This window comes from Talpa europaea (genome assembly GCF_964194135.1).
Source record: "Talpa europaea genome assembly, chromosome: 4".
Classification (NCBI taxonomy): domain Eukaryota; kingdom Metazoa; phylum Chordata; class Mammalia; order Eulipotyphla; family Talpidae; genus Talpa; species Talpa europaea.
In genome coordinates this window covers 21,853,092-21,992,439 of record NC_140070.1, presented here as the reverse complement: position 1 = coordinate 21,992,439, position 139,348 = coordinate 21,853,092, and the positions used below count along the sequence as shown (strand labels likewise).

Here is a 139,348-nt window from a genome sequence, read left to right as displayed (position 1 = left end):
AACATGCTGATTTGGCAGTTACCCAGTTGAGTGATGTTTTAGTTTGTGCACAAAGAATACATTAGATCAGAGTAATTACAGCCATGGTTAGGATAGTGAAAACTTAATCTTCTTAATTTGGGTAAATAGTAGAAACACTGTTAAATTTCTGGAAATGATTCTTAAGATAGAACTATGAAAACACAAATAAGAATCACTTACCACTATCACAAAGGAAATATTTTATAGAACATAGTTCTCTGAAGCACATAACATTTCACTGAATTTTTTTTACTATTTTGAATAAGTAGTTATAATAATAATTATTTGAGAGGTTATATGTGTTAAATATTTTACAAATTTGCATGAAATTTGCCATTGCAGGCATTCCAGTATTTTGACATAAGGTCAGTGTTGCATTTTTCATCATTATTTTTAACACTTTGTAGAGCAGCAGGCACACACATTAGGTTCTAAATAAACAGTCTCTTCTGGTTTTGAACTACATTAGTAAATGATCTATGGTCTTTTTAATAAACTGTTTCTTGGCCCAGTATAGTTTTCAGACAGGTGTAATGTGCCTGAACCCCTAGTAGTGCTGAATCTAGCCTGCCCAACCTTCCCTCTTACAGATTTTTAAATAAAAAAGTGCTGTGCTCTAGGCACTTGAGATTTCAAATTTATCTAAATTCCAAGTCGGTGTTTGAAACAGATGTAGAACTAACAGCACAGAACTCTGCTACTTATATTGGGCCCCATACCAGTAGCGCTGGTGTCACCTCAGAGCTTAATAGAAATGCAGAATTTTATTTTTTAATTTAAATTTATTTATTCATATATATTTTACATCATTGTTCCTTTTTAAACAATGTTTGCCTTTTTTCCCCCTCTAAGGCATAGCCCCCATACAATATCCTCCACCAATGCACCCGTGCACCATCACCTCAGTCCCCTGTGCTCCTCCCTCCCTCCTTCTGATTCTTCTCTCCCACCCCCTTCTCCTGCAGGATGTCTCTTCTGTATAATTGTTTTTGTTGTGTTGTGTTTTGTATTATTATTTTCCCCCTTATGTCTTATTTGGTTCCTGTATATTCCTCCTATAAGAAATGCAGAATTTTAGACCTTACCATATACCTAGCAAATCAGAATCTGCACTTTCTGCATTTTCACAAGATCCTCCCATCTTTTATATGGCTAGTAGAGTGTGAGAAGCACTGATGTAGAGGTCTACATTCAAACCTTGACTGAGTCTTTGAGCATAGAAACATTTTGAAGAAGGGGTGTTTCTGCCAACAACAGTGAATGAGTTGGTTAGTGTTGTTTTTTAATGTGTTTTTTTTTAATAGTTTTTACAAGTTTCATGTTTTCTGTTTCATTTCAAGGTATCTATGCTGTGGATGGAAGAGGCTTCCCTCAGGAGGACACCACTGACCATTTGTTCCCATTTCCTTTTGACTGGATAAGAATATAAATTGATTATGCTTTTCGAAGCCATTGCTTAAAACCTAACATTTTTTTAATGCAGTATACAAATTGTTTCGACTAATACAAATTCCTGTTAAATATTAAAAGTAATTATGGTTTTATGAATTAAGGATGGAAATATCTTCTGTCATGAAGAACTAGGAATAAATTCATGGGCTGGGTTTTCACCCAAATATTTGGGTAGCACAACTTAACAGATAAAAAGCCCATCAACCATCTGATTTTCAGCCTAGAAAACTGAGACTATGAAGATACTGACACTTAAAAGATATGTCACAGCATAATGATAAGCTTTATTTGTAAAACTGATTAGTTACTGTAGGGGGCGGTATCAAATAAGACTGGTTTATTACCTCTGAGGTAACGTCAGCCTTAGACTCAGTGAACTAAAGTGACTGAATTCATTACCAAGTCCAAGTTGGCTACACTTGAAGATCAGTATCCCCTCCCCCCCCCCCCTTTTTTTTTTGACAGACTTTAATCTAATTCTAGCCTTCATTCCCTGCTAGAAAAGAAGTATGATTATGAAAGCTTGAACTCACTGATAAGCAACAGGCTAGACAATTTTTGTTAGCACTAATACATTTCTATTACATTAGAAACATTTTTCCTCTTTTAATCTTAATTTGGGAAAAATATGTACTAACAATTCTAAATATTGTTTTATATTCTTTTGCCAGTTGACTTTTTAAAAAATCTCTCTTTAGTTTCTTTCTCCTATTGTGAACATAGCAAAAATATTGAACTTCCTCTAAGAATCCTTGATAGGCCAGTAGATTAATTCTCCATTAACATTTTTTATGTCCTCTCATCAGAAATATGACAGTTAAACGATGTGTCTTCAAATACCTATTAAAAGTAAATTATGCAAATCACTAAACAAAAATCATACATGTTTGGAAATTTAGTTCACCATGAACTAAATGATATGCTGCCTGGAAATTGAGTTTCAGATAAATTAAAATGGTGTTTGTTGATGCCAAAATATCTGGCTTCAGTAAATATACTAAGAAGCTCTGTGCCTTGTATGCACTATTTTAAAAAGTTTTATTTTTTTTTAATTTGAATGTTTTGTAAATGTTAGCAGTTAGAATAAACTGCAATTTTTGTTACTGATTTTGAGAATTTAGAGCAGATTACCTTTTAAAACTATATAGTTTAGGAACTGGTATTTAATCAAAGAGAAAATGGTATTAAACTTTTCGAAATCTGAGTAAGACAAAAATTCAACATAAAATAGATTAGAGGATAATGGAGTGATCCTTGGAGTAAAAGATCCTTGCAATTACTCATACTATGAAGATTTTTATATGAATTAATGAAAGAACCAGTATGAGCTTAATCCATTTTATAGATTGAGTGCACATCTTTGAACAATAGGATGAGTCTTTTTCAGATTTTTTTTAAAAGCTAAACATTTTGATCTGACAATCTGTTTCATGAACTCTCAGATAATACATTTTTACTTTTATCTTACTTAAAGCACTTGTTGGTCATTTTTCATTACCTGAAGTGCCAGGTTGGAACCTATAGCTACTGCTAAAAGTCTTAAAGGCAACAGCATTATGTGATATATTAAGAATTATATGCAGCCTGATTTTTTTTCAAAGCACAGCATTATAGCTGTTTTTATGGACAAGATTCTGTCAGGTATTCCCTTTTAAAATAGAGGCTAGGGGAAAAAGGGGGGATTTTTATTCTTTAGCCTGGTAGAGTACTGTTTATTTTTTCCCCTTTAGGTCTTTCATGTGATTATTAAGGTACATAAGTCAATACTCATTAGAATCATATTTGAAAACCTTTCTGAAAAATAAATTTTTCCCCACTAAGTTGTAATGATACCCTTTTTGATTTCATGCAATGAATAATGTAGTTTTTTTGAGATTATAATTTGTAGAAATGACATTTCATTAGCTATGCAGTATATTATCTTAGTGGGTAAAGCATCAAAGAGACCTACATTTTGTATATATTTATAAAATGTTCTTAAAAACAATTTACTTTAAAAAACCTTATTGAATTCAAACTTGAAGACACCTTTATACATCAACTGTCCTGATTAGTGCATTAAACTGGTGATAGTGATTCTTCCTGTTTTTAGAAATCATGCCATATAGCTATCAATCTTTAAGAAAATTTTCATTTAAAAATACTGTACAAATGCTTCATATACATTAGTTATTTGCCATGTGCAGTCAGAGTTTGTTTTTTCCAAGAAAAAGAAAAATTGCATATAAATACAATGAGACATTCCAGGAAGTGGTTACCCACTAACACCCTGTTACACCCAAATAAAGTCTGGTTTATTACATTCATTAGCTGTTTATATGAAATTGCCTTTGCTCTGACAATCTAACTTTCTTTAAAGAGGTACTTTTTCCTAATGGTCTGCCAGAGATAGTACAGGCTAAATTCATGTCTACAACCTGGTTATAACATAGTCTTTTGAGAAAAGGTGGATGAGGGGGTAGGGTAAATACTCAGTAGTAAAATAAGTCTGAGTACTACTAGAAAGAATATAAAACTGAGTACACTACAATCAGCAGAAAACTACTGGAAACATGGCATTTGTTTGACCAAAAAACTATCTTCCCTAGGGAAATCAAATACAAGATTAACCAAATTTATAAAAAATTAAGCTAGTAATCATGTGAGTCATGTGTCAAGAAAACCACCTGTGAAAAACTTACTCCATTATACTAGAATTAGACAAGTTTCCTTATCCTTGAAATACATGTAAGCTTGCTGGACTGATTACAAAATTAAACTGTATACTTTGGTATACTCTTGATATTTATCCAATACTTACAAAATAATGGCTCTAGAATTGCAATGAGTTAAAAAAAAACCCCTACAACCCATATACAAACCACATTAATACCATGATGCTGTAACTTCCAGAACAACCATTCCACTCACCCTCACAGCTGGCAAATTTACTTACTGTGAAAATTCTTGTCCAAAGTGACATCTCAACAGGTTTTCACAAATAAAGTTGTCCTGCCCTAAATACTACTAGGCTTAATTCCAAATGTAGCCTGCACTCCTTTCAACATATCTAGCCAGTTTAGAACAAATTTCCTTTTACAAGCAGACCATGCTATAGACTTAAGTATGTTACTATTTACAGATAACACTTTTTTAAACTTTGTCTTGGTGAAAATTCAGATTCCAATTCTTAACAAAAGCTGTGCAATTTTATTGTCACTTACTAAAAGCATTAAATACACACCAACATTAGAGAAGTCTTGAATTCAAAATTATTTCACTAGATTTTAGAATCTTGTTAGACACAGGAAAATGTTTTATAATGGTGCAAAAAAATAACCCAACTCTTTACACGCACACATGCGTGCATGGGGGCAGACACACACACAAATTCAAACTGTGTTTTCCTTTTTGCCACATGGAGACATTGTTTTATAGTGGTGTCCTGACTTGTAGTGAGTTATCATCACTAATGGGATGAGTTCAAGTAGACTTGTTTCAAAGGAATGGTCTGTGAATCAAGAACTATGAAGTATTTCCCAGTAGCATGTTCAGTATAGCAGGCAGCTTTGAAACACCATAATTTTTCTCTCCTCAAAAGAGAATTAAACAATGTACCCCACTAGAATGCAGTCTAAGTAACTAGCTTAACCTCTTAACACATTTATGTTCTTGTATCTAGAAGTTCAAATTTGAGAGTGTGGACGATACCAATAGAGGCAACTTGAAGTTACTTGTAGTCCTTTCTTACTGCAGGAAATGACAGCAAAAACTGGTAACAATGCCCGAAGACAGATCCTTGATGTTCATAGCCAGTATTCAGTAGTATTTAATTTTCAATTGGGGAATGGGGGGGGGGGTGGTTGGGGGACAGGAATCATCAGTTTGAGTTGGTTTCTGAGTAACAAACGAAAGGAAGGCTTTTTGATAAGTGCTTTTAAGCTCTGATTTATACATAGAGCTCATTGCTCAGAAAGGACAGTAGTAGTGGTATATAATATGAAAACAAACTGATTTACGTTGCATCTTCAAGGGAAGGATTAACAATATAAGGAGCTCAAATCTGACCTGTATTAATACTCAATAGTTCTTGTTTGGAGGATAAAGGTGATTAATCAAATTGAGAAAAAGGACATAATGCTCCAAAATACATTAGTGCTGAATTAAGAACTGATTATCACTGACAGCTTTAGTTCTGTTTTTAATCCAAGTATGAAAGCAAGACAATTAAGTTTAATTTCATGTCTTTTTCTGTCAGTTGTAGCCTCCTAAAACCTAACATTAAAAGCATCTTAAATGACCCAATCATTTAGTGTGAAAGTTTTGAATATTAAAAAAAATTAACACCTTAGTAAAAAAACATTTTAGAAGTTCTTTAAACAAAGAGAATATGGATGAACTCCAGAATTGCTACAAAAACGCAACCAAAGGACAGTCTGTTTGTGTGTGTACAGCTGGAGTATGAATTTTTGTTTAGTCTTTCTACATGGTCTGCAGCAATTGATCAAAAAATGAATGGCCTTAACTTTATTTTGTCTGGACATATTCCTTTGGGCTGTTGCATTAAAGAATATTAGCTCACCATTAGTACATTAATAAATGCTTTTTCTTGGCTAACAGGTCACTCATAAATGTTCTGGTTGCAGCCTCATTTTCATTTTTGTTTTATAGTTATAGTGATGAGATTCTAATTTCCTAATTCTCACCATTGTTTTCCATAAATTGGAAATATTATCATGAGTGCTTAGTCTGCTTCGTCAACGTGTATTTTATCTTTTTTTAGCATAAGTATCATTGAATGATAAACACCATTACTTTACCATGTAGTTAAATAACACAATGACAATCCATTGCTCCAGTGCACCTTAAAGCACATCAAAGTGCACTTTTCTTAACATAATGGATATGAGTTGGTAACAGGAAAAAAAGACATTTGTGGTAGACACGGCACTCCAAATACTGTTAAGCCAAATCTGCACCACTGATGATGTAGACACCATGATGTAGCACACCAGCAAGGTGAAATGAGGACATAGGCGGTTTCTATACAGCTACTCAACTTTACCATTGTAGTACAAAAATAGTCAGACAGTACATTTATAAGTGTGACTGCATTCCAGTAAAACTTTATTTTATGAACACTGAAATTTGAATTTCATATAATTTTCACATCAGGAAATATTGTTTCTCCCCCCAGCCATTTTAAAACTGTAAAAACCATTCTCATCTCTTCGGCCATACAAAAACAGACAGCAGGCTGATTTTAGCCTACAGGCCATAGTTTGCTGACCCTTGCTCTAGCAGATTTAACGGAACACGGTGAGTCAAGAATTAATGGCTCCGGAACACTAAAGATTATTAGCTTAATATCGTATATCTGAAAGCTAAATTTAGTAAAGGTCAGAATGTTCTTATAGAAGTTATAAAATATTTTTTAGAGACACAAACCAATATTAGTACAAGGTATGAAATTTCAGGAACTATGCAGACTATTGAAAAGGCAATCTTTAAAATTCCTGTTTTTAAGTAGGTAAAGATTAAAATAAAAGAAACCATTAGGTATCTGCTAGATGTATCAACTTCAAAAAGAAACCACACTAAGTTATACCAAATGCATTTACTTTCTAAGTCTTTCGGAATAAGTGATTTCTGGAAAGGATAGAAAAAAATTCTTAATATCTAGTTGAGGTATTCATAAAGAATAAGCCAACACTGTAAAAATGCAAAAGGCTCAAATTGATTTTTCAATTAAAAGGCTAATAACTAGTAACAGTTAATGAAGTTAGTTTTTCAGTTATACAAAATAAAAAACATCCCCAAATAACTATTTCTAAAACAAATTACCAGTCATCAACATATATATGAAAACATTTCTGAAGCCTTTATTTACAAAAGCTTTAAAAACAAATAATACCCTCTGTTTTGCAAATAATATTTCGTTTAAAAAGGACCATCCAATTACAGCATTGTAATATCATGAATAAAGAATGTACAAGAGAAACAAACCAATGTGGCTAACATTTGGAGATTTGCTAGTATTACTGATTGAAGTGTAGGTAACACACATCATCACTTGCAGTCCATCATTTCAGGGTAGTTAATGATTACCAAAAAGTCTTCCTACACATGCTGTGGTCTGGTCACATATTCTGCATGGCTAAATATTTCACAGTCTCTTTTGTCAATATATATAAAATAGATTGCAAAGATATACACAAAAAAATAAACAAGCATTACACTCCTCAGGTAACTTTATTAGTTTTATGTGTGTGTGTGTGTGTGTATGTGGCTAACACATATATACATATATATTGCTTATATATATCGATATACTTTTTGTATTTTGTTTTTTTTGCACCAAATTGCTCCATCATTTAGTAACAACTATGAAAGCACAATTTTTTGTCTTTTAATTTGGTACAAAATATACCTAAAGACTTGCTATCTTTGGACTTTAATGAAATTGATTTGTGGAATTAACAAATCAAGAGCATCATAAGTATGGCTATAAAATCAAAAAGAAATTTTAAAATAAGGGTAAACAGTGATGGAATAAAAGAAGCAGATCAAGGGAAGTGTGCTATCATAAAATAACTGCAGCTTATTTGGATACCAGTTTTCTGGCCGGTAACTAAACATCCAATCACAAGGGGTTCTCCTGAAGGGTGTAAAGCTGGTTTGAAAAACTGTTCAGTCACAGAGCAGCCTACACATGCCAATTAGAAACTGACAGACACTATATGTGCTTGGAAGATTAAAACACTACATACAGAAACAGCAGTTACTAAGTTCCTCAGTAGTTTTGTCTTTTTGTAGTCTTGCTGAATCAACCGTCTGCACGATGTATGGTGCTATATTCTATGGGTCAAAAACAAGTAAATACTGTATTAAGTTGGCAGATGGTCATTTTTCCAGCTAAGAGTGAGAAAATCCAAAATTTCCAATAAAACAGAGGATATGAGTCAGAATCACTCTCTAAAGTGCAAAATTGATGGTCCACAATCTCAAATAGCTAAAACTCCTGTAGAATGGAAGGGAGACATGAAATAGGGAAATAAATTACAGTCAGTGCTAGTTAATTTAGGAAAAGGGACAAACAAACCAAGCTCAAGTAGGTAAAGTTTATCAAAATATTCAGTATGATGTAGCTTTTCCCACTCTCCGTCACACATGCCTGTTAACAAGTATATTAAGGCCAAATTTAACCTGAATGTTTTTCTATTTATTAAAGAGCTGAGATGGGAAGATCATACTAAGTACTGAAAGGGAAAAAATAAAATAGGCTATGGAAAAAAAAAGTATTGTCTACTGTTCAAGGGATTCAACCAGAGATAAAACCTATATACAAGCATGTGTGCATCTCAAATAAAATAAAAACAAAAGGACTATTTCATGTCATGACTGCTTGTTGGCTTCCTCTTCATATGCATTCCCTGTGCCATTCTGTACATAGGATGAACCAGAACCAAGGCCATACAAATGACCACAATATTTGGCATCATCAATATGATCTTCAAAGAACATCTAAAAAGGAATTTTGGAAAAAAAAAAAAAAGAAGATAATTTTAACCAAAAAGAACCACTGGTAATTTATATGTAAGCACTGACTGTTCATTCACTATGATGACAGCTCTATTCTATGGTGTCCCTTTGCGGCAACACATTTAAATTCAATGAATAAGACTGACTCTCAAGTACAGAGCTCTAAAGAAAAAAGATCACAGAAAATGTATAAATGCACATCTTTCCTATTAACATTTACAACACTTTAATGAAAACCTGTAATCATGGAAATATGGCAGACTTTTATTCCATTAATTTAACGATATTAAATGGTAAGAATGAATGAAAACAGCCAATGATGGTGGTTGTGGTGGGCAGAGTTTAGGTATGTTATGTAGCTTTGCGTCTATGTGCAAGGCTGAATTGGCAACAACACTCAAAACCTAAATATGTCCTGGACAGTAAAACATAAATCTTCATACTAGGTTACTATCACTGGAGAAGCCAAGAAAAATAAAGATAACAAATAAATAGCAGAGAATCCACCATTATTTGAACCATAAGGGAATATTTTTAAATGTAGGGCTGAAAGCCCAAAGATTTTAATTCTCTAATATATATAGCACTGGGAATAGGTACAAAACAAAATATTTACGTATAAAGACACAGTCTAAATCACTTCCAAATCAGTACCACCTGGCAAAACAGCTATTTATGCTTTGTATTATTAAGTTTTCTACAAAAAGTTTGAAATTCCCAGAATTCCCAGTCAATTCTTTAATGTGGAAGAGTATAGATTCAAAATAATTCTAGAGTAAATACTTTTCAAAAAGAAAAATTTTTATAAGCAAAAAGGCCATTCTATTTTGCTTTTACACAAGGCTCTTTTCTTTGCATTTACCTATAGTGTAACCTAAGAGCAGACTTGGGTTCATTAAATTTCGTTCTTCTGTTACTATAAAAAATCTTTACCTTTGAGGAACTGGTCTTTCCTTCTGCCTCTTATGGATAGTCTGACCATTATAATTTTTGGTTCAACAACTTCAGATGCAACCCCTTTAGAATTCAAAATTTCCTTGTAAGACTCAATCTACTAAAAAATCCAAGTCCTACTCTGTAAATTCTTAAAATACGACATGAACAAATAGCATTTTTACTAGTGATTTCATGCCTAAGAGATGACAATGCCAAAGAAACTTAACATCTAGATTTCTTGACTTGGTAGAAGCAGCACTGATGTAGTCAATAGGAAGAAGTCTGGAGTTCCTCACTAATAATTATCTTAGGTAAAAGTTACTAGGCTTTGGCTTCAGTTTTCTCATCCAAGAAATAATATGTGGCTAGACCTCATGATTTCTAAAGCAGGCTGATCTTTTAAGTTTTTTAATTTACAAAGATCCTATTTTCTCATTTCCCTATCAACTACATTTCAAGATGACTTGTTTTTTTACTATTGTCCCTCAAGTGTAGTGATTTCTATAGTACCTCTAATTATATTTTCACCTAAAAAAGTACTTAATTCTCCAAAAACTTTTGTCCTAAGATTTTTAATGTTCTCAACCTAACAACCAAGAAAAAGGCACTGATGTCTTCATACTTCTCTCATTTTGAAAAAGGCCATTCCTGTGAGCAAGGAATCAGATCCTGCCTGATGCTGTGGTCCTATCCGTTCCAGCTCTAACTGTTCAGCAACTTCCTGTAAACCACCCTAGAAGAAACAAAAATTGCCTGTCAAGAGAAAAACATTGTAATGTCTGAAGTCACAAATTACATAACGTAGACACTGACCAAAATATAAATGAACTTTAGTATATAAAAAAAGGACCTTATAAAAACTGGCAATAAACAGAGAATGTGAATTACCACTACTGTGACATACAATTTAAAAGAAGTTTATAATTTAACAGAAATCCTAATTGGGATTCTAATTGGGAAAATTCATCATCATGTATTTTACACCTTGTGACAAGTAACTTTTTTAGAGATTTGGGGGAAGCAGATCATAACAAGATAACAGGCATACAGGGTATCATTTATCAAAGTCAATCTATATAGCAATTACTAAGAAACTGCAGGCAGTAACTTTCAAGTTTTCTTAAGCTCTGGCCAACACTAAATAAGTGTTGTAAAGCAAAACTATTATGACTAATTAAATAGTCAAAACTTCACTAAGTGCTTAACTATGCTTCTATTAGTAAAAAAGGAAGAATATGTTTTTAAGAGTACAACTGCCTGAAAGGCTATGTCAATACTGCTAGGGTTAAAAAGAAATATATTAAGAATGAAAGACAGGGAAGAATAAAAGAAGGAACAAGGAAGGGAGCGAAAGAGAAAAAAAGGAGGCAATGGGGAGGTGAGCATGAGAGGAGAAAAAGAAAGCAAAGAACAAACGTTAGACCAAGAACAAAACAAAAACTAAGAAATTTCTCTCTAAATTAAGGTCTCTAGTCCCAAACTAGCCCTTCTCTATATCACAGGTTGAAACAACACAGCTGTTGCTTCTGTGCTAAAAATAGCATGAGGATTAGGTTTCTCACCAGCTGCTTAGGAGAGTAAGGAATATGGTCACTCAGTTTGGTTGACTATAGGTCAAAAACCACCTTTTGTCACTAACCTAAACTTTAAAATAATAGTGTATTTAGAATATCTGATATACTTGGGACTTTTCCAATAATATACACAACAATTCTTTGGTTCTCTGTTCCCCAAAACTGTCATTGTATAGACATGCCTAATTTTTAAAATCATTTCCAAAATCAAATGACAATATTTAGGCCTTAGATTCTTAGCAGGGAGCCAAGTGAGATTCCATAGTAAGGATATGTGACTATAAAGGTTCACTAGAGTAACAGCTAGAAATCTCTATAAATTGCAGAGGATTCTGCTGCTCTTAAGTGCAACAAATACAGAATAAACGTTCTTAAAAAGCACTTTGTTATATGCTGTCTTGTATAATGAGGCCAAAAGACTGCTTCTTTTATAATTTTCAGTTTGTCAAAAAACAAGTTTCCTTATTCAATTCCTATTTTTTACCTATTTAAAAGGCACTTATGGGTACCATCTCCTGAAAGTTTATCTGCATTTCGAAATCTGTCCAACCTTGATGCAGCATCTATGAAGAAACCAGTTTATCTATATATTTTATTTACAGTTTAAAATTCAAACACACCTGCAAAAAATAAAATCATTGTATGCCTTAGCTCTGTACCACCATAGGTAAATCCATTTTCAAACTGATGAAGCATTTTTCCTTAGTAAAGAAACTTTCCTTTTGAAAGAATTAATTTCAGATGTTACAGTATGACAAAAACATTAAGCAAAGCCAGAATGTAAACTACTCCTTAGATAAGACCTAGACACTTACTATTAACAAACTGATATAATTAGGCTCCCTGCCCCCAAAAAATCCAAAACCACCTAGCCTGCTAATTTTTTGAATATGATCCTATGACTAGAAAAAAACAAAATAGTATCTAGCCAAAATATACTAAAAGGGGAAGTTGTTTTTTTTTTTTTTTTTTTTTTTTTTTGCTACATGGCTGGTTATAAAGGCACATTGCTAGCCAATACAGATTTGATCTTGTTCTGACAGATTAAGAGTGAGAAACTTTCATTATTGTGATAAAAGCCTCATTAGCTCTCACATTTCTGTGCTGGTTTATAACTGTTAATCTAGCAAGCAATGACAAAAATCAGATCCTTTGAGTTTTACTGAAAACTTAATTCTATCAAAATATATTAAAGCTTTGAAAAAGGTTTTCCAATTATTATTTTTTCAAGAGAAATAATCTAATGTTCAAAAAAATTACTGCATTTAATATAAAACTTAATAAGGCTTAAATCAAATCCCAACCTAGGATCTTATATGTCAGTAAGTCTGAACAGTGTACTGATAACAGATAAACTACTACTTACTTTGAGATTTTTGCAGCTCTTCATGAGGTACTTCACATCATAAATGACAGGAAAAAATAATCGAAGGATCTCAAAGAAGTCAAGTTCTTCTTCAGGCAAGTTAGAGTTGGTCAGGATTTTGATTAAATAGCCAAAGTCATAACCACTATGAATGAATTAATATAAGGAGGACACATAAATACCAGAGATGAAAATTAATTTTTTTCTACTATCAATTTTGAGTCGCATTATAGGCATAAAAAGAATGAACCAAAAAAAAAAAAAAAAAAAAACAGTGATTCTGCCTCTTTAAAGATACACAAAAGAGAAAAACACATCTATATTTATTTATCCAATGATAGTGGAAATTACCATCCTTTTACAGTGCTAAGATCTTGTTACCTTATCATACAGAGATACCAATATGCAGATCTACACTACCGCCCCAAGTGACCTACAGCAGATGTCTCAAAATTTAAGTATGGAAACAAAAAACAAAGATAAATGTAAAGTTGGCTAAAAAAGTCAAAAGGAAGGAAGAGTACTGGTAAAAATAATGCAGATTTTTCCATAAAAAGGTCATCTACCTTGAAATTCAAAGAGCAATTCCCTGATAAAATATTTTCACTTCCCTTAATGCAAATCAAAACTACAATGAGATACCATCTTACATGTGAGAATGGCACATATTAAAAAAACTAGCAACAACAGATGTTGGCAAGGATTTGGAGAAAAAGGAACTCTCCAACACTGCTGGTGGGAGTGCAAACTGGTCCAAGCACTATGGAGAGCTATGTGGAGGTCCTCAATCTGCTAAAAATGGAGCTTCCATATGATCCAGCAATACCACTCCTAGGTATTTACCCAAAGGACACAAAAACATTAATTCAGAAGGACACTTGCACCTCTATGTTTACTGCATCATTATTTACAATAGGTAAGCTATGGAAACAACCCAAATGCCCAAAAACAGATGACTGGATCAAGAAGATGTGGTACATATACACAATGGAATATTACTCAGCAATCAAAAAAGATAAACTCATGCCATTTGCAGCAACATGGATGGATCTGGAAGGGATCATGCTCAGGGAAATAAGCCAGAAAGAAAAAGAAAAATACCGGGTGGTCTCACTCACAGCAGGAATTTAGAAAACCTAAATAAGGGATCAGGAAAAAGACTAATTATAATAAAGTAAAAATCAAAATCAATAGGCAACTATAAACCAGAGATACACTACATGAGGGGAGAGGGGAGTAGGATCAAAACAAGAGGGGTGGAAATTTTACAGGGAAGATAACCAAGATGAAAATGTATACATTGTACAAAAATGAAAAACTATGTAAAAAACATATAAAATAAAAATAAAAAAATATTTTCACTTCCCTTACGTGATTTTATTAATAAGTATGTACTTTTTTCTCTCAAAATTCTGTTTATATCATTATGGCTCCCTAAGAAATACTACATGAATGTTGCATATGACAAAAGTGAACTGAGTAATAAAGGCTGAGAAATACTATCTACAGTATAAAATACAAACTCCTACACTCTCAAATCAAGATCTCCTACCCCATTATTTGGCTTTTTCCACAGCTGTCTCTCTTCCTACATTCATGAGCTGCAATTACACACACTCCCTTTTCCTGTGTGCCTTACAAGATCCCTTCCCTAAAAAGCCCAATTTCCATAGACTCCTTATACTACAAAATAAATATTGTTTTCTCCTGTAATTTAAAGGGCAGGAGTCTCATTTTTAAGATATCTTCTAAAAAAATCTCTGCATATAGTTGGAACTCAAAAGGAGGGGAAAAAAAAGAAAGCTTTGTTACTGGAATTAAGGAATATCAAAGGTATAAACAGAAACCTCTAAATTTCTGGCAGTTGGCGAAGAAGTAACTTTACTGCCTACAAAGTATATAAATCAATATAGCACTTGGTTACCACTAGTAAAAATAAGTTTATATTTCAGTTTAAGATTTATAAATAAGAGATTAACCTTTGCTAGAAATAGAGTAGGCTATGAATATATTTAATGACATTTAGGAGAATAAAATCTTTTAACTTGACAAATATTCAAATACATCAATCTAATCTTGTGCTAAACTCTAAGAAATGAATCCTTTCTGTTTTATTCATTTAATACCTCAGTGTATTTTGCCCAGAGTGTTTTTTGAATGAAAGAACATGTCATCTATTGTGAAAGGAGAGGATAATGCTTTCCAGTTCCTTTGTTATTCTGATGACCAGGAGAGGAAAAAAGAACTCAAATTTAAGTGTTTCTCAAATTAGCAGAGATTTAGGACTTGCTCCTCAGATACAGGCTCAAATGGAGAAAGGGTAGGTGAGAATTGGTAAGGTCAGTATCTTCAAATCAAAAAATACTATTTGGTAATATATCAAAGTTTATAATATGAATAGCACTTCACTATAATCATTCTATATGCTAAAGTGAGAAATTCTAAAGCATGAAGACAACTTTTTTTAAAATGTGTGAATTGGACCAAGTATAAAAAACATTAACATTTGCATAATATATAGTGCTTTTCAAAAACAAAAGGCCAAATAAAATCATTCCAGGGGCCACTTTTAGTTCCTGGGCTGCCAGCTTAATTTAGTTTTACTCAAACAGGAACACATTCTTTCTCTAACCTGGAAGTCTACTTTTACCAAACGGAAATAATTTCCCTTCTAGAAATTCTCTTCAACAATCAAGTTTTATATTATCACAAAGAATTTAAAATTATCAGTCCAAAGGCTGATAATTATCCTTCTAAAGGCTAGGAGACATTATATGGCAGCCATTCGCTGGAGAAACAAGCCTGAAATTGGTGATACATAGACCCAAGTGAAGTGTGAAGCAACTAGAGGCTAACACAAGTGTCATTTTCAATGCAGTCTTTTTACCTATGAAATGATAACCATTTGACCCCTTCACAAAGGACTACTCCTGAAGTCATAAGAAGTTCTGCAAAGTACTGAGTCTCAATTCCCTCCTCCTCATGTTTTTTAAACTGGATACCAGATGTTGTTAGTAGCTCTATGGAATCTTGGGCATACATGTCCTCCCTGGCAGGAGACAAAAAAGGACAACATTCAAGAGTGCCATACTTCAAACAAGCCTTTTCTCCCATCACATTTACAACGACAATATTGGAAACAACAAGTGAGGGGATTGACTTGGGTCCAACTGTTCCAATGTTTCATACATATTCAAGGAAAATACAATTTAAACATAAAGGTCATGATTTCAGGAAAGTACTCATATAGCAAACAACCACTCAATATAGCCCAATGGTGAGATTTTAATCATTACTACCTGATTCAGAATACTATAGCAGCCACCATTTTTCTCAGTTGAAGAAAGACAATGCTATGTTGCAACATACTTAAAATGTATTAAACATTTTGCTTTCCCAATTTATAGTCCATTTCAAATTTTGAAAGGTCATGTTTTCTTTTATTATGGAATTAAAAATTTCAGGATAAAAATGACTTTTAAATTCAAATACTGTAAATGTGAAGATATTTTTTGAAAAGTATCACTGCCACTCTTATAAAACCAAGTGCTTTAGATTTTTATATATTTCCAAGATAACTATACCAAATTCAGTGTAAATCTGATTCACTATACATAAAGAACTCAATTCCTAAAACTAAACTTAAAAATAAAAAGTGTTTGGGTTATATTTATTTCTCACTTACGTCAAATTAAACTTAAAATTAAACTGCCAAGTTGAAGTTCCTGGAGGATATTCTCCTTGCTCATTCATAAATGTCAGTCCTAGCTGAATTATCTTTAACAAGTCTACATTACACCGCAATAGTTGGTACTGATAGTCAGCATTGCTCCTGAATTCACCAATGGGTCTTGCAACCACACCTGGAAACTCGGTGTCCTGTAAAAGTTTTAAGATTGGTTACTAAATGGTCATAACCACCATTCTCAAATTCCTAGGATAATTAGTGACACAGATCAAAGAATCCTACTACAGATTATATTCTATTCATTTATATTCAACAATAAATTTATTTTTAATTACAAAGTCCTTTAAATTAGGAATCACATTTACTCTTCAGAACCCTAAACCTCTACAAACATGTCTTCTTTTCTTACTTTGAATATGCTAATAAAAAATTACTGTGTATAAGACATGTATGATTAATGTAACCAAGCACTCTATTCCCAAGGAAGGGGGAAGGGACATCAAAAATTCATGTTTCTCAAGGGGTATATGGAACTATGCTACAATATCTTAATGTTAAAATCAAGTTCCCTAAAGACCAAGTTTAAAGGAATGGAAAAAGGTACATATTTTCACATTACTTCTCTGAGACAAAATTTATTTAAACATGAATTTATGATGTCCCATCCCCCTTCCTTTATTGGATGCTATATGCTATGCTTTGTGTTGAGAGGAAAAAGGATCATTAAGACACTAATCCATTGCTTCAGAGAGCTAATAATCTAGATAACATAGTAGCTCTAACAGTTGTACAAGGTAATGTAGTAAAGCAGCAAAATAAAGTACACAGTCGAGGCAGACTGAATAGCATACACAAAAGCAGAGCTGTTTAAAAGTAGTGTACACAGAACTCCAGTGACAATCAAAAATAAAATAAAACTGCAGATCAACAATGACTCACTGGAAGATCTGATTTTTCTGTGTTTGTCTAGAAAGACTTCTAGAAGTTCCCTGGCTTCTAGAAGCTTATCTGGTATTATCAGTTAAGACTTAGTGTTGCTAAGGAGCTGATCTGTCACTCAGATAAGCCTTAATGGTCTTCTGTTGAATATAAATAACTTCATACTTCAACATCAGACAGTTTCTCTGTAATCATGTCTGAACATAGAAAAAAAACAATAAACATTGTCCAACTATAAAACCAACCAAACATCCTTTTCTCTCTGCAATTATTAGAGACTGTTATTTCTTTATTGCCTTAGCTTCACTTTAGTCTTTTCTCATGTAGTCAAAACTTGATAACTTAAAGAATTACCCCACCTTTCTGATGGTATTTAATATGGAACAGAGGCTTGTTTCCTTAATCCTTCCCTAAAATCACTTGACATAAGCCCAAATCCTAAGTCTTTTTAAACTCTCACTCAATTGTCCCATGGTTCCTAATGGCATGCATCTTCCCTCATTGCAATGAGTAATAAATCCAACTTGTCAAATTACATGTGTGTTCCTGCTGGACTTGGTTTGAAGACAGTGACAAAACTTAATTTTCATAATTAAATTAATCCTAAAAAAAAAAAAAAAAACCAGCTAGAAGGGCCGAACTCAATACTTTTTAAATCCCTCTTCCCCTTTTAAAAGAAGACAGATTCAGTCATAAGCATACCATAGCAACGTAATTATATTTTCGAATAACTTGACGAATTTTCTTCATCTCTTCATCCAGGTTGCAAGCCCAAACTTCACAAATTCTTTGGCTATGATCTACAGTTGCTGCTGGCATAGTGAGGGCACAAGGAAGTCTAGATGCCAAGCATCAAAATGTTATACTTGATCCAGTATTTGTTTCAAAAATACTTTATCCTTTATTTGTGTACCTGTCAAAATAAAAACCAGCTATGTCAGAAATATGAATAGTAGAATAACTGAGTAGACAGAAACCTAAGATATTATTCAAAGTACTTGATTCCTAAGAAAATCCAAGTTTAGAAAGTACTAAGGTTACAGATAATCAGAATGAAAAAAAAAAAAAAGGACAACAAAACAGGTTCCCTGGTTCTAATATCAATATTATGTAAAAACAGTGCTTTCTGGGTGTACACACTATTTTTAAAACTTTTCATTAAAGACTGCCCTGAATTCACACACCTTCCGATAGAAAGACATCGGTTTTTCAGATAAAAATCAAACGCTAAATACTGATCACACTTGACAAAATCAGATGTGTATTAGGACAAAGGTAGTGTTTGCTTTTATTCTTCATTAACAGAACATTCAAAATCTGATTTGAATTTTTAAACCCATTTGCATTCATTCAAGCCAGATTGCAGGGCACAGTTTTTTTTGTTTTTTTTTTTAAAAGAGCGCTCTCTGAGAAATAAGTATCATAAGTATCATAACCACAGAAGCAGTTCTAGCTTCATAACTACAGAAGAAAGAACACAAAAAAGTATCTACATTTCAAACTGTCTTTGGTTTCCTAAACATCAGATCATTTCCCTTAGTTATTAAACACATATACTATGTTTCTGGTCCACAAACACAGGTTTCATAGTATAAAATAACAGTACAGGCCAGCATTTTGATTCCTGGGCAGGGAAATTCCACATGTTCCTTTATTTTCACGTAAGTTTGAAAAAAAAAATATCTTCACACACACGGAAAAAAAGGGTTTTGTGAACCCTCGCCCTCCTAAACTCTGCAGAAACAAATGTAACCTCGAGCGCCTTATGAGCAAAAGGCAAAGGCGATTCAGGAGACCCCTCCTAGGACACCCTCCCGAATCCGCTACAGACAGACAACCACCACTTTGGAAAGACCTTGCAGCTCAACAATGCTCTCCTCCACTTCCTTCTCTACTGCGGTTCCAGAAGCCTCGAAGAGGCATCCGAAACGTTCACATCATTGCAGGAGCATCCCTGCAGGCTCCCAAAGAAACGAGAGGCCAGCATAGAGCTATTCGAGTCATAGGCAACTCTCTTCCCTGGCATAAAGCCGGTGAGAAGATACTAACAACCATTTACAGCAGCCAGGAGGACTCCCGAGCACTGCCGCGCGAAGGAACACTCGGCGCTAAGGCTCTTGGCCACCGCCCTCCACTCCCAATTTCCGTCCAACAGAGCAGCCCCAGGTACAAAGCCCTCACGTCATCACTCCGCGCCCGCCCCTTCGCCTTACCCCCAGCCCCAACTACCTCCCCCCTCTCCACCCGCAGCCTCTTCCCTCCGCCGGCCGCGCTCCCGCGGGCGCCATCGCGCACCCTCTCCGGTTTACCGTTCCCGCCCCCTTCCTCCTTCCCCCCGCCCCTCCCCCCGCAGGGCCGCGGCGGACTCCAGATCTACTTGTGTCGCTGCGCTCACGCTCCTCCTCCTCCTCCTCGCCATAGAGACAGCACCCGGCGGCGGTGGCGGTAGCGGCGGCGGAAGCGGGTGCCCCATAGACACCTCTCGCCGGGAAAGGGGAAGGGGGAGCCGGAGCGGCGCCGCACCGTGCTGCGCCGTCGCTGTCGCACGTCCTGACGGGGGCGCCGGATGATGACGCGACACGTAGCGGCGACCCGGCACGCAGGAGGGGGCGGGGCACGTTGGTGACTCAGGCTGGGCTGGAGCAGAGCTGGACGCTCAGACTGCCTGACTAGGCGGGTTTGAACGTCAGGGCCGTGAAGGTAGGACTGCCTGTCCCGGGCGGCAAGTTCCCTCTCTCCAGCTGCCCGCAGCCATAGCATGCCCCCCAGAACCCGGGGATCCCCAGCCGGGCGTGCTTAGAGAAGACGCGGCCCCCCAGCGCTTGGCCCCCGGCGTCCCTGCCCGCTCCTCTGTCTCCGGACAACGGCGGGGCCGAGCTGTTGGGAGCAGCAGGCCAGAGTCTTCCAGGGCCTGGGGCCCGGGGACCCGAGGAGGATGAGCTGGCTCTTTCCCCTGACCAAGAGCGCCTCCTCCTCCGCAGCTGGTTCCCCCGGTGGCCTCACCAGCCTCCAGCAGCAGAAGCAGCGCCTGATCGAGTCCCTCCGGAACTCACACTCCAGGTGACTGGCCGCTGCCTCTCCCACAGGAGGAAAAAGTAGGGCGGGAGGGCGGGCTGGTCCTCTCCACCCTCACAGCTCCTCAGGCCGACTTCCCGCCAGCTGCTCTTTTGGGTACACTGCCCTTCTTGGGGTACACGCTTGCTCGCCCATCCTTGGTCCATGTTCAGTGTTTCTTTCGGCCCCTCTCTGCCTCTTGCCCACCGCTCACGCTTTCAGTTTTGCCTTGTTCATCTCTTCTGACATCACTATCGAGTGCAATCTGTCTCACGGGCTGTATCCAGTGTCTTTTGCATTGCCCTGTGTCCTAACTAACTTTTCCTATTTAACTGCCCCGTTGGTAGAATTGTTAAGATACAGGGCATGGGGAAAGGTCATGTCCAAGTTTCACAAAGAGTGGAAAATGAAAAAATAAAAAACTGTTGCAACATCAAAGGAAAGAGAAGCCAAAGTAGTCATCATTTAATTCTTGTCTGGGAATGACATACTCAATCCTCTTACATCTCTGGTTTAAAACCCTGTTTAATTCTGATGTAATCCTCCCCTCAAACTGTCCCTCCCAAATCTGGCAACTACCAGTCTTTGTATCACTTTATTCTTGTTCCCACACTTAGGGATTACTTTATATTCATCTTTATTTTTCTGCTGTTATGTGCATTTTTCGTTATCAGCATGATCAGATTGGACATATTTTGCAAAATAATTTCAGCTTTTTTACTCTAAATTGATTTTTGCAGGCTTTTATATTACAAATGTTAGTGGCCTCTAATAGTTTTCAAAAGTACTGTTTGTATTTCAAATATATGAATTTTGCAAATATATTTACCAACGGTGTTACACTCTGTATTTTAATGTAAAGATGTCAACATCTTTCAACCCTAACCCAGTTTAAATAGATTTTTCATACATTTAAAAATATGTATTCTGAAATAATAAAATTTATTCATTGCTGTCAAACTATAATGGGCCATTTAATTGTTACAGTGATAATTTTTCTCAAGCAAGTAAATTAAAATGTAGATTAGTTTTAAGTTTGATATGTTAAAAGAAATTCACTACAAAATCAGTTTCATTCACATGAGGCCTAATGCTGATTGAACTTAACATGTTTCTTGATTTTTTTATCTCAGTTGTTCTGCTTATTCAAAACTTTCAAAAGGAGAAAGTTTTGTGGTATTTATAGGAAAGGGTGGCATATTTTTATTTGACTTAATGGTGATTTTTTTTTGGAAAATCAGGTTTACAGTCACTCTTCTAAATCATCTTCTGTACTAACTTATAAAAGCTATTCTTACAAGATAAGCTTATAAAGTGACTTATTTTTAACAAACATAGCAAAATTTGACTATTAGAATCTGTTACATTGTGTACTAGTACTATTTGTTAAAATACTATTTAGAATCACATTGGCAATACTGGCAAATTTTTATTCCTTTAGATTGGAGTTGAATTTTAGTAATCTCTATTCCTTGCTTTGAAGGCTGGCAAATAAGGAAAATGATTAATTTGAAGTTTATTTTTTATTTTTTAAGCCTTCCAAATAAGGTGAGATTCTAAGCTGGAATTGCTAACATAAGGAGTTTTGAGGTTGGCTAAAGATGATCAGTAAATACCCTGAATCACATATACCGAAAGGATCCGTTTTATTTTTTTTTTGAGATGGATATTGTGCACTCATATTTGGACATGTGCTGCATATTTTATAATAGCATAAACTTGTAATACTAAGTATTTAATTCTTTTAATTTCTTTTATAAAAATACTTGCATTTTTTAAAATTGAAATAGCATTGTATTGTAAGTTTCAGGTGTGCATCATTAAAAATTAACATACCCAGACACAATAGAAATAATTCCATCCTCCTCTGGGTTCCTCTAGATTGGCAAGTAATCAAACAAGCATCAGACAGATAAGAGAAAAAGCAATATGAAAGTTTGCTAATAATATATATACTTTGTGTATACATGGGAGAGACAGCATAACCGGGTAACTGGCCCACGTGGCGGTAGATGCCATCCTAAATAGCTTAGCTAGGATGAGAGGTTGAGGAAGAAAGGGGAGTTAAGTTGGACCATTTAATTGGGAAAACAAAGGTACTTCTAACTTCTCCATTGAAAGGAGGATTAGTTTGTCCTATAATACCCTGACAGAAAGAAGTTTGGATATAAGCAACGAAAGCAGCCTTCACCTGGCCTTCAGAGCTCTTCCCTGAAGTCAACCTTTTGCCAAAAAGACATTTTGGGGTTGGCAGATTTTTGCTTCCCTACATTATAAACTACATTAAGTTCACTATTGCAAGTCCAATTTTATGCTTCATCATACAATTGACTCCTCTTACATGATTTGTATCCTCCCACCAACCCCCTTTTCATTCTGGTAACTAATACTAGTCTTTTAGTCTAGGAATTTTTTTTTTTTTATTTAGGTCATTTTTTATTTGTTTGTTTGAAATTTTGTTTTATTGAAAGTTTTCACATTTATAACTAGATAAGTCTGGAGACAATCAAGTAGGTCATCTTCTTCCAGTTTTCAAGGAATAATATAACCCCAGAAAAATGTCATCTATCCTTGTGCAGTCTTCCTATTTAATTCATGATATGCATTTTTAGACTAGCTGGTAAAATGATCTGTCTTTGTTTATCTAACCATATGTTGCTTGAATAGCCAACTTCAACTTCAAGATTTTTGTGCAAAAAGACAAATTGGTTTTTCTGAAGGTGCACTATGAAAAGTTGAAGAATGTTTCAAGTGGCATTTTAGTTAAAATAAATTTCCTAAATTAAAACCATTTTGTTGCATGCTGACCATCACCCTCATGTTTCACACTTTATCCCTTCTCCAAATATAAGCTCAACAGTGCTTTTATAGCACTGAGTTTCTCACATATTTTGCCCTCCACAGTAAACTGTTCCCTACCCCATTCTTTCATCTACTTTCCAACTCTTAACTCTTTATAATTAAAAAAAATCCCATTTCAGGAAAAAGTGTAATTCTCTCTCTCTTAATAAATGAACTCTTTTGTGGTTACTTCCTCATCTTCCCTAGGCCTCTCCTAAAGCTTTGCTGAATTTTATGTCCATTTTCTCATCTAATTCTTACTAGAAAGGCAGGACAAAGGGGAAACTGTCATAAACGACCATGGTGTTTAATCAAAGCAGAATAACATTGTCTGTTATGAAAATGGAAACTGAAAGTTACATAGATTAGGCTCAAGTAATACAGTATACTTCCAGAATAAGTCATCACAGTATTTACCACTTAACATTTCTGACTTTATGGGCAGGAATAGAAGTAATTCAGTTTTTTCTGCTTCCTAAACAGCTCACTCTGTTGGTTTCCCACCAAAATCATTTCCCCTGATTTCATGGAAGAACACCTTTTTTTATCTGAGTTCCTGGTGTCCAGGACCTCATACCTAAAGGAGGCTGTGCTCCTTTCGCTTTTACTAATAATCTCCTTCCCTCTGCTAGGGAGTGCTAAAAACATTTTCTTAGTACTAGGAAGAGATGTCTAAAAGGAAATGCTTCTTAGGTTTTGGATATGGCTGTGTTACATGGGGTACCTGGACTGCTTAGATCATGAAGGAAGATAAGCTGAATGTGCTAGAGTGGAAAAATGGGATGTCGATGATGTTATGGCACTGAATTCACCAACTCTGGAATCTCCTCACTGCTGGACTTCTGTATAAAATAAGTAACACCACACTGTTTAAGCCACCTTCAATCAAGGTTTCCAATTATGGAACTTGAAAATATTTCAAGTCATACACTCATTCCAGAATTTAAAGTCTTCAGAAAGGAAATTAAGTATTTCCCTTGCAATCAGAAAATATTGAAAACTGGTGGTCTTAACAGTTACCATCCTAACTCTTCTGATTTCTCCTCTTAAGATATCTAAAGTTAAGTAGCTCCTTTGTCATTTTGTTTCCTTAGCTCTAAAGCAACCTGAGGCTGTGTTGGTAATTATCACCTATAATTAATTAACTATGTAAATTCAAAGTTATGCAAATAGTAGCCCTTTATATTACCTTTTACTTAGTAGATCAGTCCTCAAGTAAAGAACTTGTGCATTCATTTTAATAAAGTACATGGTACTTCTGGTACTATTTTTATTTAATATCCAGTAAGAAAGTCTTATTTGGGAGTTATGATTTTATAGAATTGTTGTTTTCTTTTTCACTGTTATGACTAATACTTTTAATAAAAGAAGTCCTGAACCACAAATCAGGGGATACTTATGTGTCCTGAATTGACACAATTTAAATATTCATATAACCTTGATAGGCCTTAGGAGAATTGAAGTAAAAGGATTGACTACCTGATGTCATATTGCCCTGTCCAATGTATAAGTCTGTTCTATGTGATCATTCTCTTAGACATAAGACAAGAGGAACTTTAGCAACATAAAAGGAAGCAAGCAAAAATAATTGATTCTAGGAAAAGCAGCAAGACTTAAGTGAATGAAAGCTTTGTCACCAACTGTCCTGGATTCAGATTCTGGTTCTAATACAGAGTAGCTATATGGCCCTTTGGCAACTTATTCAGTTTATCTGAGTTGTCTAAGTCTCACTTGTAAAATTAGGAATTGTGATTTCTATTATGCAGGGTTGTTGCTATTTAAATAATCCATATGAACATTAGAGATTATGTGGCACATAGTAAGCATGTGACAAAATTTAGATACCTTCTTTTCCACTGCATAGAATCCATGTACCTAGAACCTTTGCATCTTAGCTTGTATCTTCTTGCCAGTATATTATTTATGAATCCATTATTCACAAGCCAACCTGCAGCTCACCTGTCCGTGGCAGGACTACTTCTTACTTTCCACTCAGCAACTTAGAGTGAGTTTCTTCACTTGAAATGTACCAACTTTAAAAGATTTTAGGCATAATATATGTAAATAAACTAGAATATTATCTGGCTGGTAATAATTATTAATGATGCTGTATCTGAGGCGATAGTGTCAGACCTGAACTGGATTGAGTTGAATCTTCGGGACACGCTTCTGGATAGCAATTGCCATGATTACCTTTTTATTTATTGCAGCACTATTTATAATAGGTAAAACCTGAAAACAACCCAAATGCCCAAACATAGATGACTGGATCAAGAAGATATGGTGTATATACACAATGGAATACTATTCAGCAATTAAAAAAGATAAACTCATGCCATTCATAGTAACATGATGGAGCAAGAAGAAATTATGCTCAGTGAAATAAGTCAGAAAGAAAAAGAAAAATATCGGATGGGTTCACTTACAGGAGGAATATAGGGGAACCAAATAAGATATTAGGGGAAAAAAATAGTAACAATACAAAACAAAACAAACAGTTATAAACCAGAGACATCCTGCAGGGGAGGGAGAGGAAGGAGCACAGGGAACTGGTGATGGTGCACGGGTGAATTGGTAGAGGAAATTCTATGGAGACTACACCTGGAGGTGGGGGGCAGGAAAAAAAGCAAACATTGTTTAAAAAAGAACAATGATATAAAATATAAATAAATTTAAAAAACAAACATACACCTCAACAACATTATTAAAAATAAATAAAATTTGTTAATGATGTTTCAGCACTCATTAATATTACCTTAAGTTGTCTTGGATGCCTCATTTGTGAAGAAAACCTGTCAAAAATATTAATGTCGAGAAGATAGCTGTGGGGCAAATGAACTGGTCACTTCCAGCTAATGATTTAAGTAAAAATTATTTTAATCAAATTTGCTTTAATTTTTCTATAAAAATACAATGAGAAACTAAGCCAACACTACAAATTTAGACAGGTCCCAAATTAGATTCCTGTTCTAAATGAGCACTCTACTATGCCAAGGGCTTTGCACACATTATTTCACTTAACCTAACAATTTTTTTAGGTAGATAGATGCTTTTAATAGGCTCTAAAAACATTTATCACTTACTATTTGACAGAAAAGACCAGAGCACTGCTGTCCAGAATAAAATCAGGCTTCTCTTACTTAGAAATAAGGTGAATATTTGTTTTTAAAAAGAATTAGCAACCTCCATCAAATTATAGGAAATACCCCATCCAGACTTTTAAAGTTTAATCTGTTAAGATCTATACTTCCTAGCTGTCTTGTACAGCTGGTTAGTGGCAGAGTTAGAACATACATTCGGATATATACATACACTTGGATACTTCCGAGTATTATTGCCTGCTTCGTTGAGAAACTTTTCTGACTATGATGATTTTTCTGACAAGATCCAGGTTCTTTGAGTAAAAGTAATTTTAGTAGGCTATAAAAACATTTAAACTTATTTTTAACATTAATGATTTTCTAACTTCTAAATTTTTCTCTCATTTTCTTCTGCAGTATAGCTGAAATACAGAAAGATGTGGAATATAGGTTGCCATTCACGGTAAACAACCTGACAATTAACATTAATATGTGAGTAGAACTGTATCCTATTTTTTCATGTGCTAATACTTTAACAAAATATTTTTATTACTGGTTTCGCAGTTATTTTAGAGGTAAACTATTTAAAGCAAACTTATTTCAAATATTCCCTTTCTATTACCTTAGTTTATCAAATGTTAAACAACTTCATGAAATAAAAACATTTTAAAGCTACTACTAATGTATTTTGGTATAAGGAAGAAACTGTAAAAGAGGAAATGCCATAAGAAATGTAATAATCCTTATTATCTTAATTGTCTATTGATTTGCAAAAGCTTAGTTGAAGATATGCTGTACTGTAAGAATGATATTGACAAAGGGGAAAGAAATTTTCCTTAATATCAAAAACAGTTAAAATATTCTAATTTTCATTAGTAGAAATATCAACCAGAAAGTTTAAGACTAAATTTGATTTGATTATTTTTCAAGAAAGAAAGAAGTTAAAGATGTAATCATAGGATTACTTAAATCACTTGGACAATGTGATTGCTAACATTCCCATTTAGCCTTAAATCAGTTATTAGTCTTTAATATGAAAGAACAAAGTTATTACCTTAGATTGCATTAAGTGATTGGTTGCTAAAGCAAGTGTTTAAGTGAAGTAAAAGACCCTTAACTTGAAAATAGGAACCATGTCTTACTCATCTTCATATACTTGTTGCCTAGCATAGCACTTGTACATTTGAGGCCTTATGAATACCAGCTGAGTTAGTTATTTAAAGTATGAATGTATAGCAGGGACAAGCATGCTATATTAATTTGATATATAGGAACTTTTTAAATCCTTGAGCAGTCCTTGAATTGGAACAAATTTCAGACACCTAGATAGCGAATAATGTATAAATCTAATTTGGTTGGACTCCAACGGCCATTCATTACCTTTTTTAACAAACTGATAAAACATCTTCAACTATAAGAAAGAAATAGCTTTATCTCTAATCCAAAGTCCTAGGTAGAGAGTGGAAAAGGCCAACGAGAACCCAGTTTTCTTCTTGACAGTGCTGCCAACAGATTTTTAAGCCAGTAGGGTGACAGAGGCAATTTATTTTTTTTTTTAAAGATTTATTTATTTATTTATTTATTTATTTATTTATTTTTTCTTTAAAGATTTATTTCCATTTATTTATACAAGCACTGGGTACAGTCAGAAGCGCGGGAGGGTGGGAGAATTCACCAGAGCCAGAGCTGGGAGCAGAGCAGGCAGAAGGACCGAAGTACACTGCTGAGGGGAGCAGTGGGCGGCAGGAGAGGTCTGCGCGCCATGTGGGACCCTCCTCCGGTGGCTGGGAGCAGCCGGGGATCGAACCGGCGCTGCAGAGGCTGCGGGCAGCTTCGCAACCCAGTGCTCAACCGCTGCGCCACCAGGGAGGCCCTAAAGATTTATTTATTTATACAAGAACTGGGGTACAGGCCAGAGGTGTGGGAGAGTGAGAGGATTCACCAGAGACAGAGCAGGGAACAGAACAGGCACACTGATGAAACACACTGCTGAGGGGAGCAGCGGGCGAGACAGGAGAGGTCTGCTGCGTCATGTGGGTCTCCCTGGCCGGCTGGAAATTGAACCCGTGCTGCAAAGGCAGTGGACAGTTTCATAGCACTGCGCTCAACCTGCTGCGCCACCGGGGAGACACAACAGAGGCAAATTAAAGAAAAATATTCTTTTGAGTTTTAGAGAAAACATGGCTTCATATTGAGTCAAATCTTATTTGTTGAGACTACTCCCTAATTTTAATTTTCTGTTAGTTCAAAAGAGGTTAAGGTTTTCCCATTTTTTCTTAAATAAGAATATATTGTTCTTGGGGCCTCCCTGGCAGCGCAGCGGTTGAGCGCTGGGTTGCGAAGCTGCCCGCAGCCTCTGCAGCGATGGTTCAATTTCTGGCTGTCCCTGGCCACCAGAGTTGGGTCCCACATGGCGTGCAGACCTCTCCTGCCGTCCGCTGCTCCCCTCAGCAGTGTACTTTGGTCCCTCTGCCTGCTCTGTTCCCCGCTTTGGCTCTGGTGAATTCTCTCACCCTCCCGTGCTTCTGACTGTACCCAGTGCTTGTATAAATAAATAAATAAATAAATAAATAAATAAATAAATAAATAATTTTTTAAAAAAAGAATATATTGTTCTTGGGCCTCCCTGGTGGCGCAAGGGGTTAAGATGCAACCTATGAAGCTATTCGTAGCCACTGCAGCACGAGTTCGATCCCCGGCCAGGGAGATACCCACATGGCGCAGCAGACCTCTTCTGACTTACCCGCTGTTCCGCTCAGCAGTGTATTTCTGTCAGTCTGCCTGTTCTGTTCCCTGCTCTGTCTCTGGTGAATCCTCTCACCTCCCACACCTCTGGCCTATACCCCAATTCTTGTATGTTTAAATAAATCTTAAAAAAAAAAAAGAAGAATATATTGTTCTTACTTGACACTATGCAATTGACTTCAGAGTTGGGAGAGGTAGGCTAATTAGTACTTTCTGTTTTATCCACTAACTTTAGAAATTCACTAAATAGTGAAATAATTCTTGGCAACATTTCAAAAGTACAAAAACCACAAGAAAATTATATGTCCAGAACTGTGGCCTATGAATAGCCAGACTGGTTTCCAGTGGTTCATCTGATACAAATGCCTCATCTGGTTTTTACATGAGATTTTACATTTTTAGCATATTGCCATTAATTGGCATGGTGTGAAGAATATCCTATAATTCTGGATATCCATATTCCACATTGAAAAGGTTGATCAGTATTCAGCTTTTAGAATCTTGTGGCCAAAATGCAACTTTTTTTTATATTTTCAGTCAACTCAACGAAGCTGTAATCTTAGAGCACTTACAGTTGAATAATTGCTCAAAAGAGAAGTATGAAAATTTAATTTGCTTTTAACTAATTTTGTTTTAGGTCTATATAATGTAACATTTGTAACATTTGGTTTTTGTCTATTCTATCTTTACCAGATTGCTTCCTCCACAGTTTCCTCAGGAAAAACCAGTGATCAGTGTGTATCCACCAATACGACATCACTTAATGGACAAACAAGGAGTGTATGTTACCTCTCCATTAGTAAACAATGTATGTATATGGTTCAATTTATTTCTGGATAATATAACAACTGCATTACTTTTCTAGTAGATATTTTAGAAGTCTGAAGTGCATTTAAAATCTCATTTTGAAATCAGTTATTTTTTAAAATATTCATTGTATATAATAAATAATTTTGATTCAAAGATTATATTTCAATGATGAGGACCTCTTGATGTTAGAACTTTGATTCACAGTTGTTAACTCCATAATTGTTAGGAAGGGATAGCATTCACATAGTTCTTACAGTGTAGCTGTCGTGAGACTAATTGCCACATGAATGTATTTGGAGGGTTTCCCATATCAACAAGCAATTCTCAGATACTAGCAGGGTGTCAACTCAATCCAGCTCAATTCTGACATTATGTCCCCAAAGACAGCATCACATGTAACAGATTAAGGCCTCAGTCTCCCAAAATGGATCCACACTTCACATGCAGATCACAAGTGGGTTACCTGTGCTTCTGACCAAACCAGCTGTGCGTCAGAGCTTCCCAGAACCACCTTCTTAGGATCTACTGATTTGCTAAAACAATTCACAGAATTCAGGAAACCAGTTAACTCAACTGATATTACAAAGGATATAATTCAGGAACAGCCAAATGGGAGAGATGTATAGGTCAAGCTATGGGGAAAAGGGGAGAACTTTCATACCCTCTCCATTAGTGCCATTCTCCTCAAATCTTCATGTGCTCACCAACTAGAAAACTCTCTAATTCCTCTCCTTTTGGGCTTTTATGAAGACTTCATCATTGGGCATGTTTGATTAAATCATTGCCGTTGGTATTTGAACTCAAACTCTAGCTGCTCCCCATCCCTAAAATTTGGTGACTAAAGGTCTAGCTTCTATTCTTGTTGGTTTCCCTGACAATCTCACACAGACACATGCCCCTCCTTAGGTGCTTCCCCAAAGTTACCTTCAATAATGTAATATGAGACACCTTTATCACTCACAACATTTAGGAAATTCTAAGGGGTTTGGGAGCTGTAAGCTAGGCTGTATGGATGAAGACCAAGTTTATATGAGAAATATATTTAGTCCTTTGAACAAATGCATATATTTTCTATAAATCAAAATATTACAGATACATGTGTGATTGATTAATATAAAGAACTGTAACTTAAATGTATTCTCAGTATTACCTTTGAATCTTACTTAGTTTATAGTGAAATTTCAGCTCTACTAATGATTAAATAGATTTTTAACCTGATTTGTGGTATTGGTTCTCTAAGAAATATTGTAAGTGGTAGATTGCTAATATGTTCAGTTGATTCATTGTCCTGTTTTTCATTTAATTCTTGATTTGCAAGTGTATTAAGTTTTAGAGTGCTATTATCCTAAAGAGACTTTTTAAACTTTCTGAAAGTGATTTTGACCATCCTGTATTATTGTTTTTACTTTCAGTTTACAATGCACTCAGATCTGGGAAAAATTGTTCAGAGTCTGTTGGATGAATTTTGGAAAAATCCTCCAGTTTTAGCTCCTTCTTCAACATCATTTCCATAGTAAGTATATTTGTAACAGAATGAGCTCTCTTCTGCCTGTTTGTCTTCAGCAGGCTCCTAGCAGAGGCCTTATCTGGAATGTTAGTCAGAACACCTAGATATGATTCTCACTGGGTTCCTAGGTAAATAGCTTGAGAGTTGTAAGAAAGTAATTTTGCCTTTTTAGTCATCTTTTGTCACTTCTGCATTCACTTTGTTAAGGCAATACAAAGTCCTGACCAGATTCAAAGGGAGAAAAATAGATTTTTCCTCTTGGGGAGGGAGTGGCAAGGTTCTTGAACAGGGTATGTAGTCAGAAATATTGTTGTGGCCATTTTTGAAAAATATTATGCCACAAGATTCTTGGCAGAGAAAACTTAAGACTTTTCTTTTTAATTTGCAAATATCTTTAACATACCCTTACACTTAATAGTTGGTATGGTTCAAGATCCAAGTTGAAGTTTTCCATTTAGAATTTTGAAGACAGTGCTCTAATTTCGACATAGTGTTTCTGTTGTGGCTAAATTGTCCAATGCCATTTTGATTTCTTGACCTTTTCAACTTTTTTCATCTTTGGTGTTCTGAAACTTGATGATGCAACTTTTTTTTTTTTTTTTTAAAGATTTATTTATACATACAAGAGCTGGAGTACAGGCCAAAGATGTGGGGGGTGAGAGGATCCACCAGAGACAGAGTGGGGAACAGAACAGGCAGACTGACTGAAATACACTGCTGAGGGGAGCAGCGGGCGAGACAGGAGAGGTCTGCTGTGCCATGTGGGTTTCTCCCTGGCTGGCCGGGGATCGAACTTATGCTGCAGAAGCTGTGGATTGCTTCATAGTGCAGTGCTTTATCTCTTGCGCCACCTGGGAGGCCCCTCATGATGTAACTTCTTACTGGTCTTTTAACTTCTTAGAATATTTCTTGACTTAATGCCCATTTCTTTTACCTAATTTCTAAGAGTGTTTTCTTATTCCGAAGTCAGGCAGCATCTTAGATACTGCTTGGAAATCTCCTTAGGTAGGCTATCCAGTTCATTATGTACATCAACTACATTCTTCATCTTTGTCATGCAATATCTAATTACTGGAGTCATGAACCTCATTGATAATCTTTATCTAAAAACTATATTTCCTGTCTTCTGTCAGTATAGAGTTAGGTATAAATTCATTCACTTATTTTAAATATTCAAGCCAACATATTGTTACCATTTCAAGTACATTCTATGATAGAGTGCATACTATTAAAAAGCAAGTTTGAGGGCCTCCCAGGTGGCGCAGCAGGTTGAGCACAGTGTTGGGAAGCTGTCCTCAGCCTCTGCAGTGCGGGTTTGATTCCCAGTCAGCCAGGGAGATTCCCACAAAGCACGGCAGATCTCTCCTCTTGCGCCGCTGCTCCCCTCAGCAGTAGTTTTGGTCTTTCTGCCTGTTCTGCTCCCCACTCTGTTTCTGGTGAGTCCTCTCACCCTCCCATGCCTCTGGCCTGTACCCCAGCTATTGTATAAATAAAAACAAATAAATAAATAAAAAATAAAAAGCAAGTTTGATACATTTCTTCCTTTATAGGCTGTACCCTCTGCAGAGCGCCAAAAAAAGCAAATTGGTTTAGAATTATTAAACTTTAATTCAAGAATAATACATATATTCTCTCATGTTGATCATATTGTTTTTAGATAATCATTAACATATTCACAGACATATCGATAAATGCCTTTTATAATTAGTTATAAATCACTTTCCCATGACCCTCATTGGGTTTAATTAATTTGCTACAGAGCTCACAGAAGTCAAGAGGAACATTTACGTGCATTTACCAGTTTATTATAAAGGATATTATAAAAGATAGCAGATGAATGGTCAGATGAAGAGATAGGACGAAGTTGGGCAAATGTCCCAAGCATATGATCTTCTGTCCCCATGGACCGGGATGCACCACCCTCTTGCCATGTAAATGCATTTACTAGTAAGGAAATTTGTCAAGTCTAGATGTGCAAGGTTTTTTATAGAGTTTAATCTGTAACTCCTTCTCTTCCCTGGAGTGTCTAGTATTCTATTTAAAAGAAATTTTTTTTTTGTCCTTTATGCAGGAGTGATTGACCATTTAAACTTTATTAATTCAAATATTGATATTTAGGTATTTCTCATATACACTTCAACCTGAATCACCCTAATTCTTTTAGAGTATGGTTCTCTCTGGGGGGAAAAAAGTTAAATATAAAATATTAATGATCTTGTAAAAATAAATATTAACTGCATTGTCTACAGTAGGTGTACTGTGCCACTTTTTCTAATCTACATGTTTTCTTATATGTGTCTGTTTTTAATATTCCTAACATCTGTATGTTTAATTGTCCTTTAAAATTTTCTAGGAAAGCATTCTTGACTTTCAGTCAGATTTTGCTAAATATAGTGCAATCTACTATACTAAGCATCCTCTACTTGAATGAATTTTCTGGAGTAAGTGTTATTTTCCATTCCCGTCAATGAACATATTTATTTATTGCTAGTGGGATGCTTAAAAATCAAAAGTAGTCTATTCTGCATTGGCCAGTTGAATTGTATGCTTTCTAAAGCACACAATTTTCCTTTTTCATGGAAATCACAGTCCTCCTTTTTAAATGTTCATATTTCGTCAATGTATAAAATAATTAAGTTAAAGTATCACATGCCTTACAGATTTCTCTACAATGCATGACCACTGTTATTTAGAACAGGTTAGAAGTAATTTTACAAATTCACACCTAAATCTACTCTAATTTTTATTTTTTGTTTCTCTTTAGTCTGTACAGTAACCCAGGTGGAATGCCGCCTTATGCTTCTCAGGGTTTTCCATTTCTCCCTCCATACCCCCCACAAGAAGCTAACAGGAGTATCACATCTTTACCTGTTGCTGATTCTGTTTCTTCTTCAACAACAAGTTACTCACCAGCCAAACCTGCTGCACCTTCATTTGGTGTCCTTTCAAATCTGCCGTTACCTGTTCCCACAACGGACGCTTCAGCACCGGTTGGTATATTCAGTTATCTCATATTTGTACCCTTCATTCAATTAACAAATATTTATTGTATGCCAGCTTGTGCCAGCCACAAGTCAGGCACAAAAAATAAAATGATTAAATTACATTTTCAACTTAAGTAATAAACGCTGAGAAGTAACCAGCAATAATCAAATAATTGCAAATAAAAAAACTTCAGTAGAATTTAAGGGTTATTCTAGAGTTATAGTGAATAGTTGAAGGAATTGCCAGTAATTCTAGGGACCAAGGTAGAACTAGAAGAGATGCCTTTATGAAAAAAGTGATGCAGGTTTTTTTGCCACTGTATCCTTAGTGCCTCAAATAATGTCTGACACATATCATCAGTGCACAGTTAAAAGAATCAGATAAATGAATGAATGAATGCTTGAGACCAGATTTTGAAACAGTAGTGGATTTTCCAGGATTTCAAGAGGTAATAGCATTGATAAAGGCAGAGGCATAACCAAGATGTCAAATTTGTGAAGCTCTTTATAAATAGATCTCTATGACTGTCAGTGAAGGCACAGGAAGTGATCATGTAGGAGAAGCTGGTATCAGATTGTGGAAAGTCTGCTGTATCATGTTAAGGGTTAAAGTATTCCACGGTTTAAAAAAAAATTCTATGTTCTTGACCCAGTAACTGTTACCATGTGGGAAGTTACTTAGGGAGAGACTAATCATTTGTGTATAAAACATATTAAGGGATTTTTAAACCTTCATTTTTTACACCAGAAAATGTTACAAACAATATTACGCCAATTAAAATTTATTTTAAAGTTTTTAAAAAGATAAAAACCTTAATTTTTAGTCCTTAGTGAATATCACCCATAGTAATAATTAAATATTATAAAACTTTATTTTATCCAACAGTACAAATTTCACTGTTTTTCCAGAAGCTTTCTTCATTTTGTTAATGATATTATGAACAAACTACAATTAGTAGTAAAAACAAAACTACAAGAAAAAAAATTTTTTTAAGCATATTTTATTTTTTTTTTAAGATTGATATATTTATTTATTTATACAAGCACTGGGTACAGTCAGAAGCGCGGGAGGGTGAGAGAATTCACCAGAGCCAGAGCGGGGAGCAGAGCAGGCAGAAGGACCAAAGTACACTGCTGAGGGGAGCAGCGGGCGGCAGGAGAGGTCTGCGCGCCATGTGGGACCCTCCCCCAGTGGCCGGGGAGCAGCCGGGGATCGAACTGACGCTGCAGAGGCTGCTGGCAGCTTCGCAACCCAGTGCGCAACCGCTGCGCCACCGGGGAGGCCCTACAAGAAAAATTTTTAAGGCTCCTCAATTTTTAAGTCATCTATTCTAATCTAATATAGTTATGTAACTGTTCAGACTTTCATTCAGTTATTAATACTTAATGCTTTCATTTGAGATAATTATATTCATGTATCATTGAAATCTATGGTTAACCCAACACCTGTCACAGATAAACTTGAGATTTATTTTACAGCCATCTACTTGCTAAGAAGCGCTTACTCAGGTTCTCACATGGTCCCCAGCCAAAAAAAAAAAAAAAAGGAAGAAATGCTATATAAACAAGAGGACACTGAGAAATACAGAGTGAGGAAAGAAGGGGGAGAGAGTAAGGACAAAGCACAGTATGAAGATGAAGACATGATAATGAAAACAGTCAAAAAGATGGCTGAAATTTAATGCCATTTAAAACTCTCTTTAGATAAGCCAAAATGGTTTTGGTTACAAGATGCCAGATGTCCCTGATGCATTTCCAGAACTCTCAGAACTAAGGTAAAAAACTTGAAGTGTAACATTGGTATTAGTTATCTATTTTATTTGTAAATACTTAACCAGATCATCATTTTCATATCCACATTAAATAAAAAGATTTTTAAAATCCTCACTATTCCTACATTATGGTTGTCTTAGTAGGAAAGTTTTATAAGTTAGTTTTAGGCGTTGTAGATTTTATATTCTGAGTGGCTATTATGTAGTCAGAGAATTTTTAGATGCAGGAACTGATAATATTTATCAGGATAACAAGGTCCTTTCTCCTAGGTAGCACTACGTTCTTGTGAAAATTATTTCAGAATATATTATACCTGAATATTTCAAAATATATCTTTTCTCTATTTTAGACCTTTTCATTGTTTATTTGGTAGATAAAACTTTGTAGGTAGAGAAATACTGTTGTAATAATATATTACCACATTGTGTTTCTTTGGTAGTTAAAATTTATTTCCAGTTTTATTGAGATATATACAGCATTGTATAGATTTAAAATGTACAGCAGAGTGATTTGACTTACATATATTGTGAATGATTACCACAGTAAGTTTAGTTAACATCCATCACCTCATATAGATACCAAGAAAAGAAAACAAGGTTTTTTCCATTGTGTTGGGAACTCTTAGGATAGAGCAATGTTAACTATAGTCATTATGCTGTATGTATATCACATCCCTAGCATTTATTTTATCTTATAAATAGAAGTTATTTTTTTCTTTTTAAAGATTTATTTATTTATTTATACAAGCACTGGGTACAGTCAGAAGTGCAGGAGGGTGAGAGAATTCACCAGAGACAGAGCGGAGAGCAGAACAGGCAGACTGACGAAGTACACTGCTGAGGGGAGCAGCAGGCAGCAGGAGAGGTCTGCGTGCCATGTGGGACCCTCGCCCAGCAGCCGGGGCTGGAACCAGCGCTGCAGAGGCTGCGGGCAGCTTCTCAGCCCAGCGCTCAACCGCTGCGCCACCGGGGAGGCCCTAGAAATTATATTTTTTGATCACTTTTCTTCAACTCAGTTTTGTTGTTGTTTTTAATTTTTAATTTATTACTTTGTTGTTCATTTTTGTACAATATTTGATTACTCCCTTCATGTGTAATCCCTATAGTTCTTACCAACACTATAGTACCTTGTGCCCTTCCCGCCCGTATTTTGATCCAACTTCCTCCCACTCTCTGCTGTATTCCTCAAATCTATGGTCAGCTTGCAAGTTTTACCTTTTTCCTGACCTGTTGTTCATTTTTCTTATATTCCACCTATAAGTGAAACCATTTGATATTTTTCTTTTTTCCTCCTGACTTATTTCAGCTAGCATAATCCCTTCCAGCTCCATCCATGTTGCCGCAAATGCCATGGGTTTATCTTTTCTGATTGCCAAGTAGTATTCGATTGTACATCTATACCATATCTTCTTGGTCCATTTATCTGTTTTGGGGCATTTGAGTTATTTCCATATTTTTTTTTTATTTTAAAGATTGATTTATTTATGCATGCAAGAGCTGGGGTACAGGCCAAAGATGTGGGGCAGGGGGGAGGTGAGAGGATTCACCAGAGACAGAGCGGGGAACAGAACAGGCAGACTGACTGAAATACACTGCTGAGGGGAGCAGTGGGCGAGACAGGAGAGGTCTGCTGTGCCATGTGGGTTATTTCCTGGACAGCTGGGGATCGAACTTGTGCTGCAGAGGTTGCGGATTGCTTCATAGTACAGTTCTTAACCCCTTGCGTCACCAGGGAGGCCCTTATTTCCATATTTTGGCTATAGTAAATAGTGCTGCAACTAACATAGGAGTGCAAATTTCCCTTTGAACTAGTGTTTTTATATTCTTTGGGTATATTCTAGGAGTGGAATCGCTGGATAATACATGGTAGATCCATTTTTAGTGTTTTGAGGAACCTCCACACAGCTTTCCATAGAGAGTGGACCAGTTTACATTCCCATACTGGTAACTTGATTATATAGTCTGGATTAGAATTCGTTTTATCAGATCATCACATTTTACTCCTTAAACAATATATATGTCAGTTACTTCTTAATAAATATGTAAAAAATGATTTCAGTTTAATTCTTTTGGGTAGCATACTTATAATTTAGTGCATACTTCCTATTATATCACTTAAGATAATAGTGACACTAGCTGCCCTATTTTTTGTGATAGTAAGATTGAAACACCTAAAATCATTGGCCATTATTTTATTAAGGATTGCAGATATGACTTTCAGATTTTATTATTACTAATGCTCTAATTAGCTAAATTCTGTGAAGAACTTTCTTAAATTAACTAGTTACATGGAAAGGCACTATTATAAGTGCTTGATTTTTCTCCTTTTATCAATTTTCAGAATAAGGAATCGATGCATTAGCAAGCTCCAAAAGTTCTGATGAGCAAGGCTTTATTTTTTTTCCATAATTGTTTGTGTTTTTACAAACTCCTAAGTTTTTTAAATGTATATTTAATGTGTTTCAATCAATCCAGTCATTATTCTTTTTGATGCTTAAAATAGCCCTATTTTTTAGTCAATAGGAAACCTTTCAACTTGGCTTCTTCTGTATCCTTTTTGGCAAAACAAAAATAGTGTGGGCTCATTCTGAACATTTCTTTTCCCTGGCCTGCAGTCAGCCATTTCTCGGAAGGGCACTCGTTCTCTTTTAAAATAATAATATCAATATTTATACTATTGAATGCAGGATGTGTTTTAATTTGTTTTTTTTATACTTCTTTTGTCTTTATAATATATCATACCAGAGATGTATAGCCAAATACTAAATACTATTCTTTTTTTTTTTTTTTTTTTTTTTTTTGTGGAACCCTCGCTGGTGGCTGGAGATCGAACTGGTGTTGCAGAGGCTGCGGGCAGCCTCGCAACCCAGCGCTCAACCATTGCGCCACCAGGGGAGGCCCCAGCCAAATACTATTCTTTAACGCCTCTTCAAATAATATTTCTCTGATAACTCAGAAAAAAATCCAGGTCCTTTTATTTCCATTTGCTTGAATTTTAGAGACTTTACCTTTTTTTTTTTTTTAATAATGCTTTTATTTAACTATGGTCAGAAAGAAAAGATAGATTCAAAGGGGTTTAACTGCCATCCCTGTCTTATCACTTGTTTCTCTCTTTCATCCTATTGTGTTTTGCTTTTGGTTTAGCCTTCCATGATTACTTTAAATATTTATGAATATGTGTACATACAGACACATATATACATGTCCATAACTTTTATTATGATAGCTACACACACCTCTTAGATACATAGGCATAGAGGTAAAATTGGGCATTGTTATGGATGTCATATGTACTAATTTTCATAGTCCTATAGTGACTTGACACTATATTCACACAACTTCATGTTCTGTTAGGGTTGATATTTTCCTTTTACGGCAACAGTTAACCTTATATGTGTAAATATATAGATACTTCAAAATTGATTTAGAACCTTATCTGCTGAATAAAACTGAAAATTAGGAATATTTACATTGAGAAAAATGGAATAACTCACAATCATTATTTTTTTTTTTTAGTGTGTCACAACTTACAGATATGAATGAACAAGAGGAGATACTACTAAAACTATTTCTGACTTTACCTCAACTAAAACAAATTATTACTGACAAGGATGACTTAGTAAAAAATATTGAGGAATTAGCAAGTATGTCTTTCTTTCTTTGTCAAATTTCCTGAAAAAAGAATGATCTTTACCTAGAAATAACCCAGAGATTTGTCTCACAGGAAAAAATCTCCTTTTGGAGCCCAGCTTGGAAGCCAAAAGGCAAACTGTCTTAGATAAGGTGAGTTGTTTATCCTTTTGAAGGCATCCTTAAAATTTTAAAATAGAATAAAACAGTGTTTTCATTTGCTCTTTTAGTATGAACTACTCACACAAATGAAATCTGCTTTTGAAAAGAAGATGCAAAGGCAGCATGAACTTAGTGAGGTAAGATTGTTTACCTGTTTTTCCTTACCATAAGAATTTTTAATCTTAATGTGTGTGAGCTACTACATTCTTACTTCCATTATTATCAGAATTATATTCATACTAGCTATAATTCATCTAATTTTATTATAATCAATTATATTAGGATTCTTTCCCTAATTCTGTAATTAGAATTAATATTGGTTTATGAGTTATGAACAGGTCTTAAGCATTATAAATTATTTGTGGTCATACAAGAGCATGTTTGGTTTCAGAACAGAAAAATACAAAGGCTCCTTTTATAAATAACTTTTCTGGGGAAGTTATTATAAAACCAGTTTAACTCTTGTAATAAGAACTTTTAACTTTGATTCGTGTAAGTTTATGGTACAGATATCTTAAATGAAAAGTTAATAAGTAGTATAATGTATAAAATATGTAAAGAGTAACTCACCACAAATAGATTATATTATGTTAGATGCCCAGTTCTGATATGAAAATCAGAAGCATCATATAAAATTCAACCTTTGTATCTGCAAATACAAATCTTTAAAACTAGAAAAGGAAAAGAGTATATAATCTATCACATATCAGTAACCGACATTATAGTTAATATTCTAAAAATCAGAAATTCTGGAAGGTAAAAATAATGTAATAAAACATGAAAGACATTAAACAATAGCAAAATTGTTATAGTAAATGGTATAAATTTATAATGGATTTCAGATAATATGATCATTCTTTAGAATAAAAGAAATAATAGTTAACATTGAGTAATTATTATGTGCCTTGCACTGCACTAAACTATATATACATAGGCCAATTATTCCCTATAAAACCATATGAGATAGAAATTGTTACTTTTGCTTCCATTTGACAGATGAGGAAATTGGTTTTCTTTTCCAGAGTTGTAGTGCAAGTGCCCTGCAGGCAAGATTGAAAGTAGCTGCACAAGAAGCTGAAGAAGAATCTGATAATATTGCTGAAGATTTCTTGGAGGGAAAAACTGAAATAGATGATTTTCTCAGTAGCTTCATGGAAAAGAGAACAGTATGTAATCCTTTCCAGTTGAGGACAAGTGATAGCCTAATTTCAAATTACTTAAGTATAATCATGACTAATAAAAAACTTATATCCCATTACTGCCTGGAATTTTGAGTGCCATGAGAGAAAACTGAAGAGTTCTATTGAGAAAGATAGCAATGTCCTGCTATTACTTTAAATCTGCTTGTTGTGAGTACAGGCAAGTTAAAAAAATAGTTCTCTTTCAGAAATGATAGTATCTGCATTATTCTGTACTAAAGCTAGCAAATCAGCTTAAGTCTACTCTGAATAGTTGTAATATATTCCTGAATAACCAGTTTTATAATTTTTTTTAAAGATTTATTTATATATAAAAGAACTGGGGCATAAAGCAGAAGTGTGGGGTTTAAAAGGATTCACCAGAGAGAGTGGGGAGCAGAACAGGCAGATATACTGAAATACATTGCTGAGGGGAGCAGCAGGTGAGACAGGAGAGCTCTTCTGCACCATGTGGGTTGCTCCCTGGCCGGCCTGGGATCAAACTCATGCTACAATGGTCTGTGATAGCTTGATAGTGCTGTCTTTAACCCCTGCGCCACCAGGGAGGCCATTACAAATTGTTAAAAAGCGAATCTGTAGTGATTAAAAAATTTTGTTTTTAATATTATGGAGAACATTCTGTAGTAGTTCTGTTCTGATATTTCCATTATATGTAAAGAAAAATCAAAGCATGCTGAACAGTTTCTTGCTCTTTGATAGAGTCCTGTTTACCTTATTTCTCTATAACATCACATTTTAAAAATAACCTTTTGTTAATAAACTATCAAACATATGTACTATATGTGTGCAGATATTTAGCATATTTTATTATCCCTATTTTCCATGAGAGAAAATTGATGCTCAGGGACATGCTATAGTAATAGCATTAGTAAGGCATTGATTTCTGGTTCATTGTTCTTTGGTACTTTATACTTTTGCTTTTGAAGTGTTTATTAATCTTCCTGTTTAACAACAGTAAGATTTATTTTTATATTTTTAAAACACATGTTTTTGAAATTACATAATCAGAGAATTGATTAAAGAATTAGTTACAGGTAAAAATTATCTTCTAAAAATTATATGGGATTTATTTTGATTCTCTGAACTACCTTAAATATTCAAAACTTGAAGTAATGTCAACAGGTTAAATAATTCTCTCAGAATTTTTTCATAATGTTGGAAGGAGTTAGTAAATAATGGAGAAGTAGCTGGTATTTTAAATAATTTGTCTTCTAGATTTGCCACTGTAGAAGAGCCAAGGAGGAAAAACTTCAGCAGGCGATGGCAATGCACAGCCAATTTCATGCTCCCCTATAGGTAAATTGTATTCTATGAGGTTTCAGTTTCAAGGCCATTACATGATACTCTTCACTGAAGTGTACTCTGCCTGTTCATCCAACTTTAAGCATAGTACTATCATTATACCTATTGCGCTGTATAACAAAATGTTTTATAGAATGTACTAAGCATAAGATATACATAAGCATACAGCTAGTAGAAATCTTTAGATACTTTCTCAGTATGATGTTGGCTTAAATGTATTTTTTTTTTCAATATTCGATTGCTACCTATGTAGAACTGGTATTGGGGTATACCGCGTCAGTTGAGATACTTCTTAGTAGTTTTCCTTTGTTATTTCTTCCTTTAAAATTCCTAAGAACATTTTTAAGAACTAAATTAAATTAACTTCTGGTGTCTCTTTTCCATTTCATACCAGGATTATTTCAGTAATGACCCCTGGCTTCAGGGTTTTTCTCTTTCCTATATGGCACTGACAGAATGATATTTCCCCTGGTAATGACAATGTCAATGACAAATTTCTCTTCTGGTTTTAAGCCTTCTATAATCTGGCATTGACTGAAGATCATCCATTTTAATTTTCCATTTCCTCTTACATTCTCTTTCACGTCATGTTCTTTCTTCTCCCACTATAACTTTGTTCACAATCTTACCTGTTCTCAATATACCCTTTTCTTCTCCATCTCCCTTGTTTAGGAATTATTTTATTGCAAGATCTAGTTCCCACCCCAACAAATTTAAATGAAAGTGAATGGTATTGAGTAATGCAGGGATACATTATAGAACCAAATGCAGGAAAGTACAGTTAATCACCTGAGAATGAAAACATGACTAAAGGCCATCACTCACCAGAGCAGCTCCTCTTTCTCACAGCCTTTTCAGGACTGCTTGTTTCTCATTTCTGCTTTTGTGTTCTTTTCTGTCTCAAGCCATCACATACTTTCTCACTCGCTCTACCAAGAGCTTTTCTTTACTACACTTGTACATCTTTAACAACTGCTACCTACAGCCGTGATCATAGCATGGCAGTTCAAGCACCCTGTAGAGACTGGCCAGGGTCTCTCTCACTAGAAATCCCCAGAAAGAGACTGACCTAGTGGTGGGTGAAAGAAAGGTCCATCCTGGCTCAGTAGTTTGGCTTGGAGACCAGTGTAATGGGTTCTGCCCCCTTGACTGGGCTGGAGGAGTGGACTTTGAGAAGAGAGTATGGGAGGTCCCCTGAAAATCAGAGGAGCAAGCTACAATGAAGGAGATTATAGGCATTTCTCCAACTCAGTGTTCTGTCCTTTCTCTCCATCTAGTTGTACTTAACATTTAGTGCTAACATCGAATTGTTTTTACATCTGATTTGCCAAATCATCCTGTTAATCTCTGAGGGTAAGAACTGATTTTTAATAGTAAGTGTGCATTTATCACAGCTTGAGAAAACTGGGGACTGAGAAATTATATGTATATTAACATGCTAGATTCTTTCTCCACACCTTTTCTCTCATTATCACGTTAATCTTATAGGTAAATCCTAATTGGAAGAGAATGTAAAGGGATGAAATGTATTAAATCTGTTTTTTAAAATTTTCTTTTTTTTCCAGATTTTCCTGAAAACATGAACTGCCAAGAGAGGAATGGGACACAAAACTAAGAACATTTATATTTATGATTTGCAAATTGGTGTTTCCTCACAGTGGTTGAATTAATATTCTATATAGATTGTATACAGAACTGAGATTGATTTTGTACAGATTCAAATGATTGCTATGATCTTTCCTTTGAGAAATTTTTCTGCACTATTTGCACTAAAAATGTTTATTTATTGTTGATAAATCCTATCATATTTAAGTTCCACTGCTATTCCTCTCATATTGAGTAAATAACTATGCATGTAATTTTAGCTAGTTTCAAAATTTTATAAAATTACTTCATTTAAATTTGTATTTTTAGTTTTAAATTGCCTCATTTCTTTATCAAGAATTTGTTATTTAGATTTTTTTCCCCTCTTAGCCTCTCTTGAAAAATCACTATTTTCAACTATGGAAAGTTACTTTTCCTTTCTTTCTGGAAGATAAAAACCTTCAAAAATATATTTGTTTTTAAATATTAATACTGTCAGAAATGCCAGGCCTGCCAATATGCTGTCTCAAGAAAGCAACTTTTAATACGTACAATAAATCAAAACAGTAAACCAGCTCCTGTTTTTATTTTTTTAATTAAAAATTCATTTAAGAAGCACTATAGGTAAATAGCTTTCCTAATAGAAAAAAATTGCCTTTCTCTTAAATTTTCATGCTATTTTTTTTAATATATTTGTCTCAAGGCTTGGTGTTTGGGGAAAAGATATGCTAAGTTCCTAATGTTAAAATTAAAAACAGTTGTTTTACTAGTGAACATTTTATTAATACTAATACTAGTTTTTAATATTAGTAATTAATAACATTGTATCAGTTTACTGATTTAATAATAAATCCAGACACAAAAACATCCATGAATTTTTGTCTTTATCATGAATAGTTTTTTATAAAAATTATAGTAACAAAGCTAACATTTAATTTTTGGGCAGTCTGATGTATAATGAATTTAGTTCAATTTTCTCTTTAACCTGTACTATATTCAATAATTTGCTTCTATACCATCTCACAGAATAAACACCTTTTACCGGAAACTGTAAAAGCTAATAAAGGGGACAATCTTTGAAATATATCTGAGGCATTTTAAGGGTGTATCTAAATCACAAAACACAAAGTGCATAATTTTGTTTAAGTTTCACCCCAGTATGACTGTCATTCTAAACACCAGCATACTAAAAGTACAATTTTGTCTTTTCTTCATTCTTTTGTTTTTCCTATACATGTTTTTGGCAATAGAGCTGTAGGATAAAAACAAAATTATTTTCTTAGACTTGAAAAGTACTTAATATTTTAGTCTTTGTGGAATGGCAAGTATTCATATATGGACTATTAAAGAAATAATTTGGGTAAATTAACTTTTATTGTCTGTTTTCCTGGCACGGTGCTAAGGGCATGCCATTTAATCTTCAAAATAACCAGACAAGGAAGATACGTTATTATTCTGCATATATAGATGAGATAACTAAGGTAAGAGTGTTAAAATGTGTGGAAGAGTCTTCTGGATATTCAGAAACTGTTCCTTACTGCACTAACCAGCAGAGCTTCAGTTTTCCTAGCAGTCACTACAAGCGAGAGATGTCATAGTTCTAATATATTGTAAACAATCAGATAGACTTCTTAGAAACCAGTTAAAGCCCAGAACAAGAGACCAGAAGAACACAGCCATTTTAAAGGACTATAATTTATTTGATCTATTAATTTTATTATGTACCTACTAAGAATGAGGCACTGTGTAAATACTATGAATTACAACTTAAATATAGTTTAGGTGGCTATATTATCTTCCCCTCCAACAACAAAAAGTCATTTTCTTACAGAGTACATCTTTTCCACAGTATCACAAGTAATTCATGTCAATGTTTATTCCTTAAACTTTACTATCCCAGTTTTATTCTATACCAGTTAACACAGCTTGCTTTCTCCTTCCAAAATTAGTGAGATTACCTCCTTAAAACTCAGTAGAAAGAGGAATTTGATTGTCATCTACATTTATCAAATAGACAAGTTAGTTCAGATATATGTAGGTAAGTCATCCAGGATGAAATCTGCATTTGAAAATCTCTGTATGAACTTTATTTCTGTCACTGCAATAGAAATTAAGTGACTTTTTTGGTAATTTTATGGCTATTTTTTAAATTGATCATATTGACAAAGTTGTGCCATTGAGGAAAAAAAATATCTGCCAAAGTAGAGATTCTGATTTAGGAAACTAAATAGAAATCAGGAATGGTAGAGGAAAGCTTAGAGATTCAGAGTAGGAGTTTTTTGTGAGTAGAATTTACAGGCTAAAATCTCAAGCTAGAAGAAAGTTTTCTAAATAATGAGAAAACATACTAAAGATATGTTTCAAAGTTTGAGGATTTTCTAGGAATAAACTGGACTAGGAAATTCATGTTGAAATAGAGATTGTTTGAGAGGTAAAATTGATCATTATAGATTCTTAAACTGAAAGACAACTTAGATTCATTTTGAGGGGAAGAAAGCATTAAAAAGTCAAAAGCATGCCATGGGTTTCCCTTCTCTTCACCTTCCTTTATTCTAAAAAAAAGTTCCCTTTGTTGATTGTTAATCTAGCTCAAAATTCTTACCTACTTCATAGTTAATTTTCCCAAATATCACTGAATAATAAACCATAGAGCACTAAATATTTCTAGTTGAGAAAATGCCTTAAGTCAGTTTTACCTTGGTTTATTCCTTATGCTTCAAACCAGTGTCCCTATGTAAAACACTTCCTGATTGATGTTTGATTTAAAATGAGAATATCCTCAGATTTTAGTCTCGTTTGACTGGTCATGCTTTCAAAGCCCTGTCAGAGCACAGTAAGGTTTAAACAAGCAATAGATTTAATCTTTTATATGAATTCCAGTATTAGATTAACTTCTAATACAAAGCCTAAATGAAAATGTTCATAAATGAAAATGACCTGTAAAGTGTTTGGGGGGACTGAAAAATGTTTATGACTTTATGTAAAAGATAGCACATTAAAATATAAGTTTTACAATACCAGTATTTATACAATTTGATTTTTAAAATAAATGCATAGTCTACTTGGTATAGTTAGTATGTCTTTCTTCTTTCTTTTTTATTGATACATACTTCCCAGTGGAAGAAATTACAATCACATTCTCAGTATCAGGCAAAGAAGTTTTAAGGGTTGGTTGCTAACTACAAGAATGGCATGAAGTGAGTTATGTTATAAAGCTGCAAAAGCCACTGCAACTCTAATCTAAGTACTTGTCATTACCAAGTTATTCCCTGCAATGCATAGTATAGCACAGAAAATGAATTCCCTGTACTTAATTTGGAACTGCCTAGTAGACCATGCTTGAATTTTATATACCAAAATAAACTTGCATTATTTACATTAAGGGAGTACTTTCTAGATGAGCCTTTAAAAGTTAAGTGCACTAAGCACAATTATAATTACACTTTATTATTTCATCCTCCAAATTACTGCATCCTTCCAAATCTTTATTAGTAGAGATTTCAGCATTATAACTTTCTTTTCCTTTCTTCATACTTTGTTCCCATTTCAGCAAAATTTAATGCATTATCCTATTTTAAGATATATTCAAAATATTAATGTAAATTATAAATGTTTAGTTCTAATTAATCCCTTTATATTCTATAATGTAGTAATATTTTAAAAACCATGCAGCATGAATATTATTTCTCTGTCCAAACATGGCAACTTTTCCCCAATAAGTTGTTCAGATCAAAACTTTAGGTTATCCAGTAAGTCTCTCACACACACCCCTTTTTAAAATTACAATTTATCTTTTTACTCTTGAAGCTGTAATTTAAGTTTCTCTGGTTCATTCAAACTGTTCTTACCAATGTGATCAGTTATCTTAATTAACTTTTATAATATCATAGCTGATAATCAGAAGTGTTTAAAATTGTCCACTATTCCCTTTTTCTCAGAAAACTCAATGACTTTTATTAAAAAACTAGCCATGTTTTCTTCCTAATTCTCAGTTCACCTTTTCAGGTTTATTCATTTGTTAGCCCTTAATAGTGATGGTCTTTGCAACCTCTCTTCCCTATGCTTTCTTACTCTTTTTACTTTGCTCATTTTCTTAAGACAAGCCCAGTTAACTCCCGGCTTTATTACTGATAGAAATTCATGGCTTCCCAGTACCTATCTGTGCTCCAGATAGCTTTCCTGATACTCCAATTATGTATCAAATTACCTAATAAGACATGTTTACTTGGATATATTATAGATTTATCCACCTAAACATTTCTAACACTGAACTCCTTTTGCCCTAGTTCTTCCTGAGTCCCCATTCTCTGGGTTCATAACTACACAGTTTGTAGGCTAGAATCTAAGCCCCTTTCAGGATTCCTCATTTCTAACTCCCCAATACATTCACTTTTCTACTGCTATATAGAATATGTACTTGTTTCTACTGCTTCCACCATAGTCCAGTACATTGTGTCTCATCTAGATTAGATAGAATCTTCTCACTGCTTAAGTCAGCTCCTCTCTAATCCACTCTTTACATTCAGAATGATCTTTTCATTTATTTTTTGAGGTATAATTGACATGTAACATTAGTTTCAGGTGATAACACAGCAATTCAATATGTACATTGCAAAATGATCATAATAAATTTAATTATCAGCTGTCCCTGTACATTAGTTACAATTTTTTTTTCTCATGTTGAGAACTTCTGAGATGTGGTATATCAGCTATACTATTAAATTATCAAGTTTCAAATATACAATACAGTATTATTAACTAAGGTCGCCATGCTATGCATTACATCCCAATGACTTATTTTACAACTGGAAGTTTGTATCTTTAAGTCTACACCTATTTTGCCCACCCCCAGCCACCACCATTCTGTTCTCTGTATCCATGAGCTTGGTTTTGTTTGTTTTTAGATTCCATATGTAAGTGAGATGTGGTATTTGTGTTTACCCCCTTGATTGATTTCTCTTAACATAATGACCTCAAGTTCCATCCATATTGCTATAATGGCAACATTTCTTTTTTTTTTTTTTTCTCCAAAGATGGCTAAGTAGTACTCCATTGTTATATATACCACATCCTCTTTGTCCAGTCATTTGTCAGTGGACACTTTGGCTCTTTCCACATCTTGGTTATTGCAAATAATGCTGCAGGGAACATATATCTTCAAAGAGCATAGATCTTCAAATTAAGTGTTTTTGTTTTCTTAAGATAAATACCCTAAAGAGAATTAGTGGATTACTTGGTAGTTCTATTTTTAATTAATATTTATACTATTTCACATAGTGGCTACACCAGGTCACTTTCCCGCCAGTAGTGCATCAGTTTTCCCTTTTCTCTACATCCTCATCAACACTTGTTAAGTCTTGTCTTTTTGACAATAGCCATTCTAACTGTGTGAATATCTTGTTTTGATTTGTAGTTCCCTGCTTACTGGTAATGTTGAACATCTTTTCACATGTCTTTTGGCCAGCTGAATGTCTTTAGACAAATGTCTATTCAGATCTTCTGCCCAGTTTTTAATATGGATTGCTTTTTGATTTTTCTATTGCGAGTTGAATGAGATCTTTGCATATTTTGGGTATTAACCCCTTACAGATATGTAATTTGCAAATATTTTCTCCCATTCAGTAGATTATCTTTTCATTTTGTTGATTTCCTTTGTTGGGGAGAAACTTTTTAGTTGCATGTAGTCTCGCTTGTTTTTTTTTTTTTTTTTTTGCCTTTACTGCCTTTGTTTTTGGAGTCAGATTAAAAAAATCATCATAGACTCATGTCAGTGAGTTCACAGCCTGTGTTTCCCAGGAGTTTTATGATCAGGTCTTATAGTCAAGTCTATTTAATCCAATTTAAGTTTTATGTATGATATAATGGTTCTGTTCCATTCTTTTTTTTTTTTTTTTTTAAAGATTTCATTTATTTATTTATACAAGCACTGGGTACAGTCAGAGGCGCGGGAGGGTGAAAGAATTCACCAGAGCCAGAGCGGAGAGTAGAACAGGCAGAGTGACGAAGTACACTGCTGAGGGGAGCAGTGGGCGGCAGGAGAGGTCTGCACGCCATGTGGGATAGAAGAGAGGTCTGCACGCCATGTGGGATAGAACCGGCGCTGCGGGACTGCGGGCAGCTTCACAGCCCAGCGCTCAACTGCTGTGCCACCGGGGAGGCCCAGTTCCATTCCATTCTTTTGCAAATGGTTTTCCAGCTTTCCCAACACAATTTATTGAAGAGCCTGTCCATCTGTCCATCCCCCATTGTATATTCTTGACTCCTTTGCTGTAAACATACTATAAGTATGTGAGTTTCTGGGTTCTAGTCTATTACACTGATCTACGAGTGTATTTTTATCCCAATATCTTTTGTTTTGATTACTATTAGAATAGAAAACAATATAGTTTTCTAATATTGTTTGAAATCAGCAAGCATGATTCTTCCAGCTTTTTTTCTTTCTCAATATTACTTTTGTTATACAGGGTCTTTTGTGTTTCTGTACAAATTTACAGTTTTTCTGTTTCTGTGGAAAAATGCTACTGGAATTTTGATAGGGATTGCAATGAATATGTAGATTGCCTTGGGTGGTTTTAACAAAATTAATATATCTAATCCATCAGCACAGAATACCTTTTCATTTATATGTTTCTTCAATTTTTTTCCCTCAGATGCAGATGATATATATATACATATATATATATATATATATATATATATATATCTCCCTAAGGACTCCACTAAAAACTATAAACAATAAATCAGTTCAGCAAAGTGGCAGGTTACAAAATCAATTTTCAAAAATCAGTTGCCTCCCTATATTCAAATGAGCTAGAAGAGGAAGAAATTAAACAGTCCCACTTACAGTCACATCAGAAAGAGTGAAATACTGAGGCGTGAACTTAACAAAGGAGGTGAAGGACCTATCATATAAAAACTATAGCATATATTTAAAAGAAATAAAAGAACACACAAAGAAATGAAAGATATTCCCTGCTCATGGATTGGAAGAATTAAGATTGTTAAAATGACTATCTAACCCAAAGCAATATACAGAGTCAATGCAATCCATATCAAAGTTTCAGTGACATTCTTCAGTAAAATAGAACAGATATTACTGAAATTCATATGGAACTACAAAAGTCGCTGAATAGCCAAAGCAATTTTGACAAAAAAGAGGAAAAATAGTGGTAGCACAAGACCAGACTTCTAACTATAGTACAAAGTATAGTAATCAAAATAGTATAGTACTGTGACAAAAAACAAACACAAAACCAATGGAATAGAATTGAGACCCAGAAATATACCCGCATTTATATGAACAGTAACCGATGACAAAGGAGCCAAGAGTATACATTAGAGAAAGTAAACTCTCTTCAACAAATGGTTTTGGGAAAACTGAACATCCACATTCACATTCAGACCACTATCTCATATCACACATTAACTCAAAATTGATAAAACCTGAAACTATCAAATACATAGAAGAAAGCACAGGCAAAACCCACTGTAACATAGACTTCAATGATGCTTTTGTGGATTCACCTCCAACAAGAAAAACAAAAAAATATATAAACAATTGGGACTACATCAGACTAAAAAGCTGCTGTATGGTAAAAGAAACTATCACTGAAATAAAAAAAGAGACTCTACTAAATGGGAGAAAATATTTACACATCATACATCTGACAAGGGGCTGGTAGCAAAGATCTACAAAGAACTTATATAACTCACCAAAAAGAAAACAACCCAATCAAAAATTGCGCAGAAGAGCTAAATAGCCACTTTTCCAAAGACATACAGACAGCAAATAGACACATGAAAAAAATGCTCATCATTACTTACCAGGAAAATGCAAATCAAAACCACAATGAGATACCACCCCACACATATGAGGAGCCCTCATCCACTGTTGGGAACATGGACTGGTCTAGCCCCATGGAGAGTTCTACCTGAAGAATGCAAAAACACTAATGTGAAGGGATATATGTACTCCTGTTTTCACTGCAGCACTATTTACAATAGCCAAACTATAGAAACAACCCAAGTGCCCAAAGGCAGATGAATGGATTAGGATGAATGGATTACACACACACATATAAAAGAAACTCTATTTGCAACAACATGAATGGACCTGGAGGAGATTATGCTAAGCAAAATAAGTCAGGAGAAAGTGAAATAATAGATGGGTCACTTACATGTGGAACATACCAAACCAAACTAATAACAAACCCTAGAAATCTGATTTGAGGCTACCAGAGGGGAGAGAGAAGGGCAGAGAGCAAAGTGAGGAGGGAGCACAGTGGACTATGGTGGGGGACCACCTTGGTGGTGGGTGTGGTGTGGTAGCATACACCTGAAGGGGGTGATCCTGTATCTCTAAATCATATACAACGGTTGAAAACAATGTTACCTCGAGGAAAAAAAAACACCAAAAAATTTCTTACCAAAGCTTTCAACAATAAGCAATCATCAGATGTTACCAATGTTAACTATACCATATTAACCAGTTATATAATTTCTAAAATGATAGAGAAAACTAATTCCAGTATTCAAACAGACACAACAACTAAGTTCTCTAATTCTTAACTGGGACTTTCTGCCTTTGAAATTTTACCCTATTACCTTTACATTATTATACATCAAAGTCCAGCCTGGTTGGTCCACACTGTCTTGGTAGTGTGGTCTCTGGAATATTAAGAAAAGGTCATTTAAGAAGCTAATGTTAGAATTAATATGTTAAGAACCAGAATGTAAATGTTGCTTCAACTTTATTAGATATTAGATCCATGTTAGAGAAAAAGTGAGTTACAAGTTATAACATTTTTTAAATGATAAGGAGAAATAGGACATTCCAGTGAGAGACAACAAAATTATAACAATTCAAAATATATTATGTAAGGAGAAGTTGGAGTGATTAGTAAACCTGAAAGAAAGCTTAAGCAAAGTTCTTCAATTACAGAAATATATCTGTTAATCAAAGAGGGTACATCTCAACAATATGCTCTGTTATGAGAAATATTGATAAGAGAGTCAGGAAAGAAGGCAATGTCAGATGTCTCCAAAAATTCATCTGGATGAAATTAAGGGCAGAGATGCACGGTGATATAAGTGCCAGGGAGGGGGCCAGGGCACTGTGAGCAGATGCATGCTATGGCAAGAAAAATCTGTTTTGATAACTTCAGGTGATGGCAGAAGTCACTGCTCTAGAATAAGTTTCAAAATGGGAAATAATGTTCCTTTATTAAATAAAAGTTTCTGATCTTCAACATCTAAAGAACTAAGAGTTGGACTTTTCCCCCCTTTTCATTGCTACTTTTTATAATGCTCAATGACTCATTTCTTCAGTTATTATTTTCACTTTAAATTGCACTGTTCTCTTACTTCTGGAAAGTGTTTCTTGTGTGGCCTTTATTTTGAAGCTTCAGGCAGTGAGAAACACAGCTTCATCGGAATCCCGGTCCTTGCCACTGTCTTCGCTTGGTGCACACTCCCCAGCGCTTGGAGACCGACAGCTCAAATCCTCCACCCCAGACTCTTGGTCACTGTTGGCTGACAGGTCTGGATCTGAGCTTTTCAAATTGTCTTGGGTTAGAATCAGAGCGGAATCTTCATCACCTTGTGAAGGGCTTCTAGATGGGAATGATTTCACATTCCCACTATAATCCTGGGGAGTGTTGGCTGTGCTGTTGTCTGAGGTAGAAAACCCTGAGTGTTTGCTGGGTTCACTTTGCTTACTCTTCACTTTAGTGTGGTTTAACTGAACTTTTTGGATTTTTTCCAGCCTCTGAAAAATAAATAATATTTCAGGGGAAAATCATAGTAATTTATCTCTTTTTATATTCTTATGATGGGGGCAAGCGGGAGACTTATTTAAAGTATTAGCCTCAATTCAGAATTCAGGTCCAGACAACAGGGGCTGACTGCCAATTCTTTTAGCAAGTAAGTTACTAAGACATTATGGGGTTTTAAGAAAATAAGGATGAAGACTGAAACAAAAAGTCCAAGGGAATTTAGTGATAAATAAACTAAGTGATATATCATTAGAAATAATGTTATATAATGAGGAAAAACAATTATGTATATTATTCTCCCTATAGGGCTAACTACTAGGAAGTTATAAAAACCAAAAAATAGAGTTGATAGTCTATTACCACCTATGCATTAGTATATTAAAAAGTTTTTCTTAAAGTGGAGAAATAATTTTTGACTACAAGTACATATATTTGTTTTTTTCTCTTTGAATTCCATTTTTCCATGAATTCTCTAGAAAGAACTAATTTTAACACTCTCAAATAGCAACAACAACCCAAAAAAACCCACTGATGTACACAGTAGGAACAACCAATTAGTTCAAATCATGAAGGTGAGCCATAGGCAGATGTCTAAAATAGGTTTGGGCTCCCCACAATAGATGACTGGATCAAAGAGATGGAATATTATTCAGCAATCAAAAAAGATAAACTAATGCCATTCGCAGCAACATGGATGGAGCTTGATGGGATCATGCTCAGTAAAATAAGTCAGAAGGAAAAAGAAAAATACTGGATGATTTCACTGATAGCAGGAATATAGGGGAATCAAGGTGAAAAATAATAACAATAACAAAAACACAACAAAACAAAAATAAGCAGACAACTATAAAGCAGAGACATTCTTCAGGGGAGCGGGAGGGAAAGGGATCAAAATGAGGATGGGAAGAGAACAAGGGACTGAAGTGGTGCACGGGTGAACAGGTGGTGGAAACTCTATGGGGACTACGCGTGAGAAAAGAAAGCAAACATTGTAAGAAAAAATAAACAGATTAATAAAAATAAATAAATAAATGAAATAAAATAGTTTGGGCTTTGGATATCTGGGTGCTCACATGGTGGATTTGCCCTTCTACTGTGTTGCCCACTGACTAAACTATGAAAGGCTACATTTCACATACCCTGTTGCTACATTTCACATACCCTGAGTCAAGAGAGGCTTTCATGGAGCAGTGTTTGTCAAGAAAGAAGGAGAGAAAATAGATTAACAAAAGTTTGTCTTACTTCTTCCAGCGCTTCTAGTTCTTCCTCTAGCTGCTGGGTTTCTTCCTTTACTGCCATCAGGTAATCTGTAACCGATTGCCGGGGCTGCAGCCCCTTTTCGAAGCGGTTATACATTCCACTCCAAAACCTGGGAAGGAGGGCAAAGCTTTATGATACCACCATATCACAGCCTGCAAATCCACATTCTGAAGTCTTCTCAGGTATCACTAATCCCACAGTCCCACAGTTAAGATAACTAAATGCAAATAACAGGCTCAAAAATGCCATTTAAGGTAATTCATGTTTCTCTGGTACATATTCAATTAAAAGGCATTTGTTTTTTCTAAAATAGATTGAATGAGCACATGTCTCCATTTTTTTAATATAAAAAATGCCCCTCAGTTATGTGATTCTACATTTAACTTACAAGGTTTATTCAGTTTTTCCTTCCTCCTTTCACAATTTAAAAAAGTAACTGGCATTTACATTTTTTAAAGTAACTTGTAACAGAGAATTCCACATGTAGGGGGAAAGTAGTAGGACATAGTACTAAAAAAAAACAAAAAAAAAAAAAAAAAACCACAAACCAGATGAGATATTTAAGCTTCTATTTGGTTGTGTTCTATGTAGAAAATAAAAGCTTTGAACCTCAGCATTTCATATACTTTAGCCTTTAGATATTAAACCGCCAGAACCTAGTTTATAACCACACCTCCCAGAGGTTTACATACTTGTACATGAAGTTGCATGGTGTTGTTGGGAGACGAAGTGCTCCCTGGGTCTGACTGTGATCAGCTCTAAACAGAGGATTCATGTAGTCGGCCCGATTCTTCCACAGGTGAGCCCATAAAGAGTATGTTCTTTCTTGAATTCTGTTATAAAGAAAATAAGCCTGAACACCACCTACCTTGGCTTTCATAAATAGCAGATAGGAAATATGAAAGCTGGAAAGAGACCACTGTTATCTGGATATCAAGTAACCCTGTTCTGTAACAGGGAAATTTACGATCTTTGCAGCTTCATATGCAGAGGGAGAATTTTGTAAGAGTCTCAACTCTTCTGCTATCTGCACAGGCTTCAACAAGATGTTTAAACCCTCTGAGTATAAAATAAAACTAACTTTGGCTCCTCACCCCACTAAATAGTCAGTATGGGTGTATGGCTACAATAGTCTTCAAAATTATAAAAGGCTATCTGAAATTTTCAGTCACTAAAATCTTTGCATAAAAATTAACCACCAGAACACTTACTTCAGTTCTCGTCTTTCCTTTTGACTATTGCATAGGAAGTTTCCAAATTGGCAAGAATAAATGTGGTGTTGAATGTGAATCAGAAATCTTTCATTGAACTCAAAGGCACAGGGAAATTGTTCCATTAACTGCCAGACACACTCAATGAACTGGTCAATAACTGGAGAGATTTCTTTTGGATCACCATCTAGATTGCCATATCTATAAAAAATAAACAAATTAGACATTTTAAGGAAAGATGTGCTTTTTTAGTTAGAAAGCTATAAATGTAAAAACATCATAAAAGCAACTATAGTTTATCTGAATAAATTTTGTCTTATAAACTCAGAATGCACAAATAGAAAAACATAAGTTTTCTATAATTCTTTTTATTGAGGTAACATTGGCTTGCAACAGTGTATATAATTCCGAGGTAAAGGATCACACCTCTTTGATAGATGTTACCACACCACACTCACCACCAAGGGACCTTCAGTCCTCCATCAGATTCCACTGCCCCCCCCCATTGCTCTTCAACAAAATGACTTCCTAAATTCCATTTTCAAGAGAAACTTTGTAGTGCAGTTCTATGTAGAAAAGGGACATATTCATATATTACAAAACAAAAGGTTGGTGCTAAAGTTTAAATTCAAGGAAAATTTCCATGGAAAAAAGATTATTTAGTTCATATTTTGAAAGTACATCAGAACTTCTGAAATAAATTTGCTAACTTATTTTAGTGACTAGTGTGAGACCAGGAAGAAGTAGCTAAGCAACAAAAAGTTTTCATTTTGCACTGTTTCATTGGAAAGGGATGAAGAAGGAAGACAACTTGAGAAGACAACGGTTCCCAAGATTGTCAGGATAGTTCCATTTCTAGAGTAGAATTAAAACTAACACATAATTTATTTCCATGTGATTACAGATTCCCATATGTATTTATATCTCCCATAACTTTGTCTTTCAAGAGTATATCAGAATCTTCTCCACATTTACACTTTTTTTTTAAGATTTATTTATTTATGCCATACAGGAACTGGGGTGGAGGCCAGAAGTGCAAAGGTGAGAGGATTCACCAGGGACAGAGTGAGGAGCAGAACAGGCTGATCTACTGAAAACACTGCTGAGAGGAGCAGCAGGCAAGACAGGAGAGGTCTGCTGTGCCATGAGAATCAGCTCCCTGGCCAGGGGTGGAACTTATGCTTCAGTGGCTGGTGATAGCTTAATAGCACTAAGACTAAACCCCCGCGCCACCAGGGAGACTCTATACTTGCTTTTAAATGAAGACAGCATGGTCCTGGATTTTAACTAATTATGGTGATCATTTTTTAATATATACAAATATTGGATCCTCACCTTGTAGACTTGAAACTAACAGAATGTTATTTACCATTATATCTTAATAAATTTTAAAAGGGACCGCCTAGTTACAATCACAGATAGTCTTCACAATTTCCATTTTCTTTCTGTCCATATGTCTTATATCAGGGAGATGCTTAACTTCCTAGTTGACAGACAACAAAACCAGTCAAGGAGGACAGTTAACCCAGGCCACACAGCAGCAAATGTCACAGCCTGGAAAGTGGGGGAATCAGCCTGCCCTACATGTAGGGCCACTGCCCTAGATCACCTCTCCAGAGATATCTGGGGCAAATTTCACTTGTGACACAAATGACTTAGGACAAATCCAGCTAAACTTGCAGTGTGAAAGATCAAAGAGAAATGCTGACATATGTTTCACAGTTTACAGCTTAAAGTGGATATTTGCACTTCAAAAGTGGAAACTTTAGTAAGTCAGATGCGTATGGTTTGGAGGAAGGGAGACCCCAATTTTCTAGGTCAATTAATAAATAAGCATTCTCTGTCTCTTCTGAAACACTTTAATATTAATTAGTTATGCCTAGCAAAAACCAAAAGCAATTAAAATTAGAACTTCATTTATCCATGATGTAATGAATACAACTGCATTTTAACTTTCTGAACAAGACACAGAAGGTAACTTTTAAAAATAAGGCTATTTCATCCACTCAGTTGAGAGCTACAGAAACAGATTGTTTTTATCCTCAACATTCAAAACAACAGGCTTTTTTTTTTTAGATTATTTTTTTTTAAGATTTATTTTTATTTATTTATATAAGCACTGGGTACAGTCAGAAGCGCAGGAGGGTGAGAGAATTCACCAGAGCCAGAGTGGGGAGCAGAGCAGGCAGACTGAAGTACACTGCAGAGGGGAGCAGCGGGTGGCAGGAGAGGTCTGCTCGCCATGTGGGACCCTCACCCCGCAGCCGGGGATTGAACCGGCGCTGCAGAGGCTGCGGGCAGCTTCACAGCCCAGTACTCAACCGCTGCGCCACCAGGGAGACCCTAAAACAACAGGCTTTTAAATATTTCTTACCTGTGATTAAATTTATGGCCAAAGGAAATCCAGTCCTTTTCAATTAATACCTAATACAAGAAAATATAAACATGTAGAAATACAAATGAGGAAAAATTAGACCACAATCAATAATGGATTCAAACAAAGTTCTTGGAGTAAGACATCACTAGCCTTGGGTCACCTGCAAATGAATGAGCACTCAATATCCACCAACAGATATACATGCCTAAAGGGTAAAGTTTAAAGTCATCTTAGGAAAAATAAATGAATGGGAATATGAAAATGTAATACCACCCACTGTTTTCTATGACCCAGACACTGTTCATATTGCTGCACAGATCTCATCTTATTGTGAAATCAATATCACCATCACATTTTACAGAAGGAGAAATGATACATGAGAGATTAAATATTTATCTAAGATCATGTTACTAGGAAATGGCAGGTGCCATCACTCCGTTGTTCATCTCTTAACTAATATGTGATGCTTAGTCTAATAACAAATACCAGACTTTTTGTAAGAAACAATTAGAAGTGTCTTCTAATGATCTTTATTATGCATTAGAAGAATTCTAAAATGAGGGTGTTTGGGGCATATCAGAAGTTTCAGGCCTGCTTTGGAATTAGGGCTAACATGAGTTTATAATCTCAAATTATGTGGACTTAAATTAAGTAATAGAGAAAAATTCCAACAATTTTGCCAATGCTATAAAATGACTAGAGGTTTCCTTTAAAATATGGAATCACTGAAGTTTGTCCTTTACAACTCTGAAGTTTGTTTTTTTTTTAATTTGTTTTAAGATTTATTTATTCATGCATACAAGAGCTGGGGTACAGCCCAGATGTGTGGGGGTGAGAGGATTCACCAGAGACAGAGTGGGGAACAGAACAGGCAGACTGACTGAAACATACTGCTGAGGGGAGCAGAGGGCAAGACATGAGAGGTCTGCTGTGCCATGTGGGTTGCTCCCCGGCCGGCCGGGTATCCAACTTGTGCTGCAGAGACTGCGGATTGCTTCATGGTGTGGTGCTTAACCCCTTGTGCCACCAGGGAGGCCCCAAATGTACTATTTTATTTATTTATTTATTTTATATCTTTTTTTTTATATAGAGGCATGTTTATTTATTTATTTATTTATTTATTATTTGTTTGTTTGTTTTGTTTATACATGCACTGGGTACAGTCAGAAGCGTGGGAGGGTGAGAGAATTCACCAGAGCCAGAGCGGGGAGCAGAGCAGGCAGAAGGACCGAAGTACACTGCTGAGGGGAGCAGCGGGCGGCAGGAGAGGTCTGCGCACCATGTGGGACCCTCCTCCAGTGGCCGGGGAGCAGCTGGGGATCGAACCAGAGCCGCAGAGGCCGCGGGCAGCTTCGCAACCCAGCGCTCAACCGCTGCGCCACCAGAGAGGCCCCCAAATGTACTATTTTAAACATACTATTTTACAACCTACCATATATATTTTATATTTGCCCCCAAATTCACGTTTAATAACTCTGGTTTGAATAGGTGCCAGCATCTCAGAAATTAACCTTTTTACTCCAATCTACCGCATCTTTCCTCCTTTCATTAATCTTGTTGATTTACTAAGAGAAAAATAATGTTGATGAGAAAAAAAGTTGCCATAGTTGCAAAAGCAGTATCTGTCCCGTTCAGGGCCCGGTGCCAGAGTCCCACGGCCATGCTCACCATGAAGCCCTTCAGAGTCCGGTAGTGCGGATCCAGCAGCAGGCTGGCAACCGAGCACACTTGGGCAGTCCTGTCCCAGCCATCTGAACAGTGAACAAGCACACTTGCCCCTTCCTCTGAAACTGCCTGAAAAACACAGGATCAGCAGAGTCACAAAGAATGGCTCTGAAAAACATCTCTCATCTCTATACTTTAACAGGCAAAAAAGGAAAACCCAAAACTGTTCATTTATTTAGTGTTCGTACACCCATTTAGGCAGGCAGAGCCAAGGAATGGTTTTGTGCTGGCAGCTAAAGCTTTAGCTTTCCCTTCCCTTTCCATTGCACGCCGCCTCAATTAAGCATGTGCTACATAAAAGCATGCTTCCTGTGCAAACATATCTCCACGACATGTCTCCCAGCCCACCTTCCACTGGCTCCTCCCTCTGAGTTTCCGCCTTAAGTTTTTCAGATATTGAAATACTGGTGCTGTTCCTGGCTCCATTTCCAAAGAGGAAAAGATGCAAAAAATGTAAATAGTAAAACTATGAGTTAGAAGTATAAGGATAAGAGCCAAGTAATGGATCCAGGGATGGGGAAAGGAGGAGAAAATGAAGGTAAAGGTTATGCAGCAAGTCTCTGCTAAGATAAGAATCTTTATTTGCTACTGAGAACGTGTACACACTTTTTAGAACCTCTGTGAGGGAAAAGACTTAACCTGGCTTATTTGGCATTGTAGCCTCAGCACCTACAACAGTGCCTGGCACTAAATGAGTATTTGTTGAATAAATGAATTGCCTAATAAAACAAACATAGCATGTCATCAGAATAGACTTAATTGTCTTTGGGTGTAAAACAGTATTTAAAAAAAATATTTACTTTTTGCATAGAAGAACTGGGGTGTAGGCCAGAGGTGTGTGTGCAGGGGGTGAGAGGATTCACCAGAGACAGAGTGGGGAGCAGAACAGGCAGACTGACTGAAACACACTGCTGAGGGGAGCAGTAGGCGAGACAGGAGAGGTCTGCGGTGCCACAAGTGGGTCACCTTCCTGGCCTTAGCAGTGATAGCGCTGAGACTTAACCCCTAGGTCACCAGGGAGGCCCAAACAAATTATTTTTAAAAAAATTATATCACAAAATAGATAATGCAGTCAAAAATGACTTCTGTGAAAGTTGAAAAAATGCTGCCAAAGGCAGAGAGGAGCCTACCTAGCATGCTCAGGAGAATGATTTTCCCTTAAGCCATCATTAAAAGGGAGTTATTTACTAAGAAGGACGTCTCAAGCCTCAATTACAAGTGGCTCATAGTTGGATAGATTTTTCTATAACATTTTTACCTCCATCCAGGACCAAGCCTAACTTAAGAGAGAACATTCTGAAAATATTTTGCCACTTGACCACTGTGCTGACACACAGTCAGCTCTATGTTTGCTTTTGAAAAATCACATTCTGAGGGCAAACTTCTGCAAAGAAGCAGGATCTCCAAGTACTCATTTTCTCTGTAATCACATACCTTTGCAATGAACATTCCTGCATCCATGATGGCCTTAATGTGCCTCAACCAGCCAGAGTTTTCCAGTCCCCACAGAAAGTCACTCATGGAGGGAGATTTAAGTTCACACACTGCAAGATAAGTCATGTTATAATATAAAATAAAGGCAATCTTTCATTCTACATGTGATCAATTTGCAGGCAGATTGTTAATGATTTTTTGCATTGTAGTGTTTTTGGAAGATTCAAGGTCAGTGTCAGAGTTTACTAAACCTGACTCTACTGAAGAATTTCAAGTAAGGTTTTTCATCTGTTTAGGAATGTTATATTCATAAAGTTTAAATTCTAATATTAATAAAAATTCATTAATGTTACCATCATAAATATCCAGCAGAGAAGTCTATTTAATCTTTCTAGCCAAAGACTACTGTGTTAAGAATTCAATGGAGGAGAAATAAATCTTATAATTCACTCCAGTATTTTCCCAACTAGATCTCTCCATTATCCAACCACTTCAGTTTGGGACTACTTAAAAACAGAAAGCAAACCCATCCTAAAAGTCCTAAATGGAAATGATCAAACTCCTCTTGCCAACAGTCCCCACTCAATGGAGTAAAGCACGTATACTTAAAGAGGAGATTCTTTACCTCTGAACTGCTTTCTAGACCATCAAATTAGGGGGTATCCCTTTGAAAATAAAGGAAACCTAGGATCCCGATGATATGATATTTGCATAATCAAGGCAGTTGTGTAAACACTTCTATAAGATTATCACAAGTGATCTTACTGTGAGGGCTTATCTTTTACTTAACATAAAGCCATGAAAAAATTTTAGATTCATTGATCTAATTACCTATCACAAATGTCACATCTGTAATGCCCTTTTGACACTTAAATAAGGTTCCATAGATTTTTGTTTAAGTATAGCTTATTGTACTCTGTGATATACTGACACAGAGTATAAGGAACCCTATTTTCTACTTCCAACTTGGTCAGTAACTAGCAATATAATCTTGTATGTCATTTCAACTCTCTGAGCCTTGACTTTTTTCATTTAAGTAGAGAACATCTACTAATGACACCTAAGTACCCTTGCAACTCTACAAACTCCCAGATTCAACTCTGTGAGTGTCTCAAAAGCATTGCACATTTGGAGGAACTGTTCACAACAATATCCTAACTTGTGGGATGTCTTTATCTCAAATATGCCAGATAACAGAGGGTTGACTGGGATTTCTTGCAACATAAGATCACACCAAAAAAAGCACGAGTCACACATGACAAGAGTGATAAAAGAAGCAACACTGAGATTCCCTGGAAAGGTTCTCCTTAAGAAAATATGTTATAAATGTGCTGAGGTAATAAACTTCCAAAATCTGCCCTGAGCTCGAAGCAAAGGTGGAGAACCGAGCTCTGGCATCACTCTAGTGGGGAGCACTCACTTTGCGTGAGATCACATTGCTCCCTCCTCCCCAACAGCACCAGCAGAGAAGAACCATTAATATCTGGTAAGGCACTAATAAAATAGTACAGGAAGAGGTGCTTGGCTGAAGCCAGGTGAAAAATATACAAATTGATGCATAGACTCTACAGTCCTGTTAGTCAGCCCCATATCCCTAGACACTCAATAGCAGGCTGACTGTTTCCAAATTTATGGCGTCCTTAGTCATTAAATTGTCATGAAATATTTAAGCCATGAAAGATTTAAAAATAATGAGACAGACCACAATTGCTTCACATGTCTCTTGGAACAGAAATGAGAGAAAAGAACAGAGGACGAGAAGAGGAGAGGAGAGAGGAGGAAAAAGAGAGAGAACTTTGCAAATAGTGTCTCAGGATCCAAGCCATCCTGCTGCTTCTCTCCAAAGTTTAACATTCCTGAGCAGGTTTCTGTCCCTTCACTACCTAAGTACTGGCTGTGTGAACTTGGAGAAATTAGCACTTCTGTGCCTCAGTTTCCTCAGCTGTGAGGTGGGGATACTAACAGCTACTGCATCAAAGGATTTTATGTTAGTCCTCATTACTATTATTATCCTCAAATAATGTTCTAACTTTATGAAAAATTTACATAAATATATCTTTTGCCTATTTCAATCTGATTTTTTTCACTCAATATTTTATTTTTGAGATGTGCATTATGTAAGCAGATTAGTTCCATTCATTTGACAAGTGCATAATATTCCATTCTGTGAATATATCTCAGATTATCCATTCTTCCACTGCTGGCCGTTATTTCCTCTTTTTCAATATTCATAAAGAGAACAGCAAAAAAAAAAAATCTGTCTACAATATTCTCAGGGACAATCTCTCTGGACAGGCACTTCTGTAAATGAAACAGGCTGGATCACAGCGTCCTGCCAAAGGGTTCTCCAAAGGTGCTGTGCCTGGTTACATTCTCGCCAGCAGATGGCGGTGTCCCTTCCCCATGCCCTAGCCAACACTTGGTATCACTGATGCTTTCAATTTTGCCAATCTCAATTCTCTAAAGGGTATTATTGCACTTTTGTTTTTTAATATTCCTTCAACTCTCTGGGTGAATCTTTTTTCCACTAGATTCTTTATGTTTAATTGCTTGCACATATGTGTGTGCATGTGTGTTTCATGGTTTCTTTCTTCAAATTTCTGCTGCTCTTTGTCCATCTATCTGCAAGAGGCACAGAACAGTGTGCACAGGTGCTCTGGTGCTGCTGGGCTTGCTCTGGGAGACCTGGCTGGTCTGACCCCGAGATGTCAGGATCTGCAAATTTATTGATGTCAGGATCTGCAAGTTTTTTCTTAGAAAAGTGACAGGCCCCAGGGAAGGGCCTTCAAACCTGAGTTACTCAAATAAGACTGGATGCCAGAGACCTCAGTAGAAGAGTTAAGTAGGGAGTAAGGAGATGTGGGAAGAGCCTCCACCAGGCAGGATGGGGGCGGGAGGGGACGGCCAAGCAGCTGTTGCATGTTCAAACCTCCAGCCGTCCTGTTTCAGAAGCACCTGAAACCTTGAATTCCTGAGCTTTCTGAGGATCTGTGAGTCCATTTGGCTTGCTTTTGGCTTTTCCCCCCTTCTGCTACAAATTTCAGCTACTGAAGTGAGCAGCTTTTTTCACTTAGTTTCCAATATTCATACGTGTTGTCCATATATCGTACTTTATTCTTTTTTAGGACCAAGTAGAATATCTTTGTCTGGGCACACCACATTTTTTTGTTCCATTCATCAATTAACAGACATTTAGGTTTTTTCCCACTTCTTGGCTATTCTGAATACCCACAGGCAAGTTTTTGTGTGTCTAGTCTCACTGGTGGATATGAAGTGGTATCTCACCATGGTTTTGTTTTTTTAAAAGATTTGTTTTTATTTATTCATGCCTAAAAGAATTGGGGTGTAGGATAGAGATGCTTGGGTGAGAGGATTCACCAGAGCACAGTGGGGAGCAGAACAGGTGGATTTACTGAAATATACTGTAAGGGGAGCAGCGGGTAAGACAGGAGGGGACTGCTGTGCCATATGTGGGTCAGCTTCCTGCCCGGGGATCGAACTCTGCCATCTTAGAGGAATGTTTCATTTGTATTTTAGTTTTATGGGAGCTAACTAGTATATTTTAGTAATAATTATGATGTTGATATGGCAACAGCATGTGGTACTGCTCCAAGGTGTGGGCTTCAGAATCCAATGCTCCAGCATTCAAATCCCAGCTCTGTGCCTACCCAGCAGTACAACCCAGGACCAGCCTGCTGAGCCTTACTTTCCTCAAATGTAAAATGGGTATGAAACACCTTCCTTAAATAGTTGCTGTAAGGACAAAATGAAATAATACATATAAATTATGCTGGATATAGAAGGTTCAGAAATGGGTTTATGATTTACATTTTATCATTTGTTTATCCAGCATGGTATCCTGAAAATTAGGAGACTTTAGATTCATTCATTCTGTGAAAGCTGAGGCTCAGAGAAATTAAAATACAAAGTGATTAATGGGAGGAGAGGTCAAGTCTTTCCATATACAAGCATAGATTTTTGGCTACTATACCATGGCTACCTTCTGGGTTGACTAGAAACAATAACAGCAAAAATTGCCAGATGCCAGACACTCTTCCAAGTGCTTTGTGTATAACAGCTTTTTAATCCTCATAATAATCACATGAAAAATTATCTTCATTTAACGAAAATGGAGACCAATGGAAAGAGAGGTTAAATGTCCCAGGTCATCCAGCTGACAAGCAGTGAGGCGGGATTCAGTCTGGCTCCAGAGTTCCTGCTCCAAGGCAATGCCTCTCAATCTGTAAGGTTATATTTTGTTATTCAAACATGAACCAATCTAAATGTTTCTTGGCTCCTAGAAACTACCAGCTTTAAGGTTATGCACTGTACCACTTAGAACTGTGCATCTAGTACAGGGTCTACTAGTCACTTGTGGTTAGTTAGCACCTGAAATGCATCTAGTCTGAATTGATATATGTTTTGCATGTAAAGAATATAATATCCCAAATTTTCAATGAAAAGGAAAGAATATAAAATATCATCAATAGTTTTTCACTATGGTTACATGTTGAAATATTATTTTGGATATACTGGGTTAAATAAAGTGCCTTATTAAAATTAGTTCACTTTTTTTATTTTTTTACAATTTTTAATGTGGCCTCTACAAAACTTGAAATTACAAATGTTGTCGGCACTCAACACTACACCCCTGGGGCAGCACTGATTTTGACAGCTCAAGGAAGATGAACCTGATTAGCAGTCCTGAAACACTTGCAAATGCACCTACTCTTATAATAATTTCTTTTTTTTTAATGTGGACAATTTCTTTATTCTCTGTTTATTCTATTCCTGAGTACTTACATATATAGATAACAAAGTCTTTCTTCCTTCTATGCCATCCACTTTAGATCACATTTAGAAAAGAATGAGTCATTAATTTTCAAGAAAACCAAAATATATGAGTTGAATTACATTTCAATTTTAGAATTTGTCAATATTTTTGCTACTGCACTAATTTTAAATGAACATAGTTTCCTTAACTAATAATCAGATCATAATTAAAATGTTCTCTTGCTATAAAATTACATTCTCTAGATGGTAGATTGTTTTAAGTAACCTGCTAAATAATTTGCTCTTTTCCAGAAGTATGCACAAATTTAATTTTTTATATGGGTTATTACAGGGTGCATGAGTGTGCATCATTTAAGAAATTATTATAAATTTATGTTTATAAATTATATAAAGATATAAATTTATAATAATTTCTTAAAACGATGCACACTCATGCACCCTGTAATAACCCATATAAAAAAGGTTGAGGGTGTGTTAAAGAGTGTGTTTGCCTTTTATAAGGTGACAAAAAGGCAATTAGGAAGGGGAGGTGGAATGGAGAGCAAGCTTGTAGACTGGCCCAAGAAGCATCCTAAGACAGGTCGCACAGTTTAGGAAGCAGTACATACAGAAGCTGAGGCTCTTGAAGCCACTTCCCATAAAGCAATCGAGCCAGGGCAAACCTTGGAAAATCTTCGTGTACCACTGACACAAAGACTTGGCAAGCCCTGCATTTCTTATCCAGTTCCAAAAGATCAATTCTAAGTGACACCACTTGGCACGTACTCCACAGACCCTCCAAGCACCAGGCTTACCTCTGCCTGTACACACAGCCCAGTGGGAATCATGAGAAAGTCCAGTGCCCTCTGTCAGCTCCGGCCCCCCACTGGGTGTCTGTTGTTTAGTCTTCCTGTCCAACCCCCCCGGCCATGACCCAAAGTGTTCAGCCTAATCCTAAAATATACACTTCCCACCACGTAGTCTCAGGACTCAATTGATTCCTTTAAATCTTCCACAGATAAAGCTCTTTTGCAAACAGTTGGTTTCACTAAACAGGTCAAACTCTCTGGTTGTTATTGTAGGGCTCACGGCTAGCTGGCATTCTTATTTCTTTTTAATAGCCCCAGGAGCCTGAGGAATAATAGCATGGCATCCACAATTCTAAGCTCAGTCCAAGAACAAATGATCCTTTTCACCTTCTCTTCCTACAAGGCACAGAAATGACTGAAGTTTAAAAATAAAGACATCAGGCCTTGCAGCTAACCTGGAGACAGGCTGTGCCGAAAGCAGTGGAGTAGACATGTCACACAACAAAGCCCTGAAATGTACTGAGAAAGCCTGTTATAGACAAAAGCAAACCAAAACAAACTCTAGAGATCTCACTGTAGAATCGAGGCTGGGGACCAGGGCAGGGGGAGGAGAGAGAGAAAAGTATAGAAAGAGCCCATTAGATTGTAGCAGAGGACTGTGGGAGCCTTGGTGGTGGTGTAGTGACTCACCTGAAGAGGCAGGATGCTAAACCTCTACATCACATACAGTGCTGTAAACCAACATGGCCTCACTGAGAATAGCTTTTCAAAATTAGCAGGTGACCATAAATCAGAGACATTCTGCAAGGGAGGGGGAGGAAGAAGGATCAAAACAAGGGAGAAAAGAGCGCAAGGGACTATGGTGATGGTTCATGGATGAACTGGTGGTAGAAATGTTACGGGGACTACACCTAAAAGGAGAAAGCATACTGGCATCCATTGTGCAAAAATGAACAATGATGTAAAAAATATATAAATTAAAAAATTATAAAAAAGAATAGTTTTTTAAAATAAATACAAATGTCTATAACTAGAAAAAAAATAAAATCAGAATATCATCTCTGCAGAGAGAGATCTCGACCATCCAACACTTCTCTTCACTTAGCGCACGCAGCAAGGGGACAAGCGGGCACATCTCTTGCCAGTTCAGCTTTTTTCTTCCCACTGAAAATAGCTTCTTGTTTAATATTTCTGTTTTCAGGACATTAAAACTGTGTACACTGAGTAAAATAAGCGCACCAGATTTTCAAGCTAAGTGACAACTGAGAGGGTGTTCCCCCCCAAATGCTGAGTGGCCGTGTTGAAAGCAAACAGCTCTACAGATGATCAACACACACAGACAGATGGGGGTGCACCTGACACTGACACAATTAGTGTCCACATTTTTAAATATAAAACTGGTGGGCTTGTTTAGACTCAGGATGAGGCAGAAACACTGATTTGATGACTCTTGTTGCCAAACCCAAACCAATATTTACAAACCATTTTGTTGAACAAAGTTCACTTCAGCTGACATCAGAGAGATGCCACAGATCAGAAAGAACTGGAATTGCTAACTAGGAGATTAGTGCCTGAGTCTGATAATATTTATTTTACACAACAGGGTGTATAAACTTCTATAAACTGATGTAACAACATTTAAAAAAAAGAAAAGATACATAATTATGGAACGAAAGGAATTGTGAGATTTGCTTAGAACAAGCCTTAGGTGATCTTCCTTAATTACATCCTACACAGTCTCACTGTGAACCTGCATTGTCAAGAGAGTCTCCCTTTGGGCTCTGCTGGATTGGTCTTGCTTGCTTGCCTAAGATCTAATTGTAATTTGGGGTCCTCCACAAATTCCCATTCTGACACAGGCCTGAGTTTGGCTAGTGTTTCATTTGTCCTGCTTCCATTTTGGAGACAAGAAGCCAAGGCCAATTCAATGATCTTTAAAGTGCTAGCACAATAATAATAATTTCCCTTTATGGAACACCCTGGCAGGTGAAACCATTCAAGAAGACTTTATTATTGCCTATAAAATGGAAGTGTGGTGAAGTCTGTTCTGTATTGTCCTTCTTTTATTTCAAGTTCATCATGTGATCACAGAATAAACTTCAGAATTTGGCAGTAAGTTGTATTCAATTGATTGATGTTAGCTTTCCTCTCTACCCATACAAACCATGGGCCCTCTTTGTAGAAAAATGTACACTAAGTGCAGAGATGTGTATATTAGCTTCTCTACAGAATACCAAAAAGGTTAAAGATTATTCTTTAAATCAACTCTAGACTTGTTCCTTTTGTTCATGCTGCTATTTTCTGGGATCTCTACACAATACTGCCATGAGAGTCATATCTACCTAAGCTGTTTTCTTTTAAAGAATGTGATACAACAGTGAGGTACAACAAAGTCTAAATTATGTATACCTGTGTTGGAATTCCTTGTGTTAGTAACACAGTGCAAGAACATGTATATCTAAATACTAATAAATGTGCACATAGGTGCACACACATTGTTCCACTAACAGTAATTACCACTGGCCTAAGAAAATCAAGTAGCAGCCTCACAAAATGTTCCCTTAGTAATATAAATGGGTACATATACTTTTAAATTTACTTACTACAAAGTTGTTGCATATCCCACCAGTTAATATTCATATCTTACTAGTCTTAATACAAGCTAAGGTTAAAATAGCACAGTTTATAGAATTTGCATGCAAAGCTAATAAATTAGAGAATCTTCATGATGACCTTCCACCTAAATTGGTATAATTATCTCGATTTATAAAAGAGGAATGGGCTCAGATGGTACCAATGTACATGTAATAGGAATCTAGTTTCCTTAACTCCAGTTTCTATACTACTTTCGCTGCAAGTAGAAAATAAATCAGTATACAAACTGAGCCAGGATGAGCAGGAGCTGAATTAAAGGTAGAACTTAAAGAATGATAAAGTCTAAACAGGCAATATAAAGCAAATGAAAATAGAGAAAATATATATACGTCTAGACTGGGAGAAGAAAGGGGGCGTTGAGTGATGGGGAAATCTAGGGTGGATATAAAATATTAGTGGTAAGTTCTGGAAAGAAGGCCAGCAGTCATGTAAGACTGAGACACTAGCAGCAAATAATTGAAATAAGCAGCCCATGTGGCACGGGAGGGTTGGGCAGGGATGCCACGATCTTCATACCCGCGGAGAAAGGACCAACACTCTCATCAAATCTGAGGCCATCTTGTCACGGGCAAGCAAATACTGAATCACCAGACCCCTACTACAGCACTGTAGAAAAAAACAAGTCCCATTTGACTAAAATAGTGATGTCTATCTTCAGTTTCCTGGGAGGTACTTTCTCTACAAGTATACCTTCCTTCAATGTCCCACTTTTCTGAAAACTAGACATCATGATTAGTAAAATATAAAATAATTCTGAAGGTGAAAATTTTTAAATTAATTCTTTGAATTGTTTCAGTGAACACCAAATAAAGGAAGATTAGGACAGAAACAGAAATCATTCTCTCCTTATATCACTTTGCTTTCTCATGACCTCTCCTTTAATGATGTCCCATAGAGATGCAATCTTTGCCTAGGATATCCAGTTAAAACAGCCCTTGGTGTGATCACTATGGCAAGCATCAGCTTTTCTTCTGCCAAAAGTTCTGCCCTATGTCAAAACTGGTTACTGGGTTTTGTATTAATGGTGAAGCAGTTTTCTATTAAATGCCTAGCATATAGAAAATGCTCAACAATGGTTTGATGAATGAATGAATGTCTGAAATAACTATGATAGATGCTATTTATTTAGCACTTACTGTAAGGAGATGTTGTGCGTGGTACTCTACAATCATTATCTACCATACAGATTACTGTTTACTCCCAATTTCCAGATTGGAAAATGTGGCTTAAAGAGGCTTACTAAGTCATCTGGGTTACACAAGCAGTAAATAATTGAGCTGCAATCCAGTTCACAGTACGTGCACTCAACAGGGTCATGCTCTCCCCTCTATACCTTGCAGCTTACGATATTGTCTAGATGACCTGATGCCATTCAGCACTCCAGCAACCACATTCTACATCCTCTTATAACACCACATAACAAGGTACATACTCCTGAGCCACTTCTTCCCTCCAAATGGCCATGAATTGATAAATAATGCAGTCTGACAAGAGAGAAGTGCTGGTTTAGCTGAGCACTATTAAAAAACTTGACAGCAATTACTGCTGTGTGACTAGTTTACCTTGATAGGCAATGTGGTTTTCCATGTGGAAACTCATGCCATGTTGCTAACTTTTGAGGAACAGTTGACCAGATTTCTGGTCAAGTCTCACTGGCTGTCTCATCTGGTTAGTGATCTGAGGAATAATGATAAAAAGTAAGACTATAGGGCCTCCCCGGTGGCGCAGCGGTTGAGCGCTGGGTTGCGAAGTTGGCAGCAGACTCTGCAGCGCCAGTTGGATCCCCGGCTGCTCCCCGGCCACCGCAGGAGGGTCCCACATGGCGCGCAGACCTCTCCTGCCGCCCGCCCCTCCCCTCAGCAGTGTACTTCGGTCCTTCTGCCTGCTCTGCTCCCCGCTCTGGCTCTGGTGAATTCTCTCACCCTCCTGCGCTTCTGACTGTACCCAGTGCTTGTATAAATAAATAAATAAATATTAAAAAAAAAGTAAGACTATAGAGAATTAAAAAGAGTTACTTTTATACACTTTTATTAGTGCATGTCTAGTAGGACTTCATAGCATAAAATGGCAGGCAATGTGATACAAAATACTTAAATTTAAAATATCTATAAAGGGTTGAACACTTACACTTTCTTCAAGGTTGATTTGTCATGACCCATAAGACAAGAAGTGAGGAAGAAGCATTAAACAAAAAGAACACTTGAATTAATAGCCACAGAAACCTCAGAGCTGGTTCTGCTAGGGACTGATCCCTTCTAGACCTTGGTGTGTCCAAGACAATTTGGCAAGGAGGCCTGGGAAGGAGGCCGCTGACCATGACACCCTTGCAAAAGTACCTCCATGACAAACTGGGCATTCTCTGCATCCCTTCTGCCCCTAATGAAGGCTGTGAATAATTGGGCCACTGACCCTTCACACAGAAGCCTACTAATATTGAACATTCTTGCGGCTTCTACTATTATCCAATTATAAGCAAATTGCTACTATCAATCACGTATGTATTCTTTATTTCTTATATCATATTACAGATTCGTCCCTATGGGGTGGCAATCAGGTAACAATATTTTATGTTTCTCCAAGCAAAATTTCTCTCTAGGCAAATTAAACAGATACTAGAAATATTTAAAGTACTGATTTTTGCTGTTCTTTTTTAGCATTGGACATTTTCATTTTAATAAATCAAAAATGGTACCCTACAGTTTTAACTTACACTTCTTTAATTAACAGCACGTTTAAATGTTTTCCAACACATTTATTTGTTTCAACTTACTGCTTCTTCTTTAAAAAGTGATCTTAGGTTAAGTGGTCTAATCTCACTGAGACTCAGTTTATTTATCTGTAAAGTGTAGGTAATAGCATGTCCTGCAGCTAGTGCTGTGAAAGCCAAATACAATCATTTAAGTGAAAATACTAAAGAAGCCTGGCATATAATAGTTGCTCAATTTTAGTTAAATGAGTAAATCATTGAGTAGGTGGTCAGTTAAATGAACTCACAGTGGCCAACAACATTAATCTAATATTCACATAGAATCCAGGCATGACACTAATGGTGGGGAGAAAGTACAATTTTCTGGGTAACATCCAAAAGATGGAGCATGTTGACTGAAAGAGAAAGAAGACCACTTTCCCATCAACTCCTGCCTATCTTGAAAGCAGATATTTACAAAGAGGTGGCACAGCACACAGCACAACCTCAACTAGCCTGGGTATAAATGTGACTCTAGATACCTCTCTACTTCCTTTCACTCATTTCCTCACAGACATCCCAGACTTTTTTATCTCCACATTTGCTGATAATTTCTCAGCCTTGGAAAGAGAGTATTCCAGGTTTCTCTACTGACTTTTTCAATAAAAGAAAGAAAACATAGGATACTCTTTATTATTTGAGGGAAATAATCTATTCAATCAAAAGGGAAGCTACTATGGATGCACTTAATAAATTAAAAAAATCACTATATAACTGGAAGGCACTACTATCATCTCATTGGACGGCATGGATGCCACAAGGCCGATTGGCTTAGAACTTACAAATTGAAGTTAAAATGAAATCATGTCTATAAAGGGACCTACACAGAGTGTGCACTTGATCCCAGATTTCAGTGTCTGCTCAAACGTTCTGCAACTCTTGCTCACAGACCAAGCTATGTGGAGCCTAAATGCAAGCAATTTTCCCTTTCTGAGTTTCAGAATCTATTCTAATCTCATCAATAACAGTGGCTGAGAAAAATTATTTAAAGGAATTAATCATCATGAGTGAAATTTACTCTTCCTCTTCTTACAAATTGACCAGCATCACAAGCCAGCGACCTCTCTGATGCCAAGGACAGCTCTTTGAAGGAGAAAGAGCCTCAGAAGGTGGGTCTGATTGCATCACTTCATCAGCTGAGCTTCCATACGTGGTTTATAAGTGACTTAGTAAAAACACATAGTCAAACATTGGTCAAGTGCCCTGAAAGGTATCCAGAAAACTGTCCTTGCTTGTTGCACTGACAGAGCTGCAAAAAGTGGTGTGGAAGTACCGTGATCCCTTATGAAACAGAGACTGCCCTCCAGAATGTGGTTCGTTTGCTTGTCCTTTGGAAATACCAAGTCAGACCATAGATCTAAGAGCAGCAGAAATGGTTCTTAATTAGAAGTCAAATAAATGCTGATTAAAAAACTAAAGCCAAGTTGATATATTATAAGCACTCTTAGCATCTTCTTTCTGCATAGCAGAAAGTATGTTCTCAAAAGTCAGCTTTTGAAATTATTGCTAATGAAAGATATGAAGCATACTAACCTAAATGTTTTTTTTTTAAATCATTCTGATATTTCACACTAAGATTAGACTACCCTTTTAATAATAGTACTAAATTAGTCCAAATTTTTGACACTTAAAAAGCATGCCATATTACAGGAACAGCCAAACTATCCATAATAACCTGCAGAAATTTCAGAAGCTCAATCAAGATGTGAAGTAACTGATGTGTTCAAAGTTTTATAGTGACAGAGATGAACCTGGAAATTCAGAAAAGAGAATGGAAATTGGGCCTGTGACATTCAAGTCTCTCCAGCCCCACTGACTGGTACACACTGTATCCTGTCCTGATCGGGCAGAGAGCTGCCTGCATAACTGAGTATATCCTTAGGGAAAAAATAACTCAGGACTTTCTTTGTTCCTTGTCATTACAGACCCCAAATATCTACTAAGGTAGCCCCTCCCTAGCACTCATCTCCATGTCTCCAGGTCTCTGCCCCAGAAACACAGGCAGTGTTCATAGCTACCCACATTCCCAAGGCACAGAGCTCCGTGTTTTGCATTGGCACCAGAAGTGGTGAACTGGGACCACAGGTCCCTCCTTGAACCTTTGCAATCACAAGGAGCATAAGCAACAAGTGAAACTAGTTTTGCTTGACATGCAAAATTTCTGCTTATCAGCTTATGGTGGATTTGGCCATATGAATAATTCTTTATTATATAATCCATCTTTGTAATTTCCTCTCCCCATGACTACAAGCCTGTGTGTGTGTATCCTGTGGCACCCACTGTTGTCTGGGAGTGATTATGTGTGGGTGTACTGCAGTGGGTGCTGCTGGTAAGACATGAAGGCCAGGACTCCATAGTCCTCTCTTCCAGTGGCATCCAATCACTCAATTTAGTTTATGAACTTGGTTTCCATGAAGAACAGTTGGTCATTACTTCAAACACAGAGTAGCCTTATGTCCAAATGGTTGCAAGTGGGTCAAACCATTATTATGAGAAAGAAAGAAAAAGTGCCCCTGTGCATGTTTACCTTTCTGGTAAGTACCACTGGAGAGTACCTGACCAGTCACCACCAAGTGACAAAACCACAACATCTTTTCAACTATCACAGGTATGTAAAATAGCATTGTTGTTATAAAAAAAAAAAAAAGCATCGTTGTAACAGCACAATTTTAAAATCAAAGACTATCTTATTCCATTTTAGTATTAACACATGTGACTGCATTTTTTTAATGCTGTGTATAAGGAAATGGTTTACCTTCCAGCATTTTTTGCAGACTGTTCCTCATGACATGGATGTTCTCTATCCCGATAAACTGAAACTTGATATTGGAATAATTGTCTTCGTTCTCATAGCCTTTCCCTGCAGCACGATTTGCCATTGCATTAAGCTGCAGTGTTCAGCAAAACAGAACAGTTACCAATTATATTCAGGACATGAAACAACTGAAACATTTAATGGATTATCTGTAAAAACATTCAAATGTACAGAAACATTATGTGCTTTAAATCACTGGAACACTGAACTGAGCTATGTAGTTTTAGACAGTACACGGTTGTGATGCGGGAAATGTTTTCTTAGCTGGGAAGAATTCTATAGATAAATCCTTCTGGAGATGTCCCTTGTCAGAAGTGCCAAATCGGATATGGAATTCTGCGTTGAACAAAGTTGTCCCAATTTAATGCCAAATCGAACACCCTATAGGTTGACAGAAGAATATCAACAGACACAGCTGGCAATATAAAGCTCTACCAGACAAGTTATGATATCTTCCAATATTGCTGCCAATAAACATATCATCAAATTAGAGTTGTTGGGTCATTTAATTTGCCTACAAGAACGCCCCAGATATCCAATGAAATCTTGAGCAGAAATCACTGAATAAATTGAAGAGAAGGTGTGCAGAGGCTAAGTCTCCAGAGACATTTTCCCAGCCACCTTATTTAAATCTAGAGATCCACCAAAAGGACATTTTGGCCACTTTCATTGCCATAATTTGTATGAGAAGTTGGAGTTTCCTAGTGCAAACTAGGTTAAATGATAACGGACTCTGAAGAAATTTATTAACTGCAAACTTCTAAAATCAAGAAGTGGACCAGCCCTGCCTTTGCTGGGAAATACACAGATTTTCAGATGGAAGCATTATTATTAATACTCCATTCTTGCTGCTTGGCTAAAAACACACCCTAAAAACCAGTATTCACTAACCATTCTCTACCTCTTCAGCAAAGGGCAGGAGACTTATCCCAGGCAGACATCAGAGGAACTCAGCACCTGAAATCATTTTAACACCACAATGCAGTACTGGAGGATATTAATACTTATGTTCAAAGAACCAAGTTTTGAAAGCTAAGTTAAAAATATATATTTTTTGGGCTTTCCCGGGGGCGCAGCGGTTGAGCGCTGGGTTGCGAGGCTGCCCACAGCCTCTGCAGTGCTGGTTCGATTCCCCCGCCGGGCGAGGGTCCCACATGGCATGCAGACCTCTCTTGCCACCCGCTGCTCCCCTCAGCAGTGTGCTTCATCAGTCTGCCTGTTCTGCTCTCCGCTCTGGCTCTGGTGAATTCTCTCACTCTCCCACGCTTCTGACTGTACCCAGTGCTTGTAAAAATAAATAAATAAAATCTAAAAAAAAAATATATATATATATATATATCCTTTGACTCAGAGCTCTTACTTGTGAGAATCTTATACAATTAAAAATATCAGCACATAAAGATAGCTGTCCAAGAAATAATGGTAACATTTTTCCCATGATAGTAAATATTTTTATAATAGCAAGAAACTTCATAAAATTAAAAAACTAAACACCTACAAGTATATCAACAGGGAATTGACTGGATAAATTATGATATAATCATGCCCTGAACTATAACAGAAACAAGGACATTAAATACATAGAGACTAATTTGTCCATTATATGTTAAGTGAAAAGAGTAAGCTACAGAATGCTATTTAAACAATCATCCCATTTTTGTAAAACAAGCCAATCTACAAATATGTACTTAGGTTTATGCGTATTTGACTAAGCAGAATAAAATGTATAGGTGGGTGTGCCAATTAGTGACTACGAGGATAAACGTAGGCGTCAAGCAGCCAGGAACACTCTCAATACAACTTTAGATTCCTCCGTATTCTTTGTTACAAAGAAGGTAAATTAGGTTTGTAATTTAAATAATAGAAATAAAATGTTTTAGAAGTGAAAAATGGCAGCAGACAAGCCACTGCCGTGAGGGCCCAGGCTGCTGGCAGCCCACATCTTCACACAGCCCTTCTCCATGATTTTGTTCATGTAATATCAGTTGGGACACATTAGCCCCTTGGGGCAGTCTCTAGTGATTAAACATTGTCACTGTTCTCCCTGGCATGTTATGGAAAAAAAAAGTTGGCCTCAATCAGGGAAACATAATAATTTTATTTTTAAGATAACTTATGTTCACATTTTAAAAATTTTAACTAATTTAAGGGGAATATTCCTTTCCAGATAATTTACCTAAAGACATATCCCTTTTGAAATTTGCTGTTATAATAAAACATCACTGCTCTTGTAAAATTATATTCCAAAGCTGTTGGCTTACCCTTTAAGCCAATGTACGATTTAAGCATCAAACAATAAAATGATTAGTAGGATACTTGCAAGTATTCTTACATTACATGTATCATGAATAATTCAAGCTACTCACCACTGTTTATTCTGTATCTTGAATAATTCAAATGAAACCTACTCACCACATACCACAGAGATATTCTTTTTAAATGGCATAATAAAAAAATTCAAAATGCCATTATTATTTTAATCTATAATTGGGACTCTCTATTCACATTTTTAAATAGTTAATGATCATCAACCTCGGAGAATTTACTGTAGTCATCTTAAAAGCAAAAGAGCAACACAAGATGGTTTCATGAAAGTCAATGGTAGTTATCATAGTGAACAGAAGGTGGCAATATTTAATCTACCATCCAAAGTGTAGTTTCTCAAGGCTTCACCATACTTCTCTAGACCTATCATAATGTGGCAAAAGCTGAACCCTCAAAGCAGAAAATCCAGCTTTATAATTGATAATAATTCATGAAGCAGTCCTGGATCTAATATTCAATATGTGTATTCAGATAGCATGTATCTCATAAAAAAGAAGGAAGCCTCATTTGGTCTCCTGTCCTTTTAATTGAGAAGTCCATTTCACAGGCAAATAAAAATTCCCTACTAAATAAAACAATGATGGCATCTACTGGTTATCCAGGCTTAAGGAATACAACAGGAAGTAAAAAAAAAAAAAAAGACTCCATTTTCTAACCCAACACTATTCTACTATTTGATAATCTCAACATCTTTGGATACAACAAAGCTCATAAGTGAAATCTAAAAGGATCCACTCATTTCTTAATAAATACTCATGAACACCTACTGTGTGCCAGGCATTGATTGGAATAAAAAGATGAATGAGAAGCTGTTTCTCCTGCCATAAACTGATCACTAAGTATAGGAAGGAAAGGAAGACACCCAGCACCAAATAATGTATAATACCCATCTGAGCAGGCAGGAGCTAAGGGACTGGAAGAGGCAGTGATGGTGGCAGGGGTTCAAATTGGGAGGCAACCCATCTGGTCCAAGAGTAATATTTCAGGGAGGAAGGAAGACTTGAGCTGGACTATCATAATCTGGAAGGATGGAGACCAAGGGGGAGAGCAGTCCAGATGAAGCCCTGAGAAAGAGAAGAGGTGGGGGAGATAAAAGCAAAGCGACCGGTGGATATGAGAACCAGCCCAGGAGGTGTGAGACGTCTGTGCATGGTGTGGAAGATTTGAGTATGGAGCAACAGTTGTCAAGAGAGCAGTCTAGAAATTATTTTGGGACATCTGCAAAGAGGCTCAATTAAGACGTTCAGACTCTACAGCATTAGACAGCATTCAAAGTATTCTGAATACTTTTAATTGAAAAAAATTTGAGACTGATATAGGTCCACAGCAAAGATGATCAACTAGAATGGGGAGAGACTGGAGACAGGGAGGCTATCAAAACTTCACAGTAGGATGAGAGGAATGGGGGAGAGGCTGCATGGGGAGCACTGTCAGTCTTGCTTATAGCACTGTCTCAATGCCTCCAACTAGCACAGAATGGGCACCCAAGGAAGATTTACTGCCTAGCTGACTGATCAAATATATGGCCGAATAGCAGAATGAAGTTGAGAGGTCAACATTTACAATTTATTAATTACAAATGGTAAAAAGTACATTCAGATTTTTCCCCTAGCCCTAAGTCAAACTAGCAAACATATCAAAATTATGAAAACTTAGCCAATGATAACCTTGATATCAAGTTAAAGGTCAGCCTTGTCCACTGCCTTAGTCTTGGAGTATAAAATTTCAGCAGAGTATATTCTATACCTGAATAATGACAGCACCTGATTGATGTGATTGGGAAATGGTAGTAAAAGCTGATCCTGGCAAGAGGACTGGGCCACATCCTGGCACTGATGTCACAGATCCTTCTAGCTCCCTCCAACTGTGACTGGTGAAATGACCCTTGACTTGTTGCATGAAATGAAATTATGAGGTGATTTTATTTTTTGCAAGTACTGTATGCTATTGGGATAGCCAAAATTCTTCTTTCTCATCCCCTATGCACAGCTAAGACAGAATTAATAGTTTGGGGATTATATTCAGATAGGAAATCTCTATGCAGCTCAGTTTAAAATTCCAATCCCATATGTGATGCAAAATTCTTTTTCCCTCATTTTGGCATTCTGGATTGCTGAGAAGTCTACCCTGTTTCTCCTTCCCTTTCCTTTTTCTTCTAGACTCTATCTCTATAGTGGGGGAGGAAGGTGATGCAGAGGATGGACAAGAAGAGAGATAAATATCTTCTTATAAGCTGGGCAACACTGCCGTTCTCTCTCTATGGGTTGTCCCTGCTTTTCCGGTTCACACTATCATTTACCATCACTGCCTGCTTTGACATAACTGTCTAAATGTTCAGTCTCCTAGGGCATCTATGTGGACACTTGGGGGTAAGAGGTTAACAGTTCACTGACACAGGAGATCCACACTGACATGCAGCCTCCTTATTCTCCCTCCCCTCATACACCCCATGGGCACTTGTAGCTGGGGAGCTCCAGTGGACGAGACTTTCGAGGGACACTACAAAGATGGCTGATAACTACTTCCCTCCCCTGCATCCCTTGGCCCACAGGAATTTCTCCTTCCTAGTTTTGCCCAGGAGATGAAATGCAGACTGGCCCACTCCACGAAGCTGCTGTCTCTCCAGTTTCCTTCCCTGTGCACTGTCATGGTGGCATCAGCCGGTAGGCTATGCATTTCACCAGGAGATGAGATGCTTGATCTTCTTCTCTGAGGCACCCCCAATCTTTAGAACCGATTCTCTTAGACACCTCTCTGCACAGGATTCAGTTGGTAGATATCGCTAATTTACTGGAGAAACAGAAATTTAATTTACCAGAGAAACAGAAAAACATTCACTGTGGTATCCAGTTACACAACTAAAAAGTCATTTGTAAGGTGAAACCAGAGGCCATAACTGCAGGGCCTTTGGACAAGAGCAAGGACAAAAGTCAGAGTGAGCTGCGGCCAGTGCAGCTGTCCCTCATCCCTTTCCCGCTCACCACTTCTTTCCAAGGTGCTGGCATGGAGCGCAGCTCTGGGCCCGTCTCGCTCACAGGGCCCTGGCCTGATTCGGGATGAGCTTGTGGTTGGTTCTTCAGCTCAGAGTCTCCAGCCTCACCAGGTATATCCTGGAGGTGCAATCCTCCTGGGCCTTCCAATGGGCACAAGGTCACCCTAGAGATTTCTGGTAAATGGCACCATGGTCAAACAGAAGCAGCATAGGCTTTGATATCAGGTAAGTCTGCATCTGAGTCTGTGCTCTGACCTGAGCTGTGTGACCTTGGATGAATTATTTAGCTCTCTAAATCTAAGACCTTTTCCATAAAAAGAACAGCTTCTGATTTACAGGGTTATTATAAGAATTAAGTGAGAAAGTACCTGGTATTTTTACAAGTCATGATACAAGTTAATGACAAAGTCATGAACAAGGTTGAGATAAAATGAATTACCTCTCACCTTACAATCCTGCGAATATGGCACGGACACTTTGCCCTGTCTTCTTAAGCACCAAATCCTAGTAGTGATATGTGATCTCAAGGGTACAATATTCGTGAATGGATAGTCAGTACATGCTCAGGACCTCCCTGCTTTTACCTCCCCCAATTTTAATGTCAACAAGCAATTCGGAAGACTTTCTTCTGAGCAGGAGGTATCTGGGACTGGCCACGCTCAAAGCACACGAATGATCCGGTTGCCTCGCAAATCTGGGCAGTACCCCATTTGCTACTGCCCAGGACCTGTAGCAAACATGAATGAGTCTCCTGGCTACCAAGGAAGTCTAACACACTCTGGAACAAAAATCAACAGAAATGATCTTTAAGAGAATGAAAGCTCTAAGCAAACAGTTTAAGACTCATGTGAAGTGTGCATGTGCATGGGTAAATACGAGAAGGGGGCACAACTGGTATGAGACACCAATTTTCCTTAATGGAGCAGAACCAAACTTCTTATCGCTAAAAGTAAACACACTTACTGCTAAATATACACTTCAAATCAAAAGCTTTGGATTAATTTATTTTAAATCTGGAATATGCCTGGCTCAACAGCTGCCACATTTCCTAGAAGGTTTACATAACATAGTTCACACTTGGATCACGGGTCCGTAAATTAGTATGTGAATCTGTTTGCTTTTATTTAAGTCTGGGAAAAAGCAAGGAGAGGACCCTAATTCAGTGAAGCCCCTGCTGTGTCTTCCTTTTCTTTCTCCCTCTTGCCTTCAGTGTATGGCTGAGAAGTGGAGATGACTTACTTGTTACAAGTCAGCTCTGCTATAAGAAATACAGAACAGTCCCACTTTATTTACATAAAAGATAAAATGAGGAAGAAAGCATGAAGAGCTAGAGAGGAGAAACACACATCGAAAGAGGAAAGTAAAAGTCAGAGATTTCCTGGCATCTTTCAAGTGAAAATCTTCAAGGAGAGGTTACCTTTTTCCCAGTCTGAAGCTCTCACCTGTGTTATTGTATACTCAGAATTTACCTAAAAAGAAGGAATCCTTTACACATTATCCGCTAGCATGTGACCAGGCTTGTGACCAGACCAGCATGTCTGGCATCTGAGAGCAACTCCATCCTCACTGCTCCAGCCACATTTATCCATTGCAGTCCTGTTGTCAGAAGCAGATGGGACCGTTCTGAAGTCAAGGGTAGGAGGAGGGCACTGATCTTACACTAGGAAAACATCAAATGAAGCTTCCAGTCCATGAGTCACAATACTTGATAAAATGTGGCTCAGAGAAGCAATGAAAATTTTGAGACTCTTGCAACACATAGCACCCACTTCTCACTATTTCTCATATCACTATGTGTGCACCTTGTCACTCCACATGGTAACACTATTCTTAAGGTCTGCGTGTTCTTTTAAGTGACCTTAATTCCTCCTTCCTGTTCTAATATTTATTCCCTTATGTGCTTTTTAAAAGTCATTTCATGGACATAATTTACACGTCATATTATTCATCCATTCAAAGTGAATCATAATTCAATAGTGTTATGCATCCATCACTGCAATGTATTTGTAGAACATTTTCATCCCCACCCTGTCCCCACTCCCCAAGTCTTCTACCATTAGCTGTCATTCCATATTTCCTCCTCTTCCCCTAGCCCTAAGCATCCATCAGACTACCTCAGTGTCTACAGATTTGCCTACTGTGGGAATTGCATACAAATGGAATCATACAAACTGGACTTTCCTAACTGACTTGCACTTAGTGTAACATTTTCAAGGTTCATCCGTGTTGCAGCACCCATCAGTATTTTATTTTTATATTTAAATAATAGTCCATTGAATGGATTACTATATTTTATTAATTTATCTGGCAACTGATGAGAATTGGGTCATTGCTACTTTTTGGTTATTATTAATCATGTGTAAATACTCATGTACAACTTTCTGTGTCAACCTAGGTTTTCATTTCTCTTGAGTTAGGAGCAGAACTGCCGGGCCAGATGAGAGCACTATGTTTAACACAGTTCTTGAGCTCTTTTAACCTTTTCATAATTAAAAAAAAATTTCAAACTGCAGTTTATAAAGTAGAAATTTCTTAAAATTCCCCTCTCACACCATAGGAAAAAAAACCATTATTAATGGTTGGGCATAGTGTTTCCCCAATTTTTTTCAATGTATAAAATATGATTTTTATAATAAAAAAGTTATTACACAGTGGTCTTGCAATAAATGTAGCTCCTGTATCTCACTCCTATTGCTTACTAGTACGGCTGGGCCACCTTCACAGCCCTAGAGATATCAGCTGCATATACCTCTCCCTCTCCAATAAGAGGTCTAGGTATATTTCATTATTGGTTAGAAACTGCAATTCTAAATATGCTGAATAAAGGCCATTTCACTCTGCCATCTCATTTTGTTCTATATAGTCCAAGCACCTGTAGGTGATTTTCTTTCTACATACTCAGAAGCACATTTCTCTGAGAGCTCCACTTGTGTTCAGATTTGTTTGCCAGTTTAGATAGAAATGGGCATAAGGAATAAAATTATATTGGATCTAACACTAACTATCCTTTAAAAATGTCAATCTGAATGCTCGGAGGTAAGTATAAAATCCACTTGGCTAACCTGATGATAATGAAATTTATTATTTCCTATTTATTAGATGATAGAATCAATACAGTAATACATGTACAATTGTAAAATAATACGTTTAAACAGTAAGCAAGAAAAAGTTCTCTACACATCCTCCCTTCTCCATGGAATTTTAATAGGCAGATGTTCATCCTTCCAGGTATTTTTCTATAACCTACAGTTCTGTTTTATTAAATAAAGCGAAAAATATGCATATTATTTTATGATTTATTCTTTTTTTTTTTTTTTTTTTTTTTTTATAAATTTTATTGTTATATTCCCCATACAATTGCAGCCCCCCATTCTGACCCCAATCCCTCCCCTCCCGCCCCCGCCCCCCTAAAAGTGTCTCTGGTTCATAGTTTTTTGTTGATTTTGATTTTCACTTTCTTATAGTTATTCATTTTCCTGGTCCCTTATTTAAGTTTTCTAGATTCCTGCTATGAGTGAGACCATCCGGTATTTTTCTTTTTCTTTTTGGCTTATTTCGCTGAGCATGATCCCTTCCAGCGCCATCCATGTTGCAGCAAATTGCATGTGTTTATCTTTTTTGAATGCTGAGTAATATTCCATGGTATATATGTACCACATCTTCTTGATCCAGTCATCTATTTTTGGGCATTTGGGTTGTTTCCAAAGCTTAGCTATTGTAAACAGTGCTGCTATAAACATAGGGGTGCAGGTGTTCTTTGGAATTGATGTTTCTGTGTCCTTTGGGTAAATACCTAGGAGTGGAATTGCTGGGTCATATGGAAGCTCTATGTTTAGTAGGTCCAGAAATCTCCACACAGCTTTCCACAGTGGTTGGACCAGTTTGCACTCCCACCAACAGTGCAGAAGAGTTCCTTTTTCTCCACACCCTCGCCAACATTTGTTGTTGCTAGTTTTTTTAATATGTGCCATTCTCACTGGTGTAAGATGGTATCTCATGGTAGTTTTGATTTGCATTTCCCTGATGACAAGTGATGTTGAACATTTTTTCATATGCCTGTTGGCCATTTGCATTTCCTCTTCAGAGAAGTTTCTTTTAAGCTCTTCTGCCCATTTTTTGACTGGATTATTTTCTTTGTTGTTGTTGAGTCTCATCAGCTCTTTGCAGATTTTTGTGATCAGTCCTTTATCATTAGTGTTGGGTGCAAAAATGTTCTCCCAGTTGGTGGGGTTTCTCTTTGTTTTTGTTATTGTCTCTTTTGCTGTGCAAAAGCTCTTTAATTTGATATAGTCCCAGCTGTTTATCTTTGCCTTCACTATCACTGCTTTGGGTGATGTGTCTGTAAAGATGTCTTTGATGTGCAAATCACGTAGTGTTTCGCCTATATTTCCTTCTATATATTTTATGGTTTCAGGTCTTATGTCTAGTTCTTTAATCCATTTTGAGTTGATTTTTGTGTATGGTGTGAGGTGGTGGTCAAGCTTCATTCTTTTGCATGTAGCGACCCAGTTTTCCCAGCACCATTTATTGAACAAACTTTCTTTGCTCCAATGCATATTCTTTGCTCCTTTGTCAAAGATTAGTTGACCATAAATCTGTGGGTTTATTTCTGGATTTTCTATTCGATTCCATTGGTCTGTATGTCTGTTCTTGTTCCAATACCATGCAGTTTTGATGATTATGGCTTTGTAGTATAGTTTGAAGTCTGGGAGTCTGATGCCTCCATTCCCTTCTTTTTTTTTCAGGAGAGCTTTGGCTATTCGGGGTTTTTTGTGATTCCATATGAATTTCATCAATAATTGTTCTATTTCTTTGAAGAATGACATTGAAATTTTGATTGGAATAGCATTGAATCTGTATATTGCTTTTGGAAGGATGGCCATTTTAATAATGTTTATTCTTCCAATCCATGAGCAGGGGATGTCTCTCCATTTCTTTGTATCTTCTTCTATTTCTTTTAACAGTGTTTTATAGTTTTCTTTGTATAGGTCCTTTACCTCTTTTGTTAGATTTATTCCCAAATATTTGATTTTTTTTGTTTCAATAACAAAAGGGATGGTCTTTTTGATTTCTTCTTCTTCAGATTTATTGTTTGTGTATAGGAAGGCTACTGACTTTTGCGTGTTGATTTTGTATCCTGCCACTTTACTGAACTGATTGATGAGTTGAATTAGCTTTTCTGTGGAGTTTTTGGGGTTCTCTATGTATAATATCATATCGTCTGCAAATAGTGATAGTTTGACTTCTTCTTTTCCTATTTGGATTCCTTGGATGTCTTTCTCTTGTCTTATTGCCCTGGCTAGGACTTCCAGTATTATATTGAAAAGCAATGGTGAGAGTGGACATCCTTGTCTTGTTCCAGATCTTAATGGAATTGCTTTCAGCTTTTCACCATTGAGAATGATACTGGCTGTTGGCTTGTCATAGATGGCCTTTATGATGTTGAGGTATGTTCCTTGTATCCCAAGAATTTCAAGGGCTTTTATCATGAATGGGTGTTGCACTTTGTCGAAAGCTTTCTCAGCATCTATTGATATTATCATATGGTTTTTATATTTCTTTTTGTTGATGTGTTGGATAACGTTGATTGATTTTCGGATGTTAAACCATCCTTGTGCCCCTGGAATGAATCCAACTTGGTCGTGGTGAATTATCTTATGGATACATTGTTGGATTCTGATAGCTAAAATTTTATTGAGGATTTTTGCATCAGTGTTCATTAGGGAGATTGGCCTGTAGTTTTCCTTTTTTGTGTTGTCCTTGTTCGGTTTTGGTATTAGTGTAATGTTGGCTTCATAGAACGTGTTTGGTATTGTCCCTTCCTTCTCAATTTTTTGGAAGAGTTTGTGAAGGATAGGCACTAATTCGTCTCTGAATGTTTGGTAGAATTCATTTGTAAATCCATCAGGTCCTGGGCTTTTGTTTTTGGGGAGGTTTTTGATTACCATTTCAATTTCGCTAATTGTAATTGGTCTGTTTAGGTGTTCTATTTCTTCTTTGTCTAGCTTTGGGTGATTGTAGAGTTGTAGGAATTTGTCCATCTCCTCTAGATTGTTAAACTTGTTTCCATATAACTGTTCATAGTAGTTACTGATTATTCTTTTGATTTCTGCTGTGTCCGTTGTGATTTCTCCTCTTTCATTGATGATCCTGTTTATTTGTGCTTTCTCCCTTTTTTCCTTTGTGAGCCTGGCTAGGGGTTTGTCTATTTTATTGATTTTTTCAAAGAACCAGCTCTTGGTTTCATTGATCTTTTGGATTGTTTTTTTAGTTTCAATTTCATTTATTTCTGCTTTGGTTTTTATTATTTCTTTTCTTCTACTGGTTTTGGGGTTTTTTTGTTGTTCTTTTTCTAGATCTTTGAGCTTCGAGATTAGGTTGTTTCTTTGCGTTCTTTCTTGTTTCTTGATGTGAGCTTCTATTGCTATATATTTTCCTCTTATTACTGCTTTTGCTGCATCCCATACATTTAGGATATTGGTGTCCTCCTTGTCGTTCAATTCAAAAAATTTTTTAATTTCTTCTTTGATCTCCTCATTAGTCCAATGGTCTTCCAGTAGTGTGGTTTTTAATCTCCATGAGGTAGGAAAGTTCCTTGCCTTCTTTTTATGGTTTATTTCTAGTTTGATGCCTTCATGGTCAGAAAAGATGGTTGATATGATTTCAATCTTGGTGTATCTGTTGATGTTTGTCTTGTGCCCCAGTATGTGATCGATCCTGGAGAATGATCCGTGTGCGCTTGAGAAAAATGTGTACTCCCTTTTTTTGGGGTTTAGTGTTCTATAGATGTCTGTTAAGCCCAATTGCTCTAGGTCTTTATTTAGAGCTTTGGTTTCTTTACTTATTTTTTGTCTTGTTGATCTATCCATTGTTGATAGTGGTGTGTTGAAGTCTCCCACTACGTATGTGTTTTCTCTGATGTCTGTTTTCAGAGAGGACAACAGTTGTCTGATATATTTTGGTGCTCCTTCGTTTGGTGAGTATATGTTAATGAGTGTTATTTCTTCTTGAAGTATTGTCCCCTTGATCATAATGTAGTGACCATTGGGGTCTCTTTTTATCTTTTTGAGTTTGAAATCTGTTTTATCTGATATAAGTATAGCTGTTCCTGCTTTCTTTTTTGGTCCATTTGCTTGTAGGATTGTTTTCCATCCTTTAACTTTGAGCCTATTTTTATCTTTTGTAGCTAAATGTGTTTCCTGGAGACAGCAAAAGGTTGGGTTTTGTTTCTTAATCCAGGCTACAACTCTGTGTCTTTTTATTGAAGAGTTTAGTCCATTTACATTTAGAGTTAATATTGATATGTTAACATCTGTATTTGCCATTGTGTTTGTCTTTCCTTTGATTTTATTTATTTATTCTTTTAATAACTTTTTTTTTTTTTTGGCCTTCTTTCATTGTTATTCGTCGCTCTGAGGTTCTGGCTTTAGGACTCCTTGTAGTATTTTTTGGAGTGGGGGTTTAGTTGCAATGAAATTCCGGAGTTTCTGTTTGTCTGGGAAGGTCCATATTCTTTCTTCAAAGAGGAAGGAGAGCTTTGCGGGATAGAGTATTCTTGGTTGGCATCTGTTTTCTTGGAGTCTGTTGACTATGTCCCTCCACTCTCTCCTTGCCCGTAGTGTTTCTTCGGAGAAGTCTGATGTCAGCCTGATTGGTTTTCCTTTGAATGTTATCTGTTTCTTCCCTCTTGCCAGCTTCATTATTTTTTCCTTGTCCTGGATTCTTGGGAGCTTTACTATTATGTGTCTTGCTGTATTTTTCCTTTCGTCGTGGAAGTTTGGTGTTCTTCTTGCTTCTTGTATATCAATTTTCAGCTCCTTCTTCACATTTGGGAAGTTCTCTTCAATTATCTCTTTGAATATTTTCTCTGTTCCTACATCTCTCTCCTCTCCTTCTGGTATTCCTATAACTCTTATATTTCCTTTCCTCATGGAGTCAGATAGTTCCCGAAGTCTTTCTTCGTTCTTTTTCCTTCGTACTTCTCTTTCCTTTTCTGTTTTGGTTCTTTTTATTTCTGTGTCTTCAAGATTACTTATTCGTTCTTCCATTTCATCTATTCTGCTTTCATTGCTTTTCCCAGAATTCTTTAGTTCTTCCATTAATTCTTTGATCTCCTGCATTTCTTTTACTTCCCTCTTTAGGGACTCAATTTCTTTCTTCTGACCATTGTTTTCCCTCTCTAGGGACTCAATTGCATTCTTCTGATCGTTGATTATTTTTCCCTTATCATTGTTTTCCTTTATGACTTCTGTCAGTTTTTTAATCACGGCAATTTTAAATTCTCTTTCTGGAAGGCTCAGAAATTCTTCCAAGTTATTGTCGTTGCAATCTGGGGGCTGGCTTTCTTTTTGTGGTGTGCTTTTTCTCTGGAGAGTTGCTAGGTTGCGTGTGGTTCTTCTCCTCCCTACTGTCTGTTTTCTAATTTGCCGTATGCGTTGGGACACTGTGTTGTTGGGACTTGCCGGCATCTTGGGTGGGCTTCTCTGTTCCCCTCTGGTTCTTCCAGGAGTCATCTGTCAGTTTCAAGCAGCCTTTACTGGAGAAAGGTCCCTGTTCTAAAATGCCGATGTGGGGACACACTCCCCTGTGCGCCTGGTCTGCCCCGGCGGTGGGTTCCTGCTCCCCTCTGGGCTTGGACTGCAGGCCAGAGGGGGTCTGGCGTGAGCGAACTTCCCCCGCTCACCTCTGGCTCCTGAGGAAGCCTTCTGCAGGTAGACTTTACTGAAGAAATGTCCCTGTTCTAAAATGGTGATGTGGGACACACTCCCTGCGCTTCTGGTCTCAGGCACACTCTTCTGCGCGCCTGGTCTGCCCCGGCTGTGGGTGCTCGCTCTCCCTGTGGGCTCAGACTACTTGTTCAGAAGGGGCCCGGTGTGGGCTAACTCCCCAGCTGGCCACTAGCTCCTTCAGTAGCCTGTGCTGGGGTCAAGTCGCTAGGTGGCACCAGAGATCTCTCCTAGAGCCCTTGGGGAGCTGATTTTCCACCCCGTGGGACAGGGAGCAGAGCGGGGATGGTAGGGTACACCTCAACGGCTTTGGGGTGCTGTGTCTGCCTTGTGCCCCACCGTCGTGGGGAACCCACGCCCCTAATTTCGTGCCCCGGGTCTCAGTTCCAAAGCCCTCAGTTCCAGGACGCGGGCTGTAGCCCAGATCAGTGGCGCGGGAATGGCGCCTTTTGAATCCCGCTCCCCTGCCTGGGCGCCTTGTTCCTGCTCACTCAGGGAGGGCCTCCGCCGTCTCCCCGCAAGCCTAGGTCGCAGGCGCGGGGACCTGGGCAGCTGCAATCCGAGCACTGCTTTCGTGCAAGCTTACCGGGCGGCCGGGGCTGTGTGCTGGTGCTGGTCTCCTCCTGGTGGGCGGGGCTCTCTTTAATGGTGCGTGGAGCTCACCTCCGTGGCGGATCCTGCAGGGTTCGCCTCAGCTCCCGTTCACGGGGTGTGGTGGCTGAAATAGTTCCTTTCCACTCACAGTCCCGCTTGCTGCATCCGTTTTTCTTGTTGGGCGTTTTGGTTTGTTGTTTCCCTCGTCTCTGCCGGTCGGAGAGTGCTGCCTCTGTGGGCGGGGGAGGGGAGCAGGGTTCTGCACTTCCCTCCCTTCTCGTCCTCTTTTATGGCAACTTTCTTCTTCGGGCAGTTTGCTGGAGTCGTCCGTTTATCTTCCGTGTCCCAGTTCTCACTGGGACCTGCCGCTTTTCCTCCCTATTAACTTTTTTTAATGGGAGATCTTACTCGCAGCGTCTCCTCGCCGCCATGTTGCCTTGAAAATCTTATGATTTATTCTTACTTAACATTATATTCGGTAAATCTTCCCAAGTCATTGACAGAGTCAATGACATAGATCAAGGTAACTTTGAATAGGACTTAGAAATACAGTGAATACCTCACAAAACTCAAGTAATGGAGTTTTCTTAGTAAATTTCATATTGTCAAAATGAACAAGGACATTTTAAAAACAAACAAAAAATAAATTGATGTATTTAGGGTGGTTATCTCCAAAGTAAACCACACTCATTTATTGTGTGCACCCTGCACCCACCACAATGCTAAGAGCAGAGATAAATTCCTGGCATAAGCCCTTGAGGCGCTTAGGACATGCGGGAAGCAGCCCGCAGGCAGCCCAGTACCGACTGTGCAAAGACAACAGTCCCTGAGCTGGTGGAGCAACCTGAGCAGGTGATGGCAGTCCACCTAACCTGGTCTTGTTTCCAGGCTCATGACCCAGGGCTGCAACGATATGCGGTGACACTTACTTTAGGCCGAGTGTCCACGACGTAAATGAAGTCACTTCCTGGGTTGGCTTTCCTGATGGCCTGCAGCATCTGCTCGTCCTCCAGACACCGGGCGCTGAAGCCGGACAGGGGCTGGCTGCTCCGGCAGATGGAGGCCTGCGGGGAGGGGCCACACCAATAACACAACAACATCATGCAGCTGTGGCAACTGTACCCACCAGGGGCCCCCAAGATGTTTCTCTACAGCAAAGGGCCCCTCGGTCCACTTCTACACCACACAGGCTTGTGAAAGTATCATGATCCCTTCTGGAGATCAAGGTTTGTTTCTTTTTAATTCAGATCAAAGAAAGCACTGCATAGGCAGGCTGTCCAAAAAGTCTTTCTGTATAAGAAGCTGAGAATGTGTTAGATATTAAAAGAAGATCCAAATTATAAAATTTAAAGTTATTTAAATAACCTACTTTCCTTTTCACTAGTACTGTTTCACTTTTCCTGTTGATTATAAAAATAAGAAATAAATAGCTATGCTCCTAAAATTTAGAGGCACAGAGCGGTGAGGTAACTTACTTGAGGTCACACAGATACTAACTGGGGGAACCAAGGATTGAATCCAAAAAAAATATTTCCTACACCTGGATTTTTAAGTAAAATAACATAGTGCCCATGTATGGATATAAGTCAAGAAGCATGTGGGACAGGACACTCCCAAGGTCCTGCTGGTTCTCTGCACCTGAATATGGTTCCTGTGTGGCCCTGCATGGAACACCATCCGTCTTCCCCTGGAGGTGAGGGTATGTGGCTAATAAGCTGTTCAGTGCCAGATGTGTTCAGTCATCACATTAACCCTAGAGCAAGAATCTCAGCCCTATCAATAGGTGCACAGGAGGGAAATCTAATGCAATGTATATCAGCAGGAGCATTTAAATCATTAGGAATACAGGTTCATGAAATGATACACATTTCAAACTTCTCTTAATCACTAATTCCCATTACTCAATATTGGCCAAGTCATCTCACCATCAAAATCTTCAATTCATAACCAAAACAACATCGGAGAAAAGCATTTTTACTAAAAAATGTGCCATTCTTATTTTCAAGCACAATTGTTATTGGGGTAGGAATACATAATACTCTTAAATATAAAATGTCTAAAATCACAAAAGGGAAAAAAGAGAGATCAGCAAATTTACATATTTTGTATCTGTTCAGTTTTTTACTGAAGATGAGCTGATATGTATGGGCTTTGCTGAGCAATGAAAGCATAAAAAATTGCTTTGATATTTTACGTCTTCATTTAACCACAGAAATCCACCTTCAAAACATTTACTTTCTTGAATGTCCCTTGTCACATCAGAAGCATTCACACAATTAACCTTGATATTAAAACCTAAGTATTGTTATAAAATACAAATCCCCTCATTGTCCTACCAGCAGTGTAGATCCGTGTTGGTGGGGGAAGGGGGAATATGCAGTAAGCATCTCCCTGCAGCAGCCAGATCATTTAGCAATGACTAGAAGCACAGCCTTTTTGTACAAGAAGAGCTAAAACTTGAGGTTTCCTCTGCTTTAACATTTTACATACAGGAAAACAACTGCTTTAAACTGTTGATTGCTATGTGAATTCAAATTTGGGCCTAGAAATCAAGTCCAGCACACAAGAGTACGAATGGAAGAATGAGGGCATGAGGTCAGCAGGCAAAGAACAAAGATTCAGACGGTCTATTCCGTCCTATTCTAAGACTTTATAAACATGAGCTTTATGATATGCATACCGACAAGACTGTCAAAACAAGGAAAAGGAAACATGACAGATATGGTGTTCACTTTTTCAATACCCAGCCCATCCCACCTCTGAATCATAACAGAACAAAAGATGTTCCTCTCTTACTTTTTATCAATGGATGCCACCAAAAAAATGTAAATGTTACTGGCATCCTAATTTCAAATACTTTTGAAATCGTTAGGTCCCAAATCATTCCACCATTAAAAAAAATGATTCAAACTATAAGAAAGTGAAAATCAAAATCAACAAAAAACTATGAACCAGAGACACTTTTTGGGGGATGGGGGGGGGTGGGAGGGGAGGGATTGGGGTCAGAATGGGGGGGTTGAAATTGTATGGAGAATATAAAAATAAAATTTATTAAAAAAATGATTCATATCTTCATTTGCTTCTAACCAGTGCTCCAGTTCTGTGTAAGTAAAAATATTTTTGAGGGCCTCCCTGGTGGTGCAAGGGGTTAAGCATTGCACTATGAAGCAATCCGCAGCCTCTGGAGCACTAGTTCGATCCCTGGCTGGCAAGGGAGATACCCAGATGGCGCAGCAGACCTCTCTTGACTCGCCTGCTGCTCCCCTCAGCAGTGTATTTCAGTCAGTCTGCCTGTTCTGTTCCCCACTCTGTCTCTGGTGAATCCTCTCACCCCCTGCATCCCTGGCCTGTACCCCAGCTCTTGGATGTAAAAATAATCTTTAAAAAATAAAATAAAATAAAATAATTAAATATATTTGAAGTCAAATAATACAAGCCATTAATACGGCAAGTATTTAGAACCTATCAGAACTAGGCAAAGATGCAGCACAAAAACTGTAACTTTAACAAGATAATTTATATCCTCCTCAAGTAATAGACCTAATTCAATGTTTTTCTTCAACATCAGCAACGCAGAAGTCTATGTGCTTACTATAATGAAGCTGGGCCTGCTCAAAACATTTTGGAAGCTTCCTTTTAGAATCTGATATAGACCCTGGCTACAGGTGCATGCAACACACACACACACACACACACACACACACACACACACACCACCCACCTACCTCTTGTCTCAGTTGCTTATAGTCCCACTTGGATTTGTATTATCTTGCTTCAAAAAAATCAAACTTTTCCACCTGGCTAAAGTCAAATAACTTCTGAAGTGAATGGCAAAGATCATCCTGTTTTCTTGACCCCATTTTTAGCTGGTTATATGATTACCTGCAAGATTATCTTCTCACCTGGCTGATGCAGGTGCCCTGTGTTAGGGTCCCTGCTAGCCACAAACATAATTCTATTTCTTACAAATAATATATATATTTTTAAAAAACAACTTCCTATAAACAAAGATTTCTTACACTGAGGCTATCTTAAAAAAAAAAAAAGTGCCACTTAAAAAACGAGAAGAATGGTCATAGACTTGGGCCTTTTCTAAAACAGACATTGCAAAGGATCTCCAGCCTGAAGACAAGCACAGCGGCCCCTTAGGTAACCACTTAAAAGAGGATATCACTCACTTGAATGATTGAGTTCAGGTATTTCCTGAATCCATCCTCATACTTTATTGCCAAATAAACATGAAAGGTCAACTTCTACACAAGAGTTTAAATACAGTGTGTTGTGCCATAACACACAATAATATTCACATACCCTTATGAATTCAAACACATGCACACAGTAGAAATCCTCTAGAAAATATCTGTTCACAAGACCAGCAAAGCATTAAACAAAAGCATGCCTTGAGACTTACGTGGTTATCTTTATAGTAGTAAGAAAGGGCAGGAAATCGCCGTCTGCTCCGGAATTTGGAACTCCCCACTATGATATGTGCTGTGGCCGACTTGGGAACATACAGTTCAGTAGGGTAAGAATCACAAACCTGCCACAGAAAATAAAAGGGGATTTTGAAGCAACCTTGCCATGTTTTGTGAACTGCCACAAGAAATTATTTCTCACCTTCCTTACAGGTTGCATGTTTACATTCTTTTTTTTTCTTTTTTTCTTTTATTTTATATATTTTTACATCATTTTTCATTTTTGCACAATGAATGCATTTTCATCTTGGTTATAGTCCCCATACAATTCCCAGCCCCCTTATTTTGACTGTAATCCCTCCTACCCCTTCCCACCCCTGCTCCCCCACACCCCCACCCCGCCCCAGTAGTGTGTCTCTGGTTTATAGTTGCTTGTTGATATTGATTTTTACTTTATTATAATTAGTCTTTTTCCTGGTCACTTATTTAGGTTTTTTAAATCCTGCTATGAGTGAGACCATCCGGTATTTTTCTTCTTCTTTCTGGCTAATACTGGAAGTCCTAGCCAGAGCAATAAGACAAGAGAAAGACATATAAGGAATCCAAATAGGGAAGGAAGAAGTCAAGCTATCACTAGTTGCAGATGATACGATAATATACATAGAGAACCCCAAAAACTCCACAAGAAAACTAATCAAACTAATCAGTCAGTTTAGTAAAATCGCAGGATACAAAATCAACACACAAAAATCAGTAGCCTTCCTATACACAGACAATAAATCTGAAGAAGAAGAAATCAAGAAAACCATCCCTTTTATTATTGAATCAAAAAAAAAAATCAAATACTTGGGAATAAACCTAACAAAAAAGGTAAAGGATCTGTACAAAGAAAACTATAAATATTTACATTCTTAATTGGCTTTTTATTAAAGGAGGCTATTTCAAGGAGACCAAAAGCTACTTTGGAGAAATAAAGTGCTGATCACCTGTCACTCAAGTCAGGACCTAAATCAGCTCATACTAAGAGTGTTCCTGTCTCTGAGCCAGCCCCAGGCTGAGGCCCTACTGGCTATTCCTTCTGATCTTCCCAAATCTCATCCATTCTTCAAGATGCAACCCAAGTTCTACCACCTTCCCTGAAGACTCCTCGTAAGTTTCCAGCTCATGTAGATTTCCAGACCTGACTCCCTTTATAACACAATAGCTTCATTTTTGTTTCCCTCAGAGTTGATTTTATAAGTGATAGGAAATGATTTGCTCCTTCTATAATTGGCTGACAGTGATTCCCACAAGAGAAACCCTGATGCCTGGGAATAAATGACCATTAAGTTCAAAATCAAAAGTATAGAACCTAGCTCTGTTTTGCCAACATCATGACCTTTGGGGAAGTCAAGTTACACTGAGCACTGTGGTTTTCTTTTTTCTTTTCTTTTCTTTCTTTCTTTTTTTTTTTTTTTTTTTTTTTTTTTTGGTTAACCTAAACACTATCAGACTTCTAGTGATAACCATGGATCATAAATACAGAACCCAATATAAATATTGCTTCTCCTGTTTTAGAAAAAAATTTTCTAATGGGTGAACAAAACCTACACCAGTATTCCAGTTTTCTTATCTGGGCACTTTGATTTTCTACTCTCTAAAACTGATGTAAAACAAATTTTAAAACAAAGCCAGAAATAACCCATGGGGTTAATATAAGCATCATATCAGATAACACACTTTACAGAAATGTTTGTTTGACAGAAATGTTAGTGATGGCAACTGTAGTAGTAGTTGATCTGTTGCTAGATACATATTTTGCTTTGACATCAGCCAGTGAATCTTTTTGCAATGTGAAGATAGTTCAGATGGCAGTTTCCTGTGCTCCACCAAGCAAATGTTTATTTCACGGAAAACAAAATCTTCCTGGGTATTTCAAGAGGTATTCTCAGGTAGGTGTGGTGACAGGGGAAATCCTTTATCTACTGGTCCTCTGTCTACCTCTCCCTAATCTTACCACTCTGGAGGAGAATGAAAGTCCACCACGAGTGAGGTCCATGCCTCCCAAGCTCATATATAAACTGTCTGTGGTGATGGCCTCCCTTACTGACCCCAATTGTCTTTGTTACCAGATTGTAAAGAACATAGAGCAGGAGACAAAAGGGTCACAAAAGTGACATTCCCAGGTCCAAAGTATAATTCCAGCATTTCCTCAGACATTTTAGGAAACATTACCAAATATATTATTATGGGCTGTGGCACTGACACTATGGAGAGAAATCCCACTCCAAGAACAGATGGTCCAACCTACTTGACCCAGAGAGCACTTACAGGAATTCTTGCTCTGAGACATGCCACTTCCTTCCCCATGCAAATCTGCTGTCTGAACCTCCTTTAAGACTGTCATCCAGAACATTATTACATAGACCACACCTGCTTGTCTGAAGTTCAACAGATGCCTAGTCATTTCACCAGCTCACAATGTTTTCTTAAAGTAATAGTTTAAAAAAATTAGTAGGTTTTCAGGAAGTTGAGGAATACTTCCTTCCAACAACAGTAAGGCCTTGCAAAGTTATTGATTAAATAGAATAATTAATGGGCAAGGTTTCTCAACATACTGGTTCCTCTATGAACAGCACAGGGTTCTGGAGCCCCTGCCAGGCCCTCTTAAGAGTTCTGGTAAGTCCAAGAATTGTTGGTCACACGGACTTCATATTTCCAGGAAAAAAATTATCTTTGTTGATCTGGTTATAAACTTCCAGAAAATGTACCTACCACTGCCTGACAGTATCCACGAGATGCGATCCAAACATCTTAATCTGACCTCTCTCTTTACTAACCCAATCACTTGACTGAGCACTTTGAGGTGAGAGTTGGTTGTCAGGAACTGAGTTATGTCTCATAGGCAACTTTCTTCACATTTAGTACCTAATATTTACTTTAAGGGATTTACGGCATAATGGAGAGAAGAAGCAGTGTGTGAGCAGCACAAACTGATTTATTTGCAAATAGTAAAATAACATAGAACACAAACTAGCACTACAGAGAACTGCAAAAAAAAAAAAAGATATTTTTAAATTACTGGTTGGATTACACTTAATTTTACTTCAAAAGGAAGAGATTAAAAATTTAACTTAGTAAAGAATGTCAATTATTTTACTTAAAAAGGACTATTTCAGAAATTAGGTAGAAAAGAAACTTTTAGCTTAAAGAGTTACAAGAGTTATAAGACATACAAGTGTCCTATAAATAGGGAGAACAATAATGATAACAGAGACAAAGATGATGATGGTGATGAATAGTTGGCCTGCCCAAGACCACACAAATAAAAGATGGTAGAACTGACTCTTGTGTACTATGTGATTTCCACCATGGACAACAGCTTCCTCCCTATCAGATGACACCATCAGCCCCACTTATCTCAAAGAATTTATGACAAGAAATTAGATAATGCTTATAAAAGTAGGAAAAGAAAACATTTCTTCAATGTTGAGGTTAAAAGCAAAAGTAATAGGGCATAACCTTCTTGTTATTCAGAACATTTTGAAATACCCACTATTGTTCCACTTTTAAATTGGTAAAAATAAGTAAGGGTATATCAGCATTCTCTCTCTTTCATTGATATTTATAAAATAAGAAAATCCCGTAGGTTTCACCTTTTCTGTTTTGACACAATTTGTTGATTGTCAGTTTGGGTTTTCTGAGTTTAGACTTTGAAAAGAAATGCTGAGTAACTCATGGCTTGCAGACTTTACAACATAGGACATAAGTGACTCAATATGAGTCACATTTGTGGTGCTACTTCTAAAAGGAAATCTCATTAAAAAATAGGAAGAACGTACGTTTCAAAGAAAATATTTTTCCACATGATGTGATTTAACCTCATTTTCTTCTGCAACCTGAGATGTCTTAATATTCTTTCAAATTTTCTTTTCTAAACTTGGATTTTCCTTGATTTCAAAGTTGAAGATTCACTGCCAAATTTCGCTTTAGCATGAGAAGTAACTATTCTTATCATCAGCCAGACACTTTCTAATTTGTTGAGATAAAAAGGCTCCATCTCTTTACAAGTGCTATGGCTGTGGATATAAGGGTAGTTAGGAAGATTCAGTATCACACAAGTGTCCATTCTACCCCAAATAACCTATCAATTCAAGATTTTCAGAAGAATGACACAGGAGGACCTGACCTGTAGGATATCAAGATTTACTATAAAGCATTAATAACAATAATTAGCCAAAATATAATTATGGAAATTATACAGCACCAGGACAATGTGTACAAAAATTTGTGTAAACTTATTGACATGGAAATTCCACCTTTAGGGGGAAAAAAAGATATTCTACCTTTAGGAACCTATCTTTAAAAAAAAAAAAAGAACCTTAACATTGGGAAAGGTTTAACTACCAGGATGTTCTTATTACATTATTTAAAATAGTGAAAGTTGGGCCTCCCCTGGTGGTGCAGCGGTTGAGCGCTGGGCTGTGAAGCTGCCCACAGCCTCTGCAGCACCAGTTCGATCCCTGGCCGCCAGCGAGGGTCCCACATGGCGCGTAGACCTCTCCTGCCATGCCCGCTACTCCCCTAAGCAGTGTGTTTCATCAGTCTGCCTGTTCTGTTCCCCGCTCTGGCTCTGGTGAATTCTCTCACCCTCCTGCGCCTCTAACTGTACCCAGTACTTGTATAAATAAATAAAAAATAAATAAAATACTGAAAGTTATTAACAATTATTAACAAAAAAAATGGAGAGTAGGTGTATAGACTATGATATAGCAGTACCATGTAATAGTATACAATGCTTTAAAACACTACAAAATATACACTGACAAGAAAATACTCACAAAATGCTATGTGAAATGTGAAAAAGAAACAAGAGGTGCTATGTGAAATGTAAAAAGAAACAAGAGGTCCAAAATGGAGTCACTCAAGCCAGGCCCACCAGGACTTAATATCTAAACTAAGTGCAGTTTCAGCATCTTCCAAAAACAGAATTCTAAAACAACCAATCTGGAGTTTCATGGTAAGCTAGTAAAATAATATGCATAATAAAGCTACCCCCTCCACCACCCCACACTCTTAATGGAAGGTTGCTCTGTCTGAAGTAATTCTTTTTTTGCTAATAATCCTGTCCTACTTTTCTTCTGACCATAAAATCCTTTCATTTTGTACAATTTCTTATAGCAGCTTTGCTAGATGAGATGTTGTCTGATACATGAATTGTTTAATAAAATTATTAATTCAGTTGGATTTTTGCTACTTCACAGACTAAAAGCAAAACACAAGGCATATAGATGTAGCCTGATTCCATTTTTCCTATATATATTTGAATGGCTTCTCTTGCTTTCAACAAATACATACTGCAAGAAAATTTGCAAGTTTATTACTATGCAAATGAAAAAAATTGGAGGAAAATTTTAAAACAGGATAAAAGAATAGTAAGGCAATGATATGGTGGGACCTTTATTTCTTCTTTCCCTCTTTTGGAAATTTTCTGCAAAGTTCTTACATTACTTTTATGACATAAAATATTTTTTAAACTAACTGGGAAACAAATATTGACGTATATACCCATCATTACATAGACTATGGGATTAATTCTGCCACTCCTGCTTCACTTCCTCTTTATATTCCTTCCTGTAAGTGTATACGATTTCTCCACATTTCTCTAGGGAAGCCTCTTGCTGACCTTGTGTACCAATCAAGAGTTTAGAGAGTACAACGAGGAGCTGGTGCCAAACTGCCATCAAGTTTCTAAGACATCTCCACTAATCACTCAATGTACTATAAAAAGACGATGGGAGAACGAGGTCCCAGCCAGCTCTCCCACTGACTGCTGGCTCTGGTGCTGGTCACTGGGCCCTCTGGGTTTCCATTTCTTCAACCAGCAGAGGAAAGAGTGTAGAAGGAATGCATGAATTTTCCTTGTTCAAACTTTGTGATTCTAGGTGCAGGTAGGAAATACCAGCTGGCAATGACCCAGGGAGACTTGGAAATCACACATTTGAATTTACAAAGAGCTATAAAAACTAAAGGAGATCAAGCAAATCATGCTAAGCTATCAAAGCATGATTTCACAGGGATTATCTGGATTTCACTCAATGCCTCCACTCACTCTGTAATCTCTGTTCACATCACTGAGCTGCCAACAGTTATTAGGGAGGCCCATTCGCTTGTATTCCTCACAGAGATCAATCAGCATCCACCCTTGTTCTCTTTCTTCTTTATCCAGTTTGGGGTTGAATGAAAAGCAGTACAATTCCTCATATTTCACTGCAAGAAAAGAAAGTCAAGTCAAGTCAAGCCAAACCCAGGGAAAAGGTACCCCAGAAATACTGCCTGGACCAGAGGACACTGGCTCCTCAGCCTCGACACACTCCCAGGAGTGCCCAGACTCTGTGGGCAAGACAACTGGACCTCAAGATAGCCAAACAAGGCAAAAGAAATAAGAAATCCAAAATAGAGCCATTTGTGCCAGGCCCACCAAGATTTTGTGCTTTCTTTTTTGTTAGTTGCTTTTGAGAATCTATTTTCCAGACCACACAAAATTGGAGCTTAAAAATTAATTATGAACATACGTATTCCTTACACATCAAGAATTCAATATGTTTATGTGTATCTAGCTTGAATTTGGGGTGGCATCTCGGCCACCACCAGAGAGAAGCTGCAGTAACAATAGGCAGCCAGAGATCAAGACTTGGTGTCGAGCTTGTGATTATATTGAGTTGACTAATCTACAAGGGAGAAGAAATATAAGGGTCATATTTTAAATACCAGACATTTTCAATAGAAGACTATGGTGTATCAGTGAGATAAACTACATTCTAGTTCAGTCTCTCTTGATGTCATATTTCTAAACTTCAAAATTTTTAGTACTCACTTTTTAACACATCAGGAAATACATACATACAGGTACATGCACATACAGAGTAGACATTTTCAGTAAGAACTACTTCTTGTAATCTCGGCCAGCTGTGCAGATGGCATATGAAATTGAGGTCTTGTTCTGGGAACGGTTGATTTGTCACTGATACATCTTTTCCATGTCTAAGTAGCAATTTCGTGACTCAGGCTTCTGATAATCATAATACTAACCACAAGTACAATTCGTTTAAGATGCCAAAAGGCTTTCTCTTGAGAAAGCCTCCATTCCCTCATGAAATAAGAGCTAATGAATAGGTGGTAAAGATGGAAGTTAAATTCCCCTTGTTAAATATTTGCAAATAGTTTCAATGTGGAAAAAAATCCATTCTCTGACTCCTGACAATTTTCAGTGAATGACCTCATGCCTATTGCCATAGAGAAGAGGCAACGAAAGATACAAAATTAAAGCAAGAATAATTTACAAGATCTTTTTGAGATCGCTCAAATTGGAAGACCTTAGAATGGGTTGCCACTGAAATGATGCCATATTTTCTTTCAGCCTTTTTTTTTTTTTTAAGGAAAAGGTAGCAAACTATACCTCCAACCCAATGTAAGTAAAATTCTACATGAGAGTAGAAAACACACATTTTTGTTAGTCAAAGCTCAGTCTTATTAATGTGGGCAAGTTTCTTACCCCGAGGCCAGCCCAGGAGAGGCCTTCAGCTGAGGACTGCCTACTGTAAAAAATTAAAAAGTACCATCAAAGAAGATGCAAATTTTACTATTTTCCTTTTACAATATTCTGTTGTCCTCACCTCCATCCTACAAAATACATAATAGCATGTTTAATAGTGGGCAAGGATATAGTTAAAAACAAAAACACTAAGGTTGAGAAACTTCTAGTCTCTATAGTATCTGAACTGAGAGAAAATATCTGTCTGCTTCACAAAGGTCCACCTCCTTGATTTTTTTCCCACTCTTACAACAGACCTAGTAAGGACACTGCTGAGTTCTCACATCACAAAACCTGAGCTACCATGTTCAACATAAAATGTCTCCTGCTGTCAGTGTCGGTGTCAACAGGCAGGGCCCTGAAGGCCTCACTTCAAAGGTCCCATTCCTGGGAGGGCACAAGAGCTCCCCCAGGAGAAGCAAAGAGCAACTCCATGCCTCTGGACTATGGGAGGAAACAGAATGTTTTCATTTAAAACATGTTCAGTAAAAGTTAACATGGAAATTATTCCAGTATTTATTTACCTATTTAAGTCATAAAATTGCTAAACAAAGGTAGACTTGATGGTTTTCTATTTACTTAGAATTTCTGACAATTTCTAAAAGACTAAATTAAATTAAGAATGAGCAATATTTTTGCTATGTTTCTAGGAAAGCCAAATCAGTGTTTTAGGATAAAGTAGACAGCTCAGCCCAAGTGCAGAGATGTAGGTTTTGACTTCATTTTAGCAGTCCTTCATCCTGCATCCTTTAACACAGAGGACTACCCACGTTCATGTTCATTGTCATCAGGTTCCAACCTATCCTTCGCATCAACTCCTTCACTCTGGGATAATTTCACATCCTACTTCCTAGAGAAGATACATGCTACCAAGCAGAAACTCTTTCAACTTAGAATTACTTATCCTGCTGATGGTCCTATTTCTGTACAGAACCTCTGTTCTTTCCCTCCCATAATAAAGGAAAGGGTGTTCATTCCACCAAATAAGAGAGTTATGGGTAAAACAAAACAATTCAAGAAGAAAGAAAAATAACTCAGTTTGTTGCTCAGGTATCAGGCTAATGGTTATGAAAACAGATTATTTAGGAAAAAGATTATGGGGAAAGTCCCTTTCATTATAAACTTAACAGGGAAAAACAAAATATAATTTATTTTGAAAGTCAAAAGTACTTTTAAAAATAAAAAGAAACATAACACTATGTAAAGCCTGAATAATACAATTACATTATTGCTAGCCTTACGTAAATTTTTAAAAATCAAAAGGAAAAACACACATGAGTCAGAATTAGCAGAATGTAAAGGGTGAGTAAGGGAAAGAAAGTACAGGAACAGTCATCAAAAAGACAACAGAAATGGGGGGGGGGTTTAAAACCAAAATTAACAATAAAAATCAAGATTTCTCCAAACACTCTGCCAAATTAAAATAAAATCATTTGAAAACCTATTTAAAGAAGGGTAAGAAGATAAGATAGCTATTACTGGATTTTGCATATTTAAAATAAAAATAATGAGATTTTTGCCTTCTATTTTTAACACAAGTGCTTGAATTAAATATTAGGCTTCGGGAAGCTAATACTTAGTGGTAAAGGGCTGTTGAATTCCAAGATCAGTATCATTAAATGTAATTACTGCTGTAAAACTTGTTTAAGCAGCAGTGACAGGCAAGGATGGTAAAAAATTAAGTAAATGAAACTACATCGACCATTAGATAATTAAAATCATTATACATAGCAGAGGAATTGGAGACTAAGAATGAAATGGAAGAAAAAAAACCTGTATTTTAGGGAAAAATGGGAAAATAAACAAATAAAATGGTTTATATGTTAGATGGTCTACAAGCACCACAGAGGACAGAATAACTGATACAAAAATAAATAGCAAGAAGCAAATCAGAGGGAGGAGAAAAAGAAATAACATGGGAAAAATGGAAGCCCTGTGAAAATTATGGGTCTTTTAATCAGAAAAAAATTATATCCTTATTAGAACATTGGCTCTACAGGGTTAACTTTTTTCTCATTCAGCCATTATTTTATTTTAACCTAAATTATTTCTTCACTAGGAATTACAGAGTTTACTGAATTTGGCTACATTATTTTTTACTGGGATCTTTTATAGTCCATGACCAAATTTTTACCAATCTTAAATCATACAAAAGCAAGCCAATAAAATCTCTGCAATTTTTAAAAATAATTTTATTTACCCCTATCCCAGAAATCCTAATTCAGTAAAGAGAGAATCTGGAGAGTTTTGAAAGTTTCTCCTTCTCAGGTCTTGACTTAAACAGGCTCCCAAACATTTCTTCTTTTGTTTAAAAAAAAAAAAAAGAAAAAGAAAAGTATGTGTTCTACAGGACCTTGCATGTAGCTGACCCCATGAGGGGGGCTGAAAATATATGATTTGAGCTGGTGACAACCAGAATAACCACAGCAGCGTATACATGGGATATCAGAATTCAAACAACACTCCCCTTAGCAACCCCCACCTACCAACACATACCCTGTTGTGCTATATGGAGAAGAGAATGTAAAGGTTCTTGGATGGTTCTGATAAGCCACCCCTATCCCTGGGAAAGATCCCTCCATCTTTCAGCACCTATATCCAGATTCAAAAGCTTGCTTCTGAGGTTGTAGACTATAATATGTCCTAATTTTAGCATTGCCTCTAACATTAAAGTATGAAACTGTTTGGGTTTTATTTCATTTTCCCACAATTATTAAAGTATAATACTATGTTTCATGGAAGTTGGCATTTCTAATTCCACAGTGTCAAAATGATGGTGGCTTTTTCAAAATCTTCTAAGGTAATGGAATCTTAAATAGCTTTAATTTAGTAGTTGCTATGGTTTTCTCTTTTGGTGTTTGGTGACATCCAATTCCTAACTCCCCAAACTTTCTCTTTTGAGAAAGTGTATATTTTTCAAAGCAGGGAACACAGTGATTTTCCTCCCCTGGGCTCGCTGTCATCAGGGGCCAGAGGCTTCACTGCCGCTGTGATCTGCTCTGGCAGCTACTCAGCCTTTTCCCAGTTTTCTGGGCTATTCCTAAATCCCATTAATCTGGTCAGAGCACATTTATTATCCAGTACATCCATTAATCAGTGACAGAAATTGCTGGCACACAACTCTCTTGACATTCTCTGCAGCTTGCAACCTAGTGTGCATCTTCCCAGAACTTCTGTTCCAATTATAGAGCACCCTCTAAAAAGTTCAGCTGCTTTCCTGGCTAACTCTGCAGTTCTTTTTAACACACCAAGATGAAAAAGCTCGATCAGCTGCCTTGTAAAGACTATCCAATAATGACAGTTCCCTGGCATGGTTTCCATTACATGACTTTAGCTCTTAGGTGTCTGTCTGCAAATGAATTGGTCATATCATAAGAAACTGAAGACCCAACCAAATGCTTTCAAAGGTTTGTAAACAACATCTATCCTGAGTCAAAAAGCACTCAGCACAGTATAAGCACATATCCTACTTCCCTTATGAATAGTGCCATGGTTATTACTTTTACATCAATGTAAAAGATCTCTTTTCACTGTATTCTCCTCAGAAACTTAGATGTTCATTTTTTAAATAAAAACACCACAGTTCACATAAGCCACACAGAGATACAAGAAATACTTCTGCAGCTATAAATCTGAAGATAAACAACGTAATAACTGAGGGCACATATTTTTTTCAATCAACCAAACATTCTTCCCACAACATTAAGGAGGTTTTGTTTAGGTGACATTCCATAGTCACACCCCAAACATCACCAATACTAATAAAAGTCTACTTATACCAATCTTAGGAAACACATATTACTATCAAAAAGCAGCTGAAACCACACCTTAAAAATCCCAAGACAGAAAACATTAATAGAACAGATTGATGACAATGTTTTGCACTCGGAAAAATTTGTCCCTTTTGTCTTAGGACTCAATCCAGGATGCTCGATCACCCCAATATCAGATGGGCCTAATTTTAAGATGATTCTTCTTTTTATTTTTTACATCGTTGTTCATTTTTAAACAATATTTTAAGATGATACTCTGAAACTATAACACAATATAATCCCCACCAAGATAAAAAGAATACTAAGGATAATGCAAGAGGTTCATATGGTAAATAACTTAGGGAGACACCCTAAAAGGAAAGAAACTCTATCATTCCGATTCCCTGGTCCCATCTGAGGCTTGAGGTAACAGGCAATTTCTAAAACCCTAAGATTCTTAAGTGCTTCGCAATTCCTTGAACATGATTTATGGGTCCATGCTCAATGCCAAGTTGCTCTGCTTACCTGGCCTTGCTAGGCGTATCAGGGAGATGTACACATCATGGCAATCTCTTTCCTGCGGTATGATGAGTTGTAACAGCTGAAAGTTCTTGCAGCGAATAAGCAGAGGGCATCCGGTAGCAGTTGTGGCCTGTTTTTCAATGGTGGAAATCTGACTGTGCAGAATCTACAATCAAAAGATAATGTGGTTACAAGGGAAGCACAAATAACTTGTAAGAATGACAAGGAGTAGCCCAGATCTGGGTGACACAGACAGACAAGGAACCCCCCAACCTTCAGCTAGCTCAGCATCTGCGCTCAGGTAGCAGGCATGGATATGCTCAGGGCAAGAACCAAGTGTCAAAATTTATCATTCTATTTTTCAATAACAACCTTCTGATATCCAGGCTAATTACATTAAGCAAACTATTCAGCATGAATTTGCACAAGCCCAGGTAAGAGAACATTTTGGTGGTTAAATGTTGAATGCACTGGAAAGCTAAAATTAAATAAGATCATGAGAAAATGGTAAAATAAACCTTGCAATCAACTCCACTGGGAATTGAAGATGGCGCCACTGGGAGGTACCACCACACTCCCAATTCCACATGGAACACTGTTGTTTTCTGAGCTGTGGGTGGTTAGGCAAGCTGCAGAAGAGACTGATTTCAAGGAAATCAAACTGAAGCCATCTTTCTGGCATTTCAGGAGGGTCTCTGCTCAATCCTCAATGGCAGCACTGCCTTCTTTCTAAGTCCTCTCCACTAAGTAGTACCTGCCACCTCCTGCTGGGAGTATCACACCGTCTACAGATCACAGAAAAGGGATAATCTACAATTCAGGGATTCTGGTTCCTGTCATCATGTAATGGGTGGATGGAGACCTAAGAAAAGTCCAGTGGCCTCATAACTAAGTAACAGAAAGAGCTGATGATGGGATTCTTCCCTAGTTTTTCTTTTTTAAATTATCAGAACAGTGGAGACAACATAGTGAAATGATTGGTGGTCTGCATTACAGGATCTTATGAATAAAAAGTATTGTAAGTAAAACACTATAGATGCTGAGTCCTGCAGGCTGACATTACTGAGTGTCTACTGGACAGTGGTGGCATGAAGCACTTGCATCTCTGGCTATGGCTAGGTTTATCTTTAGTGATGTTCAAGTGATCAGTATTTAAAAAGAATGAGTAAATCAAGTAGTTTTGACTAAGGATGAAAAGGGCAAAATTCACAATCCAAAATAGTCCTCTGAAGAGTCAAACACTAAAAGCCCACCCACCTCACCCTGAGGAAAACAAAAAAATCGATCATCAAACTTTTTACTTCAAACAAAGGCAAACACATATAGACAAAAGAAACAACACCTACCCACGTTTCTTTTCTTGTATCAGGGGCATTTTCCACAAATATGACATGAGTAGCTGTCAAGTACAAGGTACCCAGGGATGCCTTTTTAGAAGATATTCGATCTACCAAGCGGACATTTTCAACCTAGAGAAATCAGTTTGACAGAGTTACAGTAAAGCAAAAGTGCAATTCACCAAAAAAAAAAAAAAAAAAAAAAAACCCAAATGATAAGTAGGTAATCTCACATTGAACCCCAAATATAATTTTGAATATTCTCCCAATACTAAAAACCAAAACTTGTCCCCTTCAACTAATTATATCTCAGAATATGACTCTGTATACCAAAAGATCAAAATTCACCAATTAAATAATCTTAAATAGATCATAAAAGATAAACAGACTCTTTCCTTTAAGAATACCCTTTTTGTGTGTATAGGTTTGAAACAGATCAGCATTTTTAATTAATGTAATATAATTTAAGGCATGAAGTACATATACATCAAAGTTCTGAGTTTACACAATAACTGTGTGAATTGAGTTCTATTAACATATAAATAATTTATTTTCTTATGCATTCTGCAGTTGCAGAAATGGCCTCAACTCTGTTTGCTTCAGTATTAGTTAGTAGGAAATACAAATGTATGCATGTGTATACATATATATATATATATATATAGGAGCAAAATGTCTCTCTCTCTCTTTCTCTCTCTCTCTCTATATATATATATAATACATATATAGGAGAAAAATGTATCAGAGAAACGTTCAGCATGTTTACAAATGAAACCTACCACATAAAGGCGCTCACGTTCATGTATAATAAAATCTCTCTAATAAATGGAATTCTCACCACTGAGCTAACATTGTGACTATCAGAAGAGATTTCTGGAAACAATTTTTATCACGCACACATCTGTTACATGCAGAGCAATTTCAAGGGTAAGCACACTGGGATCGTTCCAATGAATGTAATGGAAATGGCAAGGCAATCTCTATAGGGCAAGTGAAACTGAAGCAGTGACAACTCTCATAAGGCAGAGTCACCAAAACCACCAGATGAACATTCCAGAATTGACCACAGGATTTAGCAGAGCTACTTGTAAAGGCCAAAGATCAACTATCTACAAATAGACACTGGATCAACCCTCACCCCTCAAGTTAGGATGGCTACTTTCTTTCAAGACAGCTTAGGAACAAGTGAATGGAATTTGCTCCATTCTCTAATATAGTAATTGTGGTTCTGATACAGTTGGAAAGCCCCAGGCTCATCAACTGTTCCAGAGAAGATTTAGAAGGACAAATAACTGATAAATATGACAAGGAGTAGGCCAGATCTCTGAGCAACACCTAATGAGAACTCCTCAGGACAACACCGAGACAAACAGCACTCAAGTTATTCAGACCTCTGTCTCCTCTGAGCCCTCAAAACCAAACCAGCTTTCCAGGAATAGAACTTGAGAGTCCCATTCCACTGATACCCAATTTCCAGGGTTCTAATAAATGCTTATTAGATGTAATTAGATATTTAAAATATTTTTAGTCACATAATTTATTCTGGGGTGATTGCATAATTCCTGAGGCCTTGTGAATATCTACGTAAAAATACTCATTTAAAAAGTGTTCTTAATCTATCAATTTATGGTTGTAAAAAGTGTTCCTTTTGTTACATTTTTTTTTGCACATTATTTCATATGGTTATTCATCACATTGCTTTTTCATAAATGACAGTACTGTTTTACTTTCTTATTGAGTGATCATTTCTTACATAATAACCATTATATAGTAAGAATAGTAGCCCATGGCCTAATTTTTATATGGGTGTTTTAAAACTACCTCTTTACCAAATAATTTTATTGGTTCTAATAAACTTTTACAGAGTTTCTTAGAAGTTCTGAGTTGGATATTGAGGAGGGCGGAGCAACATGGCGGCGAGGAGACGCTGCGAGTAAAATCTCCCATTAAAAAAAGTTAATAGGGAGGAAAAGCGGCAGGTCCCAGTGAGAACTGGGACACGGAAGATAAACGGACGACTCCAGCAAACTGCCCAAAGAAGAAAGTTGCCATAAAAGAGGACGAGAAGGGAGGGAAGCGCAGAACCCTGCTCCCCTCCCCCGCCCACAGAGGCGGCACTCTCCCACCGGCAGAGACGAGGGAAACAACAAACCAAAACGCCCAACAAGAAAAACAGACGCAGCAAGTGGGACTGTGAGTGGAAAGGAACTATTTCAGCCACCACACCCCGTGAATAGGAGCTGAGGCGAACCCTGCAGGATCCGCCGCGGAGGTGAGCTCCAGGCGCCATTAAAGAGAGCCCCGCCCCCAGGAGGAGACCAGCACCAGCACACAGCCCCGGCCGCCCGGTAAGCTTGCGCGAAAGCGGCGCTCGGATTGCAGCTGCCCAGGGCCCTGCGCCTGCGACCTAGGCTTGCGGGGAGACGGCGGAGGCCCTCCCTGAGTGAGCAGGAACAAGGTGCCCAGGCAGGGGAGCGGGATTCAAAAGGCGCCATTCCCGCGCCACTGATCTGGGCTACAGCCCGCGTCCTGGAACTGAGGGCTTTGGAACTGAGACCCGGGCGGAGGCCCTCCCTGAGTGAGCAGGAACAAGGTGCCCAGGCAGGGGAGCGGGACTCAAAAGGCGCCATTCCCGTGCCACTGATCTGGGCTACAGCCCGCGTCCTGGAACTGAGGGCTTTGGAACTGAGACCCGGGCGGAGGCCCTCCCTGAGTGAGCAGGAACCAGGCGCCCAGGCAGGGGAGCGGGATTCAAAAGGCGCCATTCCCGCGCCACTGATCTGGGCTACAGCCCGCGTCCTGGAACTGAGGGCTTTGGAACTGAGACCCGGGGCACGAAATTTGGGGCGTGGGTTCCCCACGACGGTGGGGCACAAGGCAGACACAGCACCCCAAAGCCGTTGAGGTGTACCCTACCATCCCCGCTCTGCTCCCTGTCCCACGGGGTGGAAAATCAGCTCCCCAAGGGCTCTAGGAGAGATCTCTGGCGCCACCTAGCGACTTGACCCCAGCACAGGCTACTGAAGGAGCTAGTGGCCAGCTGGGGAGTTAGCCCACACCGGGCCCCTTCCGAACAAGTAGTCTGAGCCCACAGGGAGAGCGAGCACCCACAGCCGGGGCAGACCAGGCGCGCAGAAGAGTGTGCCTGAGACCAGAAGCGCAGGGAGTGTGTCCCACATCACCATTTTAGAACAGGGACATTTCTTCAGTAAAGACTACCTGCAGAAGGCTTCCTCAGGAGCCAGAGGTGAGCGGGGGAAGTTCGCCCACGCCAGACCCCCTCTGGCCTGCAGTCCAAGCCCAGAGGGGAGCAGGAACCCACCGCCGGGGCAGAACAGGTGCACAGGGGAGTGTGTCCCCACATAGGCATTTTAGAACAGGGACCTTTCTCCAGTAAAGGCTGCTTGAAACTGACAGATGACTCCTGGAAGAACCAGAGGGGAACAGAGAAGCCCACCCAAGATGCCGGCCAGTCCCAACAACACAGTGTCCCAACGCATACGGCAAATTAGAAAACAGACAGTAGGGAGGAGAAGAACCACACGCAACCTAGCAACTCTCCAGAGAAAAAGCACACCACAAAAAGAAAGCCAGCCCCCAGATTGCAACGACAATAACTTGGAAGAATTTCTGAGCCTTCCAGAAAGAGAATTTAAAATTGCCGTGATTAAAAAACTGACAGAAGTCATAAAGGAAAACAATGATAAGGGAAAAATAATCAACGATCAGAAGAATGCAATTGAGTCCCTAGAGAGGGAAAACAATGGTCAGAAGAAAGAAATTGAGTCCCTAAAGAGGGAAGTAAAAGAAATGCAGGAGATCAAAGAATTAATGGAAGAACTAAAGAATTCTGGGAAAAGCAATGAAAGCAGAATAGATGAAATGGAAGAACGAATAAGTAATCTTGAAGACACAGAAATAAAAAGAACCAAAACAGAAAAGGAAAGAGAAGTACGAAGGAAAAAGAACGAAGAAAGACTTCGGGAACTATCTGACTCCATGAGGAAAGGAAATATAAGAGTTATAGGAATACCAGAAGGAGAGGAGAGAGATGTAGGAACAGAGAAAATATTCAAAGAGATAATTGAAGAGAACTTCCCAAATGTGAAGAAGGAGCTGAAAATTGATATACAAGAAGCAAGAAGTACACCAAACTTCCACGACGAAAGGAAAAATACAGCAAGACACATAATAGTAAAGCTCCCAAGAATCCAGGACAAGGAAAAAATAATGAAGCCGGCAAGAGGGAAGAAACAGATAACATTCAAAGGAAAACCAATCAGGCTGACATCAGACTTCTCCGAAGAAACACTACGGGCAAGGAGAGAGTGGAGGGACATAGTCAACAGACTCCAAGAAAACAGATGCCAACCAAGAATACTCTATCCCGCAAAGCTCTCCTTCCTCTTTGAAGAAAGAATATGGACCTTCCCAGACAAACAGAAACTCCGGAATTTCATTGCAACTAAACCCCCACTCCAAAAAATACTACAAGGAGTCCTAAAGCCAGAACCTCAGAGCGACGAATAACAATGAAAGAAGGCCAAAAAAAAAAAAAAAAGTTATTAAAAGAATAAAGAAATAAAATCAAAGGAAAGACAAACACAATGGCAAATACAGATGTTAACATATCAATATTAACTCTAAATGTAAATGGACTAAACTCTTCAATAAAAAGACACAGAGTTGCAGCCTGGATTAAGAAACAAAACCCAACCTTTTGCTGTCTCCAGGAAACACATTTAGCTACAAAAGATAAAAATAGGCTCAAAGTTAAAGGATGGAAAACAATCCTACAAGCAAATGGACCAAAAAAGAAAGCAGGAACAGCTATACTTATATCAGATAAAACAGATTTCAAACTCAAAAAGATAAAAAGAGACCCCAATGGTCACTACATTATGATCAAGGGGACAATACTTCAAGAAGAAATAACACTCATTAACATATACTCACCAAACGAAGGAGCACCAAAATATATCAGACAACTGTTGTCCTCTCTGAAAACAGACATCAGAGAAAACACATACGTAGTGGGAGACTTCAACACACCACTATCAACAATGGATAGATCAACAAGACAAAAAATAAGTAAAGAAACCAAAGCTCTAAATAAAGACCTAGAGCAATTGGGCTTAACAGACATCTATAGAACACTAAACCCCAAAAAAACGGAGTACACATTTTTCTCAAGCGCACACGGATCATTCTCCAGGATCGATCACATACTGGGGCACAAGACAAACATCAACAGATACACCAAGATTGAAATCATATCAACCATCTTTTCTGACCATGAAGGCATCAAACTAGAAATAAACCATAAAAAGAAGGCAAGGAACTTTCCTACCTCATGGAGATTAAAAACCACACTACTGGAAGACCATTGGACTAATGAGGAGATCAAAGAAGAAATTAAAAAATTTTTTGAATTGAACGACAAGGAGGACACCAATATCCTAAATGTATGGGATGCAGCAAAAGCAGTAATAAGAGGAAAATATATAGCAATAGAAGCTCACATCAAGAAACAAGAAAGAACGCAAAGAAACAACCTAATCTCGAAGCTCAAAGATCTAGAAAAAGAACAACAAAAAAAACCCAAAACCAGTAGAAGAAAAGAAATAATAAAAACCAAAGCAGAAATAAATGAAATTGAAACTAAAAAAACAATCCAAAAGATCAATGAAACCAAGAGCTGGTTCTTTGAAAAAAATCAATAAAATAGACAAACCCCTAGCCAGGCTCACAAAGGAAAAAAGGGAGAAAGCACAAATAAACAGGATCATCAATGAAAGAGGAGAAATCACAACGGACACAGCAGAAATCAAAAGAATAATCAGTAACTACTATGAACAGTTATATGGAAACAAGTTTAACAATCTAGAGGAGATGGACAAATTCCTACAACTCTACAATCACCCAAAGCTAGATAAAGAAGAAATAGAACACCTAAACAGACCAATTACAATTAGCGAAATTGAAATGGTAATCAAAAACCTCCCCAAAAACAAAAGCCCAGGACCTGATGGATTTACAAATGAATTCTACCAAACATTCAGAGACGAATTAGTGCCTATCCTTCACAAACTCTTCCAAAAAATTGAGAAGGAAGGGACAATACCAAACACGTTTTATGAAGCCAACATTACACTAATACCAAAACCGAACAAGGACAACACAAAAAAGGAAAACTACAGGCCAATCTCCCTAATGAACACTGATGCAAAAATCCTCAATAAAATTTTAGCTATCAGAATCCAACAATGTATCCATAAGATAATTCACCACGACCAAGTTGGATTCATTCCAGGGGCACAAGGATGGTTTAACATCAGAAAATCAATCAACGTTATCCAACACATCAACAAAAAGAAATATAAAAACCATATGATAATATCAATAGATGCTGAGAAAGCTTTCGACAAAGTGCAACACCCATTCATGATAAAAGCCCTTGAAATTCTTGGGATACAAGGAACATACCTCAACATCATAAAGGCCATCTATGACAAGCCAACAGCCAGTATCATTCTCAATGGTGAAAAGCTGAAAGCAATTCCATTAAGATCTGGAACAAGACAAGGATGTCCACTCTCACCATTGCTTTTCAATATAATACTGGAAGTCCTAGCCAGGGCAATAAGACAAGAGAAAGACATCCAAGGAATCCAAATAGGAAAAGAAGAAGTCAAACTATCATTATTTGCAGATGATATGATATTATACATAGAGAACCCCAAAAACTCCACAGAAAAGCTAATTCAACTCATCAATCAGTTCAGTAAAGTGGCAGGATACAAAATCAACACGCAAAAGTCAGTAGCCTTCCTATACACAAACAATAAATCTGAAGAAGAAGAAATCAAAAAGACCATCCCTTTTGTTATTGAAACAAAAAAAATCAAATATTTGGGAATAAATCTAACAAAAGAGGTAAAGGACCTATACAAAGAAAACTATAAAACACTGTTAAAAGAAATAGAAGAAGACACAAAGAAATGGAGAGACATCCCCTGCTCATGGATTGGAAGAATAAACATTATTAAAATGGCCATCCTTCCAAAAGCAATATACAGATTCAATGCTATTCCAATCAAAATTTCAATGTCATTCTTCAAAGAAATAGAACAATTATTGATGAAATTCATATGGAATCACAAAAAACCCCGAATAGCCAAAGCTCTCCTGAAAAAAAAAGAAGGGAATGGAGGCATCAGACTCCCAGACTTCAAACTATACTACAAAGCCATAATCATCAAAACTGCATGGTATTGGAACAAGAACAGACATACAGACCAATGGAATCGAATAGAAAATCCAGAAATAAACCCACAGATTTATGGTCAACTAATCTTTGACAAAGGAGCAAAGAATATGCATTGGAGCAAAGAAAGTTTGTTCAATAAATGGTGCTGGGAAAACTGGGTCGCTACATGCAAAAGAATGAAGCTTGACCACCACCTCACACCATACACAAAAATCAACTCAAAATGGATTAAAGAACTAGACATAAGACCTGAAACCATAAAATATATAGAAGGAAATATAGGCAAAACACTACGTGATTTGCACATCAAAGACATCTTTACAGACACATCACCCAAAGCAGTGATAGTGAAGGCAAAGATAAACAGCTGGGACTACATCAAATTAAAGAGCTTTTGCACAGCAAAAGAGACAATAACAAAAACAAAGAGAAACCCCACCAACTGGGAGAACATTTTTGCACCCAACACTAATGATAAAGGACTGATCACAAAAATCTGCAAAGAGCTGATGAGACTCAACAACAACAAAGAAAATAATCCAGTCAAAAAATGGGCAGAAGAGCTTAAAAGAAACTTCTCTGAAGAGGAAATGCAAATGGCCAACAGGCATATGAAAAAATGTTCAACATCACTTGTCATCAGGGAAATGCAAATCAAAACTACCATGAGATACCATCTTACACCAGTGAGAATGGCACATATTAAAAAAACTAGCAACAACAAATGTTGGCGAGGGTGTGGAGAAAAAGGAACTCTTCTGCACTGTTGGTGGGAGTGCAAACTGGTCCAACCACTGTGGAAAGCTGTGTGGAGATTTCTGGACCTACTAAACATAGAGCTTCCATATGATCCAGCAATTCCACTCCTAGGTATTTACCCAAAGGACACAGAAACATCAATTCCAAAGAACACCTGCACCCCTATGTTTATAGCAGCACTGTTTACAATAGCTAAGCTTTGGAAACAACCCAAATGCCCAAAAATAGATGACTGGATCAAGAAGATGTGGTACATATATACCATGGAATATTACTCAGCATTCAAAAAAGATAAACACATGCAATTTGCTGCAACATGGACGGCGCTGGAAGGGATCATGCTCAGCGAAATAAGCCAAAAAGAAAAAGAAAAATACCGGATGGTCTCACTCATAGCAGGAATCTAGAAAACTTAAATAAGGACCAGGAAAATGAATAACTATAAGAAAGTGAAAATCAAAATCAACAAAAAACTATGAACCAGAGACACTTTTAGGGGGGCGGGGGCGGGAGTGGAGGGATTGGGGTCAGAATGGGGGGCTGCAATTGTATGGGGAATATAACAATAAAATTTATAAAAAAAAAAAAAAAAAAAAAAAGAAGTTCTGAGTTGAACTGGAAAATGATGTAGAGCATCTTTCTCATGTGAACCCATTTTTTGGGGGTAAACACTTCACTATTGAGTTTGATATTGATTTTTCTTGTCACATTGTAGAACGGTCCTACTAGTTTATAAAGAGTTTTGATTTTTATAAATTGGGAGTGAATTTATGCCTTGTACGATAAATATGTATCTAGATTAATATTTTCTTTTTTTACTTAAGTCCGATATATCATTTTTATATGACTAATCTTGGGAATCTTGAATTCCAATTTGGAATTGGTGACTGATATTTTAATATTCCTTATACTTTATCAGCTGTAATTATTTTGTTTTCATTTTCATTCTTTTGACTTCTATGCTTTTTTTTTTTTTTAAAGATTTATTTATTTATTTATTTATTTATTTATTTATTTATTTATTTATTTATTTATACAAGCACTGGGTACAGTCAGAAGCACGGGAGGGTGAGAGAATTCACCAGAGCCAGAGCGGGGAGCAGAGCAGGCAGAAGGACCGAAGTACACTGCTGAGGGGAGCAGCGGGCGGCAGGAGAGGTCTGTGCGCCATGTGGGACCCTCCTTCAGTGGCCGGGGAGCAGCCGGGGATCGAACCGGCGCTGCCGAGGCTGCAGACAGCTTCGCAACCCAGCACTCAACCGCTGCGCCACCCGGGAGGCCCTGACTTCTATGCTTTTAAGATAGATTGGAATATATGAGTCTGTGCTGGTGTTATCAGGTGAATTAAACACAGATATGATTTCATCTATTAGGGAACTTTTAGCAAATTATTTATTTGAGACAAATATAGGTACTTCTTTATATAGAAATAATTCTTGCAACTTCTTATGGGTTTATAGATCTGTTCAATGTTTTCAATTTTTAATAAGTCTCATTTTGACATTTCTTTAAAAATCACCTTATTGCTGATTTTCTAGTTGTTACATTATTTGATTTCTTATCTGTGGTTAAATCACTATCCCTTCTCTCATTCTTCATATTGTAAGTTATGCTCTTACTTTGGGGGGACTAGATAGACTAACATTTTTCAAGTAACAAGTCTTAGAATTATTAGTTTTATATATTTCATAATTTTTCACTTTTCAAATTTGTTCACTTGCACTTGCTTGTTAGTACATGACTTCACTTATTTTTATTTGGGTATTTAATGTGGTTTTGTCTCTTTGTTTCTGAATTCTTGAGCTAAATAATCAGCTCATTAATTTTCATTCTCTTGTTTATTAACAAGTTTTAGGTTCAATCATTTTCCTTCAAGCAAATCTTTGGCTGTATCTTATGAGTTTCGCTTGCAGTATTATCATTCTTCTTACTGTCTATAAAGTCTATAAATGCAGTTTTTCTTTCTTTTTTGACCTAAGAGTTTGTAGGGAGACTATTTTTCAATTATCTCATGACCAGGTTCTTTTAGTTAAGCTATTGTCATTAAACATTCTATTTTGAAGTTAACTATAAAAAATACATGAGTGTTTGGGGAGGAGAATAGCAAGGGAATACATTATTTTTTGGAACATTTCTATGTAAAAACTCATTTGCAGGTGCAAATGTGCCCAGTTAAACTAAGCAAAGATCCAGAGGTGATATCACTAATATTTAAAAATGGGATGTAAATATTTTTCCAATACTTAGGACTAATCAAACAAAAGTTTATTGTAATAATCATATTGAACATAAGATAACATTTTGAGGCAATAATATTAGTACAGATTATTCCTATAGAAGGAGACTATACTACTTTGACTATTTTTAGAAAACCTCAGTAAAACAGAACACGGTAACAGATGATGGTAGAGCAGAACACTTAAAGAAATTTTTCCATGTCTTTTGTTAACTTTGGATGCTGGTATAGGAACATTATATTTCGAAATTTGGCAATAGTACCTACATGTCCTAAAGCTGTCAAAAGCAATTTTGAAGTACAGGGAGAAAAAAAGAAATAAAAAGTGAGGGAAATGGGCTTCCCCTGGTGGCACAGCAGTTGAGCACTGGGCTGCGAAGCTGCCCGCAGCCTCTGCAGCACCAGTTCGATCCCCAGCCACCGGCAAGAGTCCCACATGGCACGCAGACCTCTCCTGCCACGCCCACTGCTCCCCTCAGCAGTGTATTTCGTCAGTCTGTCTGTTCTGTTCCCCGCTCTGGCTCTGGTGAATTCTCTCACCCCCCCACACTTCTGACTACCCAGTGCTTGTATAAATAAATAAATAAATCTTTAATTTAAAAAAAAAGTGAGGGAAACACCAACAGCACAATTTCCCAGTTGATGACTAATGACAAAAGTGAGTAATAAATGTTAAAACTCAGTTGTCTGAGAAATTCTGTGAATATGGGTGCACCACTTAAGGACCACCTCAGGGATTATACTAAGACAGCCAGGAAGGACCTTCTTAACTATGACTCTAGAGTCAGTAAACTTGGGAAACAAAATGAAATACATCTCAAGAGTTCTGACAGTCTCTTGAAGACCCACTAATTCAATAACTTTGCCTCAGTGTTCAGCTACCTTGAATCTACCTCATCTATACATATAACAAGACATAGACAATAAGGCCTCTTTCATACTTGGAAAGATAGGACTCTTAGGAAACAACCCACTTCTCTAAACAAAGCAATTGCAATTCATTTACATGCCCCTAGGAAACATGCTTAAGACCCACTATAGATTCACATTCTGCAAACAGCAGCTCATCAATGCAAAAGACATCACATACATCATTCATTCCTGCAGGCACACTTTCCACATTCTGCTATTTTTGAAAACGGAATGCATTTTATGTCTAACTTAGTAAGAAGTCATTAGGTCATTTAGTTGACAGTGCTTTTTTCTTTCTTTGTGGTACATAAAACCTTGGTGCATCTTATAATCAATCACTATGTCCTAGATTTGCTGAAATGCTAGTCTATTTGTAGCCCTTGCTATAGAGGTGATATTTGAAACCATGAGATTGAAGAGAGATGACCTAGGGAGAATACAAGAGTAAGATGGGAAAAGGTCTGAGGAAATCCAACTTTTAAACTTCTGACAGGAGAGGAAGAATCAGAAAAGCAAACTAGAAAGGAATGGCCAGTTGAGGGGTGGGGGGGAAATCAGGAGAACATGCTATGAAGGGCGAGCATGCTGAGAGGGTGGTGTAAGCGAGAGGGAGTGCTGGTGATGGATGCTGCTGGGAGAGCAAGAAAGGCAAAAGCAGGCCACACTGGATTTAACATGGAAAACTGGGACCTTAGCAGGAGTCATCCAGGGATCAGAAGCCATAACTCAGTGACAGAGGAGTAAACTCCAGGGAGCTGAGAAAGTAAGGGGTCTATTCTACAAAAGACAGGTTGGGACTGGGCAAAAGCCACTCAAACGCCATCCCATGGCAGCAAAGAGCCAAAGCATGTGAACAACTTTTCAGATGCAACTAACAAAGCAAGACATTTTAAAGGAAGAAACCTATTAGGGTTGCCACCCAGGGAGCATCTAAGTTCTGATACACAGGAAATAAAATAACTCCCAGTAGGAGAACTTTGTGAGAAATTCATTTTAAAGGATTAAGCAAAAGATGATGAAGATCATAGGGCAAGGATTTATTTATCCTGCTAATGCTGCAGTCTCCCCAATCTTAGGAAGCTTTCTTCTCTAGTTTTTAAATTGAAATATTAAAACATTGTGAGACATATACTTGATACTTAAATATTCAGAAATACAGAAGGATAAAAAGGAAATCACCCAGTACCATAATCCAAGCACAACCTCTATCAATCTTTTGGTGTATTTTAGAAAGTACTTATGCCTCATTTTAGGATTTTTTTGATTAGGTAGTAAAGTGCCAGGGGAAATAATCTCCAGGGGTGGGGAGAAAAAATCTAATCTCAGCCTTTTGCTTTACTGAACTGTTTCTTTAGATCTGAAATGTTGAGAAATGTTGGCTATATTAACTATATTAACCACCGTGGTGGTTTGGAGAAGGGTTAAGTAATTAAGTAAAGGGTGGGTTTTAATTCTGTGACTCTATCCTGGAACAGAGACCATAAATGGATGGCAGAACAATCTACAATCTGAACTAATTCAGTGTGAGAAAATTATGTCACAGGTGACTATGAAAATGCAAACCTCTATGGCAGCTGGCAGAAATTGTTGGGAGAGCTTTGGATTTCTGAAGGGAATAGAAGGAGGTACTCAAGAGAATGTTACCAATTACAGCCATAATTTGGTTTATGTAAAAATTATCAACGTAATAAAAATATATAACAAGTATTTTAAAAATACTTATACTGTGCCATACACTGTGCTATCTCATAGCACATCTGTCCTCAGTTAACCCCCACATAATCCCATGAGAGAAGTCTTTACAAAATCCCTATTTTAGTTATGTTTAGAGATCAGACAAATTTCCCCAGGTTCAGCCTAGAACCAATCTGTCTAACACCAACGCCCAGACTTATCGCACATTGAGGTTGTGGGCACCAGTGAATGCCTTTGAGGTCATTTTAGTCCTGTTATTTAAAATTAATATATTTAAGATAACTGACTAACAGTTAATATTAAGCAACACTATATATAAAATTAGTATTTGAAAATAGAATGTTTGAAGACAAAATTATACTATAAAATTGTATTCACAATTCACAATCAGAATATTCTTTTACAACAACTTACAGACAGAAAGTCCAGGAATGGGAGACAAGAGCCCAAATGTTGGCACAAAAAGGTGTTCAGGATTCTGAAAACTAAGGAGAGAGAGAGAACACCAAAGATACAAATCTGCTCCACAAAACGCCTGTGTGGAGCACTGTCTGAGAAGAACAAGAGTGAATGAGAGCGAGCTTTTGTCTATCTTCCAGAATCGTACAGATTCAACTGAAAAATCTGTGGCCCAGAAACTGGCTTTGGATTCCTATTCTCCTCTGTTGGGGTGAGATGGTTGGGGAGAGAAGGAACAAAAGATTTCATCAACTTTTCTAGGCCAAGGCTGAAAAACGACAGTGAAAATACCAGGTCTGCCCTGGCCTTGCCAGGCCTGAAACAAGACACACTGGCCCAGGACACAAGTTGGCTTGGTCCTCCCCATACCTCCTAGGAATCAGGACTTTGTAAATCACTGAAAAACACAGCCATACTTCAGAAATTCTCCATCGTGCCATCTTCTCATTTCGGTCTTTTTTTTTTTTTTCCAAAGATTTATTTATTTATACAAGAACTGGGGTATAGGTCAGAGGCGTGGGAAGGTGAGAGGATTCATTAGAGACAGAGCGGGTAGCAGAACAGGCAGACTGATGAAATACACCGCTGAGGGGAGCTGCTGCGCGATGTGCATTTCTCCCTGGCTGGCCAGGAATCGAACCCGTGCTGCAAAGGCTGCGGACAGCTTCACAACGCGGTGCTCAACTCATTGCGCCACTGGGGAGGCCCTCATTTCAGTCTTAATAGGCTATGAACCTTGACTTTCCACCCTGTTGAGTATTAAATTGCTGAACACTTTGGGTTTCAGAATCATCTCAGACTATCTGAGTAAAGGCACTCTGTAGGACAAGGGGTCCAAAGTACAGAGTAGAGTTACCTTTATGAAAAAGGCCAGGAGAAAAATGAATGGCCACGAGTTTCACTGGGGCCAAAGAACAAGTCCTCAATATCATATAAATTCAACTGAAGGTCACTGCCAATCACTGGGGAGAAGAGATGCAGAGGTTGTTGAACAGAGAGAAATCAAAATGTCTACAGCAGCCAAAACCTAAGACAAGTTTATGTTCTAATCTAAGAAAAGCAGCTAGATAAATAGTTTGTTGTGCTAAATTTGGTATCATGACATTTTCTAACTCTACCAACATGAAAAGAAATGTATTTTTTGTGAGTCAGGAGGTCTGGGCTCTGGTTCTAGTTCCGGCTTTAAAAATGAACTGCTGGGCAGAGGTAAAACCTCTGAGTTTTGACTTCTATAAAGAACCTGAAGGATATTTATCATCTGCCTCCAATATTGTGGCCTGCAACCTGGTACTTTATAGAGAAGTTAGAAAGCACGCAAGACCACAAGTGTGAAAATACATAGGCTAATAACTCAAGATCCATTTCTCCAGAAATGCAGCCATTCAGGAACAAGGCTGGTCAACCAAACTCTTGATGTCCTAAGGAAAGGAAGCCCCAGCCTCAACAGCAGACATTACAGCAGTCTCTGAAACGGGCCCAGGGGTTGTGCTGACCCAAAGCAGAAAGATGGACTTGCCAAAGCAAGCACAGCGCCTGTGAGCCTGGGGGCAGAGCTGCCTGGGCCTCAATGGGCTCTTGTCCCCAGGCTCCTTCCCCAACTAAGTTCTTCTTTTCCTCCTTCCTCCTTCTGGAGATTGCCTGGAAATCCAGAGCACTCAGTAAGGCTTCTGAATTACTTCTACTTCTGATAATTATCTGGTTTTATATCTAAATTAATGAAGTATCTTACTGCAGTACTTAAAATACTGCAGTTGCCTTGAACAACATCAGTTTGCATCTTTCTAGATGTCTATATTCTTAAAGCTTATCAAATTCCTTAATATAAAAATGAAAGATCAATATGTAAAAGGTGTGTTTATCTCAGAATGCCAACCTGGTTTCTGAAAACACATTTTAAAATCTATCTAACTAGTCGTCTAACTTTTACAGTCTTTAATGGTGATACCCAGCTGACACGGTGTATTGCCCAACCTGGCTTCTTAGTATTTATCCACCAATGCCCACACCACTGGTCAGAAAGTGGCTAAGGAAGACATTTGAGACTATAAAAATGAAAAGCTAAGTAAAGGCAGAGTCCACTTTCCTAAATTGTCCTTCTGTAATAAAAAGAACTTGTCATATGAAATGTGAAGATGCATAACACCAAAACATGCATGAAGACTGTAATGAGAGGGCCTCCCTGATGGCACAGGCAGTTGAGCGCAGCGTTGTGAAGCTGACTGCAGCCTCTGCAGTGCCAGTTTGATCCCTGCTGGCTGTGGAACAACCCACATAGCGTGGCAGACCTCTCCTGTCTTGCCCGCTGCTCCCCTCAGCAGTGTATTTCAGTCATTCTGCCTGTTCTGTTCCCCACTCTGTCTCTGGTGAATCCTCTCACCCCCCCCCCCACACCTCTGGCCTGTGCCCCAGTTCTTGTATGCATAAATAAATCTTTTTTTTAAAAAAAAGACCGTAATGAGAATGCATGATAGTTATTGCAGGTCTATGAATGGTGCAGTAATTCACATAGTATTTAGGAGAGAGTAGCAAGGGTCAGGTCAGTGGCTTTAAGCAGTATTCCCACATCACCAGGCTGGTCAGCTGTCAGGACTGAACAACGTGAAAAGCAACATCAGTTGCTCTGAAACTGGGGACCAGAATCCTGGCCTGGGCCTCTCAAGAAGAGGATCTCCACCCGTGAGGCACGGAAGCTCCCAGAGTGAGTGGGGAGCTGTCCTTGAGTCTCCAGTTTGTTTGGGTAGCTGATCTTAGCTTTAGCAGTACCCACTTCCTCACATCTCCCACAGCTAACTGCTGAGGACCAGCAGTTAGGACTATTTCCCCCAAAATCCAGAACAACTTTCCAGAAAAGTTCACAGTAAAGAGGGAAGCACAACTATGGCAGGTTCCTTTCAACTTCTCCCTTGAGCATAATGGGTAACAACAATAGAGATGGTCTCCAACTTACAATAGTTTGACTTAAAATTTTCCAAATTTATAGTAGTACAAAGATAATTTGCATTCACATGTTTACTTCTGATTTTCACCCAGGCTAGCAATATGCAGTACAATATTCTCTTGTTATGTGAACAACCGCAATGAGCTACCTTTTTTATAGCTGAGTAGTATTCCATTGTGCATATATACCCCATCTTTATCCACTCATCAGTTGATGGGCACTTAGGTTGTGTCCATATCTTAGCCATTGTATGTAATATTGCAGTGACATAGGGTTGCATATATCTTCTTGAGTTAGTATTTTCATATTCTTTGGATAAATACCCAGAAATGGAATAGCTAGATCATAAGATATTTCTATTTTTAATTTTTTGAGGAATTTCCATGTTGTTTTGTATGATTGCACCAATTTACATCCCCCCAACAGAACACAAGGACCCACTCTGTTTTCTCCACATTTCACCTTACACTTATTTCTTGTCTTTTGACAATACCCATCCTAACAGGTATGAAATGATATCTCATTGCCATTTTGATTTGCATTTCCTTGATATAAATGATGATGAACATCTTTTCATTTACTTGTTGGCCATCTGCCAATCTACTTTAGTGAAATGTCTATTCAGAACCTCTGCCCATTTTTCTAATTAGGTTTTTGTGGGTTTGGAGTTAAGATGGTTGAGACAACTACCATATGATTTCACTCATATGTGGAATATAAACAAGCAAAGAAAACAAACAAGACAAAAAGAAAAACGAACTCTTAGATACAGAAAATAATTAGTAGTTGCCATAGGAGAAAGGGGTTAGGCTGTGGGTAAAATGGGTAAAGGAGATCAATTGTGTGGTAATCGATGGGAACTGGACTTTTGATGGTGATCATTTGTACATCCAAATATCAAATTATAATGCTGTATATAAGCAGCTTATATAATGTTATAAACCAACATTACTTCAACAAAAAATTATTAAAACCCAAACCTAAAGAAAATTTCATCTCAATAAATGATCTAATTTCTCAAAAGGGGGGAAAGAGCGGAAGGGTTCATCCAGATTGTTTTGTTATACTGGTTGCACAAAAGGATATTGACAATAATTAAAGTTCCTGAAATTGTATACATGTCAGGAGAATTTCCAGTGTGTCAGCCTCCAAAATGAAAAGTTTTCTCAATTTGCCGGAGAAAATTTAAGTTCTTTTCCCAGACAAGAAAAAGGTTTTGATATACGTATTTTTATAGATTTTTGAGTGACTTACAAATCTCCAAGTAATTCACATGAACAAGGTTATGTTTTGTGACAAATGTATGCTTTGTGAAATTGCTAAAAGAATATACAAAAAAAAAATCAATCAAGTTTCCAGTATAGATAAGGAGAGCTTTATCTAGCTTAGGTCAAAGTAAAGAGTATCATAGTGATTTCAGCTAGCTTAGACACTTATAAATGGGCAGGTTATTGAGTTGCACCCACCTACACAATTGTTAGAAGAGTAGATCTGACTAACATTTAACTAAATTTTAAAATTCCCAAAGGGGGAAAATAAAGTTAAAATAGTGACACAGACCTAGAGCAACTTAAGAAATGAGAGTGCTAGGAATTCTTGGAAAAGGCAGAGCAAAGAAAAGGAGCCCATTTTTGCTCAGGGAAAACTACAAACCAAATGACAGCAGCCAACACTCATAAATAAAAAATCAGGCACTTGAGAGTTTTACACAAGGCTCATATAATTTATTTTGGTAGGATGACCCTGGATGTGTAGGCTTAAAAGAACATGTGCTATTGAACAAGAGGACTGTTCCAGGATTTATTCAAATACCACTTTAAAATAACCTCAACCCAAAATACTATTTTAAACAAGTACAAATGAGAGAAAAGTGAATTAGGATGAGAGATGTTAGGAAGAAAATTAATGAAGCACAGGTGCCAGGCCCATCATAACTTACAGAATAAATGTATGGGCTAACTTAATAAAGACTTTTGGTTAACGGGCCTCCCTGGTGGCACAAGGGATTAAGATGCAACCTATGAAGCTGTCTGCAGCCACTGCAGCAAGAGTTCAATCCCCGGCCAGGGAGCTACCCACTTGGTGCAGCAGACCTCTCCTGTCTCGCCCGCTACTCCCCTCAGCAGTGTATTTCAGTCAATCAGCTGTTCTGTTCCCCACTCTGTCTCTGATGAATCCTCTCACCCCACACCTCTGGCATGTACCCCAGTTCTTGTATACATAAATCAATAAATAAATCTTTAAAAAAAAGACTATTGGTTAAAAATAAATATACACTTGCAGAAGTTTGAATCTATAACCCCCAAAGCAGATACAATGATGTAAATCAATCTTACCCTGATAAACATAATTTGAAAAAAAAAGTAATTTTTAAAATAAAATAGTATTGAGACAATAAGACATTGCTTCAAAGCAATAAAAACTTAGGCTTATTTTATGATTTTCCTCTAAAAACATTTCTAAATTCTAAAATGCTTCAGAATTTGGCATATTTTTGACAAAGGCACTAAAAGCAAAGGTCTAAACTATCTACTTATATAGCTCTTTGGGAACGATGGGAAAACATTTTTCCAAGGGCAAGCTGTGCCAAATGGAACTCACTGTGGTCCAAAGAGAGGAGACAGCCTGGGCACAGAGAGAACCTACTACAGACCCCCCCAACCCTCTGGCAAGTATCAATGCCAGAGTTAGACTAAGGTCAGTGACAGCCCATCCCCCCAGGGCCAGGTCAGGTTCCAGCTCATTTACACATTCCCAGGCCTCACCCCAGGCACCAAGCCCCCAAGGACAGACTCCATAATTGGCACCACATTTTTCTCCTTCTCCTCTTACAGTCCAGTCCTCTGGAGTCCATCGTTCCTGTTCTGGGAAATGAGTATAAAGCAGAATGATCTACAGACACAAAAGTATATAGGCCTCTTCTGAGGCCCATCAGGAAAGGCTGCACTACTGCACTGTCATGACGAGCTTTGGGGTTACCAAGAACGGTGGGCATGACACTGACTGCACAGCACAACCCTCCAGCCTAATACCCAAGACCTGACTCACCCATACCGTCCTCAACCACCCCACGCACAGCAGTCATTCTTCCTTCTTAGGCCTGTTGCGCCACTGGTCATTACTACCTGTTTCCCACTTATGCTACATGAGCTTATTACATGCCATTTTTACTGCATAATTCTAGTTATTTCAAAGAATATATATGCTCAAGGAAAGCACTGGTTCTTTTATTACTGATATTTTTTACAGCACTGTGAGAAATGCTAGGCCCACACTTATATTGGAATGGTGGGAGAAAGAATCAGGAGACACAGTCCTTGGCTTCCTGGCTTCCTACAAAGATAGACATTACACTGATTTCAGAGCAACATATTAATTCATGACCATAGTTTCTTTAAAGGAGGCTGCTATGTTTTTTCATCTTCCTCCCTAATGCGTAAGACATGTACGTGCTAGAATATTTGCCCAGTATGTGAAAATTAACAATACTATGGTAAAAAGAAAAGTATGTGAGATTTGTAAGTAAAATCAGGCATGATTAACTGGGCATGCTTTATTATTAAATCTGAACTGTCAGAGAAGGTGGTAAGGAATAGTCAATTGCAGAAGATGTTGGAAGTAGAAGAAACAAGGAAGAGAGATGAAAACAAAACTGAATTACTTCTGCAAAAGTGAACAGAAAATGCCACAAACTAAGACTTTTACTCTGTTCCCCCAGACAGGACACAGTGTGCAGCTGTCATTGAACAAGTAGCCTTTAAGAGGTGCTGTGAATACCAGCCGGCAGGTAACAATAAAAGCTGCACCATTAAACTGGATTAATTTGTTAAATCCACCTAGTCTCCATACCAAGCAGGGGTTACTCAGTTGGTATAGAATCTGAAAAGTTTCAAGAGAATTAGTTTACTTTTGCTTTAGTTCACATGTTCCTTATGTGATCACTATACATGAATATACAGCTCGCCTCAATATTCCCTATTGGAAATTTGAGGCTATTCAAGATACCAATGTCCTGCCAACCTAAGGGTACATTGTATGGCTAAATCTGAGTTACTGTACAAGAATTTTTTTCATGCTGTTATCTGGAATGTTTTGTGAGAATCCTTGGGATTAAAGCTTGGTTATAAGGTTGCTGAACCTGACAGTCCCGTATTCTTCACAAAACTAAAATCTGTGAGCTTGATACCAAATCCAGATACAACATTCCCATTGGAAGCCATACTTGAATTTTCTTGCAAAAAATACTAGTAAAATACTAGCATAATTTTATAGAAAATAAGAAGAAATGAGGCTTTGAAAGAGTTTGAAGCTTGGACATGAAGTCACATTAGCACTTGCATGATTTATTCATTCAAGGACTATTTGTGCACATCTCCTCACTGTCAGGGACAGTGTTCTGGGCACGAGGGACACAGCAGAAGATGAGACATCATCACTGCTCAACGAAACCTCCATTCTGTTTGGGGATGTGTGGGCAGGGAATAGCCAACCTACAAATATGTAAAAATAGCACATGCATGGATGCCAGCAGATATTAGGGAGGAAATTAAAGCAGCATAAGTAACTGAGTGGGGAGAGGCACTTGCATGTCCAGAAAAGTCTTCACTAATAAAATGATTGGCTATTTCATTAGAGAACCCAAATAACTGAGCGGGCAAGTCATGAGGAAATCCAGGAAAAGAGCATTCCAGATACTGGAAAGAACAAGTAAGAAAGTCCTGAGCAGGACAGATTTGATAAACGCAAGTTCAACTTGGAGGTGGACATCTGGACCAGAGTCTGAGAGGGTGCAGAAGAAGATGAGGTAGTGAGCCAGGCCAATCTGTAGGATCCTCCAGGCCAATCTTAGGATTCTGGCTTTTGCTCTGTGTAGGGTGGGAAGCAACTGGTCGATTTACAGGGAAGGGTAGTAGGATTTAGCAAACACATCTTCTGAAAATTCAAGATTTTCTAAGGTCTTCACTTACACTAACTACATGAGTACATGTATATTGTCTGAAAGAATACCACAATATATTCATCTGTTTAACTCTTTCCTACAGTGTAAGTTCCAAGGAACTGGGAACCCTGTTTGTCTTGTTCACCATTGGATCTCCACAGTTTAAAATAGTGTCCCATACATAGGAAACACTCAAGGAATATTTGCTGAAGGTGCAAGTGAATGTATAAATGCATGACTAGAGTCTTTGAATCTATCCATTTAGCTTGAAAGTTTAAGAAAAGAATACCTTTTCTTAAATCACCACTACTCAAACTGGCCAATAGTGAATTTGGATGTAGATGTCAACTGCACCTTGGACACTGGAAATAACTTGTGCTTTGCTACTTACCTTAAGGAATAAAAGTTTCTTGCATAACTTGGCAGTAAATTTATTTCTCTGGGAATCTGTGATAAGCAGTGTTTTAATAAATGAAAAAGAGGAGAAAAGTAAACACAATTTTTATAAAGTTGTCATGGCCTGACACAAAACTTTAAGTGGGGGTTATTTTTAAACTATTTTAAATGGCTGTGGGAGGAAGGATTTGGTTTATGTCCTGGGAAGTACTTTTACTCCCAAAGGCTTTAACTAGCTGTCCACCAGGGGAAAGGGCACTAAAAAAAATAGTTTAGGCTGTTCCTTGCCTAAGAAATGTGGTCCAAAATGAGCTTCCTAGTCTCCCTGTGAGTGCAATATAAGAATACAAAACTTAACCATCACATGGGACAAAGTCACGAAATCCTGGATGTTTGGTCAAGAGGTTTAATATCATGCATACTTCACAGCTTGTCCTGTTCAGAATGGAAAAACCAGTAAAAATGAGCCTTAATAAGGATGAGAAAATATATGTACAGCTGTTCTGTGAAAACAAGCATTCCAGTTTTGCATGCAGAGATATGACAGAAGTGATAACCAAACTGAAACAGTTAATGATGTGGGTTCCAATTGGGAAATATTGAAATTTACAAATAAATAAATGTCTAAAATGCATATACATAGGAGCATAGAGTTTCACATTTTTATCTTTCTTTATATGAATTCTAATGTCTCAAAGATGTGTGTATATGTGTGTGTGTGTGTGTGTATAAACACTTTAATTGCAACACTTTTTAAAGCTTCTATGATGCCATAAATGTTATACTGTTACTTTCATCTCCTAAAAAAGAGAAAAATCAAAGTATGTTTCTCAATTTTTTTTCCTATACATCCACTCAAAAAGACTCTCCCTCAGAAATCCAGGGTATATTACTGAGGCTTTGTTTTCAGGGGACAGAGGCCACTGCAGAGGCTTCCTGAGCAAAACTGCACACTTTTCCTAAAATCCATGTTTTTTATGAAATAAACATTTTTTTATTGAGCAAAAAAAGCCCCCAGATACAGGAATGAATTAGAGTTAAGTGACAGGAAGACATTCTGTCTTTGAGGAACAAAATATTCAAACCTATTGTGTGGCTGTGAAAGAGTAGAACAAAGGAAAGATTTGGATTAAAAAAAATTATTCCAAATTTCATAGAAGTTCTTCTAACATACAGAACTGAAACCACCTCCCTTTGCAATGATGAGGCTCAAATAAAAACAGCTAACATTTACTGAATGCCATGTTTTTAAGTTCCTTAAACATATTCTCTCAGTGTCTGCTAACAAGCTATACATGCAGAAAACAAGGCTTTCAGAGGCCTCAAGGAACTAAGTTGTTCAAAACATATACTCAGCTACAGTAATTAAGACTATGCAGTACTAGTTAAAGATAGAGATTAAAGGATAGAACAGAGTCTGGTAAGAAACGCATGCTTCTATGACTCATGAAATTACTTTGAATTGCTTTCCACAGGGTATTGAGACAATTAAATGGGATTTCTTTTAAAATCTTTTCAATAACTAGTGCTCAACAACTAGAATTCCACATGCAAAAGAATGAATATGGACCTCTATCTCACAACATAGATAAAAATTAACTCAAACTTAGTTCAAAAAAGACCTAAGCAGTATAAATCTTTGTGACCTTGGATAAAGCAATGGTTTCTTAGATATAGCATCTAAAACATAAGCAACCAAAGAAAAAATAGATTTTTTTAGACACCATCAAAATTAAAAGCATTTGCGCTTCTAAGGGCCACAATATGAAAGTGAAACAACCCACACAATGGAAGAAATTATTTACAAGTTATATGTCCGATAAATATCTAGAAGCAGAATATATGGAGAATTCTTACAATGCAACAATTTAAAAAATAGATAACCCAAATGAAAAATGAACAAATTCCTAGAGTACAATGTAGGTAAAACTTAGATGACGTTGGGTATGGTGATGAATTTTTAGATACACCACCAAAGGTACTCTTATGAACGAAGATGTCAATAACTTAGACTTCATTAAAATTAATAACTTTTGTTCTGTAAAAGAGATTTTCAAGAAAATGAAGAGATAAACAATAAACTGGGAGAAAATTTTGCAAAAAAAAATTTGAAAAAATTAACCCAATTTAAAGTGGGTTCAAAGACCTGAACAGACACTTTACCAAAGAAAGCACACAGATGGCAAATAAGCACATACTCTACATCATATGTCATTGAGGAAGTGCAAATAAAACAAAAATGAGGTACCACTACAAAGATTACAGCAGCCCAAATCCAAAAACTGACATCACCAAATAATGTTGAGAAAGTGGAGGAACAGGAACAGTCATTCATTGTTAGTGGGAATGCAAAATAGTACAGACATTATGGAAGACAGTTTGACAACTACAAACCTAAGCATGCTCTTACCGATGAGCCAGCAATCACCCTCCTTGGTGTTGACCCAGAAAAAAAAAAAGCTGAAAACCTACGTCCACACCCAAAACCTCTATATATGCGTGTGTATATATATATATGTATATATATATATATATATATATGGATATTTACAGGAGCTTTACTCATAACTGCCAAAACTTAGAAGCAATCAATGTGTCCTTCAGTAGCTGATTGAATAAACAGTGATATGTGCACAGTGGAATATTATTCAACACTAAAAAGATTAAGACATGGAGAAACTTAAATACGTATTACTCAGTGAAAGAAGACAATTCAAAACTTTACTAACTGTATGATTTCCACTATATGACATTCTGGGGAAAGCAAACCTATGGATACACAAAAAAGGTCAATTAGGGAGAGGGGCTACTATAGGCAAAACACAGAATTTTTAGGGTAGGGAAAACATTCTGCATGACACATTGTAATTTATCCAAACCCACAGAATATGCAACACCAAGACTGGAACCTAATATAAACTGTGGACTTTGGATATCAGTAGTGCATCAGTTTGGGTACATCAATTGTAACAAATATATGGAATGGTGATAATGGGGAGGCTCTGTATATGTAGGGATAAAAGGGATATGGGAAGCTCAGTCCCTCCTTAATATTATGGTGAACCTAAACCTGCTCTTTTTAAAATCTATTACAATAATAAGTGGCGAATTTGAGTAAGTATTTCTCCAAAGAAGTACACAAATCGCCAAAAAGCAACTTTGCACCAAATGTTCTTTCTGCTTCCCTTATAGATGCAACTGGCTTGCTCTTCACTTTTTTAGGTTCCTGTTCAAATGTGATTTTTATCAGGAAGGTCATCTTATCATCCATAAGATAAACAATCTTAACTCCCTGCAGCCAGCACCCCACTCCCCCCTTGTAGTTCACTATTTTTTTTCACAGCACTTTCTTTATCACCAACATTCATGTATCCCACACACATACATCCAGTCTCTGAGTCCCTAATTAGAAAGCTGCCTGGCAGTTACCTACATATATATATGAACAGTGGATGAATTAATATGGACTCAAATTCTAAACACACACACACAGTGGTGTTCCACATACCAATTCACACTCAACACCAAAATTCTTCAATGAAACCTTTGCAAGACATAAGAGAAGTGAAGATTTCAAGAAGAGTAGGTATTCTTTAAAATGGCAGAAATGGTAAATTTTGTTATTTGAATTTTATTTCATTAAAATTACATATATCACTATATATGTGTACACACACATTGAATTATACATAATGTACTGACCCCCACAACTACTTAACACTAGTACAATTAAAACATTTATAACACTGTGACTATTCATGGGTTTAATGCAATGAGCCTAGATTGCTAAGGTAAATACTGAAAAGCTGAAGTGCTGAAATGAACAATTACACATTCCTTCCATAGTTCAATTATTTATTTACTGTGTGCTTACCTGTTGCTAGCAACAGTTAGGTGCTGTGGATACAGGTGTTCAAAAAGCCTCTTGACTTTTGCCCTTATAAGGTTCCTGATCCAGCAGGAGAGCTTGACATTAAATAAGCAACTAATCACTAAATAAATGTAAAGCTTGTTACAAGGGGTGTTAGGTGAAAATGCTGGGTTCTATGATAGAATTTAACAAGTAGATCTGATTTAGGTAAGGAAGATGGGCAATAGGCTTCTCCAGGAAAATTATATTTAACTTGAAACTAAAAAGATGAGAAACTGTCAGGTAGAGTGAGCATAAAAGTATTACCCCCAAATTGAATAGCACTGCAAAAGTCCTCAGGCAGAAAAGAATCTGTCATACTTGAGAAAGCTACAAAGGTGGTTTTCATCAGAGATGACTGTCACAAAATGAGGCTGGGGAAGAAGGCAGGGGTCAGTCTACACAGAAACTTACAGGCTCCTCTGCGGATTCTTACTTCCTACAGTGGGTCCAAAGGGAAGCCACCCCAGAATTTTAGCAGGGAAGCAACATTATCAATTAATATCATAAAAGCATCATCCAGGCCCCCTCTTTGGAGAGGGAAAAATAGAAGAGCAAAGAGGGAAAAAGTCAAGAGGCTTTGGTGGTTGGGGGTAGAAAGAAAAGATATTTTCTAGGTATGATTCGAAGTTTTAGAATTTTTACAGAATTTATAACTCAAATTTACATATTGGGGGAAATTTTTCTTCCAGAAAGACCAAAGCATAAAAAAGGAGAGAATACTTAGCCAAGATCCTGGACACATTAGTGTCAATCCATCTCCAAAGCAAATCCTACAAACATTTCAGGCTACTTTCAGGAGCCCTGAAACCTTTTCACATAACTAGTTATGAGAACCCAAACTATCACTAAGCATCTTGAAGGATATTTTCTTATCTGCAAGTTTTCAGGGAGTGGCAACCAGTGAGTTAGAAGCCAAAAGTTCATTATACATACGAGCACAGGGAATGCTGCCTGTTCTCAATTAACCCTATCTGTAAACTAGTCTGTCCTTTAATTTTTTTTTTTCTATAAAGGACCCATTCTGGGAGAGAAATGCCCTGCTCAGTATATGCTTTGTTAAAAGCTTTAGTTACACACACACACACACACACACACACACACACACACACAGAGAGAGAGAGATAGAGAGAGAGAGACATGAAAGGCATTCCAGATTATTCATGTGCATCTGTCTCCTTAAATTGCATTTCAGATACTAAAGCAGAATAGAGACTGTGATGGATATCACACAATATACAAAGAGTAAATGAAAGACTTTCATTATTGCAGAAAAGCAACTACACATTATACATGCATGCATTTCTTTTCCTCCTAAAGTCCTGCTACCCACAGTGGGTCAGATAAACAAAATCTGTATATACATCTTATAAACCTTGCAAGACATGGAATCACAAGCTGTTAAGTCAAGCTTATTCAGCTCTCCCAGAGTGTAAAGATGAAGATAGCCATCAACAATTTTTACAGCTGCATGACAGCTATCTCAAATGCCTCTTGACTCCACTGCATGTTAAGGCAACTCTTCCTAAGAAGACTTCCCTCACCTTTTATAGTAGAGCTGATTCTCCATCCATTCTCCCCTATGTCCACTGTACCTTGTACATATCTCTATCAATATTTGAAACTGTCTCCTCTTCAGGTGGGAGCTCCCTGATGCTCAGTGCTCCCAGACCTAACACAGGGCCTTGAAAGGTTCCCAAATGCTTGTGGAATGAAATGAATAAACCCACCCAACCTCTGTAGTTTTAAAATGTTTTCCACCTGCAGTATTCTAAATGTTAATGACCAGCAATTCGGTGCCATTTCAGACAATTCTCCATTTTCCTTCATTTCTTTCTACTTCCTGGTAGAGATTTCTGATTGGAAGTACTGCACTGCTTAGAGGGTATTTACAAAAACTAATTTTAAGAATACTGAGAATATTGCTTGCTGCTCAAATTATAGACTGGTTTTATACAGTGATTTTGAATAGAGACTAGAAAAGGCCTTTATTCTCCCAATGCATCCCATCCAGTACCATGTCACCATATCCTTTTAGCTGACACATCAGATAATCACTTTTTTAAAGGGCCACCTTCATCATAACAAAGAAATAATGTCCTTGGTAAGGGCGGAGAGAACCCATGAGTTAAATTCATCATCAGGGTCTAAATTATTTAGCACCACTTAAACCCTAAAAGCTCTGGGCTACCTGTCTTGTGGTTTATGGCACTCTCGTCTAACTTTACAATTTCCCGATTGTGAAGCAACAATTTAATTCCACAGTGCAAAATCAATACAATTTAAATATACTGTTGGAACTGACATTCTCTAGCAAATGAAAAGATTTGTTCTTCTATTGACACCAGGGATGACTGTAAAGCTGTTTTTATCGATACTAAGAGGTCCTCAGGACCATTGCAGAATTCAGGAATGAATTCTTGCTGAACATAAGAGACTGACCCCGTATTTCCATGAAATGATTGGGATTCCCTATGGCCATCCAAGTTAGGATACCTAGCGCTGACTTAACTTTGTGAGGGGTTTAGAAGACATCCTGGAAAGGAACGGACCTTAGGTGGTATTAACAAGAGATAGCCAATAGGCTTTTAGGATATTCTTTTGCTAATTTAGTGTTTTATCAAACAGGAACGTCTATCCTCTTTTTCACTCTAAATTATTGCTATATTACTAACACAACTACGAGTGGAAAGGCTGGGTGCAGCGGTCCTGGTTTCCAGGGTTATTTAACTGGAATGATCGGGGACCAGTCGCTAATGCAGAGTGGCAAAGCTAATTAAAACACACCAGCTTAAATCCATAAGCTGCACACTTCTCCCCAAACAACAAAACAGGCTGGAAAAGGCAAAAAAGATGGAAAATTGACAGTATCACTCAACCTCCAGCAAGTATTGATCTTCCGTTCCGCCTAACATTCATGGTGGCTGAGAGGCTGAGGATGGGGCAGCGGAAGGGCCAGCTGGGTGGGTCTGACCCCTTGGTCTCAACAAGCTTCCCGCGTGCACTCGCTGCACCTGCACATAACTAGTTTCCTTGCACCTGTCATTGGGAAGATTGGCGTCTCCTCTAACTGCCCAGAAAAACAAGAAAAACATTTTTAATGAAAATGTAAATAAAGCAGCAGCAAACTAATGCTTGCATTTATCAGCCGATCAGCGCCCCGTTGGTCAGCAATTAGGGGGCCCCGCCTTCCGCTGCGCACTCCCAAGGACAGGAGGTTAGACCCAGCAGCCGCCAGCTAGGCCTGGCAGAGCAGGGAAGACCCGCCTCGCGCCGCGCTCGGGGAGATGCTCAGGCGCTGCCTCCCCGCGAGGCTGGCGGTCACGGCCGGGCCGGCGCCCCGCAGGGAAGCCGAGCCCCGCGGGCGCAGCATCCCTGCGCCTCCTCCCTCCCTCCGCGCCCGCGCCCGCGCCACCCACCTTGGGCGTGCGGATGTGCTCCATGGCGGGTCCGGGTCTGCAGGGGCCCGGGCGGGCGCGGCCTCACGCACCTGCGCGCGTCCGCAGGCGGCAGGAGCGGCCGGGGAGGGGGCTCGGCGCCGGGCGCGGGCGGGCGCGGGCGGGCGCGGGCTTGGCTCCGCCTCCAGGTGCGGCGGCGCCCGCGCGAGCCCGGTGTGCGGGGCCCGGGCGCCTGCGCGGCGCGCCCCGGCCACCTGCCCTGCCCGCGCGCCCCGCCTGCTCTCCGGCTGGGGTCGCCCGGGCTGGAGCCGCACGCTGCGTGTTAAGAGGGGCAGCCGACGCAGTACTGTGGGGCTACTGTTCCCCAAGACACAATGGGGGCCTTGTGTTGGGTGTGGCCTCCTGGAGGAGGGATGGGGAGTAGGCGCTGTTCCACACCGCCCTTCGGCTTTCCTCCAGGACGCCCCGAGATAGGTGCGACTTGTGGGTGCGGCAAAAATAAAGACACCCCCCACCCCGGGGGCAGTCCCCAGGCGCACTGTACGGCCTAGTGGGCTCTGTCTGTGTATTTGCACACGCGAGCTGCCAACGTGGCGTCTGGGAGGGTAGAAATAACACCCCTTAGACTCCTAGTGGGAGATGCGTTAAGTCAGGCATCTCACATCAGCCTATGACTTCGCTGTTGGAGCCTGTGGGAGAGATGCTCTCCCTCCCTTGGCACCGTGATGGGTGCTCATATTCCACCTTCACTTCCAACTGAGCTGGGAGATACCGTTCCAAAGCATCCATGATAAGGTACCATTTTTTTCATTTTATTGAGTTGTTAGTATTACGCCCCTGGAAAAGGCCAAATAGAAGTACCCCCACGTTTTTTTCTGGCAACCCCAGGTGTATAACCCTCTACCACAATTAAAATTTCCTAACATTGTACAGTGTTCATGCAATAACATTTCAATTTTTTCTCTTAATCTCTCTTTCCAACTAGATTATAAATTCTTTAATTAGAAGGACTGTTATTTTATATTTCTGTTTGATTCCTGGCAGGCACATTGCAGCATTCCAAACAAATGTATGTTTATTCCATACAGTTATATTTATTTTTAAATTTCCAAATCCCCTTCATTTATATCATATCATCTTTCTGCAGCTCTCTGAGGCAATTAGGACAGATACTATAAACCGACATATACATAAGACATAATTGACCCAGATTTTGTTTTCTTGTTACTAAAGAACACCAGGGTTAGAATCATGAGAATTCTGGTTCCAACTCAACCACTTGGCCTCAGTCATTTTTAAAATGAGAAAGTAGACCTCCTTAGAGGTCTTCAACACTAGAAACCCTCTAGCTGTTTGGAAAGCCTGCACTCTGAATGGGATCAGGATGTTGGAGTTAAGAGCTTATAGGGTTCTTCTGTCCCTCTCCTGGCCAGCCAATCAAGAGTTTGCTTGGTGAGTAATACAACTGTGTCTCTGACCTATTGCACATTAGCACCCAAAACATTAATTGGTAGGTGGAAATATGTAAGTAAGTAGCTTAATCCTAGGAAAACACTTCCAGATTAGTTTTAAAATAAATCTTTCTTTAATTACAGCTCTAAAATCAATAGGTTATAATAAGTGAATAATTATATTCAAATTATTAGTATAAATTAACATATAAACAGCAAGAAATAAAATAATAGGGAAAGAAATCAATAAATGAACATTTTGGTTTGCTCTAGCAGTTCACTGAGGTATCCTCTTCAAGTGGTCCCCCAGCCCCAGCCACTGTCCCAGTTATTATTTCACTACTATGTTGAAAACTGACAGCCATTCTGCACTTTCTGGTACTTATATATTGCCTCATATCTCCATGTTCCACTGCTTCCTCTAATCATATCCAGTGGGGCAGAAGATATTGAACAAAGCAGCAAGAGTTGGAGGGTCATGAAATGAGAGAAACAAGAGTACATCCTTGAGATGGCCAGCAAGAGTGATCCTAGGTAGAGGAAAAAAAGCAATACTAACCTTTCATTTACATAAGAAACAAAGATATTAATTGACTAATCGTCACACGCAGGGTGCTATGGCAGGGGCTAAGATATTGAAGGGAGACCCAGAAGAAATGGAAAGTAAATTCCATAGCAGTGACATGGATAACACCAAAGAAATGAAAAGTAGACCAACTATGATGGCAGCACACCTTATGGAAATCCCAAAAGAAGGCTCAAGGTAATTGATCTACTTTATATATTTTCTGTATTAATTGTACAGTAAATAATAGGCAGACTCTGGATCATATACTTAGTTCTTGAAAGTTAGATGTGTCTGGACTAAACCATGGGTCATTTGGGTGAAAGTCGCATTTCTGAACCTTCACAGACTGAAAATCTCCATCTGGCCCCAGAACCAAGACCTAAGTAGGAGGCGGCTTTTTTAAGTGCAGGTGGCTCAATTCCTGCAGTCATACTCA

At 37.6% G+C, this 139,348-nt stretch overlaps 3 protein-coding genes across 6 annotated transcripts; 1 reads left to right on the top strand and 2 right to left on the bottom strand.

Annotated features, from left to right (window-relative positions):
- Positions 1–8,419: 8,419 nt before the first annotated feature.
- Positions 8,420–18,316, bottom strand: CNOT7 (CCR4-NOT transcription complex subunit 7; the record flags this gene model as incomplete). Of its 2 annotated transcripts, XM_084231605.1 has the most annotated exons (6): positions 8,420–8,976; positions 10,553–10,663; positions 12,871–13,015; positions 15,758–15,919; positions 16,556–16,749; positions 18,200–18,316. In XM_084231605.1, the coding sequence occupies 6 exons, from the start codon at positions 18,314–18,316 to the stop codon at positions 8,848–8,850; spliced, it is 858 nt and encodes a 285-aa protein (XP_084087731.1). In that variant the 3' UTR covers positions 8,420–8,847. The 2 variants fall into 2 exon arrangements, with proteins under 2 accessions (XP_084087731.1, XP_084087732.1); XM_084231606.1 differs by lacking the exon at positions 10,553–10,663.
- A 2,065-nt stretch (positions 18,317–20,381) lies between these two features.
- On the top strand, positions 20,382–42,577 carry VPS37A (VPS37A subunit of ESCRT-I; the record flags this gene model as incomplete). Of its 3 annotated transcripts, none has more annotated exons than XM_084231148.1 (11): positions 20,382–20,557; positions 26,890–26,964; positions 29,911–30,025; positions 31,440–31,540; positions 34,299–34,524; positions 36,223–36,293; positions 39,807–39,934; positions 40,015–40,073; positions 40,169–40,219; positions 41,105–41,248; positions 42,497–42,577. In XM_084231148.1, exons 1-11 carry the CDS (start codon positions 20,433–20,435, stop codon positions 42,575–42,577), a joined length of 1,176 nt encoding a protein of 391 aa, XP_084087274.1. In that variant the 5' UTR covers positions 20,382–20,432. The 3 variants fall into 3 exon arrangements, with proteins under 3 accessions (XP_084087274.1, XP_084087273.1, XP_084087275.1); XM_084231147.1 differs by having other exon boundaries at positions 40,151–40,219; XM_084231149.1 differs by lacking the exon at positions 26,890–26,964 and having other exon boundaries at positions 40,151–40,219.
- A 10,993-nt stretch (positions 42,578–53,570) lies between these two features.
- Positions 53,571–136,938, bottom strand: MTMR7 (myotubularin related protein 7; the record flags this gene model as incomplete). Its single annotated transcript, XM_084231858.1, has 14 exons — positions 53,571–53,933; positions 55,183–55,309; positions 55,893–56,033; positions 56,412–56,612; positions 58,786–58,835; positions 60,457–60,582; positions 61,948–62,057; positions 75,686–75,818; positions 91,312–91,446; positions 94,794–94,922; positions 100,889–101,046; positions 106,648–106,810; positions 107,991–108,113; positions 136,915–136,938. 14 exons carry the CDS (start codon positions 136,936–136,938, stop codon positions 53,571–53,573), a joined length of 1,983 nt encoding a protein of 660 aa, XP_084087984.1.
- Between the last annotated feature and the right edge of the window lie 2,410 nt (positions 136,939–139,348).